This window comes from Symsagittifera roscoffensis, chromosome 3, assembly GCF_963678635.1.
Source record: "Symsagittifera roscoffensis chromosome 3, txSymRosc1.1, whole genome shotgun sequence".
Lineage (NCBI taxonomy): Eukaryota > Metazoa > Xenacoelomorpha > Acoela > Convolutidae > Symsagittifera > Symsagittifera roscoffensis.
Window position 1 is genome coordinate 82,277,146 of NC_087064.1, and position 144,179 is coordinate 82,421,324.

General features: G+C 36.8%; 6 protein-coding genes across 12 annotated transcripts; 1 reads left to right on the forward strand and 5 right to left on the reverse strand.

Moving 5' to 3' along the window:
* Positions 1-6,669: 6,669 nt before the first annotated feature.
* On the reverse strand, positions 6,670-25,553 carry LOC134842944 (cell growth-regulating nucleolar protein-like). 3 transcript variants are annotated; one of them, XM_063859478.1, is made up of 6 exons: positions 25,448-25,553; positions 11,565-12,114; positions 8,891-9,024; positions 8,215-8,487; positions 7,595-7,851; positions 6,670-7,407 (listed from the first exon to the last, which is right to left on the reverse strand). In XM_063859478.1, exons 2-6 carry the CDS (start codon positions 11,630-11,632, stop codon positions 6,853-6,855), a joined length of 1,287 nt encoding a protein of 428 aa, XP_063715548.1. In that variant the 5' UTR covers positions 11,633-12,114; positions 25,448-25,553; the 3' UTR covers positions 6,670-6,852. The 3 variants fall into 3 exon arrangements, with proteins under 3 accessions (XP_063715548.1, XP_063715547.1, XP_063715549.1); XM_063859477.1 differs by lacking the exon at positions 25,448-25,553 and adding an exon at positions 14,051-14,115 and having other exon boundaries at positions 11,565-14,010; XM_063859479.1 differs by lacking the exon at positions 25,448-25,553 and adding an exon at positions 14,051-14,111 and having other exon boundaries at positions 8,227-8,487; positions 11,565-14,010.
* Positions 25,554-25,698: 145 nt separating this feature from the next.
* On the reverse strand, positions 25,699-41,642 carry LOC134842943 (isoleucine--tRNA ligase-like). 2 transcript variants are annotated; one of them, XM_063859474.1, is made up of 6 exons: positions 41,300-41,642; positions 36,751-37,464; positions 33,968-34,403; positions 29,285-29,487; positions 26,992-27,218; positions 25,699-26,770 (listed from the first exon to the last, which is right to left on the reverse strand). In XM_063859474.1, exons 1-6 carry the CDS (start codon positions 41,634-41,636, stop codon positions 25,829-25,831), a joined length of 2,859 nt encoding a protein of 952 aa, XP_063715544.1. In that variant the 5' UTR covers positions 41,637-41,642; the 3' UTR covers positions 25,699-25,828. The 2 variants fall into 2 exon arrangements, with proteins under 2 accessions (XP_063715544.1, XP_063715546.1); XM_063859476.1 differs by lacking the exon at positions 41,300-41,642 and adding an exon at positions 37,667-37,704.
* A 3,902-nt stretch (positions 41,643-45,544) lies between these two features.
* LOC134841867 (potassium/sodium hyperpolarization-activated cyclic nucleotide-gated channel 3-like) lies at positions 45,545-79,757 on the forward strand. Its single transcript, XM_063857909.1, has 14 exons — positions 45,545-46,821; positions 56,318-56,571; positions 56,793-56,959; positions 59,053-59,219; positions 59,407-59,577; positions 59,664-59,824; positions 60,304-60,336; positions 63,051-63,200; positions 68,207-68,425; positions 69,018-69,164; positions 73,103-73,220; positions 73,743-73,868; positions 76,381-76,575; positions 78,791-79,757. Exons 2-14 carry the CDS (start codon positions 56,464-56,466, stop codon positions 79,426-79,428), a joined length of 2,400 nt encoding a protein of 799 aa, XP_063713979.1. The 5' UTR covers positions 45,545-46,821; positions 56,318-56,463; the 3' UTR covers positions 79,429-79,757.
* Positions 79,758-85,370: 5,613 nt separating this feature from the next.
* LOC134842474 (S-adenosyl-L-methionine-dependent tRNA 4-demethylwyosine synthase TYW1-like) lies at positions 85,371-88,930 on the reverse strand. Of its 2 annotated transcripts, XM_063858827.1 has the most exons (7): positions 88,851-88,887; positions 88,592-88,715; positions 87,960-88,457; positions 87,526-87,789; positions 87,014-87,237; positions 86,349-86,706; positions 85,371-86,156 (listed from the first exon to the last, which is right to left on the reverse strand). In XM_063858827.1, exons 2-7 carry the CDS (start codon positions 88,671-88,673, stop codon positions 85,663-85,665), a joined length of 1,920 nt encoding a protein of 639 aa, XP_063714897.1. In that variant the 5' UTR covers positions 88,674-88,715; positions 88,851-88,887; the 3' UTR covers positions 85,371-85,662. The 2 variants fall into 2 exon arrangements, with proteins under 2 accessions (XP_063714897.1, XP_063714896.1); XM_063858826.1 differs by having other exon boundaries at positions 88,592-88,930.
* Positions 88,931-94,859: 5,929 nt separating this feature from the next.
* Positions 94,860-104,795, reverse strand: LOC134842967 (uncharacterized). Of its 3 annotated transcripts, none has more exons than XM_063859515.1 (5): positions 104,287-104,795; positions 99,203-99,558; positions 96,526-98,679; positions 95,440-96,255; positions 94,860-95,241 (listed from the first exon to the last, which is right to left on the reverse strand). In XM_063859515.1, the coding sequence occupies exons 3-5, from the start codon at positions 97,900-97,902 to the stop codon at positions 94,963-94,965; spliced, it is 2,472 nt and encodes an 823-aa protein (XP_063715585.1). In that variant the 5' UTR covers positions 97,903-98,679; positions 99,203-99,558; positions 104,287-104,795; the 3' UTR covers positions 94,860-94,962. The 3 variants fall into 3 exon arrangements, with proteins under 3 accessions (XP_063715585.1, XP_063715587.1, XP_063715586.1); XM_063859517.1 differs by having other exon boundaries at positions 104,266-104,795; XM_063859516.1 differs by lacking the exon at positions 104,287-104,795 and having other exon boundaries at positions 99,203-100,249.
* A 3,721-nt stretch (positions 104,796-108,516) lies between these two features.
* On the reverse strand, positions 108,517-110,587 carry LOC134841958 (fructose-2,6-bisphosphatase TIGAR-like). Its single transcript, XM_063858060.1, has 3 exons — positions 110,470-110,587; positions 109,279-109,637; positions 108,517-109,005 (listed from the first exon to the last, which is right to left on the reverse strand). Exons 1-3 carry the CDS (start codon positions 110,584-110,586, stop codon positions 108,630-108,632), a joined length of 852 nt encoding a protein of 283 aa, XP_063714130.1. The 5' UTR covers position 110,587; the 3' UTR covers positions 108,517-108,629.
* Positions 110,588-144,179: the final 33,592 nt, after the last annotated feature.

Sequence of the window (144,179 nt, forward strand, 5' to 3'; positions counted from 1 at the left end):
TTTAACAAATTTTTAGCTTCCTGGAATGTCCTGAACTGAAATACAAACATCTAAATTCGTTTTCAGATTATGAGAAGCTAGGAGTTGAGGGAAAGGATTGATCCATCTCCGATGGGAATGATGATTATTATCTACTGAACAAAAACAATAGTAATATAATAAATAAGTAGTAGCCCTGTTTTTAGGATTGACCTCATGGTCTGGGGATACTGAGACCCAGCCATGAGCTCACTATTTTTGCATTTTACTAGGTTAATTTGAGCGTTCTGACTTAAGCCCAAAACAGTAACAATTTTGTAGACCGGATGTTAAAAGGACCACACAAAAAACTGGCTTTGGCAGAGACGGTTAAAAGCATGTAGAGCTGTGTTTAGACGCTAGCCAGTCCTTGTACAACCTAGCTTTAGTTTCTGTCACTGTGTACTTCCGGGCGAATGTTATATTAGACGGAACTTTCACGTTTGAAAATGTTTTGAGTTTGGACCAAAGATGGTTTTTCTTTGTAATTTGAGAACTATTCGATCAATTCAATTTAAAATTGGTACCGTTATGTCAGTAGTTAAATGATTTTAAACGAAGTTGGTCGTTTAATTTTGAAAGAGTTGATCACTGGAATTTTTTTATTTTGTTTTAAGCAGAACGATCGGTTTTCAAGTTAGACTCATCTCGATTTAAGCTTTTTTTTTTCAAACGGTAGCAACGGTTCAATAAATCATTTTTACCTTGTTCTCGATGATAGGGAAGGATTAGGGATCCTTGAAATTAACAAGCAAATTGAGAATAGGCAGGTTAATAAACCTCTCCCAGTTAAAGGTAATTGTTAATTGATAAAGCTTAGCTTCAATCAGGAGGCTTTCCGAAGAGTGTCGATCACATTTTTGCCAACTGGGATGGCTCCCAGTTTTGCCAAGCCGTAAGGGTCCTTTTTTGCCAATCTGGAAGGGTCCTATTTTGCCAGCTCGGAAGGACGATAAGAGAATCCCGGAGTGTCTCGGGAAGAGAACTCAAACTCCATTTTAACAAAGTTTTAGCTTCCTGGAATGTCCTGAACTGAAAAAAAAACATCTAAATTCGTTTTCAGATTATTAGAAGCTAGGAGTTGAGGGAAAGGGTTGATCCATCTCCGATGGGAATGATGATTATTATCTACTGAACAAATACAATAGTAATATAATAAATAAGTAGTAGCCCTGTTTTTAGGATTGACCTAATGGTCTGGGGATACTGAGACCCAGCCATAAGCTCACTATTTTTGCATTTTACTAAGTTAATTTGAGCGTTCTGACTGAAGCCCAAAACAGTAACGATTTTGTAGACCGGATGTTAAAAGGACCACACAAAAAACTAGCTTTGGCAGAGACGGTTAAAAGCATGTAGAGCTGTGTTTAGACGCTAGCCAGTCCTTTTACAACCTAGCTTTAGTTTCTGTCGCTGTGTACTTCCGGGCGAATGTTATATTAGACGGAATTTTCACGTTTGAAAATGTTTTGAGTTTGGACCAAAGATGGTTTTTCTTTGTAATTTGAGAACTATTCGATCAAATCAATTTAAAATTGGTACCGTTATGTCAGTAGTTAAATGATTTTAAACAAAGTTGGTCGTTTAATTTTGAAAAAGTTGATCACAGGAATTTTTTTATTTTGTTTTAAGCAGAACGACCGGTTTTCAAGTTAAACTCATCTCGATTTAAGCTTTTTTTTTCAGACGGTAGCAACGGTTCAATAAATCATTTTTACCTTGTTCTCGATGATAGGGAAGGGTTAGGGAACCTTGAAATTAACAAGCAAATCGAGAATAGGCTGCTTAATAAACCTCTCCCAGTTAAAGGTAATTGTTAATTGATAAAGCTTAGTTTCAATCAGGAGGCTTTCCGAAGAGTGTCGATCACATTTTTGCCAACTGGGATGGCTCCCAGTTTTGCCAAGCCGGAAGGGTCCTATTTTTGCCAATCTGGAAGGGTCCTATTTTGCCAGCTCGGAAGGATCCCGTTTTTGCCATTTAGAAAAAACGCAATTTTCATCAATCCGTTTTTAAGCTACGGGTTAGGGCCAGGGTCGACTTAGCAAATTTGGCCCAATTCCACCTCCGCAAAAGTTCAATTTTTTAACAATTTTTTTCTAATTTTTTGACCAACTTTTTTTCCAAAAAAAAAATACTTCAAAAAATTCTGAAAAACAGTTGTTTTCAGTCGAAATAGTTGAATCAAATTCTTATATTTTTACAGAAAAAATTTTTGATCGATTATACTAATTAGATGAAAAGATATACCTGAATCTAACAAATCCTGAATCTAACTTATCAAAAGTTATATTCAGTTTCAAAAAAGCAAAATGGTTTTTAGGTTCGAAATTTTAAATACTGGAATTTTCACTTCCAGCTCAACTTTGTGGTTATTTGCGGGTAATTTGAATCTATTTGTACTTAAGTCTATTTTATTGGTTTCAAGCTTTCAATGACATGAAGGTTCAATTTTCATCATGACTCTCGGCAATAATACAGTGCTGATTTAAATTAACGGAAAAAATTAACCAAAATTAAATACATTTTTCTCAAATTGGGTTAAAATTAAAAAAAAACTGAGGAGAACATCAGTGGCGTAGAAATTTATCGGAAGTGATAAGGTGCAATGTTTTCTCCGATATTCTCGGTCAAAATTTTACCCCAAAAATGGTTGATTTTGGTTTGTTAATCAAGAATTACGCTGAAACTACTTCGTTAATTGATGAGGAATACTTGTCACAAGAAGTTTTTTTCACAGCCTAGCAAAGTTCCAGAAATGTTGAATCTCCAAAAAATTGAGTATAATGTTTAACAAAAATTGTTTTTAGGCAAAGATTTTGGGTTTTTTTTAGTAATTGGGTTTTTATTTATTTCTTGTTTGTCGAGCAAAACAAATTTTTCTTATACTGGTATGTGGAGCTTTAACTCTTTCAGAATTTTGTTGGGATGAGTAAGAAGCTTCTTGTGATAATTATTCCTCATCAATTAAATATTTTTTTTCAGCGTAATTCTGGATTAATTGAAAAACAATGACCCACTTTTAGTATAAAACTTTGGTTGAGTTGGTTGAGAATTCCGGAGAAAGAGTAATTGCACCATATCAATCATGATGAAAATCTGAGCAACTTTTAACTTCTTCCCTTTTCGTCTACTCTAACCCCACATTGAGAAAAATGCGCTTGAAAATTGAAGTTTTGTTCGTTTTGTTCCATTAATTTAAATCGGCACTGTACTTGTTTTTGGTTGGCTGACATCAAACAGTAAGTTAAACATGCTAGCTAACATCAAACAAGCTAGCTAAAGTAATTGGTTCATTCTAATTAATTTAGTTTGCACTAGCTCTTAGAATTCAATATTTTTTGTTATATTTTACGCTGAAGAGCACTCATTATATAAATTGTATGAGTAGTTTTTTTTGTTTCGACTTTCGTAACGAAAATAACGGAATATTTGTGTTCGGGCTGGGTTTTTTTACCTAAATTTCGACTTTTTAAGTAGCTGTTTTTGGCGGGACTTTTTTCATTTCAATACTTTTTATATCAAAATGTAAAGATTGCCATTTGGCCAATTTGGTACAATTAACGAGCGATATATTTCGCGCTATTAACGCGTAAGCAGAGACTTAATCCGTCTTAGAAACCTTTTCAATTATGGTTGAAGTAAGCTTATTTGCCAAAGATCGTTTTTTACTAGGAGGTAATTCTATCACTTTGTACTTTATATGTCGTGTGGGGATTGATTTTCGCAAAAATCTTAATTTTAGAAAAAAAAACATTTTATTTTTTAACATTTAATTTTTCATTTTATTTTTTTTTACATTTAAGTTTTTATGTTATAACTGCACCATAGACCTTAAAGGCAGTCAAAATTTTAAAGGCTTCGTCCTGATACGAGCAGTCTTGTTTTGTTTTCACCTTTTTTTTAAAAACTTTTTTGAAAGTCAATTTTGCTCTAAAAGTTTTTATTTTTCTTTGCAAGTTTGATTAAAAAAAACGTTCAAAGTTTTTTTCTATTTTTTCATAAGGCAACAAGTTCTCTTGTAAAGAAGAATCCAAATAAGATTTTTAATCTTTTAAAAACTAAAAACTTAATACTCAGTTTATTGAAAAGCATTCAAGTCTTTGTTTTCTACTTCATAAAAATTTCGATCAATTATGCAAAATAGAATAGAAAAAACAAAAAAAAACATGTCACTAAACTTTTTGTTTTAAAAATTATTTACTGTCTCGAATGGGCAAAACAGTCAAATTATTTATTGATATATGCAGTTTTAGTTGTCTGCCGTTGCAAATTTAATTGAATATTTTAAGTCTCAATGTGTTTTTTGAATATTGAGCACAAGTAGTCCAATCTGATTGGTTGATTACAATTTTCCATGCATCTTAAGATTTGACTTAGTTGAAGGTTATAAAATTTGATAAAAATGTCATATGTACACTAGACAATGTTTGCCTCACATCACGTAGTATGTCAGTTTAATGAAAAGAATAGTAACTGAGTTATTATTTGAAGAAAATTTTCTTTCTTACTCTAAAAACAGTAGTTTCACACATTACACAAAAAGTTTTATTTATCAGTATCTTCACTTTGGTTCATTTAATATTTTAGAATAAACAACAGCAAAAAAAACCAAATCAATCAGTAAATTACATAGAACAGTTACTCAACAATAAATGTAATCAAGTCAAATGTTGTAATCAAGTCAATTACGCATACAAGTCAATAAAATTGATGATAAATCTACCTAAACGGCAATTGATACAAAATGCAATATATTTTTTTATCGGAGGACCTGTGTTCTACAGTAGCTACGGCAATAGTAGCGGATAGTTTTTTTCCGATCTCTATTATTTCAATTTCTTGCTAAAACAATGTGTTATAAGCCAATGAAAGGCAACGCTTTATTTTCTTTTGTTTAAACAACGGAAAAATTTTTTCAATTTGTAGTTTTTTTTTTGAATTGAACTAATTTTTTGCACGAATTGTTTTTTTTATTAGCAGATTTTTCAGTTGGTATCCACGTTGTGCAACAATTTAGACATTATGTCGTAGCTATGAAGAATTTTTTGATGTTATTGCATTGACTTGAAGGCTTTCAAGCAAGCAAAGAAGGATTTGGAGAGCTAATCATTTTTGCACCTAAGTTCAATTTCACTTTTGAAAATCTTTTTAATTAGTAGATAGTTAATAAAAGCAAATCAAATAATTTCAGCCGCATACTTCAATTCGATGTTCAATGAAAAACCCCGGTAAAAGACCTCTCTTGGAGAGCTGGAATTTGTGTTTAAAGCTGTAAATTTGATAGCTACATTTCTATCTGATTTGGAGAATAGAGCAAAGCGATATAGGTTTTTATTGTAGAAAAAATTTGCAAACAAATAAATCTGCTTTAACCTCAAACGTTATTGCTCAACTGCTATTGCAGACAATGCACGTAATTTTTTCCCGTTAGTAGCAAAATCGCATATTAGAAAATCGGCAGCTATTTTTATCTTTTATTTAAGTTGGCGGTTCACGCTCAATTGTGGTTTCTGGCCGTTTCAATTTAAAATAATTATTTTAATTTCAAAGACATTTGCCAAAATGAAGCCATTAGTTTCTTCCATAACAAAAAGACAAATGTTGCAAATACACGAATTACTTTTTGTTTCAATTATGAAAATTCAATTTCAGAATTCATAGCTGCAAAACCAAAATTACTTGTTGACTCTGTTTTTTGTGATTGGGATAGTTTTATGAAGAAAAACTTTTTTCTTGGGCTTAATACGATTTGCAAAGTTAATTTCTGAATGTAGATTTAAAGGAAATTTCTCGCTTCTTGAAAGTTCAAAGCATCAATTTTAGGTGTCTCGAGTTCAAAGAGTCGAATAAAAAGTCGACTGTGTGCTGTCGAATAAAATGATCAATTATTCATAATTTTGGGATAACGATGTGAACTAAAGACTTCGGCGCTGACTTGATTCTTTTTATCGCTCAACCGTGATTTTTCGTGGCTTGAATTGTAATTTCTACTTCAGCTGATTTCAAAATTATTTGTCATAAAACCTTATTTACTCCGTTTTGTCTGATTGGATTTGATTTTGACATATTTTTATTGAATTCATCTGAAATGCTATCAAACTCATCTGAAATGCTATCAAACAAAAATTATAGCCCAGACAGTCCAAAAAAACTCAATGCACGCAAGTAAACAGAAAAAAAACTGACTGTTTTTTTTTGAAAAAATCTAAACTTTTGAATTCCTAAAAAATTAGATAGTCTCAAATTCTTTGAATTTCTAGAAAACAGTTTATGATTGACACTTTTTTATTAACTTTACCCAATTTGAGAAAACTAGATCACAGGTAAACTTTTTATTTCGCTGTGAAAACTGATGATTAAATTCAATTTTCGTAATTGGAATTCGATCACGCTTTTGGCGATCTTTACACTTTTGCTATCCGATAGTGGAGTTTGCCTTCCTTCCAACGAAGGAAATGAATTGAACTTTTAAAAAGTCAAAAGTCAATCCGCAAAAAAGTCAACTTGAGCCTGAATAAATTTTAACTTTTCCTGAAAAAAAAATAACTAAAAAAGACCTATATACGAGTCTGAAATACGTTCGACTCTTAAAAAATCGAGTTCCAGATTTTAGAACTTCCAGTTTTTAGTCAAAAAGATGAAGCCTTTGGTTCAATTTTATTGAAACAACGAACAATTTTATATAACATAATATAACAGAACGTAATCACATCAATGCATCGAACTGTAATTAAGTTCTGGAAAACAACAACTAGCCCAATATCATCTCAACTATCGTATGGTTTCTTCAGTTTCATAGTTCCATAATTTAAACTGTCAGCGTCCTCAGTTTTATTTGATAAAAGTGACCTTGTCTTTTAAAATCTTTACTTTCGGGTAAGAGTGCAGTTTCTTGTCAAAAAGTGCCCATATCTCATTTTCATTTTTAAACTTCCCGTCACCTCCATACGTCATAAACTCTGCCAAAACTTTCTTTCGTAATTTTTTCATCGGCAGCGATAAATCATCTTCGGCTTTGAGCGCAGTTTTGATTGCTTTATGCCAATTGAAATGCCTATCACGTTTTTCTTCCTCGTCGTTGTCTTCATCTCCTTCAATATTCTCATTTTTCGGAATGCCTTTCATCAACTTCTCGTCTAATCGAATCTGAGCGAGGAAGTCTTGTTTCCCATTCATTTCATTTTCGACCTCCTCGCCGTTCTCATTAATAACCTCGTGAACACTTTCTTTGTGCTCTCGTTGTTTCTTTTTGTTCTTCTTGTCTTTTTTAGTCGCGTCTCCGTTTAGTCCATTCAGAGCCGGCACTTCTTCTGCAACTGCACCCAGTTCCACTGATATCGACTCCTCTCTCAGCCTCTTCAACTGTTTTTTCGACATCTTTTTGCCCTAAAAAATAAAAATAAACACTACGGCCGTTTACTTCAAAAACTGAACTTGATTTTCAATGGTACAATCTTCATATGTAGAAAACAAAACTGAGAGGAGAATTCCACGAAAATGAGCCTCACATACAGACTTCAAGTAAATTTAAAATAACTTTGATATGACCTTAAATGTTACGCATCGAACTCACATCGGCATTTTGAAGAATCGCTAACTGTTCTTTTTTCTCTTGCTTCAGTCTCTTTTTCTTCGCCTTTTCGCTCTCTACGCCGTCAAAAGTTTTTTCCCTTTTCTTTTCCATAATCTTGCCCGTCTCTTCACTCTCACTGTCTCCGCTTTCATTCCCATTTTCATCCATATTTTCGTTCACCTCATTTTCAGTGGGCGCATTTTCACCACTTTTTGAATCGCTTTCGGTTTGTACCTTTGAGTCTTTTGTTTCTGTTTCTAAACATTGTTCAATTCTTAAGTTGGAGTCAAATAGCTGTTCCATAAAAAACAGTTGTTTCCAGCACTAAACAGCCAGCTTAAGCTACCAACAGCATTAAAACTAGGATGATCGTTAAAACGACTGTGCATTAACTATTTTTTTTTGAAAATATAAAGATACGTGTTTCTAGCTTGAAAACTTCACCAGGGCGACCTTATCAAAAAACTTCCACTCATAGTCAACCGCTTGTTTCTACGGTTGCATAATTTTTACAGTTAAGCTATAATCTATGGTTAACTATAGCTATTTTCAAAATGGAGCTATTTGGATAGGAAGTCAAAAATTATTAAGGTCCAATTTGGAGCATCAAATTAATCTACCATTTGGCGTACCAGGCTTGTCACTGGCTGGGGTCGTCTTGTCATTGATATCCAACTTGGAAGCCTTTTCAATAATCTCCCACGCTTCTCCGACCACCGTCTGGTTTCTCTCATTGAAACTGGATCGGACGAAGTTGACAAACTTCTTCTGTTTGCGGGGTAGATTGGGACACTGGACACACATCTCAAGAAGGGAGCGCACTTTGGGGTTGCCAGAGTAGCTGGCTATCACAGTGGTTACATTGGCCACCCACTGCTCCTGCTTGTTGTCCCCTGCAGATAATCAAAATTTACAACTATTTTACATTTTTTTCAATAGTGTATTTAAATTAATACGAAAAATACCCTCTGAATTGTGACCTCTAAATTTTCCCACAAGGACAAAAACCCAATAATCTTTCTAAAATTCTTTTGCAGCCATTCTACCCAAATTTTAAGGGCGAATATGTTACGTTGGCAGCAATAACAAGCACGAAGTTCGAATTTGGGTGAAGGCGGTTATAAGCTAAAATTTGAATAAGGACCAAAAAAGGCCCTGGAGAGCTGCAATGCTTTACCTTTGTTAACATCATCATTATTTTTTGCGAGTTGCATAATCGTTCAAGTAATCATATTTTCCCATTTGATTCAGCTCGTTTTATACCCACAGCAAATTCTGTTCTCGACTGAGTAGTACCTTTGTAGTCAGTGGGTGTGCCCTGGTATTTCTCCTGCTCAGATATGCACTTATTGTGCTGTACGTAATCATCGCCCCAGAAGTCCTTGCCACAGTCCATGCACGAGACAGTCTCGCAGTTGCGACACTTGAACCTAAACAATTAATTAGTCAATCGATCATACCAGTTAGAGTTTAACAAATTAATTATTTGACAACCCAGCATATTAGAGCTTATTGTCGAAGCATTTTCGAATACCAATTGCTGAGATTAGCGATAAAAACTTCGATTCCCAAGAAGGTGCTAAGAGAACTTTCGAGAAATAATTTTACTGGAATAACTTACAAATTTTTTCCGACCACTGAAAGTGTAGACGAACTTGGTCTTCGGGTGTGTTTTAGTTTTTTAAAAGTTCTTGATTCGAACGGCAAGCATTTTCTCGATGTCGCAAAAATTATCGGTTTAAAATTACCGGTAATTAGTTTTTAGTCTAATTTGGAGCAAATAAAGTGAGCAAAAAGTCTTATAATACGAGGATAAGCTTTTAGTTAAGCGGTGAAAACATTAATTTTTATTCCATAAAAAAATAGTTCTCAAGTTTCTTTTAGCATCTTGGAATTGGAAGTTTTTTATCGTTAACGTTTTATTGTTTATTTTAAGTTAACTTTTCATTCTTTTTCTATTCACAGTTCAAAAAAGACTATTTTGGCGCATTCCTAATTTACTATTACTATCGAATATACCCAAGACTAGGCTTTCGCTCAGATCATAACACGGACAAAAAACGACACAACTTGAAAAAAACGGGTTCTTTTGTTTTTATTTTTAAAAAATGTTTGCGGTCGGAATTTTGTGTGCTACTTGCAATTCAATCAGCTATCCTTCTTTTGATTACACTTGTGATAAGCAAGGCTATTGCAAACGAGTACTAGACTTTTTTCTGTAAATAATTTTGTTCACAGGACTCATCTCCTGGATTCCTTCGCCTCTTTGTCCTCGTACCAAATTCTACCCCTCTCGGTTGCAAATAGAAAGCATGGATTGAGTTTGATAATTTCAAATATCCTTCCTTTTCGAAACTTGCGTTATATATTGGTTGTAATTTTTCCAACTCGATTTAATTTAAAATTTTTTTGTTGTTTTTCCCTTTTTTCGGCGGATTATGTTTCGGCCTAACTTTTATCGCCTTTGTGGCCTCATATTGGTTAGTTCGTGTTTTTAATAGTTTCAATACGTTTTGAATTTTTTTTTCAACTTGAAGGAAATATGCTCAGAATTCGGCTTTGTTACTGCTTGTTAAGTTTTCTTCTGATGCTACTTTCACATTTTTTTTGTCTGGGCATGTATTTTTCAAATATATCTACATAAAATTTGATAGATCTGTTTGCATGTATAATTAGAGATATTCGTTATTTTAATTTTTTGGCTGATGGTTTTTTGGCATAATTGTTATTGATTAAGCTCTCGGTTTAGTTTTCGAAATGTGTATACCGCGTTGTCTTTAGTAGGAAATATGGCACTCGTGGATACTTTATGGGCACTATATGGTTTTTTATCAATTTTTTTTTGACGAAACAATTCGTTTGAATTTCAGCTTTTTGGCTGCCGGCTTTAATAACGTCCGTTTATTTATTAAATATCTTGTTTCCTACAATTTTCCGATATTATTTATGAAATCGACAAGGCCCTGGCGCCAAATTTTTGAATGCGCAAACTCATCGCCAATGGGTACTTTTTTCTTGATCATTTGTTTGAATGTTACACAGTTTGAAGTCATTTGGATAGTTGATGAGTGTCGTGCTGTTTTAACCCTGTATTTGTTGTAGCTCAAGTGGTGCTTGCTCAGATTCACCTCTGTGTTATAAACTTGGAGTTACCAAGAATTTTTCTTTGTAACTTTTAAAAAAACCAATGAAAAAATGGCTCCACAACTGCTAACACTTATCAAATCATTGTGACAACAAAATTCTTCAGGCCACTCGATGAAGTTACAACTTCTCGAAATGAAACAAGGATTGCCAGTTGCTGTGCAAGTAGAACAGAAAGCTCCGACAACAAATTTTTTATTTCTTCAAAATGCGCCGTTTTATGTTCATGGTGGGATGAGTGGATCAAAATGAAAGCCTAAAACGTCGGCGTCAAAAGTAATTTAGGTATATTTGATAACAAACTTCCCCATAAAATGGGAAAAAAATGAAAATGAACGAAGTTTTTCAAAATTTATAACCAAGAAGGTGCAAAAAGAGTTTTCAGAAACAAACTTTACTGGAGTGAAACTAAGCTTTCACGGATTAACTTGATTTATAAGACTACTTATAAGCCTATTACAGTCTCTCGAAATTAGACTGAAAGTCAAAAACTTTTCTCGACTGCATAAAACTGAAGGGCTTCAATTTGATATATGACTCGACCCATTCCGATGATTATTTATGGCAACTGAATTCGCGTGGAAAACAAGAAATACTTCAATATAACCGCAGACCAAGTTTCTCCCAATTTTAAATGGTCGAAACAATAAATTGATTTTTCCATAGCGGCGCATCATTTTTCACCCCTGATTCATGAACACAGAACTCAACTTCACTGCTTTAAGTAACAATTCACTCTCCGGTAATATATTCAGATTGCTTAGCAAATTCTTTTTCCCCAGCTGCCCCCCCCCCCTAAACTAAACGAAACCTTATGAGAGCTCACCTGTAATGCTCCTCCACTTTGTTCTTTTTCAGGCTCTCCCCGCACATGTTGCACACAAACATCACCATTGTTACGTAACAAAAACACAATCAAATAGTCTATAGACTACTGCAAATGCAGAAGACAGAGGTGGAAGCAAGGTTATGTAATCGAGATATCGATGGAAAATTCCCACGGAAAACACAGGCTAAGATTAAGCTAAGACGCGATGAGGTCTAACAGTCCCAATGGCACAAACAGAACAGTCAAATTAAAAGGCTCAAAATAATTAAAAGGCAGAATTATTCAGTCAGTTCAAACGCAACTTTGAACTGAACAAAGCAATGAAAAGGTTAAAGAATAAAATTGCCGCAAAAATATAATCCAGGAAAAATAAATTGACAGTTTTTATTATTAACTCTTTCGAAGTAAGAAATCCTCAGAAGATAAAACTGACAGATTTCGAAATGGCCTCGGAATTCCAAATAGATTTTAGAATTCTTTCTGTTTTGTGATGTTTCCAGGGTCAAAATATCAGGTAACAAAATTGAAAGTTATCAACAAAGACTATCTGAAACAAAACAAAGAGATGCATTATAATGCATTCAATCTATGGTAAGAATTTGACAACGAGTCCCATGTCAATACTTATTGGAAACTCGCAAATTTTTGATTCGCATTTGAATTTAATATATGTACAAAAGCAATGGTATTTCACTTTTATAGCACTGATTCAATAATGCCTAAGAAGCCGTAAATCACCTTGAAACCATATTGGTACGAAGGAACTCCGTTAACTTATTCATACAAGTAAAATTTAATACAAAACCATACATGTAATTCAGTAAGAAATAATTTAAAGCCAACGACTATCGACTAATGTGATCACTCCACTTCTAATTTTAAAAAGTGACAAATGCACACCCTTGGCTGAATAAAAAGAAGGAAAAAGTGTTTTTGGATGAAACTGTCGCCTTCATCTAATCAAAAATTGCGCCTGCATCATTCGGGCAGAGACATTTGTCCCATAATGCGAGCTAAAAATGACTCAACGTAGTGTTCAGGTGGTCCAGCAACCAGAAGAGATTCACATGCAAATTGTTCCAACGTACTGTAATTTACAGCAAAATATTATTCTACAGAAATTGCCAGTGTTAAAAAGACATGTTTTTTTTTCATTGTGCATTTAGAAAATTGTGCAATTTTTGCAGATGCAGAAAATTAAAGCAAACTAGAAACTAGAACTCGCCCTGTCAGTATAAATGCGGTTCATAATAGATCAAACAGTAAAGCAGAATAAATAGCTGCTAGCTAACTCTTTACTTCATATACTACCATAACTATGTACCATCAATTTGGAATATAGCGGTATAACTGAAATGGTATGGTATAAGCAAGGTACCATTTCTGCACAAAATGTGGTTAGAATTGAATTGTGCAAGCTGCACACGGTAAGACACGAGACTGAAGGCGTGAGATTTCGTCCAATTGGAATTCAAAAATAAGGAGTTCAAAACAAGCATGTGATATTGCAGCATGATATGAGATCTGCCAATGGTATAGTTGATTTTTAACTCAACTGCAGAGTTTTTACCAGCATAGTAGCATATGCCGGTCTAATAAGTCTTTTCAGCTATCGTCACAAGACTAAAAAAAATCATGTGACGAAAAATATAGTGAGAACTAAAAACAACTTGGTTATAAGCTCAAGTGAATCCTGAACAACTTCGGTCGATATTACGCATGGTGTATCGGGAAAAACCGTCGAATTACAGAGAACACGGAGAAAAAGTATTTTCAGCTGCTACACACCGTCTGACTTGCACTCAGTCAATTACCGGCCGGATAAGTTCCTGCTACCTCTTGTTCAAATTAGAAACTTAGTCTCATCCCCATTTCCAAGTCTGAAGAGATCTTTAGGGTAACTGGCCTGCAACCTCTATATTGAGGGTGTACTGTCTTCATCCTGTAGTTTTATTGATCTGCAGGAAGGTTTAAAAATTTTCTTAGGGGCCGGTAAGATAGTTTGATTCCTTAAAAGCAACAATCTCTATTGATGTTAATTATAAAACTTGAATGAAAAAGCAGAAAAAGAGTTTCATTATTTTTTTGGAAAAAATCCGGGGTAAACAAAATCCGTTTGAATCTACGGTTAGGCAAATAGTTTCTGGATGAAAGATATCAAGCGAGAAACTTCCATTTTACGACGGGAAATAAACAGACAACTACAAAACCTTGTCAAACAAATACCAAGCTCAACTCAGCAAAATGAAATAGCTGCTATTCACTTGCTTTCGACCTGTACTGACATAAGGACAAGTTTGAGTTATATAAAGTCTTTGGTTCCGTCTGCCGACTTGCTGCATTTAACCTTGTGATTGCTATATTGTGTGGCGCAGTTTATTTAGTATTTTGAACGATACAGTTGCTTTTGAATTGAAACATATTCAACCTCGTGTCTTCACACCTCAGCCAGCTAAAGAAAAGTGGGGAGGGGGGAAGAACACCTACATCATGGCGCAGCCAGCTGAAAGAAAAGTGGGGTGGGGAAGAAAAGTGGGGTGGGGGATAATATCATTTTGGGACGCTCGCACGCCGGAGCTACCCACATATTGGGAAGAATGGATAACAAATTTCAACTGGGGAATGACTGCTAAGTATGATATTGACCCATATGATTTTTATTTCGATCCTACCTTGGACGAAACGGCGATAGCATCGTTACCTAGGGACGTGAACGGAAGAATCACATGGAGTCGGAGAAAAGCTGAAATCTAATTTGTACCTCTGCATCGGGGACGAAGCGCAGAGAATCTTCAAGGCTCGTAAGCCGAAGGTTAGCATTAAAACCGAGAGATATCTTCGAGTTCTGGAAAAATGCAGCAGATTTTCAAGCGAGACCGTAACATCGCGCATGAGCGAGGATTGTTTTACGGAAGGAAGCAAAAAGATAACGAAGCAATCGAGAAGTTTCACGCAGAACTGAGTTCTTTGGACGGGAGATGCGATTTCGCTAACGCTGCTGAAAATATTAGAGATATTTTCATCATGAACAGGCGAGAATCCGATGGTCCACGAGAACTGTCACGATCTAAAAAGCCGCCAGAAGAAGTTCATCGGATCGGATCGCGTTATCCTACGAAACTATTCACTTGCTTTCGACCTGTACTGACATAAGGACAAGTTTGAGTTTATATAAAGTCTTTGGTTCCGTCTGCGGACCTGTTGCATTTGACCTTGCTGCGTGATTGCTATATTGTCTGGCGCACACTGAAACAAAAGAGTGCATTTTATTTAGTATTTTTAAGGATACAGTTGCCTTTGAATTGAAACATATTTAACCTCGTGTCTTCACACCTACATCAGTACATCAAACTGGGTACTGCCTGGATCTCGATGCTAAGAAAGTGGATAAAAGCATAACCCTTGTATTCACAGGAACTAGCCTGCAAACCAACCAGTCACCGCGCAGAGCAGGCTGTCGCAGAGGTAAATTTTTGATAAAGTTTTGCTTCAAACTGCCATCATACCACCTGAGGTCATCAAAGAAACTGTTCATATACGTAAGAAGTAAATTAGCATCGTCAGAAAAATTGGTAAAAAATCCACCATTCAACGCTTACGAACCCAGAGACAGAACCAACAAGTATATACGGAGTTGAAGCAAATTTGAGACAAGTTAGTATTCTCATTCGACCGATGGACTGAATTGGAGTTGCAGCTTAACTCCTCAGGGTCTTATGCACTAAACGGCCCAAAATAAGTATTTCTATTTCTTGATCTTAAGTCAATATGTGGTTCAATCTGTTTGGTTCATTAGCCACTCAAATGCAAATAACATGGTTGGGCATTTCAATTAAAATTTGAAGCAGATAAAATTATTGGCCGAAATGACCAAAACGATAGAAACTTTTTCGCGTTGAAACCATTTTTCTGAACATTTTTTGTTTGGGTTTAATTTCACAAAAAAAAACTTGAAATCAATTTTATTATTGGATCTACTTAACAATCTCCACCCCTTTCAAGAAAGGGGGAGATTCTTAAGTAGGTCAAAATGGTCGATTTATCAACCAATCAGAATGCAGCAAAATTATAATTCTCAATAGAAAGCTCAAGGCTAATTTACTGTATTTATTTATAGGGGTGGAGATTCTTAAGTAGGTACCTTAGGGGGGGGGGAGATTGTTAAGTAGATCCTTATTATTTGATTAAGATTAACATTCTCAGTAAGTTCGGCTACGATTTTTTTTCTGCTGGAATGGTTGATTGACATGCCTGGCAATGTTGCTTGAGTTTGATTGGCTATTATCAGCCAATCAAATTCTTCTGCATTAGTTTTAGCTAAGACATGGAAAAATTTTAATTTTGGGCCGTTTTGTGCATAAGACCCACTCCTCATAAGCTAAATAGCAACTTGCCTGGAAAATCCAATATCGACGAATAGATTAAAAAATAGGTAGAGAATTTCAATCATCCAATCACGAATTCAATGATGCACAGCCAACAGCAGTTGACGTGATCATTGGTGTAGCACTTTACGAAGAGTTGATGGTTGAAAAGACAAAAGAAAAACATATTCGATTCAGCGGAGATTTGCATCAGTTGCGATACAACAAAATCAGCATGGCACATTAAGCGGGTCTTATGCACAAAACGGCCCAAAATACGTATTTCTACATCTTGATCTTAAGTAAATATATGGTTGAATCCGATTGGTTCATTAGCCATCCAAATGCAAACAACATGGTCCGGCTTTTCAAATAAAATTTAAAGCAGATAAAATTATTGACCGAGATGATGAAAACGATAGAAATTTTTTCGCGTTGAAACCGTTTTACTGAACTTTTTCTTTGGGTATAATTTCACGAAAAAACACTAGAAATTAGTTTTATTATTTGACTAAGATTCGCATTTTCAATTACTTCGGCTAATATTTTTTTCTGCTGGAACGGTTGACTGACTTGCCTGACCAGGTTGCTTGAATTTGATTGGCTAATATTTGCCAATCAAATTCTGGCGCATTAATTTTTGCTAAAAAGATATAAAGATTTTGATTTTGGGCCGTTTTGTGCATAAAACCCCATTAAGCGACCAAAAAACCAGAAATTCAAAAACTCGAAAAAGTACCAAGAGATGTAGACGTTAGTTTCAATATGCCTTGATTGAAGTAAATTTTAAGAAAACCGTTCCACATTAAGGAATTGCTAGTGTTAAATTAGCATCGAATCAAAGCTAATGAAGCGGTACCGAAGCCTAAAATCTTTTTAGCAGACGCTCGTTAAGCCAAAACAAAAATATTCTCAAAAAAAGTTTGTGAGCCTCCCTAAAAAACAGGCATTTAATTTTTCTTGCGTTGTTTTGGGACTAGAAGATACAGAAAAAGACTCAGTGAACCAGGATCAGATAACGGTATACAAGGCTGGATAACAGAATTGGATGCTGGTAAAGGCACAGAACAAAACTGACTAACAAAGCAGGTTTGGGTCTTTTTATGGACACAAGCATGAAACCTGCTAGCGAGACTGCGTTAAAAACTCGTTAAGGTGCAGATATGTAATCTGGTAATTAATGGGACATTTGAAGGTGATTGCACGGAAATATGTCAAACATAAAATTGGAACATTTGTATAGCAGCAATCCCTGATGCCTTCAAGTTGGGAAAGCAAAACCTCGCAAGAGAAAACGGAAAAATCGGGAGAAAAGTGAAAAATGTCAAAATGCACCAAAAACTGATTCGAATTCACTGAAATGGGACTTTTTCTGCTGTGTCTCAACGTTCTAAACAGCTTGGTTCCGCAGCAGCATTTGAACTAACCGGAACAAAACATTCATTCAAAGAACAACCATCTTCATAGTCTTTCAAGGAGGCCTCGCTTTGACAAAACAAGCAATTCACGGTTTTCTGCGAACATAAAAAGAAAAACGGGCAAAAGAATCCTAGAATACTTCTCACCTTCAGCAGCACAGGACCTCACTATTGTGGGCCCTCACTCAAAGACAACAACCAATGATCAGCACCACAAAGTTTACAACACGATCAATATCTGTTTTGCAACGATAGCGAGCATTTTAGTTACCCAATAAAAGTTGACAAATCCAAAAAAAAACAGGAAAAACCTTTCAACCGAAAAAAAAAACAAAAAAAATTGTCCAAAATCAAACTTGGTAAATTTACACATTAAAAATCTTTCAATTGCAGTAAAATTTATTTAAATCAAAATGAAACTCATATTTTGGAAATGAAACCATAAAAGTCATTCAAAAAAAAAACGGGAAGTAAAACGACAGAAACTAGGACAAAAACCAAGAATCCGAAAAATTCAACTTTTTCAATAAATGTATTTGAAAAAAAAAACAATTACTGCCTGAAAGGAACTGCACCTAATTACTACTTAACTTAAGTGATGGTAGTTTTTTTTTAATTTTCAAGAAATTGAGCATGTTTGCCATTCCTAATATTTGACCTTCTGTGAACAAAATTATTTACGAAAAAAAAATCTAGTGTCCGGTTGCACTACCTTGATCGCACTGGCAAAAGCTATATTTAAAAGTAAAATCGCCCATTTGACAAACTAAGCAAGGGGCAGAAATCAAATGCGAAAAAAAACTTGGATTTTTTCCAACTTTTGCAATTCCATAAAATCAAAACACAGATAAATTCAAATCTTTCAATTTGAAGTCGTTGCTACCTTCATGAAAAAAAAAACAACCATGAAAAGACAGATTGAAAAACAAACTTTTAGACAGATTTCTGAAATCGTACAAAAAATCCCTGCAAATTTCCTAATACCGAAATTCCTGCAACATTAGAATATATCAAAATGAATTTTAATTATAGTAAAAGATAGTAACAAGCAAGCCCACTAGTAAAAAAAACAGACAAACTATATTCAGACAATTAAAGCTTTTGAAGCCGAAAAGATTCTATCTGCCAAAAGCACGGGTCCTGGCCGCATTCGCAACACGGAACTTTGGCGTCCGAAGAATGGAAATCAGGTGTATCAAATGAGCAAAGTTACCAGCTGGAACTTCGTATGTATAAACCAAAACATGGTTAACTTTGTAGGAAAAATTCACTGATCTCAAAATGGCATAATGGGTTAGAAAAAATGTGTAAACAAGAAAGCAAAAAACTTTTTGAAAATTCATTTTCCGAAGCTCGAAAAAACATGTAACATCCTACAATTATTTGGAAGTCAAAACTCTTGTCGCTCACTGATTAGACTATCCCGTGACTATCAGAAAGCTGTACCAGTTCGTAATTTTTCTGCTGGAACGGTTGACTGACTTGCCTGACCAGGTTGCTTGAATTTGATTGGCTAATATTTGCCAATCAAATTCTGGCGCATTAATTTTAGCTAAAAAGATATAAAAATTTTGATTTTGGGCCGTTTTGTGCATTAGACCCCATTAAGCGACCAAAAAACCAGAAATTCAAAAACTCGAAAAAGTACCAAGAGATGTAGACGTTAGTTTCAATATGCCTTGATTGAAGTAAATTTTAAGAAAACCGTTCCACATTAAGGAATTGCTAGTGTTAAATTAGCATCGAATCAAAGCTAATGAAGCGGTACCGAAGCCTAAAATCTTTTTAGCAGACGCTCGTTAAGCCAAAACAAAAATATTCTCAAAAAAAGTTTGTGAGCCTCCCTAAAAAACAGGCATTTAATTTTTCTTGCGTTGTTTTGGGACTAGAAGATACAGAAAAAGACTCAGTGAACCAGGATCAGATAACGGTATACAAGGCTGGATAACAGAATTGGATGCTGGTAAAGGCACAGAACAAAACTGACTAACAAAGCAGGTTTGGGTCTTTTTATGGACACAAGCATGAAACCTGCTAGCGAGACTGCGTTAAAAACTCGTTAAGGTGCAGATATGTAATCTGGTAATTAATGGGACATTTGAAGGTGATTGCACGGAAATATGTCAAACATAAAATTGGAACATTTGTATAGCAGCAATCCCTGATGCCTTCAAGTTGGGAAAGCAAAACCTCGCAAGAGAAAACGGAAAAATCGGGAGAAAAGTGAAAAATGTCAAAATGCACCAAAAACTGATTCGAATTCACTGAAATGGGACTTTTTCTGCTGTGTCTCAACGTTCTAAACAGCTTGGTTCCGCAGCAGCATTTGAACTAACCGGGACAAAACATTCATTCAAAGAACAACCATCTTCATAGTCTTTCAAGGAGGCCTCGCTTTGACAAAACAAGCAATTCACGGTTTTCTGCGAACATAAGAAAAACGGGCAAAAGAATCCTAGAATACTTCTCACCTTCAGCAGCACAGGACCTCACTATTGTGGGCCCTCACTCAAAGACAACAACCAATGATCAGCACCACAAAGTTTACAACACGATCAATATCTGTTTTGCAACGATAGCGAGCATTTTAGTTACCCAATAAAAGTTGACAAATCCAAAAAAAAACAGGAAAAACCTTTCAACCGAAAAAAAAAACAAAAAAAATTGTCCAAAATCAAACTTGGTAAATTTACACATTAAAAATCTTTCAATTGCAGTAAAATTTATTTAAATCAAAATGAAACTCATATTTTGGAAATGAAACCATAAAAGTCATTCAAAAAAAAAACGGGAAGTAAAACGACAGAAACTAGGACAAAAACCAAGAATCCGAAAAATTCAACTTTTTCAATAAATGTATTTGAAAAAAAAAACAATTACTGCCTGAAAGGAACTGCACCTAATTACTACTTAACTTAAGTGATGGTAGTTTTTTTTTAATTTTCAAGAAATTGAGCATGTTTGCCATTCCTAATATTTGACCTTCTGTGAACAAAATTATTTACGAAAAAAAAATCTAGTGTCCGGTTGCACTACCTTGATCGCACTGGCAAAAGCTATATTTAAAAGTAAAATCGCCCATTTGACAAACTAAGCAAGGGGCAGAAATCAAATGCGAAAAAAAACTTGGATTTTTTCCAACTTTTGCAATTCCATAAAATCAAAACACAGATAAATTCAAATCTTTCAATTTGAAGTCGTTGCTACCTTCATGAAAAAAAAAACAACCATGAAAAGACAGATTGAAAAACAAACTTTTAGACAGATTTCTGAAATCGTACAAAAAATCCCTGCAAATTTCCTAATACCGAAATTCCTGCAACATTAGAATATATCAAAATGAATTTTAATTATAGTAAAAGATAGTAACAAGCAAGCCCACTAGTAAAAAAAACAGACAAACTATATTCAGACAATTAAAGCTTTTGAAGCCGAAAAGATTCTATCTGCCAAAAGCACGGGTCCTGGCCGCATTCGCAACACGGAACTTTGGCGTCCGAAGAATGGAAATCAGGTGTATCAAATGAGCAAAGTTACCAGCTGGAACTTCGTATGTATAAACCAAAACATGGTTAACTTTGTAGGAAAAATTCACTGATCTCAAAATGGCATAATGGGTTAGAAAAAATGTGTAAACAAGAAAGCAAAAAACTTTTTGAAAATTCATTTTCCGAAGCTCGAAAAAACATGTAACATCCTACAATTATTTGGAAGTCAAAACTCTTGTCGCTCACTGATTAGACTATCCCGTGACTATCAGAAAGCTGTACCAGTTCGTAATTTTTCTGCTGGAACGGTTGACTGACTTGCCTGACCAGGTTGCTTGAATTTGATTGGCTAATATTTGCCAATCAAATTCTGGCGCATTAATTTTAGCTAAAAAGATATAAAAATTTTGATTTTGGGCCGTTTTGTGCATTAGACCCCATTAAGCGACCAAAAAACCAGAAATTCAAAAACTCGAAAAAGTACCAAGAGATGTAGACGTTAGTTTCAATATGCCTTGATTGAAGTAAATTTTAAGAAAACCGTTCCACATTAAGGAATTGCTAGTGTTAAATTAGCATCGAATCAAAGCTAATGAAGCGGTACCGAAGCCTAAAATCTTTTTAGCAGACGCTCGTTAAGCCAAAACAAAAATATTCTCAAAAAAAGTTTGTGAGCCTCCCTAAAAAACAGGCATTTAATTTTTCTTGCGTTGTTTTGGGACTAGAAGATACAGAAAAAGACTCAGTGAACCAGGATCAGATAACGGTATACAAGGCTGGATAACAGAATTGGATGCTGGTAAAGGCACAGAACAAAACTGACTAACAAAGCAGGTTTGGGTCTTTTTATGGACACAAGCATGAAACCTGCTAGCGAGACTGCGTTAAAAACTCGTTAAGGTGCAGATATGTAATCTGGTAATTAATGGGACATTTGAAGGTGATTGCACGGAAATATGTCAAACATAAAATTGGAACATTTGTATAGCAGCAATCCCTGATGCCTTCAAGTTGGGAAAGCAAAACCTCGCAAGAGAAAACGGAAAAATCGGGAGAAAAGTGAAAAATGTCAAAATGCACCAAAAACTGATTCGAATTCACTGAAATGGGACTTTTTCTGCTGTGTCTCAACGTTCTAAACAGCTTGGTTCCGCAGCAGCATTTGAACTAACCGGGACAAAACATTCATTCAAAGAACAACCATCTTCATAGTCTTTCAAGGAGGCCTCGCTTTGACAAAACAAGCAATTCACGGTTTTCTGCGAACATAAGAAAAACGGGCAAAAGAATCCTAGAATACTTCTCACCTTCAGCAGCACAGGACCTCACTATTGTGGGCCCTCACTCAAAGACAACAACCAATGATCAGCACCACAAAGTTTACAACACGATCAATATCTGTTTTGCAACGATAGCGAGCAAAATCAAACTTGTCCAAAATCAAACTTGGTAAATTTACACATTAAAAATCTTTCAATTGCAGTAAAATTTATTTAAATCAAAATGAAACTCATATTTTGGAAATGAAACCATAAAAGTCATTCAAAAAAAAAACGGGAAGTTAAACGACAGAAACTAGGACAAAAACCAAGAATCCGAAAAATTCAACTTTTTCAATAAATGTATTTGAAAAAAAAAACAATTAATGCCTGAAAGGAACTGCACCTAATTACTACTTAACTTAAGTGATGGTAGTTTTTTTTTAATTTTCAAGAAGTTGAGCATGTTTGCCATTCCTAATATTTGACCTTCTGTGAACAAAATTATTTACGAAAAAAAAATCTAGTGTCCGGTTGCACTACCTTGATCGCACTGGCAAAAGCTATATTTAAAAGTAAAAATCGCCCATTTGACAAACTAAGCAAGGGGCAGAAATCAAATGCGAAAAAAAACTTGGATTTTTTCCAACTTTTGCAATTCCATAAAATCACAATCTAGATAAACTCAAATCTTTTAATTTGAAGTCGTTGCTACCTTCATGAGAAAAAAAACAACCATGAAAAGACAGATTGAAAAACAAACTTTTAGACAAACTTCTGAAATCGTACGAAAAATCCCTGCGAATTTCCTAATACCGAAATTCCTGCAACATTAGAGTATATCAAAATGCATTTTAATTATAGTAAAAGATAGTAACAAGCAAGCCCACTAGTAAAAAAAACAGACAAACTATATTCAGACAATTAAAGCTTTTGAAGCCGAAAAGATTCTATCTGCCAAAAGCACGGGTCCTGGCCGCATTCGCAACACGGAACTTTGGCGTCCGAAGAATGGAAATCAGCTGTATCAAATGAGCAAAGTTACCAGCTGGAACTTCGTATGTATAAACCAAAACATGGTTAACTTTGTAGGAAAAATTCACTGATCTCAAAATGGCATAATGAAAGCGCGCAAGCAATGGTTCAGATCAGAGCATTCTTAATAGCATTCGAGCAATTAAATGGAGGATAATATATTTTCCATGTCATTCGATCAAGGCCGTCTGTGGGTTAACACTCATTTCAGGTATTGCTTAACACAATCGATCCAGCTTTTTTAGGCCTTCCTGCTGATTTTTCCCTAGGACTAACACATAGTCTGTTGATCTAGCACATGGTCATTTTCTCTTCGGTGAACATGGCTATACCATTGTAGCCTCGCCCGCACTTGTAGCTTGTCCAGATCAACAAGACCAGTCATTTTAACTACTGCTTCGTTGGTAACTCAGTCTTTATAAACGATTCCTGTAATCCTAAGAGAGCTGGATATTGCGTTGATCTGCGCCGAGGTTTCAGAGCAGTGCGTCAGAACTTACCGGAAACAAGCTAAGTAGATACGATACCATTTGATCAAGTCAATATCTTTATTCAGCAGCAGAGGCGCAATTTGCAGCCATTTCGCCCAGAAAGCTGTTATTTTGACCAATGATGCACGTATTGCGTCACTTTCAATGGAAATCAAATCACCCAGACAGCAGAAATCTTTCACATTACTCACGCTTTCAAATTGATTAATCCGTAGAGTAGCATTCTGATTTGAGCGATAGTTGGAAGGATTTTTTGCAGCTTGCACAAACATAATTAATATTATGTTTAGGTATCTTCCTCAGGCTACTGCACTTCTTATGCACCCATTGATTGCAAGAATTGCAGCGTAATGAAATGCCGCCGACTCCCTTCAAACAACAAGCGCATGGATATTTTCCGGTTTTTTGAGTAATAGACTTTTGGCCTGAAATCAAATTCTTTGTCTTATCCACGTTGATTTTTAAACCGCGTTTTTGCAAAGCCCCGTTCCAAGTATTAAGCTTCTCACTAGATTGGGACTCCATTTCAGGGGATATCACAAGGTCATCTGCATATAGCATATCCCATGGTACCAAGGAAAGACAGTTTATTATAACCTCTTCAATTACTATTATAAATAACAATGGGCGAGGTGCCGATCCTTGATGCAGGCCTACTTTAATTTTGAAGTAATCACCGCATCCTTGGGATCTGTTAATTCTGGCTTTCGATTCGGTGTACAGGCACATAATTAGTGGTAGCAGATTTTCGGGAACTCTCTGTTGTCTCAAAGCCCATGGGATCAGTTCCCTGGGAACACCGTCGAAGGAACACCGATCAAAAAATATGCGATGCAGGGGGTTTTTCTTTTCCACAAGCAGTACTTGAATTGTCTAATAAGAAAAACGGCATCAGTAGTTGATCTACCACCCATTAAGCCCAATTGCAAGTCATAAAATTTCATCACTTGTCAGACGTTTTTCTAATTAACGAAAAATAATTTGGTTCATTAACACTCATTAAAGAAAGTTGGGAAAAAACCAAGTTTTAAAAATAAACAAATCAAACCTCTTGTCTATTTTTGTGATTGAAGTTGAAATTAGAACACAGGCCATGCTTCGCTCCGCAAATACTTTCGAAAACACAAAAAAGCAGCTCTAAAAAGTGCAATAATAAAAATTAGATAAGCTTCGAATTAGTAAAAATTCGGCAACCTTCGAGATTCTAACCTATGACCTAGCGATTAAGAGTCTCATACACTAAATAATCAGTCACGGAAGCTTAACAGGCACCAAACACAAGTCAAAAAAAGCGCACAACAGATGCTACGCAATTTCCAATGCTACAGCGGAATTTCCAAATAAGTGTATTTGCGAGTAAGGTTAGAAAAAATACGTAAGGTAAAAAAAAATAGAAGGCTCGTATCCGAAGTTCCTGACCTTATACGAAAAAAATAAAGGACTTCAAAGCTCCTACTCTATATTGTCGCAACAATAACAGGGCATTTTTCGAAACCTACAGTTTTCGAATCGAACGCGGTCGAAGGGTTCCAATGTAATCCATCTCTTCATAACAGAATGGCCTCGGCGAAATGGATGACACCGCTTCAGTTGCGCGCCAAGGGCAAACAAAAAACATAGCCAACAGACCGTTGGAAATATGCCATTGTTCCCAAAAAAAATTACAAAGTTCATGCTCTTAAAGGTTTAAGGACTCAACCCAATGAGAAAAGTGGATCAAATTAACCCAATTTCAGAAAATGGATCAATAAGTGATATTTTTATTCAGCATGAAAATCTGAAATTTAACATCTTCTTTCGAAACTAGAAGCTGAAACGAACATACCTGCTGTTCCCAGGCCTTCCACTCGTTCACGTTTTTTTCGCTACATATCAGTTACATACTCGCTACAAATTCAGATTCGACCTCCAAACGATAAAATAGGAGGAACAAATTTTAAGAATGTTCCTGAAAAAAATCAACACGACCTATTACAAAAAAGTCTTATATTTTTTAAGATCATTGAACTGAAATGCAAATAAAGCTAAAAGTTGTTCATGTACGTATTAACTAACAATTCGTAGCGGTAAAACTGGTGGTGTTAATTTTTCTTACAAGTTAGGGAACGAACACTGTTGACCATATTCTGTAACTCAACGGCAAGTAAACTCTCAAAACTGACGGCAAACTTTTAAATGAAACCTGTCGTCAATTTGATATTTATATTTATTTATGTACAACTTCGCTGCAACGCCTACACAACTGATCGATTGCATCAGACAAAAATAATCTGCACCGAGGACATTTTTCAAAAGTTTCATTGACATCATAACCTATTTTTAAACTATTCGCACAAATCTCCGAAACTTCAACAATATTGGATGGCTGAAAATGAGCACCAGTTCTAAACTTAGCTGTTCTACAGCCAATGATTTCACGCACGCATGCTTCTGATAACAAGGGACTAAGCACATTAGTGTTAAGATAATAAAAACAAATGTCGCATTTTTCTAGCACCTTGAGATCATTTCCTACTTCGGTCAATACTTCACTTCTTACACTTTTCAAAAGCTCAAAAATTTCCAGATAATCTGATTTGAAATCGCGCGAATTATCGCTATATAAATCATCTTCACTAAAAAGAAACCCTTGGCAAATTTCATGGCAAAGATAGGGCACAAAAGGTTCCAAACTGCTATGCAGCTTCTTAAAAACATGCAGCAAAGCCGATTGCGCACTTCGCCTAGTTTGAGAACTGGCGTGATCACAATACAATCTGTCTTTGATAGATGAAAGATAGAACGTCGATACGTCATCGTGAGCAAAATTGAGTAATCCGTGAACAGCAGTGTGAAACGATAGTTGGTTCATTTCTTCGTGATACTTCTTCACATTATCATTACATTTTACAATTATGTATTGGTCGATTGGTTTCATTTTGTGCCAAGATAAAGAATTTTCAGAGTTGAAATCGTACAAGTTTCCACTTAAGACACGTAAAATTAGTCTGAATTTTTGGTAAGCTGTTGCGGTTTTTTCCATAATGCGCTCGCTGTACGCTATGTCGTCAGTCGTGTCTGCAAGAGCTACCCATAATCTAAGAGTGTCAGCTCCGTATTTAGCTACGACTGCTTTAGGATCAACCACATTTCCTACACTCTTTGACATCTGAAAGACAGAAACCGATTTAAGAATTAGAACAAGTAAAGATTGTCAAACCATTCAGAAGACTCAGCAAAGAAACTTCGATAAACTTTCATAGACTTTTTTCAATCAGAAGTTTTTCAAATAAGCAATTTGCAGAAGTGTGTATTTTTTCTGGCAATCTGAGAATTGTTGTCAGAGAACTAATTACAGAAAAAGCGAATAGATAAATCAGCTAGGACTACCTTGTTCTGACTTTGATCTAGCACAAATCCATGAGCGTACAAATGTGTGAAAGGAGCCTGTCGTTTAATGGCGAAGCAAGTGAGAAGCGAGCTCTGAAACCAGCCACGATACTGGTCTCGACCTTCGACATAGAACACTTTCTTTGGATTTGCCACAGTCTCATCGCTACCCAAAACTGTTTGCCAGCTAGATCCAGAGTCAAACCACACATCCAAAATATCAGACCCTGCAAAAAAATCGAGTATCAAAATTTACAGAGCCCTAATTATTTTTGCTTTTTACTGTGGCTGAATGCATTCTATCCGCAATAAACTCCGGCGACCAAAAACGTTTTGAAAAAAACAACAAGAGCATTTAGCAAACAGAAAACAGATAGTCTAAAATATCTACTTTAACAAACGTTTGTCAGAATTAATTGGAGTGAACAAGGTCTAAAAATCTTATAAAAAACTTACGACTTTCACTGACAAATTCAAAAAAATGCAAGGAAACAAATTTTACTCACTCCGCACAATTGCACTTCGCAAACCCAAGACAAATGTAACGGGAAACTTAAACCAGGTTACCAATCAAAAACTTCACTAATGAAAAAAAAAAAACAAATCAGATTTTTTCAAAGCCTCCACCAAACGATATACAGAGTACAAAGTGATGCTTCTGATCTAGTTACGCATCAGTAAGACCACTAGCGTAGCTTAGAAAACTGATAAATAGCGCGCATGGATCAAAATAGCGTAAATTGACAATGACCAAACCATAGCAAATTTACAAAAAAATGACCACAGGTAAAACCTCTGTTATTTCGGCCTTAATATATCAATATCTTTCAGATGATATAAAAAGTACACAAGTCTGTATAAATATCTACAGCATTGATGGTAATTTAGCGCCGGATTATATGCATTTACTGTAGCAAGTCTAATCATATCAGGTTAAAGCCCTGAGTGATATGACTTCTCTTTAGTATCTATCAAGCAGTTTTGATTGGGTAAAAGTTGAAATAGGATTAGCCGTTTACGCGTTGATAGAGCAAATTATATCGCCCGTTGATTATCTCAAATTTCAAAATTGCGAACTTTGAAGAAAAAAAATTTAATTTCAGGAAAATGTCTCCAAAATTTTCAGCTCAGCGCACCTATGGCTTTGAGATGCTGTTAAAACCATTTTAACAGCATCTCAAAGCCATAGGTGCGCTGAGCTGAAAATTTTGAAGACATTTCCCTGAAATCAATTTTTTTTCTTCAAAGTTTGTAAATAAAAACTTTACCTATTGATCCAGTTTTTTCTGGTTGGGTTCATGCTATCAAAAAAGCACCAATCAAAAATCGTTGTAGAAATTCAAAGAGCTTTAAGGTCATCAATTTTTTTCTTTGAGTTTCGAAAGTTGAGATTTTTTCAAGAAAGTCAGTGTTTTTTTTGTTTACCTGCGTTCATTACTCTTTTCCCACAGTCAATTGGCTATGTTCAATTTAATTGACGGAATTCTGCATCAATAAAAATGGAGTTAATGCAATAAGTGGAGCATTGTGAAGAGTCAATGAACTCAGTGAATACTCTTGAATAGGTCGTGATGATTTTTTTATGATCGACTTCTAATTTCGAAAATGGAGATTAATTTTCAGATTTCCCAGCGGAATAAAAACTGTACAAGTTGATCCTGTTTTCTTGATTTGGGTTTATGTTCTCAAAAAAGCGTCAATCATAAAACGTTCTACAAATTTAAAAAATTTAAAGTGCATCTATTTTTTTTGTTGAAATTCGAAAGTTAGATTTTTTTCAACAAAGTCAGTGTTTTTTATGTTTATTTGCGTTCTTACTTTTTTCCAATCTTCGGTTGGCTGTTTTACATTAGCAGTTTGTGACGAAGATCATCTTAAATCGAGAAAACAGGATCAACATGTACAGTTTTTATTCCGCTGGAAATACAAAAAAATAAACCCCACTTTCGAAACTAAAAATCGTTCACGAATTTTTGCGCCATTTGCATGTGTTAAAAATTTGATAAATTGGGATTTAGAACCTGATATCTTCAATAAGCTACAATTCACCAAATAAAATGCTTACTTTCATATTGGAGATATTTTAGGTTATTTCAGCAATTCACTTCTTTTAAACGTAGTTACGTCAGACAAGGCTTTTATCAATGTTAGAGAAACAATTAATCGTTTAAGTTCTCATGAAATCCAAAGGAATGTAATGAAGATCCCAGTTTCGTATGAATTGAACTAAATTTGAGAAACTTTAGACTGATTTTCGCTTTCACGCAGCTCTTAATTCAGTATTGCGACTAACCTTTTCGAAGTCCCTTTTTTTGATACACTTCAGGAAGCAGCTGTTCAGAATCAAAGTTCCACCATGAATCTACGCCGTTATCTTGAAATACGCTTATCAAATGATTTAGGATCTCATTGTTTAAGACAACATTGTCGTTTTCGTCGTAGAATACTGGCAGCGGGACGCCCCAATCTCTCTGTCTTGAAATGCACCATTGAGACCTCAAACAATTAAAACTTGAATCACACAATAATTAGTTGCTGCGCAAGTTGAGCAATTTTTCGACCATTAATTTTAACGATCACAAAAAAGTTTTCTCAAAGTTTACTGGCAAAAGGTCTGCCAAAACAACCTGTTGTTTTGTTTTAAATCTTAGATCAGATTTGGCAGGATAGTTAGCGAGAAAAGTCCAAAAACTGTCAACAAATCAAACACTTGACACTTCCAAGAATCATAGCTTTTTGTAAGAAAAAAAGGGCGTAGGCGCTTATGCATAAGGGACTCGGGATTCTGGCAACCTGTAATTTCGATTGAACCCAAAACCTCAGATTTGGGTGGGTAGTTTTCGAGAAAAGTCAAAAACTTTCAAAAAAGAAACAGTCAAAAAAAATCAAAACTTTGATTTTTCTGAGGGCCATAACTTTTGTTGTCGGAAAAATTTGGTCGTAGTCGCATAAAGAAAATGAGCCAACCACAGCCCGTTCTGTGGATTGAACCCAAAATCTCAGCTATGCCAGGGTAGTTTTCGAGAGGATTCAAAAAGTTGAAAAAACGGTCAAAACAAAAATTTGACTTTTGGGAGGGCGATAACTTTTTGCGTAAAATATTTTGTGAGTGGCCGTTAATGCTGGTTCGAAGGCTGTAGACAGAGAGGTCAAGTAAAAAGAAACTCCAGGGGACTATGCAGACACACATGGGAGTCCAAACAAAATTTAATAGAGTTTGCGTATAACCCATGTAATAGATGAAATGTAGTAGCGGAATTTTTTTTGTGTATTCGTCGTATAACGTATAAATTGATTAATATACTGTTCAATTTCTTTTTTTGTTGTTAGAAAAATTTATTGGAAAAGTGTAAAACTGATACCACTTTTCCAATAAATTTTTCTAACAACAAAAAAAGAAATTGAACAGTATATTAATCAATTTATACGTTATACGACGAATACACAAAAAATTCCCCTACTACATTTCATCTATTACATGGGTTATACGCAAACTCTATTAAATCTTGTTATGAACTTTTCTTCTTCGATTAAAACTATTTCAAAGTATTTCAAATGAAACCTAAAATTTTAAGGTAGAAAAGAAGAAAGCAAGCAATGAACATTCCCAAAGAAAGGAAGAAAGCAATAAATATACCTAGTAGAAAATTGGAGGAAACATTTTTCAGCTTTCAAACTTCGATGAAAAAAATAGCTCACGTTAAAGCATTTTATATTTCAAGAATCTTTTATGGTTGATACTTTTTCCATAAAAATCGAAATACTGAAAACTGGGTCAATAGGCAAATTTTTATTCCGATGGAAAATTTAGTACTTAAGTCCATTTACAAAACTAAATTCATTCACGTTTTTTTTCGCAGGATTCCCGCTTTCTTATTTGGAGAATGGAATTTTCCTTCCTTCTAGCAAGTGAATTCGACTTGAACGTGCGAACTGAACTTGATTTCCTTAAAATGCCAGACAACGTCAAAAAGTGTCATCACCACGTTCACTGACACTTTAAATTTAGGACCCGAAACCGCCATTCTTATTTAATAATGAACAATAAACTTTGGCAAAATACAGGTTCTCTGTTATACCTCTCCCTTTTTCATACGATTATACGTTATAAGTGCATAACTCTGACACGATTAAACTTTATCAGACAAAAGTCTTACACGCCAATATGCTTAACTCGAATCAGGGTGTTAGTATGAGAATACATACATACTGTTCGACTTTTTTGTAATTATTAGCTGTAGTTCTTGAGATTCCAAAAAACCTGATATAAAATTCCCAGAGAACAGATGAATTGATATGAGAAAAATGCTCTAAGAAAAATTGATATGAGAAAAAATGAACGACTGAAAATGTGAGCAAAAATCGATTTTGTCAAAATTTTCGAACACTTCTTTTGAAGCGAGTGAGACAGAACTATAGCGCTGGGCGAACTTTTGCACATTTTCATGTATCTCCAAAAAATTGATAAAACTAACCCAATTTGATACAAAGAGGCGAAGCGAGTTTCAAAACACTTGCAATACAATTAAAACATTTCATCACGATCTGAAACAATTACTTAAAAAAGTCAAAAACACTGTAGCTTCACAATATTCATACCTTGTCTCGAATGATGTTCATAAACAACCTTAACAAACAATGAAAATCAATGACCGAGCTACAAAATAATGCGAAACAAATTGGGTGGACCAAAAAGTCAACACAAAACGAGCACAATTTCAAAAATTGTACATTTTCAAGGCACTTACTTGTCATTAAAAAACTGAGGCGACAACATATGTGCAGCAAAAATCCACAATCTTCTCTTTAGATTATACTCATTTACTCAGAATAAACGGAGTTTTCTAGAAAAAGAAAAAGATTACAAAACAACGGTTGAAACGTCGAATTTTAGGCTATTCTAAGACCAAAACTGGTTTCGACCAAAGCAGGCCACAACTTTTTTCAAGCAAAACTTATGCAGGGGAAATCCCTAGAACACACTCTTTTGATTGAAATCTTAATCTCACATTTGTCATGGAACTTCCTGAAAAGATGAAAATAAACCAAAAAAAGGTCAAAAATTCCCTCCCACTGACATTTTCGATGGTCGTAGAACGCCCGGTGAAGTAAAAAAACAACAAGTCGAATATCAAGGCACACAAAAAAAACAATATCTCTGTTTTTAACAATTTTGCAAATCAGCTAAGTAGATCGAGAAAAATCAAGACATCTACGAAAAGTGCAAAAAACTCAATAAGCGTCTCAAAAAAATAAAAAATCAAATCCCATATATTTTCGAATTATCTGTTTTTTATCAAACCGGAATTAGCCACCAATAATCAAGATACAAAAACACAATGTTATGGAGCAAAAGTCAACCAGATTACAATACAAAGGTCCCACCAAATAATGAGCACCTTTATCTGCGATCTAGGTTGCAAAAAGGTGGATACCCTAAAATGACACTGTCAAAAACATCTAAAAAGCTCTGGAAACTACGCATCAAAGGTTTCGCAATACGCCGAACCCATTTAACCGATAATTTTAAAAATATCTAAGATCAGAGTAGGTAAATTTACAAAATACAGAACAGCGAACTTCAATTATCGTAAAAACTGATTGAATCAGAAACAAAAAAAAACCCCAAGCTTTGGAAGAAATCTGCTAGAAAAGCGTATCAGATCTCATTAACTGCATTTGGAAAAATACGGAAAATCAGGAGACAAAAATTAGGACGAAAAGCACAAATCAAAATAATATCAACATTTTTTCAATAACTATATTTAAAAATTGAGTACTATCTTATATGAGCCATTAGGATGTATAAGAAAGATATGCAGAGAATGTGTAAAAGGATCAGCAGAATGGGTAAAAATAGTTGTTTATGGGAAAACAGTCTGGTTCCCGATTAAATTCACTTGCTCTCGCAAGTGAAAAAACTGGATCAAAAACGGGAAATTTTTTTTATTTCGCTGGGTAATCTGAAAAGAAAACTCCACTTTCGAAAGTCGATCTTGTTTATCGTGATATTAACAATTTTGCTGTTCGATAGTGGAGTTTGCCTTCTTTTAAACTAAAATTGAACTGAAAAGAATCAGAAAGTGAAACTCCGATATAAAAAAATTGAGCCTGAATAAATTTTAAGACTTAACCTGAAAAAAAAAACGAAATCAAAAATCATCGCGACACAAGAGTCTGAACTACGTTCATCGACTCTTAATAAATTCCAAATGTTTGTCCCACTGTTGAGAAAGTCCTCAGAAATTTGTGACATTTAGTCGCAAATTTATTCAAGAGCCGACATTTAGTCTCCTTTTAAAGGACGGGCTATTTGCATTTCCTATCTTTTGACAACATAAATATTTCATTTTTTTAATCCAATCGTTCACAAAAAGGGACAAAGCTAAGGCGTAGGCTGGTTTTTTCCAGTCCTAATTCAGGTAAATTAGTGAAATTGAAACCCTATTGCCGTGATTCGGATTCCAACAAACAATCAAAAAGTTGTCTCAGCATCAGGAAAAACTGATCCGAATACTTTCAGTTTTCAGACCAACTTAGACCAATTTTGATTTAAGTCTGAATTCCCAATTTAATTTTATTGGATTTTAACGTTACAAGATTTTCTTTATGCAAAATCCTTTTAGTCGGAACATTCTGTGCATCTTGCACAGCAGAAAGTTCTCCTTGCGTTTTAAAAGCGTTTTATGACCTGTAGGGCAATCATTTTATTTTGAAAAAAGAAAATAAAATAAAAATAAATGAGATTTTAATTCGTTTTTTTTTCTCAAACTTTTTAAGCGAAGATAACTGAGGTTGAATCATTCTGCGCTAATTGCAAAGCAATCGCTTTCCTTTGCTAATTATTTACTTTGTAGTTTTGGAATACCTAGAACAAAAAAAATTCAATAAAAAAGTCAATCATTCCCGGTGGAAAAATGGAATTAAAAAACAGTCATTACAGAAAAACAGATCGATGATTCATAAATAAGCTTACCTTTCAATTAGCATCTTCACAAAAGAAGTTTTGCTATTTGCAGGAACAAAATTCACATTTTGCAGACTTTCAACTGCATCTGGAATTATTTTTGACACATCGATGAACCACTGTTGGCTCAATAAAGTCATAACCGGTTCTTTCGTTCTCCAATCACAAGGATACGAATGGGTTATTCTATCTTTATGTAAAATCAGACCCATATTTTCTAATTTTTTAATACACGCTTCGTTGCCCGATCCCATGGCAAGTTGTCCGTGCAGCTCAGATATTTCAGGACAGTTAAATTTTCCCGAGCCGTCGACTGCCGACTGAAAAGAAATGTCATTTTCCCGGGCTAGGTTGAAATCTTCGCTTCCGTGCGACGGTGCGATATGAACAAATCCAGTACCAGTTTCTGACGTTACGAAATCGGCTGCAAACAATTTCTTCTCGCCTAAAAAGCATCATCCATATAGCTTCAGCTTCTAAAAAAGTAACATCGAAAATATTTCTCTAATCTAGACAAAAACAGGTACTTGCATACGCCTTTTGATGTCTAATCTATTTCAGTAACACATAATACCCTTATTAGTTAAAATATTGTGACCGGTTAAGATCAAAAAGCAAGCCCTTTATTTCGTTCTTAATGCGTCTCATATTATTACACAAGCAGATATACCATTAAAATGTCCGCCTAATTAAAATTTACTGAATACTGAATACAGAAGCACGTCTTTTTCACTTTCAAGTAAGCAAGGTTAAATTCAATAAACCGTTATTAATCATTCTGACAAGCTGTTCAGGAGCAAATCCCTGATTAGTATTCTCAAGTCTGGCCTCGCCCCCCAAATTTCCAGCCCAAGTTTTCATTACAGGTTTCAAACCTAATTCACATAAAAATTTCGAATTGCTTCAAGAGCCTCTATCTGTTATCCATGATAGAGAATAACTGAGCTCTGGGAATAGCAATTCAATGTTTTCTTCCCGTGCTTTCATCTGACTCTCCCAATCAAACTGGTAAGAAGAACTTCTAAACGGCTTCCAAAATTGTCAAAAGTTCAAATATACTCTGTTCAATTGAGTGGAAAAAAATATGCACAAAATTTTCTTCGCAAGATTGCAGTGAACGAAAAATAATTAAGTTAATAAATTAACTTAAATAGAAGACGGGCCCATTTTGCGCGCTCAAATGCTTCAATAGTTTGCTCTTATTTCTGCTCTTATTTCTTGGTTTAAAAAAAGCCTTGTAAAACTTTTCCTGGAGGGAGCTTGCTCTGTCAAAAAAATATGGCCACTATTCAACTGGAAAAGCGCCTGTGATCTCAAGGAAATCGAATAAAGATTGAATTTTTGTAAGATCTCAGCTTTCGAGTTTTGAAGAAAAACTATACGACTTATCATAAAACTAATTCAATTTGAACAAACAGACGGATCAAAAGGTATTATTTCGCTGGAAATGCTTATAATTAAAAACGAAACTAAAGGCCATCATTATTTTTTATCGCGCCATTTGCCCTTCTGTTATTGGAGAGCGTAATATGCGTTCCATTTAGCAAATGAACTCTGATAGCCCCTAAAAACAAAACATAGCGAACAGACATTTGGAAAAGAGTCAATGAACGCAAAGAAACAAAAAATACTTGCTTATTTTTTTTGAAAAAAATCTGAATTTTCAAATTTCAAAGAAAAACAAGGCTAGCCGGTAACTGTGCAAGTAGCACAGAATGTTCCGACCGTAGTCTTAAAAAATACAACAAGTTTTTTCAAATTAGGGTCGTTTTTTTTTCGGCGTCGTGCGATAAAAAGAGCTGAACAAAAAGCTGGGGTTTAGGTATATTGGACAGCAATACTAAAATAAGCAAACTGAAAAACAATTTTTGTAGAAAAAATAAGAAAAACGAAAAAAAAAATCAAAAAATGTTCGAAAATTTTTCTGTTTTTTTGAAAATTTTGATTTCGAAAAGGCACTAAAATACTCAAAGTAAATTAACGTTACCCAAGTTAAACTAAGTTTTAACGTTTAAAATTAAGCTATTGTAAGCTTTTAAGCAATAACAAGACTGCTCGCTTGCTTTATTCGCTCGAAATAAGACGAAAAATCAAATATTTCGAACCTATTTTTTTCGACACTTGGATTTTTGATGAGGTTCGAATCACGACTGCAAGGGTTTTAATACGATATATCACTCAATTAAGTATAATCATCATTTGTGGACCTGATTTTGCGTGGAAGAAAAAACTAAAACGCACGAATACAAAGTTCCTCCCCATTTTCAATGATCGGAACAAAATAGATGACCTCAAAGATCTTTGAAATTCTAGAACAATTCATGATTGACGCTTTTTTGATAAAACTAAGCCAATTTGAGAAAACATGATCAATAGGTTAATTTTAATTTTTCATTTCGCTGGGAAATCTGAAAAAAAAACTGGAAGTCGATTACGTTTTGCGTGACTTTTAAACTTTTGCTGTTCAATAGAGGAGCTTGCTTTCCTTTCAATAAGGAAGTGTTTTCCTTTTAAAGAAATCAAAAGTAAAACCGCGAAAACTAAATTTGAGCCTGAACAAGTTTGAAGGCTTTTCCTGAAAAAATTAATCGTGACCCATATAAGAGTCTGAACTATGTTCATACTCTTAATAAAAATAATAACGCCGAAAAAATATTAATTTGAGAACGAATCGAGTTTAGGATAAAACGAGAAAACACGTCTTCCTAAATAAGTCATATTCAATTCGTTCATTTATCACTTAAAAAGATGAAAATGATCAAAAAAGTATAAAATTAGATTTTTACACAAACCTTTTCCGTCGAAGTCTAGTTGATAGGCAACTTCTTCTAATTCATTACTTTGCACGTCTCTAAAAACGTTCAAACGTCGTTTCAGCTTTTGCTCCAGGTGCTCTTTGGCAGACTTTTCAATCAAAAATATTTCCTCGGTGTTTTCTTCAGAAACCAAAACGTATTTCAACCCTGGGTTGAAAGCAATAGCCGCGTTCGCAGGTACAGTCCATGCTTGCGTGGTCCAAACTACTACATTGATTTTCGAATTTTCAGCGAGCATCAAGGTTTTCCAGCTTTTGGGTAATTTCGTCAGAAGCAGTCCAATATAAACTGCGGTGCAGTCCAAATCTCTATATTCAATCTCTGAATCGGCTAAAACCGAAGCGCTTGACGGCGAGTAATGAACAGGCAATTTACCACGGAAAAGCAATCCTGCTTCGAAAAATTTGTAAATAATTTTTAGTTCTTCGACTACAAACTTCGTGTCATAAGTCAGGTAAGGACTGTCCCAATTAGCCGAAACTCCCCAACGTTTGAAGCCTTCCATTTGCTTATCAATACAATTCTCGGCTAACTTTCGACACTCTTTTCTGACATAAACTGGGTCATTTATTGTCGTAGCTTTGACAGTTGTAGAACGGCTATTGTTCTTTAGAACTTTGAGTACTTTGTGTTCGATTGGCATACCATGACAGTCCCACCCAGGAATAAAACTGAGAGTCGCTCTGCTTCCTAATAATTGAGAAATTGAGTGGAGCAGAACATTTATGCAGAAAAATGGCCAAAAATGATACAAATAAAAGGATATTTTTGATTTCGTTATCAGAATTGTGATTTAGATTTAAGATTATCACAATTGTGGTCACTCAAAAGCTGGATATAAATTGGCGTTTCATTTTCGAAATACAATGAACACAAAAATAACAATAGTAACTGCTTGCTGTTTCCCACTATAAAACAAGGCGCAAAATAATTTATACTGAAAGCAAAAAATGAACAATGATAGCCGGCTACTGATCAAGTAGCACAGAATGTTCCGACCATTTAAAAAATACAAAAAGTTTTTTCAAATAAGAGTAGCGTTTTCTGCGTTGTGTGATAAACATCTGAACGAAAAAATAGAATTTAAGCGTATTCGACAATCAATCAAAAGCCAACCGAAAACTAATCAAATCAAAGCTAAAACGACCTATAAAAGAAAATCACTTCGTTTTTTTTTATACTTGATTAGAAAAATACCAAAAAACTATCCAAATAGGTAGAAAGTCTGTCTTTCAATAGAACTTGACAACAATAATTCGCTGATGAGCAAGTATGACGTACTGTTTCAACAACAGTTATCATTGCAATAGAGTAAGGAAAATTTCACATTTCTTTTAATTTTTTTTAAACTTTACCATTTTATTGCGTTTCCCCAAAAAGCGCATTCAAAAAGCTACAAAAGTTGAGCAATGCATTAATTTCAGTAAAAATAACTGTAAACTCTTTCTCGTCCACTATAGTAGCGGTAAATTAGTGTGAATAGCAAAAAAAAATGAGACCATTTTGTTCCTATATTAGTACTAGCAAGCCCGTCTCCAAATGATTAATCAGCTCGCGAAAAATTAGTTGTTCAGATCAAGCTTCTCAATCCATGAAACTTTAAAACAATTCAAGTTAATTCATGAATCAAATCGGAGGGCGCAAAGATAAAAATGTTCTAAGTAAGCTACTCCAGATATGAAACTTTGAGATATAAATTAATTCATGTAGCAAATAAGATAACAAAAAGTTCAATTTTTTCTATTGAAGCCATTTAAGCGATGAAGCTTCAAATATTTCAAGAAATTTCATAGATCGAATCAAATTGCGATAATTCAAGAGATTCTTAGAAAGCTATTCTAGCTCTAAAATATTTCAACAATTTTGGGCATCTTACTCAACGATTAGTCAAAATCATGCCTCTTAGTTTAAACTTCTTCAACCCCGTTGGATTGAAAGCTAGACTGACTTCTGTGTAAAGCATGGTCATTTTTTCACGCAGTTTACGAAGTGAAATTTAGCTGCGGCTGGCGTCACAGTGCTAATACTGAGAATGATGCCTTCAGCTAGTGTATGTATATATAAGTTCTTAAATCTTCATAATCATAACAATAACACAGAGGCGAAGCTGTGCTTCAAACCACTTGCGATACAAAATTGAATGACTATGAAAATAAAACGGAAAAAATCAAAAAGTCGCTTTTGTCAATAAAAATCTAACAAAGTCCAAAATACCTGGAACAAAATTGCTTGCACCATTGGAAACTCTACACAGAGCTGTGGGAATGCCATACAGAAACCAAGTTTTCAAAAAAGTCCTATCTGTGGAAATAAACAGACGAAAATAAGCAGTCAGGTAAAAATCTAAACTAGCCAAAATTTTGCAAGAAAAACCGGTCACAAATGGAATCGAACTCCCGTGCTTTGTCGTCTCAAGCATTGGGTTTACAGCAACCTGAAAAAAAACTAAACCATTGAGCTACGGGAACTAAGCCGACAAAAAAAACAGATGGACTATAGTCCAAAAAAGCACAAAAACTCTAGTTTGCAGAAAAGGGCCCAGCCGGATTCGAACCGCAAATCTTTACCATCTCAAGCAGTTGTTTTACCTCTACGCCAGATTCGCCTAGAGGATGTTTGGTTGGATTTATATTTAGCCGTAACAAAATCGGAAAAAACCTGAGCAGAAACCCTTGACGCCGAAAAAAGTCCAAGTCAAAAAAGTCAAGTCAACTTATAAAAATGTCAGTCAATTTTTTTTCGGACGTAACGACGCAGTAGAAGATCACTAAGTCGATATTAATTAGGCCGACATTTGTTAAACCGATTAAAAAGACAAAAAAAAGCTAAAAAAACAGTGAAATTTTAAATCGAGCTGGTAAAATTACAACCAATGTGAAAAGCAATTTCGATTCCGCCAGATTTTTTAAATGCTTAAAACAACTGCAGTGAACACTGATAACAGATAATAGCTAAAATAAACGAGTGTTAATAAGGCAACTAAACAGAGAAAAGATAAGCAGACAAATAATAGGCCGATTTTTTTGAACCGGAACATTTATCGTTAGAAAAAACTGGTCCTGGTCAGATTCGAACCCACGACCTTTTATAATTTTACGATAATAAAATAATAATAATAATAATCATAATAATAATAATGCGTTTTAAATCGTTAGGTTCATTCTTTTTGTCTGATTAGTCCAAATAAGCGTTGTAGTCAGTTGCTGTACAACTAACTGCAAAAAATGAAATTTGAACTTGAACGAACAAGACTTTCTCTTGGAAAAAAAAATGACCACAAACTATATATCACGGCCCAATTTCTCGAGCCACATGGCATAGTGCTTTTCATTTTCAGCTTAAGGGTCTTATACATTCTCAGCTTTACTACAGAAGCAAATCACCAATTACATTAGATGGTTCCACAATTTAATGCCGTATTATCTCTTCAAAAACATGTATTTACCTTCTGATCATTTTGAAAAACACAGTCATTCAGACTAAAAAAAATTAATTTGACTTCAACTTCAAATACTCCTCGAATCAACATACTACGGTCACTTCAAACTGTTCGGGCAATGAGAATGTCTGTGACGTTATTAATGCATTTGCTTTCATTCTGTTAAATCATTAGCTTTTATAAGTTTTAATGCCCTTTATATTACTGGAGTTAACTGCTTTTTGTTCGTGAAAAGTAACAACTGGCAAAATACATCTAGCTGATTTTCTCTTTGTTTCTTCTAGATAAGCTCTACTAATTTACCCGCATTATGCATGCCCACGTTTTAAACTACTGGGTCCTTTTGTATGCAATTCACCATGTCAATGATTTTTCTGGCCTTGTATTTTCCACATCAAAGATGTTTTTCTAGAAAATTATGTGATAATTTTTTTTATTTTTCCAACCAATGTGATTGATATAGGGCAAAAATTTCATTATTTTGGATGGTTTCATTCGCCATCATTTTCTTCTAAAATAAATTGTGAAGTTGAATTCTAAATATCAATTAAAGTTGTGTACAAAAATACAGGTCATTTTTGAGCCAAGTAATTCAATTTTAGTGTTCATGATGTTTTTGATCAATTGATCAATTCCAAAATAATCATGCTTCAAAGCTTCACACCATTTATTCCATAGCACATTTTAATTAGAGGAAAACCAAATCACACTTGCGATAGCGTGCTCCTGATTTTTTAATGAATTTCAACCTTATTTTGAATGCTAGTTCCAATTCTGCGGCTACTCTCCCCCGATATTCAAAAAATTCAGGACTGTGATCGGAGCCTTCTAGTATACAGTATCTAACAACTCTACACAGAGGCGAAGCTCCACTTCGCAAACAAAAAAATAACACGCCAAGGAAAAACTTAACAAAATAGAAAAAATCTTTGAAACATCAATGCGCTTTACGTGTATCGACAGCAGGTCTGGCGCATCTAAGTCAACTGCCATACACGCGCGAGTTGTGGGTTTCGAAATTTTTCAGTCTCCACAAATAAATACAATCATAACTTACGCACCACTCAATTACTCTTTCATTCATACCATTGATGCGATGATAGCGTACGATGAAATCCTTCAAAACTTTGTTCACGGCGTGACCCATGTGCAGATCTCCATTTGCATACGGAGGTCCATCGTGCAGCACTATTTCAGCCTCTTCCGAGCTCTTCGGGTGTTTTTCCGAGTAAAATAGGGGATCGTTTTGTATATCCAGATCGTTCGCTGCCTTGTGCCGAGTAGGGATACTAGCTTTCGGTAGATTGCATGTATCTGACCACGAAGATGCTAGAAACTTTTGCACATGACATCTGCAATAATTACACTGTAGAAATCTGGCAGATTTTCTGTAAGTGTTAATAACGGATGCCAAACGGAGCATTTAATTACATCTGAAAATCAAAGCATAATTAACTGATGAGTGGGCAAATGATTTAATGCTTATCCTTCGGATGCCAATTTTCAAAGAAACCGCGTGAAATAACTGAAATACCCACCAAATTTTTCGCAGCATTTCTTCATATCCAGTGAGGGGACCGGAGTTTTCAAAAGTCTCTGTAACACCAAGACGACCCATTAGGCAAACTTTTCTGCGTCATAGGAATTTTTTTTCTTCGGATCTAGGATTTTTCGGGGGGGATTTTCAAAAGTTTTGAACATTTTGTCGACCATTTTTTAGGTCGTCCAGACTAATTTTCCGAGCTCCCCAATGCACTACAAAGACCCTGTTTTGGCCAAATTTTCTGCGCCCTGCAGGCAAATTTTTGAAAAAAAAAACAGGCCAAAATAGACGTTTTTAGGAATTTATGGAAAATTTTGACCAAAAAATTTGCGTTTTTGGCGCGCCCTCCGCCCTCAAAATGAGTATATTTTGGCGCCTAATGCGCCTTTAGAAAAGTTTTAGAGTTAGTCAGCCAAAAATGGATATTTCAAAATAGTACAAAGGGTGACCCTTTGGGTCGGCAGGGGTCGAATCCCTGAGGGGGCGGGGGGAATTGCACATCACAAACCGACTTATTGTCTCAGAATCGATAAACTTCACTTCAAGCATTTGCTTCTTTTCTTCATCCTAGCGTATATCATCATTATCAATATAAGACTACCCTAGCACTCTGATCTAATTATCTAGTCTCAAACAAAGTTATTGATAAATTGTGTCAGAATTGAAAACCCAGACTATTCCTCCTGGTTGCTATCATATTCATACGGCACACTATTTCTGCTCATTTCTAGGAACCATCTTTATATTAAGTCATTGCTAATTACAATCACATAAATCTATTTACAAGTATGGTTAGTATCTTTGTCTTGATTATTTCAGATAAGTCATAATCATCTTAGCATCAGAGAAAACGTTATCGGTCATACCGAATAAGTATTAGCAGAAAGGATGAACCCGTCCGAACCCGAAGGTGAGATCAACAACTTCCTGTTTGGTGAGTTGCTTTTTCAAACAGCTTAACCCAAAAATCTGTCCAAGTTTGAAACTAATACAATAGACAACACAAAATTGTACAATGGTGGTGTTCCAAATGCTCAAATAACCAAAAAATAACTTTCACTAATGGTATATATAAGCTGTTTCAACTTCGTGGAATTCAAACTCTGCTTTTACAACTAATTTGCATGACATTCAGGCGTGCCTCTAGTCACTTTTTGCGTGCCTCTAGTTGAAACTAGTGTCGTTAAAATAAATTTCCTCATTTCTTTTTGACGGTGATTTCCTTATTGTGATTTCTTTAAGTGTTTATGTTTAAATTATTTGCCTAGTTGAGCTCCGAAAAAAACTCAGTCAAATAATAAGATCACGACTGAAAACTTTTCATCCCTCTTTGCTCGACCCTATCTGAGGTTTATTTCTGGTACCTGATTTGATTGTGATTGACAAAATTAAGAAAAAACCACTCTTTCGCGTGTAGACTGGTGTTTGTAAAAAAACTTTTTCAGAAGATCGGGTTTTCAAAAGAACATTTGAAGACTTGATCAACAAACTGCCCAAAAACACTCGTATTGCGTTTTTGTAACCTAACGAGATCCAAAGCAGAAGATTTTTAACACCGGCAACTGTATTGCTTCGCAGTAAAACACATCACTCAAAAAAAATTCTTTTTCATGTTGGGCATAGTTAATCAGCAAATAGAAGTCAATTCAATCCTGTTATTTTGTAATTAAAATCAGCTACTAGCATCAAGACAGTCGACATAACACAGCTTTCACTGCCTTCGCGGGCCGCACTTGAAAAAATTTCATCGACAGTCCGTTATTTTCTTTCGTGTCTGTATGACAATCGAAAAATTAGGAGACATTTTTTTCTCTCAGGATTCTTGAAAAAGTAAACACTCTTCGCATCTATAGCAACGTTTGCACTAAGATATGTCTACCTGATTTCTACCAAAATAGGCGGTTTTTAAGACCCCTGCGTTTATATTTTGCTGAGCAACAAAAACAGTCTGATTGCAGCATTTTCTACACAGAGGCGAATTTGCACTTCGCATACACAAGCAAAAATATGACCGATAACGATACTGAGAAAAACTGAATGAGTAAAACTTTGAGTCTACAAAATTTCATAAGTAACCTACGCCAATTATGAGTCTAAATAATTGCTAAGTGACGCATAAGCAGTACCAGTCAATTTGAAAAAAAAAAGAAAATTGCCAACTAAAATACTCAATTTATGGAGCGGACGCATTTTAACTAGTATACCAAAAAGTTCATCACCCAGCCCTACCCCGATTCGAACCCTCTTATTTTGCTACTGGTCTCCTTCTCTACCTCTCCTTCTTTTTTTTTAAAAAAAGGTCATTCACAATTTTTCTCGCCATTCGCAATTTTGAGACTTAAGAGCGTATTTTCTTTCGAAAGTCAAATCAAAAGTCCAAGCGCTGGAACAAAAAACTTAGAATGTGCAAAAATTTTAAGCACACGCGACCTAAATAAGGGAAAATTCACTTGGTACATTAACACTCAATTAAGCCTAAATTACGCTATTGGACAAAAAAAACGCAAACGAAGCTTTAATTCTCTAAAAATTACTTTTCTAGAATCCTTTGGGATTATTTCCAGGAGTTTGAACAATAACTCAGATGGACTGAGAGCAAATTATCTCATAGACCCGCTCTGCAAGTATAAAAATTCGGTTTAAATCATTTACCAAGTTATTCCGGGTGCAAAACAACTCGTTTTTCCCACTTGCAATAAGATTTCCCAATTTGGTGATTTTTTTTACAACAGCCGAGCTTAACAAAATTATCCCTTTGAACATTAAATTACTCGCTGGCAACATTTCAGATCCGATGAAGAACTTTTTTTACTTATTTTTTGTTCCTTTTTTGCCATGTTCAATCCACCTAACTGCAGATGGGCATTGTTAGACCCGGGATAGCCCGCTAAGTCCTTCAACCAAATACTGATAGTTTCATAGAGCAATGGTAGCTGAGATCATTTGCTCGCGGTCGATGCAACACTTCGGTAAATTTGGAAAGAAAATGTAGCAAAAAGGACCTGGAAAACAGGTATGTTAGAGAGCAAAACTTAAATTTGAGTTGAGTCTTTCCGTAAGCGTGATGAAACGTTTATAACAAATTCAACTACTCATTACTAACACAAAGTTAATATAGATCCAAAAGTTTAAATCAAGTGTCCGGTGAGTTAAATGTGGCGAAAAACAAAATTTAAAATGACATTTTATTTATCAAAATATGCCTCCATTTTGTATTAAGTCAGAACAACGAGGTTGCTCGGGTCTGGTATTGCACTGAATTCTTCAACAACCCCGTGAATCTATTCGAAGTTTCAATTGAAATTTTTTAATCACGCAGTATTAACATAAAACGAGCAAAAAACTTACCATTATTCAAATTGCAATGGTGAACTGTTTATATCAGCAGTTTCTAATATACTCGTCGGAATGCAGTTTTATGCACAACAAAGAACAAATAATTGATAATCGAGCTAACATTATTCAGGTGAATCTGAATATTTTAAATACTTAAAGTATACCAAAGTTCAAATGGGAGAAGGGAATCTCCCAAATTGTGAAATAGAAAAAATCACCTAAAGCGTAATATTATTCCTTAAAACTGATTCATAATACAGTTCAAAATACGACACTCATTTAAAACACGAGAATATCGTTCAGTGAGATATTCGAAATTATTAGTAAAATAATCTTGCTCCGAAATAGCGAAAGATTCAAGTGAAAACTGCGATTCTGAACCTATAGAGTATATGAAATATTAAGTGAAGTATATTTCTGAAGCAATTCTTTTTTTTACCAAATCGCTGAAGAGTTTGGTTTGTGAACAGTCGCATAGCATATTAAAAAGACGGCGCGTCAAACACAATTCCGGTGAGACCAGAAGATGTGACCAAAGAAAAATACGTCTCAAATACCAGTGCGAAGAGTTGTATTATCATATAAAAGATCTTTAACCAAGAAATTAATGGCTTCATAAATCGAATTGTTTTACCATAAAAATTATTTGCTCAACGTTGTTAGTTTACCGTGATAGAATACTCCAGAATCCTTGAAAAAAAATCGCTTCAATCATCATTTGAAAATAAAACATGAGCTCCGATTTATTTTGAATGCGTTCGTGTAATAGTTCCGTTTATTCAATAACTACTCTATTATAATTGGATAGACGTTATAAATAAATTTCTCAGGTTGTAAAGCACCAAGTGAAATGGTTATAACCCAACAAGAATTAATTTTGAAGAAACTCGCGTGACTTAAGAACTTTTCAGGTAAATTTGTTACAGCCGGGAGCAATGAGTAAACAGTTTTCAGGCTATTATTTTCAAGATTACTTAACCCAATTTCATATTTGAATTGATAAAAGGGTGGTTTCATTTATAAGTGTGATAAATTTGAAACAAATAATCAAAGACAAGAAAATATATTGAAATTGCATACAGCAAACATACCATTATTTAACACCATTGGCTGACGTTTTGAAAAATGGAGAAAATAAATGCACTTACTAGGCTGAAAATTTGAAATTGCTTGAGAATCATTATGCAGTGAGATCAATTTATTTTTTCCAATGGCGTTTTCATTTTTAAAATTCAATTCGGAGACGGCGTCTGCATTACATCTTTTGTACCAGCTCCTTTCTCCAAAAAACTTTATTCTATCATTAGTAATGTTAGTATTTTCAGTATTATTATTATTATTATTTTAGGAATAACAGCGAAGCCAATAACAAAATGGCATCTATTTTGAAACATTTAACAGATTGTTTTATTTTGTCTGTCGTGCAGCGGCTGATTAAATTTTCCCGGGCTTAATTATTGACTTACCTCCAATAAATAGCCTTTCTGTGGATAAAAACAATTGAATGCACAATTCAAAACAATTGGGCTTGACGCTGGAGCCAACATTCGAATACTGGACTAGCCACAGCCAGCTAGCAAATAACAAGGAAGATACCAGAATTATGTTGCCCCTGAAGATTTCAAGTGTGGAAATGCGAGGCGGTATTTGTAACTCAGCGACTGCCAGTTAATTACTTCATAAGTGAACAACATTTTTATTATCACAGCGCGCCAACGTCACCAGAAACGTAAGTAAAATACCAAAACCACCGATTTATTGATTGCAGCTAGGACTAAACATTTCCCAAATACTTAATACTTTACACTGATTTCCCAATCAAACCAAACTTACAAAAAAGACAACCAGTTAGAAGAAATTAATCATTTTTCTTTTCAATTGTCACAAAAGAGTTATTCAAATATTTTGTTGAAGTATGTTGGCGGCCGCTTTGATTGGCAGTGACCGTTTTTATCATGAAAGATTCCTAGTCACCATCCATCATGTTTGCACAAGTGAAGCAAATTGATCAAATTACACTTATCACCTCTTTGAAGAAAAACCATTTATAAATTTTTCCTCAGAGCTAAGGTACCAATTCGAATACTTTAAACTATTATAAATAGTAAACTCCACACGTTTATGGCGATTCAACGCAAGGTAAGATCATAAATTAAGTTTTATAGTTGAACTTCACTTTTCATATTCTTGACTTTTTCGGCAAATTTTCTACTTTGAAATTCAAAAGTTAAAAGTTTTTTAAAAAAAATTCGAAAGTTTTGAAACTTAATTTTTTTTCTGTTTCCTTGTGTTCATTGACTGCTTTCAACTGATTGCCTATGTTTTAATATATTTCAATGAAAAGACTTCCGTATTGTTTTGACGCCGTCACAAATAGACCGAAAGGACTTTGTCGTCGGTGATTTTTGCAACTGTGGGATCCTTGAGAAAAGCTGGAAGGGTTATCGCCTAACTGCTCGTGATTTGAAAAAACAGGTACAATCGGCGCTCCCATGTTGATAAGACGTTGTATTGCAGCCATTTTCGGACAGTTGTTGCTGTCTACTGAGCCCACCTCTTGAAGGGGGAATTTCTGGAATCCAGAAAAATTGGTGTTAAATTTTGGCCATTAAAACAAAGTTAGCCGAAAGCGGATAATTTAGCAATTTTTTTTTCATTTCTGAAAATTGATCCTTGGGTCAATTGTGCAAAAAAACTGCCCGCCACGTAGATAGCAAATGTTTCAAGAGCTTGTGTATGACATATTGGCTTATACAGATACACAGCACATCAATACAAGAAGCCCATTGCTCTACAGGAAGCCCAGAATGATCCATCCAACCACAGTTATCATTATAAAAAAACACTGATCAAATCAAATCAGCAGCCAGTTAAGCCTCCCGCAAAAATAACTAACCAATTATTTTTTAAAATTGAATTCAATTTTTTTGTAGAAATGGTCATAGAAATGGAGAAAAATCATACATTTTGTTTAAATGACCGAAAACTTAACACCAGTATTTTTGGGTTTCAAATGTTCCACTTTCAAGTGGTGTACCCAACAGGCAGCAACCACTATCTGCAAATGGCTCGAAAACAACCTCCTATCAACAGAGGAATGCCAATTGCAGCAGTTTTGTCACAAACTATGAGGCTTTAACCCCTTCCAACTTTCCTTGATGATCCCACAATTGGGCGAAAAACAACTTACGAGAAAGGTCTTTCAGTCACTTCGAGATGGGGTCAAAACAATAAGGAAAACCTTTAATTAAAATATTTTTTGAAACTGTTCTACAATGATAGACTTTACCTATCAATTTCCGTCAATTGTGATTTCAATATGCTTGTTTCAATTTTCATTAAGTTCTTGTTTGTTAGATCTGTTTCAGATTTTTTTTTGAAAATTTATATATATTGAAACGAATTTGAACTGGAGTTCATTTAGATGTGTTAGAACAAGAAAAAAAACAATAAAAAAGCCCTGGAAACGGTCAAAATATTGGCGGAATTTGGGAATTAGAAAGTGCAAGTGGTGTTAGGAAAATAAATCCAATAGAAATTTGTCAAATAGACCGGCAAAAGTGGGAAGGAACTATGTGCTAGGCATACTTTTTCCTCAACTTTGACTGCCCCAAAGACAGTGTGTAGAGATCAAGAGTGGTTTAATATTCAAACCACAATTCAAAAAAAAACATTCAAAAAAGGCGCAGTTTTCAGAAAAAGAGGTGTGAGTTTTTACGTTTTGCACTAAATTACACGAAATATACGAACTACACTGAATTCTCAATTCAAATATCATGCAAATTTTACATTAATTAAGCTATTTATACATCTCACTTTTGCAACTTTTGACCGAATTCAATCGCCCATAATTGCAAAAAAAAACAAATGAGGTAATAATTTGAAAAAACATATTTCCAAAAAATTTTGAATCTTTTCCAATTTTCATAAGTTTTCTGTTTTTGAACTCCTTCAGTTCATTAGTTGGGGTCGAACATTCTGAACTTCTTGTACAGCAACAGGCTATCTTTGTTTCTTAAAAAATTTGAAAATTATTTTTTACTTCGAACTATAACCTCAGTACTTGAAAAAAAAAACATACTCAACAGAGTTGAAAAAGCAAAACTGAACTGAGATAGAAAAAAATCTAAATTTTAAAGAATCAATTACATCACCGTAATCCTCTTTCAATTATAAGAAACGATTAAGATTTCTTTTTAATTACACTAGAATACTTTGAAAAACCGTATCCACGTACTTTTTCAATTCCGAAAAATTTATCCACTTCCGAAATTGCCTTTTGGAAGTCAATATGTTTTCACGACTGTTTCAGTTTTGTTGTTGGAAAACAAATCGGAAGCTCGAAATTCAATACAAATCAAATGTTATACCACGCAACATAGAATAGTATGTTTTTGCTCTTTCACACATGTTCTTTCACGACAAGGCCGGGGGGCTCTTTTTCCCTCGGGCATCTTTCAACTATGTTCTAACTACTACGAAGTGAGTCATTTTACTGAAAAAGAAACAAACAGACGACATAAATATCTGAAAATTCCACTTAATAGGTTTATGATCAAAAGATTGCGAAGGAGGTTCTGAGAAATCCATAACAACTGAACAACCTAATAAAAAAGTAGATCTCAGTTAACTCATGTTTTTTGTTGAACTTGCAGCCTACTATAGATTAATTATATCAACCATCACATGTTCGCTCCTGAAGATGCATAGTTATCCTTCAAAGTTTTGGAAGTCGATTTCCGAGATCCATGTTTCCAAGAAACATTATTTTCAAGAAACAATGTTTCCAAGATTAAGCACAATCAGTCATTTCCCTAGCACACCCATAATTCTTCAAAGCTCGTTTGACAAACTCAAAATTCTCCAAATGCTTCAAAGCGCGTATGAGAAAAAGAGTAAGTTTTGATTTTTTTCTTGAGGATAAGAGGAAAATGAAAATACAATGAATCATTTTTTCTTCATTTGGAGCTCAATACTTGTACCATTACTGAAAGATATCATAACGACCTTCAAATATGGTAGCAAGCAGAAAAACGAGAGTGCTGCAACTATTTTTTGAAACAGAAATTTTTAGCAAAAAGCAGTGTTGGCCGGGGTCGAACCCGTCTTTTTTTTCGCCCAAAGTATGGAAGTATGGACGTTATCTATGCGCCAAACTAGAAAAGTCAGAAAAGAATTGATTATAAATCAAGTTTCAAATGTTTCAGTAATTTATTTAGACAAGTTGTTTACAGAAAACGCTTGATAATGGTTTTTTATTTCCGGTTTAATAACTCTTGCTTATCGCAAGCGCAATGAATCGAATCTTAATAATATTGATTTCTTCATAAATTTAGGAAATCAAACCTTTATCATAAAACAAAAGGAATAGAATAAAACACAGAGGCGAAGCTGCGCATCAAATACAAAAGCAGAAAACAGTTGAAAAAGAATTATTGATATAAAAAAGTGCGTCAAAAACTTCTTTCATTGTCTAAATTTGAACCCCGAACTAAAAAATACCATCTTAAGCTTTACATTTTGCGACAACTTGCGCGAGGCTTTTTATGATCTCCCACAGGACTCTTTCTACTATTTATTTTTATGACCAAAAGTTTCACGTGTTTAATTACATTGTATTACAAATTACCCTATTTCAAGCATACTTGGTCTTTGTACGTAACTTGGTAAGGACAACAGTTTAACATCTAAATTCAGCGTAATGAGCGACGGAAAAGAATATTTAGTGAGTCAACCGCCAAACTCGAATTTTGATTTCATACGTATTGCTGAGGTAGATTTTCAAATTGAATTGACTACTTCAAGATATCAAAATTTTTTATATCAAGCTTCTGCAACTATTTTTATTTGAATTTCCTGAAAAAAATAATAGAAACATCATTGTTCCGATAGTAGACTTCTAAAACTAATTTCAACCCAAAGCATTTAGAGGATAGAGAAATAGAATAAAAAACTTACGACTAAGCATATCTTCCAGAAATGTTTTTCACAGGGCCTTTCATTTTTTTAGGTTTCAAGCAAAGAAGTTAAGTCAGAAAACACAACAAGACTACTAGTATATCATGGCAAAACCATGAATGTTCAAGTGTAAAAAATTGAGTCGTACGAAATTAATACGACCGATTAGCCAGCCTGAATTCATTTTGGAACGATTTTGTTGTGCGTGATATTTCGCCGCACATAAATAATGAACAGTGCTAGAGATTTTAGCAGACAGGTTTTATAGCAGACAGGTTTTTAGCAGACAGGTTTTTTAGCAGACAGGTTTTTTTAGCAGACACAGAACAATTATAAAATGTGATAGCTAACTTCAAACGGGGGCAATGGCGATTAGTGACCGCTTGCCTCGCTGCGCTTCAATTCGACACGAGTGTTATTATGCGCGTAAATCTTTGTTTAGCCGTAAATTTAGAGGGTTTTGTTTTTGAAGTTGATAGTTTTGTTGACAAATCGTGAGATAATTGACTTAATTGGGGAAACTTGGCCCCAGACTGAGCGTCTTTTTGAGTCTGTCAATCAATCATCCATCACTTTATTACGTGTCTGCTAAAAGACTCATTTTTCACTTTTTCTGCTAAAAGATTCGTCTGCTAAACGATCGGTCTCCATAATTAACATAACGCTTTCAGCATTATGAATAAAATCTTAAAAGCGCGCATAAATTACTTCAAAGAATGGTCAAATGGTCAACGCCTACTTCAAACTCCCACAACTTTGCGAAAGAGGTTTGGCGGTAAAATATATTTTTGAATTTAATTTCAGGGAGTCAATTTTTTCAATATGGTATAATTTTTTTGTTAAAAACTATAATTTTGTCCGCCGAAAATTGACTGAATACAAAACACACGAAGCATTAAGATTCAAATTTTAAGGGGCGTGTATGAATAAAACCAATTAGCCTCAATTCAATTTGGAATGATTTTGTAGTATGGGATAATACGCTCGTTTCAGATTGAATTAAAAGTCAGTTTAATATAGTGGTAAGCTCAACCAGCGAGGCCCACAAAGGTGCAAGGATTGAGCCACCAAGTAAAAAAACAAAGCCCTTGAATACTCTGACTGCACTTCAAGGCCAATTAACAACTTTTTTGGTTGAAAAAATGACAAAATAATCAAAAACTAATGCAACTGATCCCCAACAGGTTAATGTAAACTACAAAGGGATGTACTTAGCGCCTCATATTCTAATAAGAAGACTAAATGACTTGCCTCAATTCAATTTGGAAAAAAACTAACTCATTGATAACGCGTGTTATAAAAACTCAATATATGTTTATGTTATAAGAACGCGGGTTAATTATTTAGATTTAGCAAAATTAGCAACTTCAAAAGCCCTGTAACGTCACAAAAAAGATCACAGGTGATTTTTTTTAAATTTTGTGCTCCAAAAAAAAAAACAAAATAGTTAAACGTCGAAAATTCACTGCATAAAAAAATCACCCGAAGCATAAACTTTCCTGTTTTTTATTCCGAGACGCCATAGAGACGCTGTAACTTTATAAAAAAAAACAATTGAATAATTTGAAAAGTGCAGCGGAATAAACCAAGCTGAGAATGATCATATCCGGTGAGGCAACATTCATATTCATTACACCCAGAAAATACCGAAAAATAATGGATTAAGGGGCGCATCAGCCATTCTTCGCAAAGAGCTGAACAAATCGTGTTTTGGCCCTTTCCCTCGTGAATAACCGCCTCAACACTATTTGATTATCTCTGCTATGTTGCAGAATCAGCGCAGTAGAAAAGATTCGTAGATCCGTTCCTAATAATACATTCTGATCAAAGTGGATTATACCCAACCCGCAATACCTACTTGATTAACAAGAGTCCACAAAAACACCTATTAATTCCAACAAGTGTCATTTTAAGAGATAAGGAAACAAATCTCCAGCCAATTCATTCAAAATATTTTGAAAACCCATGAGATATGTCGCATATTTTTGAAATCCGTTCCACCTAATTTTACAACAACTTCACTTTAGGGAGTACAGACAGAATTTTATCTTAATAACCAAACTACACAAACGTAAACGATACTCTCGCCAACGCGACTATTACACGGTCAATAATCGCCAAACACTTTTTAATAAGTTACATTTGGGCATTTTAAAAACAATTTTCGACTAAGTTGAAAAACTAGCCTTCAACTAGTAATTAGATGAATGCAAATCAAGAGGCTACTTCACGCAATTTTAGCAAGCTTAATAGCGTAAAAATCATATACACATTGCCAACAGTATAATTGAGCGATCAACCAGAAGAGACACAAATATCTCTTTGGATCTTGACACGACAGATAGACATCTGGAAAAGTTCCGACTCAAATGCAAGGCAATTTGAAGAATTGCGAGTACATGAATACGTCTGGCAAAATTTAATTGAACTTGAATTTGGTACCCTTTTCCAGATGTCCTGTCTGCACTGTCATAACCCAGAAAGCTAAAACAGCACTCAAAAGAAATTACAGTAGATAGAAATCTTGCGTATTGATAATATTCTTGTCAAACTAAAAAGATGCCACTTTTACGCATCAATTACACTTTCAATCAAATAAGATGACGATATTCATTTGAACGTAAAATTTTATGTTATTGGAAAACCATCAATTGATTATTTCACAATAGCAAAAAAAAAGAATAAAAGGAGGAGCTGCCGATTAGGAGTTGTTTGCCTCAAATACTCCTAATCTTCCTCTATAATTGATATAAGCAGAAAATAAAAGACTGTAAGCAGATTTAATTCAAAAAGCATCAGTTTAAAATTCGAATGAACTCAGATACTGAATACAAAATCTGAAAACCAGCAGCTGAGTGTACGAAAGTGTGACTTACTCCTTACGGAAATTTGCTTTGAAAGATAACACAACCTTCGCTGGCAGCAATAGCTGCTTAATTTAGAAAAAATCGTATTCAAGCGCAGCTAAGTTCAAACTAATTCTGTGATCAAATTAATGGTAAAATAAAAAAAAAATTATGCAATTATAGAAAAACGGATCAAGCTTTTCACCCTTTCGATAAGCAAGGATATTGCAATAGGGCGCAAGAACGTTTTTCCGTTACACATTAACTTTGTCCACAAAATTTGCACATCAACTTGCCGTATATTAACTTCTACTTCTTTGACTGCTTCGTCTCATTTGGCCTCGAAATAAATTCGATGATTGGGCAGCCACAGGGCTGGTGTTCCAGTAGAACCTCTACTTTTTTATAGACCCGAAACTTTGTGTTTCTATTAAATTTAATTTTCGGATTATTTTGAGTCATAATTTTGTCAGCTTAGTTTTCGCATCATTGACTTTAATTGAAAAATTGAATAATTTTGAAAGTTAAGAAATAATCGTTTTTTTGTTGTTGATTGGGCCTAGTTGATTATCTTTAACTATCAGCTCAGTTATTTCCTCATTTTTCCTCCAATTTTTCAAGATAAGCAGATTTGAAAACTAGTTTGGAAGTTAATTGAATGCGGAAAAATGATATCAAGTTACCTTTTCCTTTTCTTTTTTCAAAATATCGATCCTATCTCTTATTTTTCCGGTCTGAAATTTGTTCAGCTTAAGAAAGGTTTTTTAAAAGTTTGTTTTATGCACGCTAATTATAAAGCATTTTTGAAATCTTGCCAACCGATAGATAATTGAGGTTATTTGTTATCGTATATTTTTGATGAATAAGTTTTGGTTTTTCGCTTTTAAGTGTCTGTTGAAAATAGTTTCACGTCCATCAATCAGCAAAATTTTTTATTAGCATCATCTAAATAAGTCTGTTCACCGAGTTTTCGTTAGCATACTGCTTCGTAAAATTTATGAAAATCAATGTTTATTTTGAACTTTCATAGGACTTTAAAACAGATTTAGCTACTCTGAATACAATTTTGAGTTATTTCAAGCAAAATCTTTCCATTTTAATCGCAAGTATGATTTCATTTAACTATAGAAATTGAAACACGACTGCCCGTATATCAGTGCAAAGCCCTGAATGTTCCAACTTCCCTAAAATTAGTTTTTGATGAAAGAATATATTGGAAAACTATAAATTTTGAGCAACATCGAAGATCAAGTGAGAAAATATTAGTAGTACGAAACTAATACGACCAATAAGTTAACCTCAATTCAATTAGGAATGATTTCGTTGTGCGGGATAATTTGACAAGCATAAATAATTCGCATTACACTTACAGCCTTATAAATAAAATCTTCAAAGCGCGAAAAAATTAGTCCAGAGCATGACCAAATTGACTATTATCAAACCCCCAGAAATTTGCAAAGGGATCGGAGGTAAAATAGGTTTTACACTTTTGTTTCAGGGAGCCAATATCTTCAATGGGGAATAATGTAGGGTAAATGTTCAGATTGCCTTTCAATTCTATGAAGCTGTTTGTTTTCTAAAAATTGATGAATTTTTCAAATTTATATTTCTTTCAATTTTCAAGATTGTTTTGAAAATCATCACCCCACACGCCGTATTGAGTACCAAGTGATAAAATTCGCTCCTAGTACGGTAGAATTTATGAAAACTAGCCTGCTTCAATCAATTCGGAACGATTTCTAGTTTGGAAGTTGTTTAATTGGTCTCGAATAATTTTTGGTAAATTAACAATCGGCAAAAGTATGAATTTTAGGCTGATAATATCAAATTTTAAGTGTTAAAGTTTGAGTATGGCATGGAATTAATCAGATCAATTAGCTAACTGCCTCAATTCAATTTGGAACGTTTTGTAGTGCAGGATAATTCGCCATGTGTAAAATATAAAACGAGAAGTTTAAACACTTGTGGCAGTATTATATAGTAGTGTGCACACACGGCTGGGCCCATGTGGATCAAGGGATCGAGCCAGTGATGGAAAAGCAATGAATTTTGTGATACTAGTTTGAATAAAAAACACCCCGAGCATATATTTTCTTCACTGTCTTCAAAAGTCGGAACAACAATTTGTTTTTATTACCACTGTGTAAGTTTCTCTTTAAAAATTGAAAGTTGACTTCGAAAGCCAAGCCAGCAAAAAAAAAAACGGAATTTAAGAAGTAAAAAACTCCCAAGCATGTCATATCGAGCTTCTTGACGTCAGTGAACTCCTTAAAGTTTATTCCTTTCATCAGATGAATTTCGAGTGAATTCTTATCAGCCAACTATTTTTTGACATGAGTTTTATCAGTATCGAAATCTCATTTTAGTTAAAATCTCAATATTGCTTTAATTTAATTTAGTCTACTTTTTCGACTAATTTAGATGATGTGCTTACTCTGGTGAAGGCCAAAAAAGTCTTGGAGCCAAAATCTTTCAACCAACCAGCAGACTTTCATCTCACCTTCGATCTTCATCAGCCTCACGAGTTGGACGGTCAAAGCTGTCCAGAAGATTCTGTAACTTCCAGCATGAAAAACATACCTAGTGCAAAGGTCAGTGACCTTGAGAACGGTGGACCAGGAGTGAATACTTCCAATGGAGTCAGTCAAAAGCACCTAAACATGGACTCACGTAAGGTCAGTGAATGGTCATTTTTTTCATACTTTTCTTAACATAACCATCATGGTATATCATTTCGAAATTTTTGAATGCAGACCAACAACTTTGAAGCAACTATCTTGATGTCATTGCCGTACGAAAGCTAGACAAATTGGATTTATATTTGCATCTTGGTGTTTAAACTTAAAACTCGTCGAACTCTTAACAACCAATGCATACAATTGGCCCAATGATTTAGGTTCATTCTTGTTCGAGGAAAGTGCTTGAGCTCCTGCAGTATCTAATCTACCCTGCACTCAACAGATTCACGATAAGAATATTTGGGAGCAAAAAAGCAGTGAAGAGAGAGCGTGAGAGATGTATGCAAGAAGCGCCTTGGATCATACATCCCTTCAGCGTGTTCAGGTTGCTACTTTATTTAACCCCTTTCATCCTCTATTACAAACCGGAAATCATGGCCTGTACTAATTGAAGACATCATAGCAAGTTTTTAAGAGAAGCCAAAAATTTAGGTTACTACACAGTCTTCAGAATTTATAGAACAAAAACAAAACGAACTAGTTGACTAGGGTGAACTAATTGAAACAAAATGGATCTGAAAATCAAAATGCGATAGAAACAAAAATTCAGACTAATGTTGCTCTATACTGGTCGAATTTTCAAAATTACTATTTAACTGTCAGAAGAGCAAACCAAAATGATTGCGCTTTTCAGAGGTCAGTTTTTACAGTTCAAAAACAATTTTGAAAATTCGGTTGTAATTTTAACTCTTTTTCACTGTCTCAATGTCAGAATTATTTCAGAAATTTAAGACGTTGTCCGATAAATTCGTTAAAAGCTGTAACATAACTAACTGATATATCTATGCTTATTCATACCTTTGCGAACTCAACATGGCAAGCTAACTGACAGAAAAACTAGAATACCACTAACTGAAAAAAAAAATTATTTGAAAAAAGGTCATAAAAGATCCACCAAAATTTCCATACATTTATATCAATTATACATTTACATCAATTGTCAATTTCACATATTTCCCTGTACATACAGCAACAAAAAATATAATCGCTCTTCAAGCGACCCAATACAAGATAAGTGAAAGCCTGAGTGCAAAAACAAAAAAAAAATAAAGTGTATAAAATTCATTATAAACATTTCAAACACAAATTTTGAAAAGAGCTTTCATCTAAAAAGCAGACATGCTCAAAATTTATCTGTTCACCAGACATAATAACAAATTTGCCAAATGTTGGCTCAAATGATTCAATGATTTTGTCGAACAAGTTTTTCAATTTCTACACTGCCTGTACACTTTTAATAATATTTCTTATTATATATCAAATTTCAAGAAAGCCAGTGTTCCTTTTTTTTATTACCTGAAAAAAAGTATTTCGATTTCATAACGCCTGCTAATCGTAAGCGTTAACATGTGAATTTACGATAACTCGAACTATTTTGCTGGAATCTTTTACACCATTTTGCTAGAATTCAAGGAAAAAACAAGGGCGATCATTCATTCTTTTTTAAAATCACGCCTGATGTAACAATTAAGTAACCAGCTGTAGAAAAAGAGCAAATGTGATAAAAACTTCTGAAGTTGAACAAGGTGCGGTCAAACATGTCAAAGTTCGGCTCTCAATTTCCGCGATCAAATAATAAACGGAGTCACGGGAATTCACGATAATCAATTTTCTTTTATCCATCTGAGTTCAAATCATAAGAAAGAAACGAGCGGCCATTTATTTGAGGCTGGGGCTATTTTAATTATCTGCGTTTGAAGACCAAGTTAGTGCAAATGCCACCATTTTTGAAATGACTTCTATGCCTTTGTTACCATGTTTACTTTGCTAATTGAAACTATACTGTCGTTTTCAGAATTATAATAATCATTTCAAATTCATTTTCAAAATGGAAACAATTTGCCTATAATTTACAAAACTAATCAAAAACCCCATGTAAGAAAAACACCGATAATGCAAGTTAGCTGCTGCTTATCGAGTCTAGAGCTGTCTTCATATTAACACTTTTTTTGAATTCATAACTTGTCACTATGTCAAACAGTCATCCATAAGAGCTTCACCAGAGATAGATCAAGCTTTACACTTGCGACCTATAACTACCGACAATACGAATTTTGAATGGGAAAAGGGTTTCTATGAATGGGAAAATGGAGTTAAGTGTGAATGATAGATCCGCAAGCTAAGAAGCCGGAAACATAAGAGACAACTGGGTTGCCAAACCAAATAGGCAGTGATAAGAATAATTGAGAACAATTAGGTATAAAAATGAACTGTTGTAAAATTTTGTAGAAACGGTTCAACAAGTTTAACCTTGCCAACTCGTTAACACTGGAAACGTCTTCCAAAGAAAAAAGGGAAACAAAAATAATCGTGGCCCCTACGCGATACTTTCCTTATAGGGAAAAGTATACTTCGTGTTTTTTTATTTAACTGCATCAGTGCTAATTGACCAAACAAAGAAAATTCTCTGTCATTTAGAATCACGTGGGACTTCCTGATGCTGCTGCTACTGATCTCTAATCTGGTGCTGTTGCCGATTGCGATCGCCTTCTTCGACGACCGAGACACGAACGAGACCTGGTTCGTGTTTAATCTCATCAACGACCTCGTCTTCATCTCAGACCTCGTGCTCAACTTCAGAACAGGTAACACCTAATCATACTTCAAATTTTTAACAAAACACAATTGCTATGTCCATTTTAACACTTTTTTGGTTGTTCACTGAGACCAGTAGCGTGTTATGGGGTTCCAGACCACTGGAGGCGAATTTTAAACAATAGCAAGATAGAAATTATGAATGTTGATCACCTTGTGAATTGTGACTCGCATTAGGTATTCCGACGAACAGCTGTACCACTCAGATCATCCTGCGGCCACGTGCCATCCTCACCAAGTACCTGAAGACCTGGTTCGCCACTGACCTCATCTCCTCACTCCCATTCGACATGATACTTAAGGTCTACGACAGATCAGGCAAGCTCTCTTTTTCATCCATCCAATATTGTTACAATCAACAATTTCGGTGCTTTAACAGTCAGATAAGGATGCAGCTTATTAACAAGCTTCCAACAGCTCTCATTTAGGCTGAACAAGCGAATTTGAGTTTAATTTATTTGCAGGCAACAACAGAAGTGCCACGTATGCAAGTGCCTCCCGCACTTTGAAGATCCTGCGCCTGGCAAAACTTCTGACACTGCTCAAACTCCTCAGAGTCACACGTCTCCTGAGATACGCGAGCCAGTGGGAAGAGGTATGTTATGCTACACACTTGCTACGCGCTACTAACCTCCGTTACTTCGGTTGCTTACATTTTGTATTTCTACCGGTAGACTTGAAAATATTGAATCGGTTGATATCATTTTTAGGACTCAAGATCAATTTCTGAAATGAAAACACTCAAATGAACATATTGTTTAAATGAATACAGCGACAGGTATTTTCCATGTCATAATTTTCTCTTTAAATCGATAAAATTTCAGAATGAACTCTAACCTATTTTAGTCTTCAAAATACATTACCCTAATATATTCTATCACGCCCCTGCCTTCAAGTAGTCAATTGTCTGGCCGTCTAACTCTTCTCATGACAGCCGGTATAAAGGCTAGATCCTATTAGTTCTCAACAAGTGACCATTAGCTTCAACTGGTTATGATGATTATAATAGAATAGCCTAGTTGCTGCTGCTGATGATGCTGCATTACTTAGTTGACAGATTGATGACACTTTCAGGTATTCTCAGGCGTGCTGAATCGCGGAGAAAAGGTGGTTGCTTTGCTATCCTAAGTACTTAATGCTGACAGCTCTATTAACGCAGATAACCGCTTCACTCGGATCAACTTAATAACTAAGCCCTTTCCCAGATCTCCGATAGCCTTCAAAAATTGGATCCACCCGGTTCTAAATTTCTCTTCAATCATATCCAAATGAATCAGGGAACAAATCTTGGGAATTTGATATACCTAAGCCATGAGCACCTCAAACATGCTGGAAAATGAGATTGATAGGATGGGTGTAAGATTTTATTAAGCAGATCCGACAATTTCACTCACCGAGTTTTAACCATAAGCCAATATGATTCCAATACTAATCACAATGAACCACCATCATTATCATCAGTTGCATACTCATTGTTTTTTGTTCACAAATTTAATTCATTCCATCTGAATTGAATCGTCAGTAACCACGAGGGGTCAATTGAGCAGCACTCGGACCCTCCCCCATACTGTGTGTGTGTGTGGGGGGGGGGGGGGTTGCTCAATTGATCCACCACGGTATAACTTCGGAGTAATTCGGACGAATGTGAAGACGCCGTCTGCCATTTGCTTGTCTTTCATCTTGACTTCTAACATAACTGTTTATCATAAACATTCTAACTCTAAGTTATTTGGATTACAGACTCAAAAGGATCGAGTATTTTCATGCATTATTAAGCTGATGAGCTCTTTGAAATGTTCAGGGTCAATTAATAAAGCTCAAGTGACCGGGAGCACAAATCCTTCGCTTCTCTACTTCAAACTGAAGCACCGCCACCCTTTCTTTTTGCTTCTAATTAAGGGCACTATTATAAAATAAACAACTACAGATAATTTAATACATCGAACTGAAATTCAGCAACCACATTAGTAATGAATACACAACACTCCATTTACACTTTCTTTACTCTAAAACACGCTTTTTAATTCCAGTGTTTTTAAAGTTTCCTTTGTTTCGAGAATTATGAACGAGTTTAAAAAGCCACGGTTGATTTAAAAAAAAAGCGATTCTATTGAAAAAAAACTGCATAAAATCAAAAAGGACGCCATCTTGAAGCTTCTACTGCGAACTTCATGAAACTAAATTAGGCGGTACTAAAAAAATAAAAACGAATGAAAACAAATACAGGACGAAAAAAGTACGCGATTCCATTAAAATTTAACAAACATAGCCAACGGACAGTTGGAAAAGAGTCAATGAACGCAAGCAAACAGAAAGAAAAATACGAAAAAATTTCAACTTTCGAATTTAAAAGAAACAAATAGATGCCCTTAAAGCTCTATGAATTTACGGAACAATTGATGATTGGCACTTTTTCGCTAAGCTTAAACCAATTTGAGAAAACTGGATCAATAGGCAATTTTTTTTTATCTCGCTGGGAAATCTGAAACTTGAATTCCATTTTCGAAACAGAAGTCGATCACGTTTTTTGTGACCTTTTAACTTTCGCTGTTCGATAGTGGAGTTCGCCTTCTTTTAACAAAGGAAATGAACTGAAAAAAAAGGAAAAAAAAACAAAAAAAATTACACTCATCGACTCTTAAATATCTAAACAAATAGTATTTATCTTCTGATATGTCAAAAACCGGATGCTTCAATTAGTGCCTAGAGATGAATAAACTGTTTTCAACGATTTCTTTTGAAATGAACATGAACTATTTTCAGTTTTCTACAAATTATGCTTCAAAAAAATGGGTTGATTTAGGTTTTTGTCGGTAACGCTATAAACACGGTTCGTACAGTCTTTCGGTGTCGGGATAATATCATTTCCGTTTCATTTTTTTTTCAGCTTAAAACAACCCAAGACTACGAAAACATAGTTCAAGTTGACAGGCTCGAAACACAGGTGGTAATATTTTGTTTACAAGCCTGCCCCCCAAAAAATGGAAGCTAATCCAAAAGCATTATTCATAAAAATCTTTTATTTGGACACTCAATCTGAATGGGCTAGGCGTTAGGGTCAAACATCATCACCTAATTGATTTTTTTTACGGTGAAGGGTTTTGCACAGTTAGAACTGATTTGTTAATTTCTTTTTGTGATTTTCTTTTCGTCGCATTCTTCCACAGCATAACACATTTCATCAAATCATGTTCTCATCTAGTGTAGTGAAACACTTCGATAGAAACGCTTTGACAACTTTTTTCCTGTTTGTTTTAATCATATGTAACAATTTGCAACCTAAAAACACGGCTCAATCTTTCAATCAAACTTAAGGGGAAATTTAACAGTTAATTCTGAATCTACAACTCTTAGAAGTTCGAACGCTGGTTCAATTACTAACTACCAATACGCCGACTTTGCCGATTAACAATATCTGAAATAGCATTTCAAGTGCACACAGTAACCTGGTTGGTTTGATGCACTGTTAAAACAAAATCAAATTTTTAAATTGGAAATTGAAACCTAGACTCAAGCAGTTCGGAGACTTCAAAAACCCTTCAACTTTTGCAAAAAAAATCTGAGTTGATTTTCATTATGGCAACTTAGTAAGATGTTCAAAAAAATGTAATCAAAACGTGACCAAAAAATTAGGCGTCAAAACGTGACCAAGTTCGAACAATTTCGGGAATCTTTTCAAACATTTTTTTGGCCACTACATATGGCCACAGTTTTCAACGTAACTGGTGATGGCCTCAGACTGATCGGGGAGAAGGGGAAAAATTTCTGAAATCAAAAGTGAGCATAATAACATCCGATTATCCTTTGGTTCACCTGTTTAGATTTTGAATCTGGCCAGCATAGCAGTGCGTGTGTTGAATGTGATATTCACGATGTTGTTGATTGGCCACTGGAATGGATGTTTCATGTTTCTCTTTCCGCGCTTGGCTCAGTTTCCAGAAGACTGCTGGGTGTCGAGAGAAAACATAACAGTATGTATTAATAACAGTAGTATGTAAAAATATAAACGTTTTTGAGCTGTTTCATTTTGTTTTCTACGCAAAATCAGGTACCACAAATAACCATCGAAATGGTCGATTTATATATCATTTTGAAGCCGGTTGATTTTTGGTCTAATTTCAAACTTATAAGGCGAGCTTGCAATAACCTATTTAAGCTTAATTTAAGCCGTGAAAACTTAGTTTTACTCGAGTAAAGTTAAATTTTTGGAGTTTTTTATTTTTTATATTTTTTTAACAAACTTAAATTTTGAAAATAATTTTTTTTAAATATATTTTTTTCGTTTTTCTGGACAATTTTCTGAAAATATTGGTTTCCAATTAGCATATTTCACTATGAGTGTCGATTATGCCTAATTTCTATTTTTTAAGTTCAGATCTTTTTATCACACCACACAGAAAAAATGACACTTATTTGAAGAAAAAAAGATGTATTTTTTTCAAGACTATGGTCGGAACATTCAGCGCTATTTGCACAGTAAACGGCTACCCTTGTTTTTAACTTCAAGTATTAATAAACGGTTAGTTTCTTTTTTATTATGAGGTTCAAATATAAAGTACTAAGATCCTGAGAAGTATGTCTCGAGTGGAATCATATATGTCTAACGGATCTGATCTGTCTAAATATAGGAGAACGAAAATATCTATATGAATTTTTAAAGATTAAAAGAACACTTCCTTTCACAGGAAGAACTAAGTCTAAACAGTATATCGAATTTTAGAAACTCAATGAAAAAATGCTCATAAACTTTGCCTGTGCTCTGATACATGACACCAATGACGTCAAGTTTTTTCACCAAAAAAACTCTCAAACAGCTCTCAAAAGTAACAATGATTTACTCCAAGAATTTAACATGCAGCTCCAATTCAAACTAAACAAATCAAAGTGAACTTTTAATGCTTGAATTCATGTCTTTACAACCAGCGTGGACATGACATGATCACGATTTTGTTCAGGGAAATCAAAAAACCGGACGAAAGACTATAGATATAGATTGAATTTGAAACAAACAGGGCAGATAAAGAAGCGATCTACAGCCCACTTTATAGCTACTACTCTTTCTTTTGTAAGTAGCCTTGAAAGAGGGTTAATTGAGACTTATTGCTTCCTGGAATACTTCTTATTCACAGAAAAATAGCGGAAGGAAAGTCACAGAATAACTACTCAAAACGTCAAATTATATAGAAAATCAGCGCCAAGAAAACAAATACAGCAAAAGTTTTGACCCTCACTCCCAGAAAAGGAAATCAAAAATCAGCCAATTTGTAAGCTGTGTCACCTGCTATTTATTCAACCGAGTAATAAGAAAGACCGGCTGATCTTTGATTCCTAACAAACTTCAGTTCTAACTAAGAGCAACGCCCCTAAATCCCTAGTAAAAAGGAAATGCAAACTGAAAATATCAAATAATTCGACTTGAATGGGCGGATCTTAAAACGAAGTCAGCAAACTTCAGCGACGAAAGCAGAAAACTGCCCTCTTCCTTTAACTTGAATACAGAGAGGAAGATGACCCCAATTGTTAAAAAGTAACTGGATCCAGCCTTGGAGGGGGAGGGGGACTCCCAAAATGGCATAGTTCCCAACGACATAGAAATGTTTTATGTACAAGATTCGCAATTCATTGCTTCCCATCAGGGCTGGTATCACAAGCTAATGATTTTGATAAGAATTCTTACAAGTATTTTCAAAATTAAATGTCAACCAACAATTGAACTGAAACCCTTTGCTATTACTTTTAATAATTAGACTATTTGTTCTTGCGACCCACTTTTTACAGCAGCTTGAACAAAAAGGATTCAAGATAATTAATAGATAGTTATTCGAGTACCTGGATTTGCGTGGAAAAACATCCGAACACAAACTTCTAACACGCTTTTAGCCTATTTGTTAAAATAAATACGCGCGAGCAGAGAGCAATATGATATGCCTTTTCAATGCATAACCTAAAGTTTACCTATAAAGTTCGTTTTCATTTTGTCTTCAGGTCAATATAGATTTTTCAACTAACAGTTTTCGTAGCAATTTATGTCATCTGAAAGATTTGGATGTTTTGAGTTCAAAAAACAAGATATTTTACCTTTGACCATTTCGCCTTATGTAACAGTGGTTTGAAAATTTTCAATTTGCGATAGTTCAAACGCACTTTTATCTTTCCAGTTTCTTTTAACGCGGTAATACTATTAAATTGACTAAAAGCAGGGGCGAATCCAGGATTTTCTCGAGAACACTCTATAGACCCAATTTTGACCAAAAATGTTGGGCCGCAGGCAAAATTTAAAAATGAAAAAGTTTCTCGCGATTCCCTTTAAAATAAGTATATATTGGCACCAAAGGCGCCTTCAGAAATATTTTAGGATTAATCGGCCTAAAATGGATGTCATAAAACAATACCAAAGAGGGGACCCTTTGCTTGATGATGTGGTCGAATCCCTTAAGGGGCGGCGTCCGCCCCCCTCCTAAATCTGCCCCTAGCTCAGAATGTTTTCCCGATTGAAATGCTGCAACAAAATTGATCTAAAATTGACATACAGAGGCAAAGCTGAGCTTCGCAAAACTGCCGATACAACTAGATCAATCAAAACGAATGAAGATAGTTGTAAAAAAAAACATGCCTAAAAATAGAATGCACAATCAGCATCGGAACAAAATTTACCGAGCGGTTGCAAAGCCGAATTCACCTGAGCAGAAACCCCGAGCAGAATTATTTTTTTCAAAATTCAAACCTAATGAAATAATTTTACGTCTCCCTTCCACTCATAACACACAGGTACACAAAAACTTTTTTCGCGCATCAAAAGACGCATAAAGAGGCTACCGAGCCGATTTAAAATAAGCCGAAACCGATTAAGCAAAAAAAAGAATTTTCGACAAACCGATTGCTAAAAACGTCATCAACTTAAGAAGTGCAAAGTGGAGCGTAAAAATTGTGATTTCCTTGAAAAGACCCAAAATTGGGCCACTAAGCCGATAAAAATAGCTTGAAATAATTTGGACCGAATAGTTTTTAAGCAAAACAAAAAAGGAAATACGAAGTCAAGGTAAGTTAAATTTTAAATCGCAGGAGTAACACTAAAACAACAGTAAAGAAAAATGCGCGCGGCAAAATACAACGATTCCAAAATGTGGCAACTAAGTCGACAAAAGATAAGCAGACAAATACTTGGCCGACAAAATTATTTGAAACTGAATATTTCCCCTTTAAAAAACTAGCCCTGTTCAGATTCGAATCCAGGACCTTTTCCGTACTAGGCGTTTTAGTTACTTGCAGGCTAAGAGAACCAGAAACGCTGAAAAATGTGAATTAATTATGAAACAAGATACCAGTAAAGATAAGTCCAGAAGAGTCTTGTGAACAAAGTTATTTACGGGAAAAAAAGTCTAGTACGATTGCGATACTCTGGCTTATCGCAAGGGTAATATTAGACGCAAAATTAACTATTTAGCAATTGATATTTCGTGTGCGAGAACTTTTGTGTTGTGGAACTAAATTAAACTTTATTTTTCTTACCACAATACTTCAGATGACAACAATTCATTTTTTGTCGTTTTTGCTTGCGGGGCTAAATTGGCGATTACCTATGCTAACATATCAATAGCTTTTCGATGGTTCAACATGAATAAGATGTCGATTCCCCATACCAGAAAACACTGTCAATGTGAGTGTTTTTTAGAAATTAAAAGAGTCAAGATGATTATTTAATTAAACTCAAGTGCTTCTTGTTTAGATACAAATGTCCGTCTAATTTAGCTTCATTCAAAAATAACTGATCTTACCCAACCTCTAAACAATACTTGGAGGAGGGGAGAACTGAAAGCCTGAAGTTATTAGAGCAAACAAGGCCTCCGGTGTTTATTTGTCCACAGCTGACGCCTAACAGAGTTTACGATCAATATTTTGGATTGGAAGGGGGGCTGTCATAATTAAAATGGGAGGAGTGTGAGAAACGGAGAAATATAATTCAATTAATGAATATATCCTCAAGCAGAACAAGCATAATGCTATCATACAGAGTGGACAAAGATAGTGGAAAAAGCGAACAGCCGACTAGATAAAAAGCAGAAAAAAATTAATTCTTTAAGGAAACTATTTTCCGTGGTTCGAATGACACAGAAAAGCCATTCCGACAAAAAAAACTTAATTTCCAAATCTCGTGATTTTTCTAAAACAAAAAAACTTGACTACCAATTGCTCATTCAGACTACTTAATTTGGTATTGTTTCCACATCTAACAAAACATTTGTACAAGCATCATTGCATAAAAGTTTTTTTCATTGAAAAGATTCTTGCCAGAGCATATTTACCTCTCTTGAGAGTTGGATGGATATCAAACAAGGAAGCTCTCTTGGTGCAGAACCAATATCTCTGACGCCAATGACATTTTTATGTTATATTAAACAGTTATGCTTCAGACAGAGCTACGCATCAGAAAAAGCTGTCTCATTTATGACTATAAAATAAGTCGCAGACCGCGATCGGAATAGACGTTTCCATGTTCACATAGTGTAACAGATTTTGAAACATTAAATCAGCCACCAGGCATTTTAAAGACGAAATTGAACCAAAACTGAGACCGCCGGATTAATATTTGTTGAAAATATTTTTAATTGTATTCCAGTATTTCTGGAAACTATTTCCTTTTAAAAGCTGAGAGTACAATTTTCCATGCAACTCCTTTTTCCGAAGTAACTCCCTATTCCAAAACAAACTACCAAAACCAAAAAATGGGTGTGGTCAGATTTTGAGACGTCAGCTTGTAAAAGAGACCTATTCAACAAACATGAGATCAAACGACAAGCATGCGACTGGATTCTTCATTAGAGATGACGAAAACCTTATAATGTTCATATCTGAAGGTAGTTCACAGACCCGAAATTGGTCCCATCGATCCAGATGTCATATTGAAAATAAGCAAATAAGCATAAACTTCTTCTGGAACGATATGAGCAGGCATCTTTTTAAGGCCGCTTTTGTTTAGACAGCCTCGTGGCAGCAGCAGTACAGCTGGTCTCTATTCCGTGCCATGTCCCACATGTTGGGTATCGGGTACGGACAGAGGGCGCCAGCGAACATGATGGACTTGTGGCTGGTCATGGTCAGTATGTTGAGTGGGGCTACATGCTACGCCCTCTTCATCGGACAGGCAACCAATATAATCCAGCAGTTGAACAGCTCCCGAAGACAGTACAGCGAAAAGGTACACATCTTAAACAAAACTGCTGAAGTTGCAAAAAAAAAAAAACAATTTTATTGAGCTCAATGGACAACTCATTGCTGCCTTTATCGTTTTTTTTAGTTAGCGTTATTAAATATGAAGTTTATTAGCTTGACAGGCCTTGAGTAAATACCAAGTGAAGAATTCGAGATACAGACGTCATAATCTCACTCCAGATTCCCAGACAAGAAGTGCATGTACTTGACTGTTATTTCAAGCAATTGGCAGCTTGTCCAAATAGAAACCCTGTTTCAAATTCAACTGTTTGGCATAATTGTAGCAAATAATCGTTCTTTTCTAATCCGTTTACAAGCAGTAAAGACGCTATTCACCACTTGCCAAGTCAGAGGTATTTGAAAGAATAAGTGAAAGCTTCGTTGAGGCACTAAATTAAAAACATGTTTGACAAAAATTTAAGCTGCTACGCTTAGCCAATTCAGCAAATAAAATTCTCTTTCCGCTATTTTAATCAGGTTTAACAAAATTTCTCATGTTTCCAGTTAATTTCGTAGGCTGCCAGTTAATTCTTGCTTTCTCCGCATGACTTCTCCTAAATATTGTCTCTCTATTTCAGATGAAGCAGATTGAGCAGTACATGACTCATCGGAAGCTGCCGCCCGACTTGCAAGTGCGGGTGCACCAGTACTACGAGTACAAATACAAGGGCAAGATGTTCAACGAACAGGACATCCTGGACGAACTCAACGACTGCTTACGAGAAGTCAGTGCACAACCTAATTTAAATAGATTATTTAGAGCCACGCTCAATTTCAAATCAAGGACAATTAAGTCCTTAAGGAGAGTTATTGAACGATTATGAATCGGTCAAATATATACGGTGCACTCACTTTTGAGCCCTAAGAAAAAGTTGTCAGATGGTAAAATTTTACACGAAAACACCAAAAGAATGTTCACGAGATCGCGAGTGTCAAAAGACAAGGTCGAACTTCATGTTTTCGATCACGTGGACTTTGAACTCAGGGCGGGGTTTTCAATACTCTAGTTTAATCTACCCGAATAAAAACAATAAAACAATTTTGATCCATGAAGCTTAATGGTACTATTTACTGCGCCAAATCGTGATAACTTTTGAAATGTTTCAAAAACACAATTCCAAAGTCATGCTTATTTCTGGTACCTAACCAAGTTAAGATTGCTTAGAAGGTCAGGTTTTGAAAAATTATTGTCCTTAAGTACTATTTTCGCACATTTTATTGGGTCATTTGGCACAATATCAAGCAATAACCTCAAGCCCGCCGGCCCATGGTCTTTTCACCCTCCAATGCCACTCGATCCCCCCAGGCCTCTTACCAGACATTTCGTGAAAACAAACAATTGCACGGTAACCAATTCACAATAAAACTAACAGCCCTCTCCCTTATTAACTAACTGCGCAGTTGGAGAGGAGAGTCCTGAAAATTAAGTATCTCGACATGTCAACTGGGCCCAATAATCGCAAATCAAGCAAGAACAAGATCGAGAAGAAAAATCAAACTAGATTTGAAAGAGGTGATCACATAAATCAAACACTTATGGCTAGAAATGAAAGGACCTAGGTCTAGCTGAGCATAACTTATAATTAAAAAGACATTTTTAGGTTTATTTTCTCAATGAATATTTATGGATAACTCTTTAGGACGCCGCAATATTTTCAAAATCGTTCGCTAGTTTTGATTCAAATTTAATATACTCAGCAAAAAAGGGGTCTTTTTACTTTTACTTAATCCGCCCAAAAATCAATAATTCAACATTTTGATCTTGAACTGAAACTATTTAACTTCAATTTGATTGGCTATAATTAGCCTATCAAATTTCAGCACCACTTAAAAATATTTTGTTTACAATTTTAAGCCGAATTAGCCAAAAATAAGCCGAACTAGCCAAAAAATATTAATTATTTTGAAAACTATTCAAATTTGATAAAAATAACCTGCAGTTTTACCCACACCAGAAAAACAAATAGCTGCAAAAAAAATGCCAAACATCTGATCAAAATTCGGCTTTGTTAGAAATCGGCTAAAAATTAAAACGATCGCACTCGTATGAACAAAACAAATCAGTGCGATCAGTTTTTGCTCTGTATTTATCCATAGCAAACTACAAAATCGCAAAATTTGGAGATTTTGGGCGGAATAAGTAAAAAGACCCAAAAAAGGTTCATTTAGAGCCTTTCAGTTGTAGGTCAGTTTGTTCACAATGCAACCCATTGTTCTAGCCTTTTCGTTCCGACTTTCAAAGAATACGGAATTTTTATGCTTGGGGTGTTTTTTTTTATGCAGTCAATTTTCGGCGATCGAAATAATAGTTTTTAACAAAATTCTTTGATACCCATTGATGATATCGACTCCCAAATGTAAAGAGATATTATACCCCCGATTATTTTTTGTTAAGTTCCGGGAGTTAGAAAATTGTCAATTTGGCCATGTTCTGGACTAAATTATGCGCGCTTTAAAGATTTTGTTCATAATACTGAAAGCTTAATGCGAATTGCATGGCAAATTATCCCGCTCAACCATCGTTCCAAACTGAATTGAGGCAAGCTAATTGGTCATATTAGTTTCGTACAACTCAAGTTTTCGGTTCCATGACAATTTACCCTATTCCAATCTACCCTATGCCATTCTACCCTATACTTCACACTTGATGTTTGATATTGTCCAAAATTTACAGTTTTTCGATATTTTCTGTACCAAGAACTATTCGATATGGATTAAGGAGCAGTCTTGTTTGCTCCTATATTTGTTTATGTATTTTTCGAAAGAAACTGTGGTCGGTGTAATACAACTCGCTAGGCAATGTTAAGTTTTCGTGTAAATTTTGAAATACTCGATACTTAGGGGACTCAGTCGAACAGCAGGACCTTGTTCTTTACTTGATCAAAAACAAGCTCGGAAGATCTAATAAGAAGTCGCGAACTTTGAAACAATGTTTCAAACTCAGTCATTAAAAGAGAATTAAAAAGGTTACTATTGTCACCTGGTCATAAAAAGATATTTGAAACTCGACAACAAAACTTGATCCTATTAAACCCAAATATTATGTCTCCGCTCTGGTAGATGATAATGATCATTTACAATCTGCTACAAGCTTGAGAGGTTCTTTGACAGACAAGTGATAAAAAGAGCCAGGGAGCCATGGTAGCCCCAAACAATTACAAATACAGTGATTTATGAAATACGGTTCACCGAGGCTCCAATGTCTCCCGTCTAAATCCCGCTGTTAAGTGTAGTGGGATAAAATAAGAAGACTTGCCTAAGTCATGAAAAAAAAAACAGATTTTATAGCAAAGCGTCAACTTCAGTTTAGCAATCATTGGCAACTTTTCAATTTGGAAATTGAATTTTAAGATCTTGACAGAGCAGACTATATCGACTTACTGTCTAAAATGCTTCCCTCAATTTCTACTACAAGAGACCCTTGTGAAAATGAGGTGACTTTTTAATCGAATTTTGGAATACCATTTCGGCAAATGTTCAACTCGCATCAATGCCATTACGTCAGAATTTTTCGACAGCTGTTTGCACTGAATATGATCATTTTACGCTCTTGCAATCTGAACGAACCGAACTGCATTATTGATCAAAATAATATATCAAATAGTCGAGATACATCGATTCCGTATGAAAACAAATAGGGGGCTATTCTCATGCTCGATAATTCGAATGCTCAACCAATAGACGACCTTTTAAGCTATCGAAAACTGACTGACTTTAATTAACATGCAATTCTATGACGTTTTTTCTTCTGTTTTTATGCTGCACTTGTAGCGAGTCTGTATTCGACTTGAAAGGCAGCATAAGCACCAATTAGCGCCAGGCAGTGGCAGCACCTTAAGAATGAACAGATTGCAATTAGTTGAGCAGAACTAAATACCTCAGACCGGAACAACTGACTGAATATTCAGTTATTTCGGATGTTCTTTCGACCCCGAATTAAAGGCCTACCTCTGAAGAAAGGAAATTGCCAAGAAACAATGGTTAATTAACTTTCAAAAGTTAATCAGTCATGTTAATCTAATATCCGGAGTTGTATTTCTCTGTTATATCCGCAAATTTTCGTGATACCGATGATTAAAATAGAAAAACTCAAAAAACGAACACAAATTTCATCTGAACGGACGGAATATATTTTCAGAAAATCTGTAAAATTATACTTACTTTTATATTTTTTCAGCAGAGTAAAAAATTACACGTGGTTTCGATTGCAATTACCATTAGAAGTACCATTAGGACAACAACCAGAAAAATTTTAGACCATCCATCGACGAAAATACGGATAAACTTATGAGCTAGGATGATAGGATTAACTTTATACGTATAAACACTGATGTGCCCATATTAAGACAAATGCTACATTCTTGATAACTTTTCTGGGAAAAATTGCAAGCAATGAGCACGGAGATTATGTTGTACTTCAAATCCTTCACCTCGTGATTTAAGACGGATACTATTCCGCCTCACCGTCAACCTTAAAAAACCATAGTCTCTCTTAGAATTCCAGGCATAAAACGACCGTTCAAGTAGGTAAACAAGAACATAGGTTTACTTAACAATCTCCCATCTATTGTATCTACTAAAGAATCTCTTACCCGTTCTTGAAAGGGAGGGGGGGGGGGGTTGTTAAGTAGATCCAGAACATATTTTGTGTTTTGTTTTGTAGGAGGTGCTCAATTACAACTGCCGTGACCTTGTCCGAGTGGTGCCCTTCTTCAAGGGTGCAGACCCACTCTTCGTATCAGCTGTGGTGGCCAAACTCAAATTCGAAGTGTACCAACCAGGTAAACTATCTACTCTTTTCCACAAATTAAGTTCACATTCACGAATGATACACAATACCATTTACGCTTGCCTCTTTTAACTTATTCGACAATTTGGAGCCACGAATTGGACGTAGCTTTGCTTCTAAACTCACTTTTCGGCTCCATTGGCCTAAAGGGTCTGGCCAACATGTGTTCAGCCAATTTGTTGGACGATCAGTTCTGTAAACAACCTTAATGAGCAGTCTTTGTTTTCCAATCGGTTATATGAAACATTTTAAAGGTGACAGCTTATTTTAAAGGCACAGTTCAACTTACATGAATATTGCCACATGAATATCAGGAAGGTATTATTAATGTGACATAAATGAGAGGAATACGGAGCTAGTGGAGATTCTGCGTTTATATTACAAACCAGACGTCAATTAAAATTCTAATTTGGATACTCATCGCACACAGGTGTATATTACTGCTGTCAGTCAAAAACTTCCTGCATTGAATGCAATTTGATGAGCATTGAATGCGATTGTGTGTTTTGTTCAGGAGATTACGTCATCACAGAGGGAAGCATAGGGACCAAAATGTACTTCATACAGACTGGGACTTTGGATGTGATCACACGAGAGGGGTCAGTAGTCGCTCAACTCATCGATGGCGCCTACTTTGGAGGTTGATACAAAAATCACAATCTCTTATCAACTTTTTTCCCGTCCTTTCCTCTGTTAAACCCCCCCCCCCCTCCCCTCACTTCCCATAATTAGAAGTTTTATGTCAAAAACGAAGGTTTTACAAGACAGCAAAAATTAATTTGTCTGATATTATTATTTGATCATAATTGGCTAAGCTTCAATGCCATATTTAGCCTTAAAATACATGGTCTGCAGAAAAAAATAAAACGGAAGGAAAAAGAGCCTCATCATTTATGCATTCTCACGTAAACTATGAATGATGGGATTTGAAAACACCACGCTTTTAGTCTTTTTATAGGCTTCGACTATTGTCTTAAAACCGAGCTGAAAACTCAAAGATTTAAGGGATTGAAAGTAGGCTATGATATGTGCATTTATTCACAAATCGGTGATTAACCTCAAAAAAATCTCCACCCTTAAGAAAGAAAATACCAGCAGAACTTGGATGCTTTGAAGGTGTTTTTTTTCTTCATTTTTTTAAAATCTTACGGCGCTTTCTATTTCGATCTATGGCCTGATGACAAATTTCTACACGATATAAAACAGTAGCGATACAACAATAACATTGCGTTACAAGAAAGTTATAGAAAAGAAGACGGAAGGCGTTACAAGAAAGTTAATAAAAAAAAAGAAAGAAAACTGAGTCAAAAAAATAGTTTGAAAATTTAACCAGTTAAAATTCAACTACTGGTCAGCAACAAAGGCAAAAAAGTTCGGCTTAACCACCTGTTGAAAACAAACCGCTGTCATAAATTAAACTTAAAGCTAAAAAAAATCAAAATCTCAAAAACTGTTCTCAGCCCATACCCTTTATGGTTTCAATTGAAATAAGGTATTAGTCGTTCATGTAGGGAAAACGTACTTTTCGTTCGTTTAAATGAACTCAAAATCCGACTTGGGAGGTAATCTTTCAAGTGGAAAATTAGCCTTTTCCAAAACCATACCTGCTTCTCAACAAAAAAGGAAGTAACCGTTTATGCTGGGAAGATCCACACACCATGTTTTTTCAATTGAATCATTAACCTCAGCAATGTAGGACCAGTGTTTGACAAAAAAAGCTTAGAAAAATCAAAACTTGACTTTTCCTAGGTCATTAAATGTTTTTCTACGAAACTTATGGCGTACCTGCTTCACAAGATAAGTTTCTCACAATCTGTTGTTTCGATTGAAAGAAAATCGCGAGAACATTATACAGGGAAAGATTCCTATAACCATTGTTTTTCTATTCAACTCTTAATCCCAGATTTGGCAGGGTAGTTTTCGAAAAAGTAAAGATTGCAAAAATTGCAAAACGATATAGAAATCAGAGACCACACTTTTCAAGGTCATAAAAAACTTCATACAAAGATGAAGGAGTCGCAGCTTCTCCACAAAAATTTTCGCAACCTGTTCCTTCGACTGAACCCTCAATCTGATTTGGCAGGGTATTTTGAAAGCTATTTTGTTTTCCTAAAGCTATAGCTTTTTTTCTACAAAAATGATGGTGTACCAGCTTATGCAGCCAAGAAGACCAAAATCTACTGTTTCAAATGAACTATTATCATAAAATTGGTACGATATTTTTCAAGAACAATCAAAAATTTTCCTAAAACCGGTCAAAATTTGACTTTCCGGAAAAATCATATTTTTCCTTAAATTTTTTTTCCGATTGCTTGTTTAAATCCAGATTTGGGAAAGATAGTTTCAGATTTGAATTCAATATTACAACAAACTGAGTCAAACACTCCCCGTGTTGAAAATTTCGAAGGCCGGGGAACTTGCAGTAAGGTGAAAAAAAGAAACAAGGAATTATGCAGCCACACAATGTAGTAGGCGATATCGGTTAAGTAGTTGACGAGAAAAATTGAAAATTTAGAGAAAAGTGAAAAAAAAATCCGAAGCCTCTCAAAACGAAAAATAATTAAAGAATCTACTCCTTTACTTTTTCATAATCTCTGACTTTGTCGAACCGGAAACTCTTGCCCTCGAAACTACGCACTATAAGTTGAATAAGTCTATAAAACATAAACCACAACCGTTTAATCGAAAAAAAAACTTTGAAAAAATAAAATCAGACAAAATAAAAAATAAAATGATAAATTACAGAACTATCAACTATAGTAAAAAAATTTGAAATCAAAATAAAATCCAAGCAATACAAAATAAGCCAATAAAAATAATAACAGATAATATAGATAATATAAACTTCATTTTTAAAACAAAAACTGAAAATGAACTGACGGAAACTAGGTCGAAAACCACTAATCTGAAAAGTTTTTTTTAAAAGAAAAATATTTGAAGAAATAACTGGAGCCGTCAATGGATAATTCCTACTTACTACCTAAATGAATGAATTTTAATTGAATTTTCAAGAAACTAAGCATGTTTTAAAGTTTGCCAATTTGATTTTTCTGCGAACAAAGTTATTTATGGAAAAAAGGCAAGGGTAAAGAAACAAAATTTGATTAAAAATGTTAATCTTTATTTTATTTTCTTTAAAGTATTTTTTTCAGAGATCTGTCTTCTGGCTAAACTGAAACGTACAGCGAGTGTGAAAGCGGACACGTTCTGCAACCTGTACAGTCTAGAGTACAGTGACTTCCACAGTGTGCTGGGTGAGTTTGAGAACATGCGCTACACGATAGAACAGGTGGCCAGGGACAGACTGCGCAAGATAGGCAGGGTCACCGACTCCGACTTCAAACGAGGTCAGTCTACTCGAACGACATTCGAAACTCATTTTAAATTAATCATTCAGTTCACCTGGGGGAAGGGGGAACAGTTAAGCAAATAGAGTCTTTCCAACTCCATAAGCAGACGCTTTATCCAAAAATTACAAACAGTATCTGTAAATACTGGTTGATGAGCAAGCAGCAGTATGTTCCAACCACAGTAGCATATTGAAAATTAATTGAAAAATTTAAAAAAAATTTTTCTTGGTGAATGGACTGCTACATTTAACAGGTTATGTAAATAAAGAATATTTTATCTCTTTAATTGCGCTTAAATGGTCCGCCAAGCACCAAAGTTTCAATCGCCGATTAAAAAAACATACCTCTTATCCTCTCCCCAAGCGGTTATTTGGGCCAGAAAGGCAAAGTTCTTCGAAGATCGGAACAAGAGTTCCCTCAAATGATCTCCCTCGAAGACTGACTTGCCTTAAGCCTGCTTTGGGGGGTCGAGGGCTTGAAACTCATTACAACATAAAAATCTTTTATCTTGGGAGCGCTTCTCGGACGAAAATGAATACTAATAGATATTTTTAACCAAATTGCATGCATTGACTTACTTTGAAAGTGAATTATAGTTCCCAAGCATCCATTTCATAGACTCGCTTCATTATACTGACAATAAACTGTATATAAGATTTTCATTTTCGTTCAGATTACTTCCACGAAGATGCAATCATAACACTAATCCATTCTATCAAAAAGGAAGTACTCCTCTGAAACTTTCGAAGGGGTTCCTTCCATTTTTCCTGTTTTAATGAAGTGACCTTAGATTAACTCTACACTTTCGCTCCCTGGTAAAAGAAATGAGCTCGCCAACAACCCTAGGCTCTCGCGAAAGGTACCCGTCACCAAATTTCATGGGATTTCTCAATGAATCTTTATACAGAGAGAAAAGATAATCCTCAACACAATATTCTTAGATTAACTACGAAATATAAGTTCTGCAGGCAATACCATCATGCTCATGGTCGAAATTAATGATACTCTACTTTGTAAACTGGAAAGTATGTGCATAAAAATGGGCAGTGAACTCCTGTATATTTTAATAAACCAATCGGGAATTTCATTTAAGCTAGGAGCTAAATATTACTTTTTCAGGGTAAAGGGCTAGTCAAGTGTGATACATGGATTTAATCAAATAATTTTATGCCAAAACAAACACCCGATTTTACTCGCTAGGGGTTAAAGAAGGCAAAGATACCTTTTTTATTCCATTATCTCTGACCCACGGTAGCTTTTAATGTAATTTTGATAAAACGAGCACAGTAAAATGATTAAATTTTAGACGATGAAGACTAAAAATAATACCCTTTTGTCCAAAATGATCATCTAATTGAGTTTCAATTTAATAAGAAGCCTCCGTAATTTAGCACTAAATTAGATCGTCTTTCTCTGCCATTTTTAGGATAGCTATTCATTGTTTTACGGTGATTGACCACATGACCTAAAAATAGAGCAACCGCAACTGCACAATCGCATTCACCACTGACGATATGATAGCATCACTTGAAGTAAATTGTTTTAGTTGTATTTTGACATCTGAGTATTTTGACGCTATTCGTATTTTGACATCTGAGTAACTTTTTTTGTTCCGACCATTGAAAATGGGCAGGAACTTTGTATTCGGGTGTTTTAGATTTTTTCAACTTTTTGTTTTTTTTTCCACGCAAAATCAGGTACCACATATAATCATCGGCATGGTTCGAGTAATAAATCATATTTAAGCCCTTTCAGTCGTGATTTGAACAAAATCTAAAAATAATCACATTGTTGAGGAAAACCGGTTTGAAATTTATGATTTTTGATCTAATTTCGGGCTGATAAGGTTAGCATGCAGGCTTAAAAAAGCTTATTTATAATTAATTTAAGCCATGAAAAATAGTTTTACTCAAGAAAAGTCAGTTTTGGAGTCATTTTAGCGCCATCTGAGGAATCAAAAACTCCGCGATTTTTTAACGCTTTTTTAAATTTTTTTCTTTCTAAATTTTCGTTTTTTTATTTCGGCTTATATTACTATCAGTGTCGAATAAGGTTCAGTTCCATTTTTTCAATCAGATCTTTTTATCACACCACGCAGAAAAAACGACACTAATTTGAATCATGTTTTGTATTTTTTTAGGACTATGGTCGGAACATTCTGTTCTGCTTGCACACTAATCGGCTATCCTTGTTATCAGTTGAATTTGTTTAGAGCGAAAAATGAGCACATTTGGACGCGGCATGCAAAGCGACGTGGACGAAGTGAACTTAAAGCTGGACCTGCTTCTCAAGTACCACCAAATTGAGCCCACAAAACCTGTGGACTCGCCAACTTCCACAACATGTTTCAACTGTGGCGGTAAGGGCAACAAGGCTAACGCGGACGAAACCGAAGACCAGGATCTGTTTCCGTTGAGAGGTCCAACCCCTCAGAGCGATAAAACTAAAACAACCAAAGACGACACACTCACGGATTTCGAATCCATCCAGTTACACTTACCAATTGAAATACCTCCTAAGTCATCTGAAACTGCGAAGCCTAAATTCTCCTTTACATCACCTAAATTGACTTCCAGAAACTCAAAACTAGCCAAAAAGCGTGCAAGTACACCGTCGAATTTTTTCGGGTTCAATCGCTACGACAACGCATTAATAATATCAAACCCAATCATGGAGTTTCCGCCATCGCCAGACCCTTTAAACTCGAGTGAATCTTCTACACGATATAGATCGCAGTCTAATTTGGGCTCACCGATTGATCAGTTTTTACATTCTCACAAAAGCTCCGAAAACGAAGAAACACTAAGTGATTTTCTACATGACCAAGACGTCCGAAACTCTGAAGTATAGGAAGCAGAAAATGTTCATCTCCCTCAGCGAGCAGCTTCAATCGAGAGGACCAAAAACACACATGGCATGAAAATTATTGTGGAAATTCAAAAATTAGCGATATTGACAGTTTTTTTATTTTTATTAGAACAATTGAATATATTTTTGCAGCAAAACATCAATTTTTGGTAACTGATGATTTTAAATAACTAGAAGACGATTCCAGTGCGCAAAGCGTTAACGTATCGATGTACGCCTATGAAATATACATTCGGTTTGGATCTGATTGAAATTATATTCATCAGAAACGGGAGCCTCTCATTCCCACTCATTATTCATCGTATCTGATGCAGTGACCATGATTCGGTCATGAGCTAAGCTACCCAGAAACGTTGAAGAGCTACCACAGAAAACGTTGGAGAGCTAAAAAACATGAAGCTAAAAAAGACATTTATAGGAGCTTTGTAACTTGCTGAAATACATCTGTTTGTTCGATCACACTGTACGCAGGAACTTTGTATTCGGCTGCTTTCCACACTCAGAATCAAATTTCAGAACTACACGCCAAAAGGGTCTAATGAGATACCATTTCTATTGAATCATTTTCAGTCCTAAACGAAATGCTCTGCAAAAGTTTTCGAGCTGCTGAGAAAAATTGCCTCAATATTTTTGGTTCTCAAGCTTTTCTGATTGCCAGCCTATAAGCAACGATCGGACGCAAAAAAAACATCGGAAGGAAATCAAAATGAATTTATGTTATTCATTTTTTAATGCCGTTTTCTGGAAACTTGCTCACCGATATTTGTTTTTATGGCTTCTTCAATTAGCTTGTTTTCCACGTTAAAATAAAAAATGTCAAAAATTATTTTTACTTGTTTCATCTTTAACAGCTAAAATGAATTCTTTGGTCGAATTTGTTTTCGAAGCTGAAAATTTTTCAGCCGAGAGCATAGAAAAACGGAAGTTATATCAAATCAGACTTTGTATATTAACCAACATAAAAACAATTGTTAGGTTTTGAAAAAATTATAACTTTTGATAACTAAAAAGAGAAAAATAAATAAGCGAAGCGGATCCTCTCATCATTTTCCAGAAAAAAATCATGACAATAGAGTTCGTGCTTAAAATCAATTACTTAAAAAATACTGCGACAAAAAACTTCAGAGTAACTCGAAAGAAGGCCATAAACATTCTAGCCATAAAAGTTCACATTGAGGCGAATGATTAAATAAGCCTTGAAAAATTTTGTGAAATGTCCCGGAACCCAACAGCCGACTTGAAATTTGGGAACTTCATCATTTCGCATCTGCACCAGGTTCGCTTGGCAATAAGCAATCACTAGCGACCAACAAAGCAGAGAACAGATGCTATTAGATTGCCAATGCTATGGTAAAAAGCCAAAAAATGCCTTTAAAAAAGCCATTTTAATTGCCAGTTGGTATAGAAAATGTAGATTCGTTATATAACACTACACTCAATATCTCGCTTGCGTAATAAAAGCACGATTGACAAACTGAAACCACGCGAAGGAATCATTCGTAACTCCTGAAAAGTTGTTTTTTATTATTGAAATATAATAACCATTTCAAATGATTTGATGACAAACCACAAGGCACAGATGTACTCACTGCTTTCTTCTGATTGAGAGGAGAGAAAAAAAACCAAAAACCTAAAGAAATCGTCTCAAAATTTTATATCACAAATTCAATTAGCAGAAAACAACAGCGAGGATCGCAAAACTTACCAATTTAATCAGCAAAAATCAGCAAAACCCGCCCCAAAAATTGAATATTACAAGATCAGATTTTAAAAAACATTCAGCACCATTAGATGAACATATCAAGCGGACTCTAAATTATAGTTAAAATTACTTGAATAATAATAAAAATCCGTGCTGTGGCAACTACGACTGCAAACATAAAACAAACGATCGGCCAGTTACTTGGTAAAAATTAAACTTCCAGGAAAAAAATTCAGCTAATGGCAAGCGTCAACAAAAAAATTATTTCAGTTAAAATGATTGAATTTGAGAATTTTCACTGAGACTCCATTATTTGACACATGGACGACAGTGAGCTTCGCAACACTTGCGACAGAAGAAAAACAATGCGCTACAAGACGGTGCTACAAGACGGCTTCTTCAATTAGCTTGTTTTCCACGTTAAAATAAAAAATGTCAAAAATTATTTTTACTTGTTTCATCTTTAACAGCTAAAATGAACTCGTTGGTCGAATTTGTTATCGAAGCTGAAAATTTTTCAGCCGAGAGCATAGAAAAACGGAAATTATATCAAATCAGACTTTGTATATTAACCAACATAAAAACAATTGTAAATTTGAAAAAATTATAACTTTTGATAACTAAAAAGAGAAAAATAAATAAGCGAAGCGGATCCTCTCATCATTTTCCAGAAAAAAATCATGACAATAGAGTTCGTGCTTAAAATCAATTACTTAAAAATTACTGCGACAAAAAACTTCAGAGTAATTCGAGAGAAGGCCATAAACATTCTAGCCATAAAAGTTCACATTGAGGCGAAGGTGCACTTCGCTAACACGAGCGAGAAAACAGCAAAAGTTAGGTTCAGAAAGGTAAAGGGTGAAATCAGGAAAGAATATGTTTCAAAAAGTCTTGAAAAAATACAAAAAAAAGCCTTAAAAAATCTTGTGAAATGTTCCGTAACCCAACAGCCGACTTGAAAGTTGGGAACTTCATGTTTTCGCATCTGCGCCAAGTTCGCTTGGCAATAAGCAATCACTAGCGACCAACAATGCAGAGAACAGATGCTATTAGATTGCCAATGCTATGCATTTAAAAAGCCAAAAAATGCCTTTAAAAAAGCCCTTTTAATTGCCAGTTGCTATAGAAAATGTAGATTCGTTATAAAACACTACACTCAATATATCGCTTGCGTAATAAAAGCACGATTGACAAACTGAAACCACGCAAAGGAATCATTCGTAACTCCTAAAAATCGTTAGTTTTTATTATTGAAATAAAATAACCATTTCAAATGATTTGATGACCAACCACAAGTTACAGATGTACTCACTGCTTTCTTCTGATTGAGAGGAGAGAGAAAAAAAAACAAAACAAGAACCAAAAGAAATCGTCTCAAAATTCTATATCACAAATTCAATTCGCAGAAAAAAACAGCGAGATTCGCAAATTTTACCAATTTATTCAGCAAAAATCAGTAAAAACCGCCTTAAAATGGGATATTACAAGATCAGATTTAAAAAAAACATTCAGCACCATTAGATGAATATATCAAGCGGACTCTAAATTATAGACAAAATTGCTTAAATAATAATAAAAATCCGTGCTGTGGCAACTACGACTGCAAACATAAAACAAACGATCGGCCAGTTACTTGGTAAAAATTAAACTTCCAGGAAAAAATTCAGCTAATGGCAAGCGTAAACAAAAAAATTATTTCAGTTAAAATGATTGAATTTGAGAATTTTCACTGAGACTCCATTATTTGACACAGGGACGAATCTGAGCTTCGCAACACTTGCGGTAGAAGAAAAACAATGCGCTACAAGACGGTGAAAAAAACTAGACGGAACTTGGATTTTTTTAAAAATAATTTAAGCTGAAAAAAATAATTTGACTTTTTTAAATATCAAAAAAAAAACGATTACCGATAGGCAAGTAGGGCGACAAAATTCAGATTGATCCCTGGCGAGCAACACAAAACTGTGGTAAAAAATTATGAGCTATAAAGTTAAAAGCGTTTTTACGACTCATTCATACTAAAAAACAAATGCATAAAAATATTTGCCTTCAAAAGTACGCAATATAAGTTGACAGCCACCATAACAAATGCCGAAACCCAGGAGGCGACAATTCGCAACAGGCGACAATTCTCAACAGGTGACAATTCGTAACAAGCGACAATTCGTACCAAGCGACAATTCGTAACAGTAGAATAAACGGGGAACGCTGATTCACCCGCAGTATTCCTCTCGTGCCGGATGTGAGCGCAGCGGAGCAAGCGTATTCTACTTGCTAACGCCTTGTTACAAATTGTAGCTTGATACGAATTGGCGCCCTACCGAAGAAACCAATTAGAAGAACGGGGGAAAATAAACGCAGAGACGAAGCAGAACTTCGCATTACTTGCAATAGCAAACAAACATAACCTTGTTACCCTGGAAACAGAAAAAAGCCGGCAAATCGAAAAAAGTAATTCGAACGAAGTTCAATTTGCAAAAAAAAAACGTTTAGCAAAAAGAATTTACCAAGCGGCAACTGAGCCAGCAACACATGAAAATTTTTGTTTCCGACATTTTGCTCAAGAACAATTTTGAGTTATTAACATGGAAAAATCTACAAATTTACGCCCCTCTTCAACGGAAACAACAAAAACGTAAAATCTTTTTTTGTTTATTTTCGAACTACGCAAAATTAAGTCAATTAGCCAATAAAACATCAGCCCAAACCACTTTAGCAGAATAAAACATTTAACCAAAAATGAAGCCAAAAAAAATTAAGAATAAGTCAGAGTAAAAAAATTTACAAATTACGGAATTGAATCAAAACCAATAAGCTGAAGAAAACATGCCGATGACAAAAACCGTCTAGATAATATGAATCAATGACATAAGGAAAAACGGAAACTGAACCGACGGAAACCAGGGCGAATCTGAAAAAAAAAGCAATTCAACATTTTTTAAATAACTTATTTGAAAAAGAATTATTGCCCGAAAAGAGCTCCTCTCCATCTACTAACTCCACATAACTAGTGCAAGAGTAAAAAATAACAAACTTTTAAACAAACAGAAATAAAGCAGAGAACAGATGCTATGCAAAAAATTGAACAAATGCTATGAACAAAATTCCAATGCTACAGATCGTGATTATAGCAAAAGTGCCACCGAATAAATAAGCACATTTAATGAACATTATTATTTGTGAAAAAATGTCACGCAGCAGCCATTTTCATTTTCGATATGAGTGCAAGTTTCATAACAAATCATAGGTAGATTCTTGTATTACAAAGTCAATTGATATGTTTCGCTAACTTCACATCAGCTCAGCACTATGCATGTACAAGCAAAAGAAATAGTAAAGAAGAGCTTCAAAATGTCAATAAAAACACTAAATGGGTTCGCCTAAATTCGATTTGGAATGCGTTCTACGCCGAAACAGTTTTCTGCCTACGCCACCTGAAACAGAAAACTTAAATTATCCCTAACTCAAAAAAATGGCCCTCACTTTGCGAAAAATGATCACAAAAAAATTTCATTTTCATTCTGAGCTCAGGGTATCAATATATTTCCGATGGTATAACAATACTACTATAGAATTTAAAAAAAAATCCTCAATCGATAAGATCTGGATTCTAGACCAAAAAAGCAGCTTTATAAAATGCAATAAAAAAGTAGAAATAAGCCTCGAATTAGTAAACGTGTAGATTCGATCCTGAGACCTAGGGATAATAAGTCGGACACAATTATATTTAAATAAACCTTAAAAACAAAAAAATGTTATTGTACAGAACCATAGGTGATAAAATTACATAAATGAATCAAAATGAATTCAAATTATAGTCAAACTGGCATCAACTTGAAGAAAATTTCGGGAAAAAACCGTTAAAAAACCACACAAACGACAGTCCAAAAATTGAACTATCAAAAAAACTTTATTTTCAAAAAACAACGGGCTCCTAACGGAAACGAACCCAGCGTCTATATCATATCAAGAGAGGATATTACTTCTAGATTTGATATGCAGAATCCATCATTGAGACTGAATTTATTATGAAGTACATATCTCCTTTGCGAATTGTGTAATAGTGGTTTATGCGGAAAAAAGGTCTTGTACCCGATTACAAAGCCCTTCCTATTCGCAAGTGCAATAAAAATGGGGACTTGAGAAGCGTCTTCACTATTCTTGTTTTCTGAATTACCAGCATGAGAAAAAAGTAGTTCCCGCGAATAAGTCTAGTTCCCAATTCAATTACAATTCCCTAACACTCGCAAGTGAAAAAAAAACACATGCTATTAAATTCCCAAATATAATTAAGAGCAACACACAGACACTGAAATTAAGCACTGATTTGTTGAACACTAATACATGCAATGTTGGAAAAAAGTAATGCGTAATAGAACACGGAGGTTTGCTTGTGTAAAAACTAATAAGCTGAATAGATATCTGTAGATTTAAAAATTTGATCGTTTTTTTTGAAAAACTTGATTCTTGAACACAAGAGCATCATCGCGAATATTAAATACATGAACTTTTAACTAAGATTTTTTCGCTTTGTTTCTGAACCATCTCGTCTCATTCGGGTCAAATCCCCGTTCTTTGCAACCAAATACAGCCCAATCGGGCGTTCTTTCCATGTAATCAATTGAACTGAAGCTCTCTCCGATTTCGTTATATTTTCTATTCAATTCGTGGAACTTCTCATAATCAATCCACGTGTACCAATTTAGACCATCTGGTTTAAATTTACGATGCGCAATCAGAACACAATTTGAGTGTTCATGTTCACTGGCTACTTCGTAACTTCCGAGCATCGAACTCAAGTGTTGGCAGAAATCGATCACCTCTTCGTGAAACGGGACATTTGACATTGTCAGAGGGGCTTTTCCGCTGTTTTTGGTAGTTCCGCAATAGGTCACCCCTTTGACCTCAATGAAGTCAGGATTGCCAAGGGAAATCAATTCAGCGTACTGTTGGATTTCCTCCACGTTCAGTCCTTTAACCAAAGTCAACCGGTATACAGTTCTTTGACCTAAAAAGAGAAACTGAAACATCGATAAAGATATTTTACCTTTCCTCATTAAACCTAATCAACGTTTCTGCTGTATTTGAGTTATATTATCCAAGCTAATTTCAATGCCAAATTCTAAGGAAACAGGACTTTGGTCAAAGATGCCCAAATTTCTTATTTAGATTTTAACGCCTATCCAGAACCGGGTCAAACCTTTTTGATCTAAAGCGGTTAGTGAATCAACAAATCTCTCCCAGAAGTCTTTGAACAGCGGTCTGTCAATCTTCTTCAAGCTGTCTTTCGTACTTGCATCCACACTCACGTACAACTGCGTCACTGGCACCAAATTTTTAATGGCATCTGGAAACTGCGCATTCGTAACTAGAAACGTCGATATTTTACTTTCGTGAAGTAAACCTACGAGCGTGTTTATTTCCGGGTACATGATTGGCTCTCCTACTAGCGACAGCGCACAGTGCTTGATCGTGAATGCTTCGTCAAATTTGGCGGGTAGTACGCCGGGAACTCCTTTGAACTGTTTAATCATGGAATAGTGGTTTTCCGTTGCCCCCTGAAGTATTAAATTCATTTTATATATTTCTTCACAGCGTTTTTGATAATCCACTATGAAAATAAAGTAGCGCAAGAATGGCTTCTGTAATCATCAGTACTCTTAAGAAAAGATTAAACCCTCATTTCACGACCTTAAGTTGTTCATAATAGGTTAAATATTTCCTCTGAAATGATATGTTCAGATTTATTCATACTTTGATAAATATTCCTTTTAACAAACTTAATTTGTTGAGTGTTGAAAAAGTCAATAATACAACAGAAGCGCTGCTTGTGTAAAAACATCATAATGGATGAGGAAGTGGAACCTTGAAAATGAGCTGTGGACTGTCCATGGCCCACTTCCACTCAGTGCCCACTGGGTTGGTGTGGTGTCTCCAGCAGAACACACACTTGTTCGCACAGGCCAGAGAGGGAGTGGTCTCCATACACCTGTGGCTCTCTATTCCATAGAATGAGTGCTTGTAGCATCCTCCTCTTCCTCTCATCATGCTCTTGGTCCAGCGACACAGTTTCACTCCACTGTGGGACCCTAATCAACAAACGACTGAAACAATTGTGTGAGACTATCAGAACGAACGTCAAAATGAGGATCACAAGAGTGAAATTGACAAAAATATATACTTTAAAATTTGCAGAAAAACATCACAGGAAAATAGTGGACAACATTCACAGCCAACGGTCTAGAAACCATAGGAAACTTGAAGAACGTATTTGGTCATTCAACATCACAACAACCATTTTTTATCTCACTTTTGCTTAAAACCAGAAATTTAGTGATCTCTGGCGAAAGATTTTCTCATTAAAATTTATAACTTACCGATCAACTTGTATCCCTGTTTCGTCAATGACTCCCTTATCATTGGCGTCAGCATCTCCTTAACTGGCTTATCCCCATCCCCATCAGTCATCTCTTCCATTCTACTCTCCTCTCGTTTCTTAATCATATCGCCCATATCTTCTAAATCAAGAGACGCCTTTCCGTTTCTTTTCTCAGAGTGACTTTCGTCCTTCTCTTCGTCCGATGAGTCATACTCATCTCCAGATGCTTCAGTTCCATTTGCCAAAGTTTCTTCTTTCTCGCCTTAGTATAAAAATGATAGATGATAAAACACACTATTTTTCCTCCAAGAAGCAGAAATCCTGATATTTGGAAAGTTTATTCAATTTATTTGCATCTATTTAAAAAAATGGATTGCGTTTGACTGGCGTTTTTCCAAAGAATCCGTCTATCATACTTGTACCCACCCTCACCTTTACATGTACATGTTTTACATGCTCCACATCCGGATTGTCCGTTTTCGGCTCCAGATTCGACTGACGGTTTTTCAGTCTCCACTGAATCGATCCATACTCGAATCATTTCCACAAGTTTAATTTTCCAAACATCAAAAGCCTTCCCGATATCCTCCTGCCAATCGCCATACACAGGTTCAGTCAAGGGTTTCGCGCTCAATGTTTTTAAATTTGTAGAAACTGATTTGGCAAACGAGTTGAACATTTCCCCATATGCGCTGTCGCCGAGTCCAAAAAGCGCAAAGAGCATTCCGTGTAGCATCGACTGGCTAACTCGGAAATCGTTGGCGCTTTCAAACAACCAATTCGAGAACCATTCTGCGGTCGGAGGAGCACGTGATTCCGTATCGTAAGAGGGAAGAACGAAGACCCACAGGGTTTTCTGAGAGGGAAGCCTGTTCAGAATATGAATTTCGGGGTCGAAATATTTCAGATTGACAAGTGAGAACGAAATACCTGCAAAAAAATTCTGCAAGGAAATTGCCAAGCGAAAAACACGAAACTTTTAAATTCGATAATCATACGTATTTAATTTAAATTTTCATCAAAATAAATATTTTTTTTCCATGGTTTTATTTGCTTCACTTTACCTTGAGTGATAGCTTCCAAATACTTTTTCAGCTGGTTCGCAAATTTTTCCGAAGTTCCTTCCACGGTAGCATACATTATCATAATCTCCACATCTGTTACATCCTGTGAATTCCCGTTTGCTACCTGGAACTCAATATTCCTATGATGCAGCGTGTGGTATAGAGCAGCTCCTGTGAGGAATGAAACACCGGCAGCCGTTACGACTGGAGCCACCACGTTCCAGTTCACCTTCATTGCTTATTTTCTCCTCTCACTTACCTCAGCAGCATTTTAGCAGCGATCAATTCCAAATTCTGAAGAGTAAAATGCAAACCTTCAGGAATTTTATCGCGCTTCCAAAAATTGCTATTTTTTTGCAGCTAAGCATAAATGTATTATAATTTTTAATGACAAACGGCAGTGTTTTTTTAACCGCACCTGTTTACTGTCACTTCAAACGCAAGCTGTGTCTACAAACGAAGGAAGCAAATCAACTGACGCTGGACTCGCACTTAAGATTATTTAAAACAATTTGCTGAACATGAAAACTTTCATAAAAAATTTTTGTGGCCACAACCAAAAATTTTATTGCCAAAGCTATAAAATAAGCGAGCTCTGTTGCTGTGCTAGTAGCACAAAAATTTCTGGCATCATTCATTAAAAAAACTTATTTTTTAATCTTATTTTGTATCATTTTTAAGTGGTTTGATGTGTTTAACAAGTCGAAAGATTAGATTGTTAGTTGTCTTCAAAAAATGAAAAAAAAAAGAAGATTATTGTTGGAAATGAAAAAAAAACTTTTTAAGGCAAAGGAAGCGCTAAAGGAAGCTTCAAAAAATTAGTTTAACAAGAAAAATTAAGTTTTGACGGCTGAAATAAAAGATTTTGCCTATCATAACTACTACTCGCTCGCTTTACTCGCTCAAAATTAGACTAAGAAATGAACTTTTCTGAACGATTTATCTCGAGTCAACATAAATAAAAAATTCGGTTTTTTAGGTCCTTCAAATAACGATTGAAAAAGCTTAAACATGACAAATCACTCGAACTATTCAACGACTTTATGTAGTGCCTGATTTTGGGTTGAAAAAAAAGTGGACCAAAGAAAAAAAACACCTGAAGACAAAGTTCCTTCCGACTTTCTGTGGCCGAAACAACAATATAAAATGCAACCCTAAAACAGAGATTTGTGCCATGCTAAAACATTTTATACATTCTAATTTAATTAAATTGCAATAAAACAATCAAAAATTAAGTACTGCAAAAAAAAACATTCTCCCAGATAAGTTTAAGCAAAACCATGTCAATTGCCTAGCCTCTTCAAAGCAATGTTCACTACCCGGTAATAAAAGAATCAAACCTAAACACAGAGACGAAGCCGAGCTTCGCACCAATTGCGATACAACACCAGAAAATGAAAAAAAAATGAAAATGCGAAAAGAGTCGGAAAAAAAATGAAAATGCGTTTATTTCAAAACTAGCCTTAATCATTTTGATAGATCTAGTTTTTTCGACATTTTCGCTTTTTTTGCTGACTAAGCGACTGTCTTTAGATATATCAAAATGATTAAGGCTAGTTTTGAAATAAACGCAAAGGCAATAGAATCTGAAAATAATTCTCAAAACACACAAGCAAAAATCTTTATTTGCTCGTCATATGAAACAATATGAGGCCACTAAGCCGATATAGTAAAGGTCGAAACTTATTAAGCCGAAAATGGAATATAAAAAACTAAAACCGAAAAATTCATAAAAAGCTGTAAGGTCCCCTTCAGCCTCAAAACACCGGCACACGCACCTACAAACTTTTTTCTTTTGTCGAAAGACGCAATATAAAGCAGTTCAGCCAATTTAATATAGGTCGCAACCTACCTATCAAGCGGAAGAAAGGAAAAGAAACCCAACAAAAACTTGTTGTCATGAAAATCTATAACTTCTATTTTAAAACTGTGATCTAAAGCATTTTGTGCAATCTAGAGAGGCGCATAAAAACTATGTTGCTTTTGATACAACTCAAAACTAGGACTTTAAATCGATAAAAATAAGCGGAAATCATTTGGACAGAAGAACGTTTTTTAATCGAAAAAAAAAGAAAATACACGAAATCAAGGCCAGTAACGTTACAAACAGCAGGAAAAACCAAAATACTAAAAACAACTATTATTTATCTATCAGTGGTTTCTTTTTCATAAAAATGCCATATCACAAAATCAAAATAAATTGAGCAGATAAAATCAAAGGGCAAATTCGTTACCCTATATTATACAGTTGAAAGGACCCAGAGAAAACCCCAACATTAGGGTTGAGAACTTAAAGATCGATTAAAATATACATGTAAAATACACCAAATCTCGGTAAGCAAAAAGTTTTATTCAGTCATATTTTGCATGTTGTAAACAGATTTGCAACGCCAATGTGTAACTGACATTCTAAGGCAAGAATTGCAGCCCCTGAGTGCATTCTGACAGCAAACCACCATAGGATTGAGAATTTTTTGGAAAAAAAATGAATCTTAAAAAAACGCCGTATCACGAAAATCGAAAAGATTTGAGCCGTCAAATCTGGACGCCAGCTTTGCAACTCCTGAGTTCATCCTTAGAGCACCACATTATAGTGTTTAGAAATTTAAGTTCGCGTTTTTGTATCTAAGTTTTTAGAACCAAATTGAAAAAAAGAAAAGTTTAGAACCAAATTGAAAAAATCCTAAGAAACTTTATATCTCGAAAACCAAAAAGAATTGAGCAGTCATACTTGGAAGCCATATTTCCAAATCCTGAGGAAACTCTGACAGCTCCTCATTATAGGGTTGAGAATTTCAAGTCCACTGTTTTGTATCGAAGTTTTTAGAACCAAACTGAAAATTAAAAAAAAATGTCATATTTCGAAAACCAAAAAAAGTTTGAGTAGTCATACTTGGACGCGAGATTTCCGACTCCTGAGTTCACCCTTACAACATACCTTTATAGTATTGAAAAATTCAAGGTTGTGTTTTTGCTTATAAGTTTTTAGAACCAAATTGAAAAAATCATAAGCGTTTAGAACAAAAATGAAAAAATCATAAGAAACGTCCTCTCATTATAAACGCCATATCTCCAAAACTAAAAAGATTTGAGCAGTCACACTTGGACGCCAAATTTGCAAATCCTGAGCGTACCCTGACAGCACCCCACTATAGGGTTGAGAAATTTTTATTTAGTTACAAAAATTGGATATTTTGACGTTGCGAAAATAAAAACATGTAGATTTAGAGCATTAGCGTTCCAACATATTTTTAAACGTCGACTTGAGTAAGAGTTTCAACCATTGCAAGGTTTTAGCCTGTTAACAGACCAACATAGCGACCTCTTAAACATGTCCGAGTGAAAATTCTTGAGCAAAACAATTTACGATATAGCTTAAAACTTGCAAAAATTGTTTCAATAAACATGCAAAATAATACAAAGAAAAAGGCTGAACACGTCAACACAGGGAGAACTTCTTAAACATTTGACAAGTGGACCGCCAATTAAATAAGGTATAGATCGGATGAAAGCAAGATGACAATCAGAAAATAGCCAACAGCACTTTGAAGAAGGTTACAATTGAATCAGTCAGTTGAAAATCGAAAAAAAACATACATATTTTTTGAGTTAAAGTTTTTCCGAGAGTTCCCAGAGCGTTTGACTAGGGGATTTAAAAATTGGTGGTGACAAAGTCTTATCGATATCAAAAGTACTGCCGGGCATTTAATTTAAAAAATAAATAAGCCGACAGACATAAAGCCGACGCCCGATTAGCTGAAAATTAGCCAAAAAATCATATTGGAAAAAAGCATGTAACACCAACATAGCATCCACGATAGTTATATTAATAGTGCGCAAAGTGGACTTCAGAACTTGGAAACTAAACTGACAGAGTTTAATAAGAAAAAAGAATTTTCATGAAACTGAGCAGTGATTCTCAAGAAACTCATAAGTGATTCAATTGATTTTGTTAACTATTTGTTAACCCAAAAAAGTCTTTATTCCGATTTGATAACGCCAGATAATCGAAACTGTAATTATAAGGGCTTTACCAACTATATTTCGACTCTTCTAACTTCGAGAGCAAACTAAACAGTCGAAGTATAGGCCGACCGAAATAATTGCGTATATAAGCCAGCCGAAAATTTACATCATGAATTAATTTGCGGTACTAGTTTACTTGTTTGGTCCCGTGAAAAAATTAGTTTTGATGATTGGTCCCGCCTATTTTCTAAAAAGAAGAGCCGGCACGGAATTTGAACCTACGCCTTGGGGTTGGTAACAGGGTTCGTACCCTTTAGACTAACTAGGCACGTTTCGTTAATATAGAGAAATAAAAATGCCTTCTGTTAGAATCAGCCACATACTCTAACCTCGGTTTTATAAAGGGACCATGGCATTTTTTAGGGACCAAACAAGTAAGCTAGTACCGACTTTGCTATGAATGAATTTGCTTAAATTTCGTAACTGTTACATAATTGTTACATAAATATTATATAACATTCACGTATTTTCGGCTGGTTGATATACCACCACTTACTTCATGATTACTAGCAAGCCCACCTCCAATAATCAATTAGCACGCAAAAAATTAGATGTCTTTCTGATCAAGCTATCCAAGCAATGAAACTTTGAACAATTTCAAGTTGCGCCATATCGTAAATCGGTTTAAGAAACTTGAGCCATATCGTAAAAGGTTTCATTGAACAAATCAGTTCCAAAAAAATGGAGTTTTTCTAAACAAGCTATTCAAGCTATGAAATTCTGAATGTTTCAAAATATTTCATGAAGCAAATCGGATGGCGAAACTTAAGGTTATTCTATGGAAGCTATTCAAGCGATGAAACATTGAAATTTTTCAAGTTGTTTCATAGAGCGATTCCATTCGCAATGAAAGTTAAAGTTTTTCTAAGCAAGCTGTTAAAGCTGTGAAACTTTTAAAAATTTCAAATTATTTCAAATGTCAAATCTGTTTGCGATCAGCTTGCTTACAAATTGTTTGCTAAAAATTGCTCTAAGCTTCTCGCAAAACGATTCGTCTATGAGATATCTTGAATTATAGCAACGTTTTTCTGAGCATGCTAATCATGCGATGAAACTTTGAAATATGTCAGGTTGTTTCATAGAGGAATTCGTCTGGCAAAAACTTTCAAATTTTCTAAGCAAGCTATTGAGGCAAGGAAGCTTCGAATTATCTCAATTTTTCACAGAGCAAAACTTTGTTTTTCTAAGCAAGCTGTGCAACCAATGAAACTTTGAAATATTTCAAAACATTTCATAGCGCAAATTGGTTTGCAAACAGCTAGTTTTGTCTAGCAAGGATGTTGCTGTTTTTAGTTGGTTCTTTCAGAATGAAATCATTCTGTAAAGGCAAAATTTCGGCAAAATGGACAGGCATTGTCTAGCCGTGACAATGAATTGAGTTCATTTTGTCTAAAGAATTGAATTCTTGTCAAAAAAATTCTAGAATATTCCAGACTTAGAAAGTTTGAAAGTTCTAGAACATTCTTGGCCTTCTCTTAAACGCTAAGCATGAAGAATTATTTAAACGTCGCATTCGACAAAACTAAACATTGCGCTTAGTTAAACATTGCGTACATAGCGCATTCCGACTTTCATTGAATATAAAAGATTTGTCGTACATTATCTTGCAGGGAAAGTTTACAAAAACAAACCGGCGCATACAAAATTCCTTTCCTCTTCATGAGCAAGAATAACCAGTTGATGTGCAAGTGGCACCAATATATCGACCAGACTTCGATGCAATTAATGCGACGGTGACTGAGGGCAAAATTGTCCAGTCATTTTTGGGGAGGTTTGTGCTGGCTCAAGCGTTCAATTCAACGTCTTAAATTTCGAGAAAATGCATCACTATGAAGCTGAAAAATATCATTCCACTGACAAGTAAAATCTAATAAGGATGGAATAAAACTTAACCTCAAAATAGTTAAGCTAGAAAAATTACTGGTTGGAAATATAGTAGCTTATCGGCAAACATTCAGTCACCATTTAATCAAATTCAACAACTTAAATTTCATGCTCTGCAATTGTTGAAAACGAGATAAATAAACCTGATTTTTTTTAGCTTGAAATCAATTGAAAAAGCTTGTGGCTTGAATTATAAATTCTTCACTGCTGCTTTGTGGTCAATCTTTGAGACAATTTCGGGAGCTCGCAGTTTCTCGGTCAAACTTGGGTTGAAAAATTTCGTCGCACCCGCGTAAGCACGATTAACTCAGCCACTCAAACTTAAAAGAAATAAATTTACAAAATTTTATTAGCGGAATTCGGTGGATAGAACAATTTAGCTGAAACATCAAATGTTTGAAGTATTGACAAACGTCTTTAGCATGAGTATAAAATTTGATTTGTAATAATTTGTGATTAAATTAAAATTTTGTGACTACATCTAAACTAATTTTAGTACTACTCGGTCTTCCTAAATCATAACCAATATCGTCGCTATCTTTTTCGTCCGAAGCGTCGACAAGCTTATGAACCGGGTATGGAGCTGTTAATCGCGCAGAGAATTTTCGGAAATTATATTCGTCTAGTGGCTTCAAATCGCCATTTTCGGCTCCTTGCTCTCTGATTGCCAGCGCTCGGTTCTTTCTGTTATTGGCGGGCGAGGGAGTGATGGGGTCGTATTCTCCGTCGGAATCTTCACCCTTTAAAACAAACCAAATTTGTAAACTCTTCTACAATAAATGCAAAAAATTGCTACTAAAAATAGCAAGAGAAACTCTGTCGCAAACTCAGCCCTAGGATTGCAGAGAGAGGTAACTTTACTTCGTTTTTTTCTTTTCTTTTCTCTTTACAATTAAAAAAAATAGCGCAATTCACGTTCCAAGAATTGAAAAACTTACAATAAATGACAGATCGTCGTTACTTGACGTCATTTTAACGAACGTCTGCTTGCCTCCCTGCATAAACCCGAACGACATACTTCTACTTGACTGTCTTTCAAACTTGTAAGCATTATGCGAACTGCCATAACTGTCTTCAAGGCCGTCAGAAGAGTCAACAGGCCAATGTCTGCCTACATTATCTATGAATCTATTTACACATCGGTAATTTTCGGCCGCCGCGTCGATCACTTTGATCCTCTGGACTACATTCGGAGCGGGGATCCAAAACTGATTACACCTCATGAGTGTCGATTCCCGCTTTTCATTTTCTACAACTTGTACCGTCGAACAATCACTGTGATGTTGAAAGAACAAATCATCCCACACTTCTATGTTAGGTATCCGATAGAGTTCACTTTCTAAAGGTAAATGGGGAATTTTACCGGTTGTTGTCAAGCAAAATCCGTATAAAGGATTCTTAAACGCCTCCGCATCATATTTTTCAAAGAAGTTTTCAATCCACAGCCACAAATTAGACGCTGCCTCGAACTTGGTAGATGATCTGGGATCCATGAAGTTGGTAAACGCTCCAGTCAGGAGTAGATTCCATATTTGGCACAGGAAAACTGAGGTAAATTCAAATTCAGTGGGATACAGGTGGGTCAACTGGAACACGCAGTCTAGAAAGAGCAGAAAAATTGGAGGTTTAGTTCGCTTGTACAACGAGGTCTCTTCAGTTGGACGCGCCGAAATCACTGATGCTCTATTCATGAAGAAATCTTTGACTCGTTTTCCATTCAGACTGCCTTCCGTGTTCTTTTCCAGGAATTTCTTCTACAAAAAAAAACAGTTAAAATATTCAATTTAACTCTTTGTAGCCTAGGAAAAAATATCCTGTTTTGTACTGAGAAGTCAGTTAATTGAGAATGAAGATTTATATCTACCAATTATGTCGCAACAATATACCAAATATGGCAGCATGAAAAAGTTGGCACCCTAACATTGATTTTTTAGAGTAATTAACTTTAAAGACTAGAATTTTAATTAAACTTCCACCAGATAACATATGTAATCATTGAGCATAGCGGTTGGAGAAAAACTAACCAAGAATTTTGGTTTCGCATCCGTGAACTTGGGCAGCTGCGCTTTAAAATCAAACCCATCTGCAATCCACTCTTTCTGAATCAATTCAATGAAGCCCTTTCTGGTCCTGCATTGAGGCAGCAACATAATTTGAGCCAGCGATGATACCAAAATTAGAGTATCCTGTCCATTTCTTAGACTATCAGTGACTAAAAGTAAGGTTTCCATTGATGTTATCACCGAAGAACCAACAATAGCAGCCGACCTCAAACTTTCGCTCACAGCCAGAAGCCAACCCGATTGATCGAAAACGGTTCTGAATTGCTTAATCGATAGCTTAGCGAACTTGCGCGTGCGTCCCGTCCGGAAATTAACATACTCTGATATCAATTCATATGAATATGAAAGATTTGAAGGATCGAAGAACATGTATTGACCAATATCGATAAATCTGTGCAGATTGTTGGACTCTTTTGCGTTGGAAGGTAGCAGCAGTTTTTTGGAAATATTCGAATTTGCCAGATTGTTTGGACAGTACCTGAAAATATACCTAGTGGTGCTATTCGAGCTGTAATGGAATGAAAATCGAGGAAAATGTTCCTTTTCTCTGTCAGATAAATTGCTGCTGAAATCTCTATTTATTTGCTTGAAGATACAGAAGCCAACAAAAGCTCCGAAGGTGTAAAAATTAGTAGCCGATTGAGATAGATCAATATGTTGAGATAGGTAGATATCCCAGTCTCCTAAAGATTCGAACCTATTAATATTTGATTCTTCAGATTCGAAATAACCGCACGAGTAAGATTCTGAGGCAGTGAACAAGTAGTTGAATTTTGATTCTGATCTTAACAGATCCGCAAAGTTGTTCAAAAACTCGGCAAATGGCTCCTTTTTATCGAAAACTATACATATGGAGTTGAAGTCTGTACACTCGATTTGCATGTAGAAAAACTCCATAGTTGGGCTATTGTAAGAACTCGGAAAGGGAAGCCATACAAGACTCAGCTTCTTTTGCATTTCCTTCGTAGGTGTTACAGTTCGCTCCATTTCTGATTGGTCATCTTCTGGAATCGCAGCTGCAGACGCGTCTTGTTTTACAAGGTACACTCTGCGCACTTGTGGCAAAAGTATGTCCACTCGCGGGTCATAAAAATTCGCCGAATCCTCACTGCATGGTATGATTTCACCAAATGTATCTAAACTCAGAAATGAGAGTCTGAATTTTGTGAGTACCAAGTATCCACATAATATCACGCCTTGGGTTGTAATGGTACACTTGGCACAGCATAGGACGCCCTCGTTTGACGGAAATCCACCTCGGCTTGCTTTGAAGAAAGCCAAGTATTTGTTTCTGTTGTTCAAGTTACAGTAGAACGTCGACTTCGATTTTTGAGACATTCGAAGTCTATTCAGCAAACCTCAAGTTGGCACTTCAACTAACGCAGTTTGGATTGAATGAAGTAGTATTTTACATTATAAACATTAGCTAACTAAAATAACGAAACAATCAAAATATTTTTCACATCTTCATCAAACCTCTGTTCAAGTAATTACGAAACTGACTCAAAATGTCAACGGCAATTCTGAATTAAATGACGTTTTCAAATACCATATAATAACTTAGTTCAAGTTAGGTTTATGTTGCAACTATCAGAATTGTCCAAGTTGATCTGAGCATATTGCTCTTAATGGTAAACACTAAGTCACAGTGAAATTATAAAGTGACCAACTCTTAACTCTGTCAAAATGGGCACAATTAGTATGAGATCTGAGAACAAATATTCTTTCAAAACTTGGAAATCAGAATCGTTCTAGGCTAAGTGAGACACATCATGCAAGAAGTGCAGTTTATTCAATGTGAACTGAGTCGGACTACTCATAGTCAAGGACAGATGCGTGAATGCAGTATTTGGAGGAGTGCTTAGAAGTCGCTTGGTGTCTTTTTGAGATATAACATCATCACCGAGGTTTCCATTTGTAACGACCCTTAAAAATTCCCGGATTAGTCCACCGTGGCTAGCTATGAGACAAGAGATAGACTTCGGATTTGTCTTTACAGGCAGGAAAGCAGCAGCACTCTGGCCAGATACAGAGGTCAAATCATTGTCTTCTTTGAGAAGATCAAGAGCCTCTCTTAGTTCATTGCTTTTGTCAGCTGAGCCATCTGCAGCATTTCTGAAGCAAGACGAAAAGACTAAAAAAGGGGCTATTAACTGTTGCCTCCGATTCTTGCAGGTTACACTAGAACCTAGCAGGCGATTGACGGTGATATTTGTCGAATAAAAAACTAATTCATCCGTATTTTTGATTTTGAAGATTTCTACAAGATAAAAACTTTCTAGTTGGTAGTTTTCAGATTACAATTCTTCCAAACAGAGACAACAGACACATGGAAAAGTGTAGCAGCTCAAAAATAACCAGCAACATTTCCTTCGTGCAGCTTTTTAACACCAGGAAAAGTTTATGATGGTCATTTTTTGATTTAAAAAATCTACCTCATCTGAGTAATCCTAACCAATACAGTTTTTCAGCCGGGAATAAAAAATTCTATTTTTCGAACAAAAAGCAAAGAGCCTTTTTTCACAGCAATTTGTTAGTTGTTATTGGAGAGCGTAATTTGAGCTGCATCTTTAAAATAAATAACAAAAAATTTATAAACTTAAATGCCATCAACTTTGCTTGGAAGCAGTCAACTAACTCGAATAATTCTTCGCCTTTTCCAGCTGAAACGAAGTTATACATTATTTTCATAAACTCTTTCACGCGTTGCTGAATCTGAGGAAGTGTCTCAGCGCCTTTGGGCACAAACGCCGGCGGTTTTTTGTTAACTGCTGCAGCCATTTTGTTCAATTCGGAAACTGCTTTACCCTCAGCTGAACCATAATTTCGTTCACGCAGACACTTCAATGTCCGCACCACGGGGATACAGATCGTAGAATCTTCATTTTCTTGCTGTGACAGCACTAATTGGCACGTTAAATGGGCTCTTTTGAGGTCACTGGCAAAGGCGAAGTCAAATCGGTCTTTTCTCAAAAGTCGTCCCAGTTTCCACGCCTTGGAAATTATTCAACTTGATTAACTTATCTTTTTAGCTGAACTATATTTCTAGTTTAAACCACACTACAAATGCTAATACCAGAAAAAAGTTTGTCGTGTTTAACATTTCCCCCCAAAACGATCACCAATTTCACGGACTCTATACATTTTTTAAACATTTCTCGTGCATGTGAATTCATTGGTTACAACGCTTTTTTAAACACCTGAGCAATAAATAATTTTTGTATGCTGATCCATATCCGTATTGTACAAAATCAGAAGGACGGCTTTTTTGATCTCACCATTGAAAAAGGGGAGGAACTGGGTATTTGGGTGTTTTGTAGTTTTTCTTTTGTTTCCACGCAAATCAGATTATCGGACTGGTTCGAGTGATAAATCGTATAAATGATCATCGAACTGGCTCGAGTGATAAATCATATTAAAACTCCTTTCAGTCGTGATTCGAGACATAAAAAATTTCCAAAAAATTTTTCCCAGAGCCGAGATAAACAGGATTGAACTTTTTTGATTTTTCGCTTCTTTCGAGCGAGAGAGCAGGCTTTTAATAGAAGGCTTTATAGTACATAAACCATGGATTTTCCATTCAAGTATAAAAAATCTAGTAAAATAAGTTTTAAAAGTTTCTTTTTAGCTTGGGAACAAAAAAATCAAAACACCTCTGCAAAAAAAATTGAAAAACTTAATTTTTTGATTTTTATAAGTTATTTTTCTTAGTACTTACTACTTATTAGGACGTTTTTTATTAGTCATTGGTCTTCCACGCGCAAGAAAAACTGAAATTAAATTTAATAAAAAAACTTTTTTTGTAGTTTTGAGAATATGGTCGGAACATTCTATGCTACTTGCATATCAACCGGCTATCCTGATTCTAAATTGAAAATTAACTAAACTTTTCATCGTGCAGTTAATTTCCCAAAACCTTTAAAACTTGGTCAAAAAAATTACAAAAAATGAAAAGGCTCGAAGCTAAATGCAGAAAAACATACACTCTTTTCGAGGCTCTTTCATTTAGATAGCTAAGAATAATACACGAAGTCTTTTTTTTAAAAAAGCTCCCCTAGATCGGAAAAAATTTAGCCAATAAAATACTATCATTGTTAAATGAAGTTATTTTTTCGATAGGCACTAATTTACTTTTGACAGTGCCTTATTATTCAAATAAAACTGAAGACTATATAATGGTATGAATATGAACAAAAAAAATATAAATATAAGTCAAAGACAGTTGAAAAATGTCGATTCACTCAGGGAGACAGAAAATGCAATTTTTTCCAAAAATTTCCACTTTCGAGTTGCCAAGTAAAATATATATCACTTTGAGGCTCTTAGAGCTCCAGAATCGGACACAATTGGCACCTTTTTTGATTAAAACAAACCCATTTTGAGAAAACTGGATCTTAAGGACACTTGAAAACTTTACTATCGAAAAAAAATCAAAATCAACTCTGAAACTATAAGTCCATCACAATTTTTGCGCCATTTAAAATTTTGTTATTGGAGAGAACAATTCTAAAATGAAGTTCGATCAATTCAACTACTCTCCCTGCTTTTCCATTTTCGAAAATTAAAATTTCATTCCGAAAACGATATTGAAGAAAGATCAAAAATTAATACGAACAAAATGCACTTAAAAATGCAAAAAAAAAATTTCACTTCTTAAATTAGCTGCATAAAATCAATGGCAATTTCTTATTAGAACTTAGATTTTAGAAAACCCTAATTTACAAGGAACGTGTTTAAAATTAATACATAAGGGGAGAGGAGGTGAAGTGGTTACATCTCCGCCTCTCAATTAAAAGGCCAGATGTTCGAGGCCGACCATGATCTGCGCTCGTAGCTTGAAGATGAAGCATCATTGCCCAGCCCAGAAAATAGCCAAAAATTGCATTTAGTTCTTAAGCAGGGACACAACAGAGGTTCTCCGAAAAGAGCTCAAAAGCTCGCAGGTAGTTCCTTTTTCTGGTGGATAAATCGTCTGAATTTTTACTTATTTTTAATACGTATAGGGCGGATAGATTCTTAGGCACGAACAAAATTTGAAAAGAGATCCATGAATTTGAAATGAAAGCAAACCCAAGTTGAACTTAAGCTATGAAAAATCGAACATAAAAATCAAATTTGAAAGAAGACTCTTCCCAAGAAAAATTAGAAAAAAAACCACACGACACAACTTGAGCGAGGTGAAATGAAAACTTGACAAAGAATTTTTTGCGGGCGATCTCTCATCTTTACTAGTTTTCACAAAGCAAGTTATAACACTAACACAGAGGCGAAGCAGTGCTTCGCAACACTTCCGATAAAACAAAAACATTACATGGAAGATAGTGAATGGAAAAAGAGACGGAACTCGAAATTTTATAACATAAAAAAATTACTTGAAAAAAGTCAAAAATTCATACCTCTGTCTCGGACAAAATTCAAAAACATCCTTAAAAAAAACAATGCGAAACATTTATCGAGCGACAAGTAAGTCAAAAAACGAGTCGAGCACCGTTAAGTCGGAATCAAAACTGTTGTCATAAAAAATTTTAGCTATAGCGTTTTGGAAAGCTAAGGTTTTACGACCCATCCCTCCTGAAACACAAAAGCATACGAAAATACTGTGGGTCTAGCTAAAGCTGGAGGTACCTGTGCCATAATTCTTTGTATTATTGTACTGCTGCGGGAAAAATGTAATTTCAATAATTCAAAAATTGGGCTACACCTATAACCTTGGTTGTTTCTCAAATAAAATACGAGATGTTTTTGAGAATTTTAGATTTCAAAAAACTTCAGCTTTCGAATTTATAAAAAAATATATGGCCTTAAGGCTGTTTGAATTTTAAGAGCAAAATATGATTAACTTTTTGACAAAATTAACGCAATTGAAGAAAACTGGATCTTGGGGTAGAGTTTTTATTCCGCTGAAATCTAAATTTCAAGATCAATTTTCGAAACTAGAAGTTGAATCACGTTCTTCGCTGTACTTTCACTGTAAGGTGAATTTAAAAAGAAATCACACTTAAATCGCGAAAAAGCCTTTTCCTGAAAAAAAATCATCAGCACCTATGAAAGAGTCTGAACTTCGTTCCTCGACTTTTAAGAACCCGATATCATACATTTTATACATATCATACCGAAAACCACGAATCTGAAAAAAAAAATTCGACAAGATTATTTGAACTTTCTACTGCTGCACTCAATTGAAGGTTACAAAAGTAACCTCACATTTGTAAGCTATAGCGTTTTGGAAAGCTATCCCTCCTGAAACACAAAAGCATACGAAAATACTGTGGGCCTAGCTAAAGCTAGAGGTACCTGTGCCATAATTCTTTGTATTATTGTACTGCTGCGGGAAAAATGTAATTTCAATAATTCAAAAATTGGGCTACACCTATAACCTTGGTTGTTTCTCAAATAAAATACGAGATGTTTTTGAGAATTTTAGGTTTCCAAAAAAACTTCAGCTTTCGAATTTATAAAAAAATATATGGCCTTAAGGCTGTTTGAATTTTAAGAGCAAAATATGATTGACTTTTTGACAAAATTAACGCAATTGAAGAAAACTGGATCTTGGGGTAAAGTTTTTATTCCGCTGAAATCTGAATTTCAAGATCAATTTTCGAAACTAGAAGTTGAATCACGTTCTTCGCTGTACTTTCACTGTAAGGTGAACTTAAAAAGAAATCACACTTAAATCGCGAAAAAGCCTTTTCCTGAAAAAAATCATCAGCACCTATGAAAGAGTCTGAACTTCGTTCCTCGACTTTTAAGAACCCGATATCATACATTTTATACATATCATACCGAAAACCACGAATCTGAAAAAAAAAATTCGACAAGATTATTTGAACTTTCTACTGCTGCACTCAATTGAAGGTTACAAAAGTAACCTCACATTTGTAAGCTATAGCGTTTTGGAAAGCTAAGGTTTTACGACCCATCTCTCCTGAAACACAAAAGCATACGAAAATACTGTGAGCCTAGCTAAAGCTGGAGGTACCTGTGCCATAATTCTTTGTATTATTGTACTGCTGCGGGAAAAATGTAATTTCAATAATTCAAAAATTGGGCTACACCTATAACCTTGGTTGTTTCTCAAAGAAAATACGAGATGTTTTTGAGAATTTTAGGTTTCCAAAAAAACTTCAGCTTTCGAATTTATAAAAAAATATATGGCCTTAAGGCTGTTTGAATTTTAAGAGCAAAATATGATTAACTTTTTGACAAAATTAACGCAATTGAAGAAAACTGGATCTTGGGGTAAAGTTTTTATTCCGCTGAAATCTGAATTTCAAGATCAATTTTCGAAACTAGAAGTTGAATCACGTTCTTCGCTGTTCTTTCACTGTAAGGTGAACTTAAAAAGAAATCACACTTAAATCGCGAAAAAGCCTTTTCCTGAAAAAAAATCATCAGCACCTATGAAAGAGTCTGAACTTCGTTCCTCGACTTTTAAGAATCCGATATCATACATTTTATACATATCATACCGAAAACCACGAATCTGAAAAAAAAATTCGACAAGATTATTTGAACTTTCTACTGCTGCACTCAATTGAAGGTTACAAAAGTAACCTCACATTTGTAAGAAAGGTTGTTTACAGGAAAAAAGTCTATTTCCGATTGTACGTACACTTGCTATCTATTTCGGATTGCACGTACACTTGTTCTCGAAAGTGAAAATAACCAAATTTCGACAAAAAATGAAGCCTTTTAAACTACCTAATATATGTAAAATACAACTTGAACAATTCCTTGACAGTCTAGAGGAGTATCAACATGCCCCTGGATCACTCCGCGTCTGTTTGCATCTGTCCTGCCATGCCTCACAAGAGTCAAATCAAAATCAACTGAATTCATTGCTAACTTAAAAACAAACATAAGAAAATGCGCACGACGACAAACAATATGAAGCGCCATTTGATAAATTGAAGCGCCAAAATTTTCAGCTGAACTCAAATTAACTCACGACGTATATAAGAAACTTAACTACATTCATCGACTCTTAATCATTGGAAAACGTATTATTGAAAGTTATTTATTCAGAAAATATAAGAATATGCGGTTATTTGATAACTGCTGCTTGAATAATCATTCGCGTTTGTATTTAACTCATGCACCTTTTTATATACTTTAGTTGGCGCATCTCGACATAAGGGCGAGGCTGCTACTAAGATGCCCAAGCGACATTTAGAAAAAAGTATGACGCAGAGGCGAAGCTCAGCCTTGCATCACTTGCGATACAAAAATAATGACAGAAAAAGAGCGTTATAAATGACCAGAATGACAGCGCAAAAAAATGACCTAAACAGCGATATATTTCATAAAAACTTCAAATTATATTAATAAAAAAATTATGATGTAGCTATTCTCCTAACACTACTATTCATAAAAACCTACATGACAAAATCAAATGAGGCGGATAAAATATATGCGGAAAAACATTAAGAAATTTTTTAAACTCGTAATACTGACTTTCATATACTTTTCAGTTTATTGTAACCAGAAACAATCATAATTTCAAACAATTTAGGACACATTGCCATCATTACTTTCTTCGAAATAAAAGAGTAAGCGAAGAAAAAAATCAATAAAACTTCCTACAAGTGCGAAAGAAAAATACTTTCAACAAATCAAATATCATAGAAAATTTCAGCAATATTTCTTCTAACGCGATTTTACTTGCACCATAAATTTAATAAATTGAAAACGATTTAAACAATAGCGAAAAACTATGAAATCATCAGCAAACTCCGCTGTGCGGCAAATAAACCAACAAAACAGCAGAAAAACGCAAAAAGGCAGAAAACGATAGTTTGATAGATCTTTGACATGCGGAAAATTTTTCGGATAAATTGGACCCCATGATCCTTGTCGTCTTCAGCATGAACATCACGTCACCTCCACGCTAAATATGTCAAATTCATACCTCGAAAATTATATACTTATAAAAACAAACAGCAGTTAAACTAGTGATCTATATTCCGATTTCATAACGTTTGGTATTCGAAAGCGTAAAAAGTTGATACAGCAAATCGAAGATGGGCTTGCAAAAACAAAAAAAGGTAGGCTGAAATTCAACGTAGAAAATGCTGTATAAATAAATGAAAGAGGGGCGAAGCAAACCGTTGCAACACTAGCAATACAACGCAAGCATAGCATAAAAGCTAGAGAATAAAAAATGAGAGAAATCAGCAAATTGAATAAAATGTAAACCGAATTGTAACCGAAAAGAAAACAGTCAAGAAGCACAACCACCAGCATTGAATAAGTTTCCATTTAACGAGTGGCTATTAGGCCCACAATTCGTGGGTAGACGACTGCTGAGCCGAAAATTTTACCACTTGCGATACAAAACGAGAATGCCGCTAAGTCGAAAAAAAATCTGAAAATTTCAAAAAAACCAAAAATATCGATCAAGCTAGCTTTGCAACAAAAACGAGCCAAGACATTAGTGAAACTAGCATCGAAAGAAAAGTTATCAAGCGGTAACAAAATCTAGCAGAAACCCTTCGGCCAAAATTTTTTTAAAAACTATTTTCAACTCTCTCACACTCTCAAACAAACAAACACACCTACAAACTTTTTTCACGCGTCAAATTCAAAAATATGAGGCCAAAGGTAATTAAAAAACATAAGCGACAAAAAGTTACGAATAATGAAAAGTTATTAAGTCCGCTTCACCCTCATAACACATACACAGCTCGTGAACGACGCAATATGAGGCGACTAGGCCGATGTAATTAACCCGAAAAAAGAGGGAAATCCACTATTCACGATTTTTTAAGACTTATAAGATGTTAAGTCCCCCTCACCATCAAACCAACGAAAGGCGCGAAATGCGGACATTAAACTGGTATAATAGGCCGAAACTTATCAAGCCGAAAAAAAAGAAAACAAAACCCAAAAGAATTGTTCAGGAAAAACTTAAATATTTAGCGTTTTGTGCGATGCAGAGGTGAGCTTGAAAACTATTTTTCCATTGAAACTACTTGAAATAAGGCCACTAAGCCGATACAAACACAGAAGCAAAGCTGTGCTTCGCAAACACTAGCGAGAACACGACGAAAAAGCAAATCCTCGAAATAGTTAAACTTTGCTACGTATGGGCTTCGAACCTGCGATCTCGAGAATTTTCAAGTCCCCCACGCTTAATTTTTTCTGAAATTCAATTAACGGAAGTCTATTTAAAAGTACTTTTCTTGTTCTACACTTCGCCAAAATTTCTCGGCCACGAACGCTCAACAACCGGTAAACACTTGTCACAAATGAAGCAGCAAAGTATGCTAACAAATTGCCAATGATATGCAGCAAAAGTGGCACCAAATACAAATGAATACAATTTTTGCCAGTAATAAATTGGAATACATCAAACTGAAGGCACCAACTTTGCATGTATTAAATTGGAATACATAAAAACACATAATCGTATAATTATGCATTTAAAAAAATTGCTAGATATAATCAGTTAGAAAATTCCTGAAATCGAGTTTGTATGATTGTTAAGTTGTTTGAAACAAATAGCTTTTTTTGGTTCGTTTGATGAATCTACACGAAGTCGAAGTTCCACTTCGCATACACAACCAAAAATATGACCGACAACGCTACTTGGAAAAACTGAATGAGTAAAACTTTGAGTCTTCATAATTTCTTAAGTGACGCAAGCCAATTATGACGCATTAGCAGTACCATTCAATTCGAAAAAAGAAATTTAACTACTCACATGCCTCAATTTATAGAGCGGACGCACTTTAACAAGTATACGAAAAGTTCATTAAAAATAACCGACCCTGTCCAGGTTCAAACCCTCCTTTTTTGTGGCGGGTCTCCTTCCCTACCTCTACGCTACAGATCCATGATACCTTGAAGCTAAAGTCTTACTTGTAATATACCAGTCTGTGTTAAAATCCTTAAAATTGGCTGATCTTAAAAGCTGGTTAATGATCTTGTGCAAATACTGCAAAAGAACATTTTCAAAATGAACACTAGTATTTGCGACTTAGGTTGGAAAAAAGAAAGTTCATACTATCACACTGGTTTTGCTTGTGTAAAAATGTATCAACTGAGCTAACTTATTACGATTCGAATGTCAAAGCACATGCTATCAAGAAGCCGTTAAGATGCCCCAAAAGTGGAATCAACATTTGCGACTTAGGTTTTAAAAAAAGAGTACTCGTAGTATAACACAAACTCTCACTAAAGTTCGATAGTGTTAATAGGCCGAAACCTATTAAGCCGAAAAAATGACACAAAAATAAACAAAAAATTTTTTTTTTAACAAATCGAGTTGGAAAAACCACAACCAACATAGGACGAAGAGGCGAAGGAGACAAAGTTGTTTACGGAAAAAACCCTGGTACCCCGATTGCAATACCTTAAAAAAGGGTTAAAAAAATGCCATAAAAATTGTTTCCATAAAAACATTTCAGAGATTAGGTTTCAAAATTATGAAAACCAATTTTTACCTCTCTAAGTATGTCATATAAGTCGACCTAGACGATAAAAAAAAAACACCGAAACCATTTGATCGAAAAAAAACTTAAACTTAAAATGTTCAAAAAGTTCACAACTCGGATTTTGAAAATCCGAGTTGGTAAACTTATAATTAACAAAACGACCGTCAATTATATTAGGAATTTTTTCAACTGAAGAAAAATCCATGCTTTCAAAATTGAGCTGACAAAAAGGATCAGACAATCCAAAGTCAGCCTGTTTCCCCACAAAAAAATCTATTTCATACATATGCTGTACTAGCAAAAATAGGTTCGGCCGCGATTCGAACTCCACACCTTAGGGTGCTAAGGCATCCACATTAGCTCTAGACCAGGATGTTTATGTACAATAATAAAGCAAGTCCAAAGATTGTTGTATAGTCTAGTACCCGATTAAAGTCAGTTGCTCGCCCAAGTGCAAAAACTATTCAAATTATAGAACAATCTCCATTGGCTTACTGTTGGTTTGATAATTTTCAACTGCAAAGCTAAAACAATTATTTAATTTCTATCTTAAAAATACATAGAATCTGACGGTAATAAAATTATTTCAAATATAATACATAATTTATTTCAAAACAGCAACAAAGTAGTCTATTCTTTTGCGTTCAGGTGAGAAACATTATACAAATAGTGCAGCTTGGTCAGAGTGAACTCAGTAGGACTATTCATCGTCAAAGTAAAATGAGTGAAGGATGTATTTGCCGGACTGTTGATCAGAAGCTTCTTAAATTCAGGAGACACTACATCTTCGCTGGGATTTCCACAGGTGACTAGCTTCATGAATTCCCTGATGAATCCTCCGTGACTAGCTATGATACAGGAAATCGACTGCTGGGAAGATTTTTCAGGTAAAAACGGCGTTTCCTTCAGAACAGTGTGCGCTATAGTCATTTTATCATGATCTGATAACGAGTCGAGAGCCTGAGTTAATTTCTCACTTGGTCCTGTAGATTCTTCTTTGCAATTTCTAGGCAAAAACAGTAATACTCAAAACCCCCAGTTTGTGTATAACTTTCTACATCACAACCCGATTATAAAAAAAAACAGGTAACAGCGGTTCAATGAAATCCAACGAAGTCAAAAGTTAGAGGTCAAAAAAGTAGGTCAATTGATCGTAAGCTATTTGAAACTTCGCTTCAATTTGCGCTCATTGGTTTTTCTGAACTAATCAAAAACTAATGTAAGTAAAAACATTAAAAACCCCAGTAAGTAAGTTCTGGCGAGAAACTGAGCATCTTACTCGAACAGCTCGTCGCCGCTTCCAGTCGTGGCATAATTGTACATTATCTCCAAAAACTCTTTCGCCCGACTCTGTAGTTGCGACAGTGACTCTCCTCCCTCGGGTACAAAATCATATGCAGTTCCTTGGTTGGCATCTGCCGCCAATTGATAGTATTGCGAGAAACTCAGGTTTTCGCCTACACCGTAACTTCGTTCACGGAGACATTTCAGCGTCCGCACGACAGGAGACATCTTACTCTGATCATCTTCAACTTGCTGTGAAAGAACTAACTGACATGTAAGATGGGCTCTTTTTAGGTCACTGGAAAAAGCGAAGTCAAATCGGTCTTTACTCAGAAGTCGACCCAGTCTCGTTGCCTTGGACATCATTCAACTTGTTAAGCGTATCCTTGTTTGATTATATATTTTATATCCTATTTTACAAAACTCAAAGCATCTACCTCTCCACGTTTACAAAATTAAAAATATAGCCGACAGAGAGTTAGAAAAGTGTCTTGAACTTAAGGATCCCGAACAAAATTAAAAGACTTTGTTCATTGACACTATTATTCATCACCAGTTATAATTACCACTATTATTCATTTTTACTAAGGATGTACCAGGGGCGGATTTAGGGCGGAGGCTAGGGTTGCGGACGCTCTCTGCCTCAAGGATTCGACCCCTTGCCGAGCCAAAGGGTCCCCCTGTGGTATTTTTTAAGAAAACCATTTTGGCCGACCGACCCTAAAATTTTTCTAAAGGGGCCTTTGGCGCCAATATATACTAATTTTGAAAATCCTCCCCTCTCGAGAAAATCCTAGATCCACCCTGCGATGTAAAATGATAATTGAAATTTCAATAAATTACTGAGTGCGAATTTCGAATTTTTCTCCACCAAAACAAAGGATTTTTGCATCCATCTTTTAGGCCAAAAAATTTTTTTTGCCATTTTGCAATGTTTTTTCTTAAAAAGGCCCACTGGCTCTTCTACAACCCCCCTTCAACTACGAGGCGCGAGTGGGGGTTGCGTTATCAGTGCCCTTAAATTAAAAGAACATTTTTTCAGTGGAAATTTTGACTTAATCTGAAAATCATTTGATATGCTTTAAAATTGAAAAAATATCGATCATCGTTCAACTTCAAAGCTTTTTAAGCAAAATTTTAGGGAGTTTGTTAGTATCTAATTCTCGCGTGTCAAAGCAAAAACAACTTGAATAATCCCTAGTTGATCTAGGGGCGTGTCTACATGTCCTTGAACTATGCCCTGTCTGTTTGCATCGGTTCTCCCGTGTCGCACAAGCGTCAAATCAAAAACAATTGGTTCCATAACATCTGAAAAAAAATCCAAATTTATTTCTGAAAAAATATAAATTCCATTTTTAATTGCAGCATATATACACACAAACTAGATAAATAGTTGGACAGCTCAAATTTGAGAGCCAGTTCTAACTCACGTTTTATACTGCCGAATAATTGATTGAAATATGAACTTGCTGGAAATTTAAAGGCTAAATTTAGGTTGTATCAAAATTTAACAAAATTCAGATTAAGTATTTTATCATAGAATTTCAAAATGCCATGCTTAAAATTTTGAGCCTAAATTAAAAATAAGATGGCTCGAATCAGTGAAAAGCTATGAATTTTCTAACTGCCCTTTAACGTCTATAGACACAGAGGCGAGGCAAAGCTTCGCACCACTTGCGATAAAACAAACATAAAAAAAAAACATTTTAAAAAAAATTTCGACTTGAAAAAACTACGTGAACCGAAATTTTCGGCTAGGAGCCACGCTGAAGCTATAGGCTAGGGGTCACGCTGAAAAATAGTTTGAAAAGCGTACCAGATAATTTAAATTGCATTTGGATAAAAAAAACGGAAAATCCAAAAACAAATATATTTGTGAACGAACATATTTCTAAATCTTAATTGCTATCTCAAATCAACTAAGAAGTAGTTTTATTCGAACTTTCAAGATATTGAGCATGTCTGAGCAGCAGTGGCCAAATTGAGCAGCAAGAATTTCAAAGAAAAACTGTTTAGGGAAAAACGACCGAAACTTTCATATCACGATTTGTCCCGAAAGAAATCCATCTTACAAGAAACATGTTAAAAACACAATTTCCTGCAGTAGCCTGGCAACAGCGCATTATTTATAAAGCGGTAACTATGCAAAAAATGGGTTAACGACCGGAGAAATTGATGCCCTAGAATGAGACTTTAAAAAAATTGAAACCAGAGTTGTTGGTAAGTCACCCGCAGTCAACCTTTTAAGTAGAATCGAATTTTATACATAATAATAAAAGGCAAAGCAGAGCTTGGCATCACTTTCAATACAACGCAGGCACAGCATTGCAAGCTAGCCAATGCAAAATCAGACGAAATAACGAAAACGAAAAAAAAAATCTACATAATTTGGGAACAATGAATATTAAAAAAATTCAGAACAATAGTCCAGAAACACAAAACAGCAGAAAATAAGTTTTATTTTTTTAAGGAGCCATAAACAGCTGCTCATTGAGTCGAAAAAACGCCATCAGAAAGTCTTACCATAAAACATTTTTTGAGCAATTAAGTTTTAAAAATTGAACTTTTGCAATACAAACTTCCTGATTTTTTAATCAGTCATTTTCCCTTGAAGCGACACAAATAATGGTAACTAAGCCGATAAATTGTATGTCTAAAACATTTAGGCCGAATGAAGCTTTAAAACAAAACAAAAAATTGTACGATGTCAGGGCTAATATTTTTTTAAATTATAGGATAAATTAAAAATAATTGCACCAACGAAGAAAATTGCTCACTGCACAAGAAAAAACATAAGCAGACAATCAAAGTCCGACAACCAAATTATTCAAATCATAATCAGTTCTAAACTATATGAAAACTCCCTAAGTAAGACACTTATCGAATACTGGGCGATTGTTGTTCAGTTGAAAACCCTTTTACCAAAAAAAAATCTTTTTTCCATAGCCATATTGAATCGTCCTATTTCAAACCGCCATATTTTCCTATCCATGAGCCTACGCAGTTGAATGAAACTGAAATCCAAATTGAACACAGTCAAAGCTGAGTCGCACCACTTGCGATACAACAATTATAGGATGAGAGCAGCATACAATTGAAGGAAGTGGAAAAACGATAAAAATATTTTTAAAAAAAAACATTTTTTCGTGTTTGAAGTTTTTTAAGGAGGTCCTAGTGGGGTTGAATTCGGCAATCAAAAATTGGTGCCAGAGTCTTATCAATCTCAAAAATATTACATTTTAAGGAAAAAAATCGGTAAATAAGCCGACAGAATTGAAGCCGACATCCAATAAGCTGAAACTCAGCCGAAAACTTTCGTCAAAAAACATATGGAAAAAGTTCTTATAACACCCAGATAGGATCCATGATAGATATATCAGTAGCGAATGCAAAACAGAAAAATGCTATTTGGAAATTAAACCGACAGGGCTTAAGTCGACAACCATAAAGCTCAAAAATCATCAGCCGAAAATTAATATCAAAACTCTATAATTATACATACAATAGTTTGAGCTCTAGATACCCTAGCTAACTAAATAAAGAAATTGAACAAAAACCAATTAATCTTATCATTGTGTAGTTCTGGAGGGGAATTATGTTTACTATCAAACGACGCTTAGCCCACTAAGCCGATAAAACATGAAATGAAACCATTTAAGCCATTTGAAGCTTTCGCTTTTTTAACGCGAAAAGAGTTTTTAAGCAGGGAAATTTTTGAAGACGGGGCTAGTAATATTACAAACTAAAGGCTTGATTGAAAACACTTGCAACTACAATTAAAATTGTAGCAGAAGAAAAAATCATAATGTATCAACGTTGCCGACTAAGCATAATCAGACCAACGATAGGCCGCCATTTTTTTGAAACGGTATATTTTCAATTTGAAGAACAAACAGGTGCTTGGCGGATTCAAACGGTGACTCTCGCTGTCCCAGGCGTAGTCATCAACACTAAATCTCTTGTGTACCGGAGAGCCGGGAAAAAGATTATAAATCAAGCTATCAAATGATTCAAGTCACGATTTTGTGACTCAAGTCCTGAAAAAAGCAGACTCTAATTAGATAACGCTCGCCAATGGTAAAGGCATCGAACAACTTGAGAAAGAAATTAAGAAAACTGGATCCATTTTTTTCTATCCCAGAGATGCATATAAAAATTATGCTTTAGGAAGCGAACATTAAAACAAAACATGAATGTGAACATAGGAAGAATTCGACTCGGCGCCTGTTGGGACAAAATTGTGAACGACTCGGCGCCTGTTGCGACAAAATTATGCGGTTCCAAATTGGCAGCTGCTGCCATTTGGCACCAACCTGCCAGCGTTGCGTCTTCAGCTTCGCCTATATCCCGCTCACGCAGACATTTAAATTTCTCTATACAAGGGACTGCAAAGCTTGGATCTTCGTAATCTTTCTGAGAGAGTACTAATTTGCAAGTCAGATTAGCTCATTTGAGATCGCTGGAGAAAGCAAAATCAAATAGGCCTTTTCTCAACAGTCGACCCTGTTTCGTCGCCTTCGAAGGTATTTAAGTTGTAGTTATACATTGAAACATTTTGAATTTCATACTAAAAATTCCATTTCTTTCCACTGATTACTAGCTTTGAATTTTATAATTCTTCCGTTAATTGAAGGCTGTGGAAACCTAACACGATAAAAACTCTCAAAATTCAGATTAAGTTCAATATCTAATAGGAGACACAACTTGAATAATTCCTTGCTGGTCCAAGGGCTCGTCTGTAATTCCCTGGATCCTACCTAATTTGTTTGATTTAGTCTGCCCATGTCTCAAAATTGTCAAATCAAAATCAATTGGTTCCATTTTCTGAAACCATAAACACAAACGTCCATTTCAGTCTTGAAAAGCAAGGACAGCCGTGCATCAAATTTTTTATTTTACGCGAGCTAGTAAAATATGTACAGAAACAATTAGACACAACAACAGACTTTCAGTCAATGGTTTTGAGCCATTATTGAAACGCTTCAAACGCACGTGCAGGAATCACAGCACCGTTTTACAAGTAGCACAATTCCAACTGATCGAATAAAAAATGACACAAAATAAAATTTAAATAATACATTACCTGCGCTTCAAAACTGAAATACCGAGAAACCACTCTCGAACCTTTCAGTCTTGGTTTGATTAAAAAAGACAACAAAAAAAGCATGACAATCGATTACGACCACGAAGATATCAAAAGTGGCTCACGGGAACTTCTTGAGTCAGACTGCCGGGAATATTGCACAGATCGCGGATTCACCACGGACCAGAAAAATACAAGCATTCAAATATGTTTGAATCTTTACGATTCCATCAGCGAAGAAACAAGTTTAACACATATCATCGCCGACTACCAAAAAGAGTTGATTTCTGCTCAATCAGAACTAACTCCGAGATGCTGCACCATTCTATCCGAATATGTAACGATTACATTACTCCAACATTTCTCTCTTTACAAATTTGCAGCCACAGAGCCTCGCAAAGTGGTCAAAAAAGAAATCGAGGAAACCATTGAGACTATTGAACCTCCTCCTGATTTCTCGACCGGAATTTCAGACAAGATTTACGGATACCACTTCAGAATCAGCGAGATCGAAAAACAGGAAAAAGACATCAGCGAAAAATTTGCCGAGGAAGTCGATGAACTGAAATCGGACAGACGGACATTGACATCTCAGTTGAAATCTTTGCCAATTTCAGAAGCCGATAAACTCACTCTTCGAGAACGAGTGAAGGAAATGATAAAAGTATCTATCACATCTCAGCAAGATCTGACATCTAGAATGTTGACTCACGAGATGAATGCAGGACATGAGGCATTGATTAAAGACATAGAAAAAGTACTCATTCCGAGACCCACGCAACTGGGTGCGTTTCCACTTAGACCAGTTCCATCCAGGGGAGCGTCAAGAGAAGTCAGGGATTTGCACAGCAATATATCATCGAGAATGACAGCCAGTCAGGATACCAACCGAAAAAGTGCTGGCAAAAACAGACCGAATAAGCGCTGATTAACAAACTATCCAAACTCACAAAGAAGCAATTTGAAGTTCTCATGTTCTGAGTTAATTATTTGAATTAATTAACTAGCAATGTTTTAAAAAAGGTTTTTACGCAATACTTGCAGCAATAACCCGAGATATAGTTCGAGATATAGAGACAAAACCATGCTTGACAGCTCTTTCCACCCAAAAAAGGATATCAGTTGAAAAAATGATACCACTAATCGCTGCTGGGACAGAGCAGAGAAAAAATTTCTCTCAGCTTTTACCCAGCTTTTTGTTAGGAGACATCCTTTGTCGATTAACCGCGAAAAAAGATAAGGAATGGATTAAGAAATATGTATATTTTTTTTTTCACAGAGACCAAAAGGAGGTTGGCACTACTTGGGATATAAGAACATGTCAGAATTACAGCGTAAAAAATAAGGCGGAGCAGGTTTTTCACAGCTTGTGACACAAAACAAGAAAGCCGCTAAGTCGAAAAAAAATCAAAACAACTTGAAATTGTCGAAAAAAAAACTACTCTATCAAGATGAATAAAGCTAGTTTTGAAACTAAAATATGACAAGACAAAAGAATGTGAAATTATTATCGGAAGACAACTTACCCAGCGGTAACAAAACCAAAAATACCGTAGCAGCAACCTTTAACGCCAAAAAAATCAAAAATAAGAGTAAATAATTATTAAATTCCCCTCAACCTCACATACAGCTCGTCAAAATGTGGCAAAATGAGGCCACTAAGCCGATATAATATGGGCCGAAACATATTTAGCAGAAAAAAAAGAAACAGAAAAAAAGAAACTTTAACAAATAACTTTAAAATCACAACCAACATAAAAATCAATTTTCGAAAGCGACAGCTATTTATACTCAAAATGTGTCTTGCAGTAAATTTCTTGTTAAGAGAGGATTCAAGGAAAAGAATATAGTGAGTCCTATGAACTAAATTATTTACGCAAAAAAGTCTGATACCCCATTGCAATAAACTTGCTATTGCAGGTGTAACACAGAGGCGAAGTGGTGCATTGCAAAATCTGCGATGCAACTGAAACATTGCATTACATGTTTTTGAAGAGAAAAAAAATACTTTTACTCAAAAAATGAGGCCGAAAAAACTGCAAAAAAAACATCTACAAAAACTAAGTAACCTTGTCTCGGATGAGGCTCAATAACAGCTTTAGCAAGCATTGAAAATCAATGAACGAGCGGGGAAAAAACTTGGGTCAACCATCGTAAAGCAGGAAACGAACCAGCAATAATAGAAAAATTTTAAGCTAAAAAATGGTTAATACCAAAATTTTAACGACCCGTCCTATCTGAAACAGGTGAAAGTAGTTCTCAACATAAGTTGATATAACAAGCCGAACCATTTTACGAAAAAAAATTATTCAAAATAGATTTGGCAAGTTTACAACTACAGAACAATTTTCAATTATAGGACTAGGAGTCCATCTATAGGTAGAGATAGGGGCGGATCTAGGATTTTTTCGAGGGGGGGGCGGATTTTCAAAAAATTTTCGAAAATTTTGACGACCTTTTTTTTAGGTCGACCAAATTGATTTTTCGACCCAAAGCACGGTTTTGTCCCAATTTTGGCCAAATTTTTTGCGCCGCAGGCAAAATTTTGAAAAAACAGGGCCAAAAAAAGGCGTTTTTAGGCACTTTTTGGAAAATTTTGACCAAAAAATTGCGTTTTTTCGGCGCGCGAATAAGTTTGAAAAACGGTCAAAAATGAAAATATTGATTTTTCCGAGGGCCAGAGCTTTTAGTGTAAGAAAATTGAGGATAGCCGCTTAAGCAGGGGAGCCTAACACTTTTATGAGGAAGACATTTTTTTGGATAAAAAATGGGCGTAGCTGTTAATGACCGGAAGCTTCCCTAAAATCGTTATTTCCATTGAAATACAAAAATCTGAGATTTGTGATAGTGGTTTTTGATTAAAGTCTAAAAAAATGAAAATATTAAAAACAGTAGAAAAAAAAACTAAAACTTAGACTTTTCCGAGGGCCATAACTTTTCGGGGGAAAAAAATCAGCAAGTAATTTAGAGCGCTTTTGAACGGGAGCTTCAAAAAAAACCGGTTCTTTTCCATGAACACAAAATCTCAGATTTGGGACCCCCCCCAAAGATTTTTCGAAGGCTGTAGAAAGTGGGCTATGGCAGTAGGAGACAGGCACACAGAAGAGTGGGTAGTCTTTTATTTGTACCACCTTGTTTCAAATTGAAAAAGTAGTTATAGAGATAAGTTATTATAATTGGAAACAATAAAAATTTTTTCCAAACGTCTCAATAAATGAAAAGAGAAAAATCCAAATGCCATACATTAACATATATTCACTAAATATGTTTTAACAAACAGGAACAGTTTGAATCAACAATAAAAAAGCTTTGGAAAAGACAGAAAAAAACAAAAAAAATTTAAAAAATATTATTTAAACAAAAATTACTACCCCCAATAACCTAATAAGTTATTACTATTGAGCTTTCAGGAAATTGACAAGCAGAAGCAGAATTTTGAGCAGCAGAATGTGTAAGAAAAAATGTTTACGGAAAAACAAGTCTAGTTCGCGATTACAAGTTCTTTGCTCTCGTGAGAAAAGTACGGTATTACACTACCCTAATGATTCATGAGACTTACTTGGAAAAAGCAACCAACGGAAATATAACGTTGGTGGAGGAAAATCGGAATTTTTTATACGCCGTAGCACTTGCAGATCTAAAACATTTTCCAACTATCGCAATCAGATAGAATAAAAATCGCAAAAAATAAGAAAGCACAATTTTTTTTTGATTCCCAAATTTTTTCTTACAAATTTGCAGATAATAAAACGAAAAAAAAAACGAAATATTTAAAAATTTGAGCAAAACTTCTTGTCACGCAATTACTTGCTCACAACTGATTTTCAATTATATTGTTAAAAATGCTCAATGCAAGGAAACATTCGGTAAAAATTAGCAGGCAAAAAAGTTCGGCCCAGATGGATTCAAAAACACGCACGTGATTTTGATTACATATGAACCGAATTAGGTAAATTAGCCGAAACATATAAATCCGACAGCCATAAGGCTGACAAGAACCCAAAAATTGCCTGTACCACCCATACAAATTCACGAGCGCTATATATGTAGTCTATGCAAGGTAGTACATAATTCGAAAAATAAAGCGAGAGCTGTGCCAGTCGGTCATAACGCAAGAAATTTTTTACAAGGTGTTCTAACTGTTTCTTTATCAAATCTTCCACAAGTAAATATTCTTTTTTAAACTTATCTTATCTTATTCAAAAGAGTTCTGAGTCAAAGAAAAATTCATTGAAAAAAACGAACGTTTTTGCTACAACTAGCATCATCATGTTTGTGCAACTAAAAGTCAAAGTGTAAACAGTTGAAAAAATATATGAAAATCAACATAATTAGCATTAAATTAAAATGGGCCCTTCCGTCATGCGATGGTACGTGCATAAGTTCGAAAGGGCCGTACCAACGCTATATAATTACATCGGCAAAATTTTATGAATAAATCAAGTAACTAGCGTGTAACGCACCACCGTTTCTCGAATTTTTAACAACTCATAAAAAAAGCTCATATTTTGGAATTAAGATCGGCATCCTTTGAGTGTACTCTGACAACACCCAATTAGAGGCTTGGTTATTTTAGATTTGCATAAAAAAAGTATTTCTATTCAAGTATTTCTTTCAATTCAAAAACGATAAAATTCGATGAAGTTTTTTTATCTGAACTCATTGAATTTTTTTTCTTTTTTATAATAGTGTGATCAGAAGGCCTAAAAAACAAAGTAACCGAGGTTACAGTCAGCAGTTCCTTAATCACCAATTCCATTCAAAACCCTTGGAATTTTCTAGATATGGAAATGATAATAATAAAAGCGAGATGATTAGTGTTTATGGGTTTAAAATTCAACTCGATACGGGTTTTGTTTCTTCAATAAGAACACGCAACTCGACACGAGAGAAAATATATCATTATATATATCAAATTACAGATTTTTCAAAAAAATAGTCGAAACTTGTTTTATCATTTATTGTGCCTAGTACGCAACTGTCGTTGGCAATCTGTATTGCCAGGGAGACTCTCTGTTTTAAAAAGCTGTCTACCCTGGGTTCTTCAGTACTTACACTTAGGTTCTTAAAATTATGGGTTCTTAGGTGCGTAGAACTATACAAAGGAATTAGATTTAAGAATTTTTCTAATCTTGAAGCTCACATATCTAAAAGGAGGCTGTCAAGGTACTCACAGCAGTTGCTAATTTTTCCAAAAAAAAATGACTGCTCAATTTCTTGTAGTTTTTTAGATAAACGTTTTTTGGTTATTTTTAGGGAGAAAAATTTCATAAAATTTTAATTCAATTTTTTTCTTCTTTCTTGAAGATATTGGTTTACAACGGACAGTTAGTAGATACTTAGATCTTTTTCAATCGCTGGTTTTTGATTTTCAGGTTGCGGTCTGCCCCAGCAGAAAAATATTTTTGAGCAAGCTTTGTAAGAACTTAAGCATAAGAACTGAAGAACCCATGGCAAGCAGCTTTTTAAAACAGAGAGTCTCTCTGGCAATACAGTTTGCGAACGACGCTCGCTTACTCTGCACAATAAATGATAAAAACAGGTTTCGACGAATTTTTTTAAAATCTGTAATTTGATATAGAGATTGATAAATATTTTTTTTGTGTCGAGATGCGTGTTTTTGTTGAAGAAACAAAACCAATATCGAGTTGAATTTTATACCCATCAACACTAATTATCTCGCTTTTTTTATTATCTAGGATTTAAAAGGATTTTGAATGGAATTGGTGATGAAGGAACTCTTGACTGTTACCTCGGTTACTTAGATACTTTTGGCCTTCTGATTACTCAATTAGAAAAAAAAATTTCAAAGAGTTTACATATAAAAAACTTCACTGAATTTTATTGTTTCTCAAAATTTGAAAAGGAAAAATACTTGAAAAGATTTTTTAAGTGACTTTTAAAATAACCAACACTCTAATTGGTTGCTGTCAGAGTACAATCAAAGGATGCCGATCTTAATTCCTGTGACATTCGACCAGAATGGACAAAATGCAATTTCTGCAGATTTCGAATTTTTAGCAGCGAACCTTCCGAGTTAGTGATTTTGAAGGATTAAGAACGTTATTCGAACGATTGAACAAAACGTTAAGGTTGAAGAATTCGGAAATTCCTAAATTTTAAATTTTCGAAGTGATGACGTAACATTTCTGAGAAACGTCAGAAATGGCCATTTTGGCAAAGAAGTAAAAGAAAAACAGAACAACATTAGCTGCGATTGCGAGAAGTACGGAAATTGTGATAAAAAACGACAATAAATCGCGGAGCTGACAGAGAACGTTCCGAGTTGCAACTATTGTGTCGCTACAATAGTTGCAAGGCCGTTGCAGACAATGGTGAAGGGTGGAAGACAGCCTTCCGGATTAAGGAGAAATCAAGATTAGCGAGCTTGATTCAGTGGATTCAAGAATCCGGAAGGGTTTCGGGATTGAAACTTTTATCCTTTTATATAAACTTTTAGCTTCCTGTCATGTTTTGAATTGAATTTAATTAACAACTGGATTCATTTTGATAAGGATGAGAAGCTAGGAGTTGGGGGAAAGGGTTGATCCATCTTCGATGGAGATGATGATTTTTATCTACTGAACAAAAACAATAGTAATATAATAAATAGTAGTAGCCCTGTTTTTAGGAGTGACCTCGTGGTCTGGGGATACTGAGACCCAGCCATGAGCTCACTATTTCTGCATGCAATTTAGTTATTTTGAGTGTTTTGACCGAAGCCAAAAGCAGTAACGTTTTTGTCGACCCGATGTTGGAAAAGACCACCGAAAAGTACTGGCTTGGTAGAGACGGTGAAAATCATATAAAGCTCTGTTTAGACGTTAGCCAGTCGTCTTAGGACTTAGTTTTATTTTCCCTCGATAAGTATCTTCCGGGCGAATGTTACATACAAGTTTTTATGGCGCTCCTGGGTGTTATTCTTTTTAACATCATGACCGGCAGAACCGTTAACGAGTACTCCGCGCCGAGCGGATGCTCACATTAACGCATTTGGTAGGCCTAAGCCGCCGGGGCGGAAGGGTAGTTTGGAACGCGGAAGCCTTCCGGATTACCGTGAATAGCTTTTTAACTTAGTTAAGACCGAAAATTCACGAACCAGGAAGGGTGGGGGGATTCGCGGTCCCGTCATCTCCTGAATGGTTCGTGACCAAAAAGACTTAAAGATATATATAAAACCAAACAAAAAGTAGTATAGTACCCAAAAAAACAAAAACATAAAAAATAACTGAAAAAACCAAAAACAGTAAAAAAAAAAAGTAAAAAAATCAGTAGAAATCATCCCCCCAGACAAGATGTGATCCGACCCCCCCGTTTGTTGTTGATAGATATATTGTTGTTACAGGCATTTATATCAGTCAGGATCGTTACGATCAGTTTTGTAGCCCGTTTGTGAGGCTTGTACTGTAGGGTTATTTGAGCATTTAAGCACGTTAATGATAAATTGCGCTCAATCCGGAAGGGTCAGCTGATTTGCGCTCAATTCGGAAGGGTCCTGGGAGAAGACTGATCCGGCAAGCAGTACAAGGAGCAACAGAAGGGGCTCAACGACAACAACAATCGACTGTTGGGTATTGTTAACAAGTTTTGTATCCCTTTTGGTACAAAAATTAAGATAGTAATCTGTGGGGGGCTCGACAGTGCTGCACTGTAATGACCCTTCACCGAACTGCGAATATCCGAGTTAAGCACCTTAATTCGGATATTAAACAAACCCGGAGGGGTATAGTATTACTACTATTATCACTTATACAGCCTATATTAATAGTCTTATATCGTTTTTCAGTGAAAAACAACGAAAACAGACCGATTTTTAGGGTCAAAAAAGCGATATTTTGATCCACCCACAAGTCGCAACTTTTGAGATATCGATATTTTTTGAAACGGAAAAAAGCGCTAAAGTAGTGTGTTACATCGTAACTGGACTACCATAATAGATAGAACCGGTTAAGTTTAGTTCAGAAGTGGTTGGAACTATTTTGGTACCGAAAACCGAAATTTCGTGCTTATTGAGAAAACGAAACACTATAAATTCAGAAAATTTTTTGAAATTTTTGAGTTACAACAGTAAAAAAAGTTGTTCGGACAACGTCCACTAGTGAATCTACAAGTTTTAAAACCCGCTACCCGAAAGCCTTCCGGGTTGCAGAGAAATCGAACTTAACGTGTTTGATTTGGTGGATTCATCAATCCGGAGGGGTACAGGTAGAATAGTTTTTCGCAAATTTTTTCAACTAAAGCGTTTTAGATCGGGTCTTTTGCATTGAGCTAGAAGAGTATAGGCCTTCTGAGCTCGGATCAATAATTTTTAGGTCGAAAGGACCAGATTTGCAGAAAAAGTTAGGCGGAACCTATAAGAGAGAAATTTCTTGAGTTTAGAAAAAAGACGTTTTGGTTAATAACTTTGGAACTACTGGGCAGTTGGAACTCCAGTTGATCTTGGTACCAACAGATCAGAAATTAGCTGAGATTACTGATAAGGACAAAAGTTTTTCGGAAACTTAAGCGTGAAAATTTTTTGAGATTGTTTTTAGCAAATTCACCAATTTGGAGGGTAGACCCTTCACGTTTTATAAATTTCTTTTAGAAAAGCCTTTATACCCCTACTAAAAGGTAATAGCGGTTGAATAAAGTAATTTTAGGCTGTTCTAGACAAAAAAGGAAGGCTAAAGGCACAGCAGAACCTTAATCGAGCCGAAGTAAGGCGAGCCATAAGACTCTTCACCGTTAGCGTGAATTGTCAAATAAGAGGCTTAACTTCAATCCGGAAGGGTCTAGGAAAGCATCACATACCCTTCCTAGTTAACCTGAAAAGCAAAATAGCATCGGAAAACGTATCCGGAGGAGTATAGGTTGAAAGAAGGAGATCTCCGAAAAGCTACTTTTACAAAACCGGAGGGGTCCCAATACGGAGGGGTCAAAAATTTTATTTTTTCAAATTAGGAGGGGTCCGAATCCGGAGGGGTCTTAAAGTTGCTAATTCGGAGGGGTCCAAACCCGGAGGGGTCTTATATTAACTAACTCAGAGGGGTCCCAATCCAGAGGGGTCTAGATTTTGTTAGTCCGGAAGGGTCCTATTTGTGCCAATCCGGAGGGGTATTATTTTATTGAGAGGTGAGAGGTATTAGGTTATTAGCACACAGGCTAGGAATCAGTGACTGCACTGGTAACTTGCCTTTCAATAAGAACCAGACCAAAACAAAACAGGTCCGAACTCGGATATTCGCGACACTAAGTCTAAACTAAAAAGAGCGTAATTCATTGAGGTGGATTGTAACATAATACGTTTTTGTGAAAAGTGACTGCCCTGAGGATTTTAGTTGGTCTAGCTCGGGCAGTCCGAAGGCAGATAGGTAATACAGCACTCGGTGGGTGCAATAGACGCTCACTTGAGAGAATTACTGCCTTCAAAGTTTTGTCTGTTTGGTGCAGCACCGACCAGGGAAAGCTTTTTCTTTAAAAGACAAGTTCGACTATTGTACTGCAACCGACTAAGAGTACATTACACATACGTTTTTTTTTCATAGCGGTATTCATATTCTGTCATTATATTTATATTTTTTTGTTCTTGATTTTAAATCTACATAAACTGTGCTTGATTGGGTAGTGAGTACACTATCTTTTAGATTGACTGATAACATCATATTGTGCTAGTTTTCAAATCTTACAACCGATAATCGTTTAGTGTGAATAAATTTTATACAAACTGTACTCTGATAACATACAGGGATTCGTGGTCACTATTTAATATAATCTTGTGAAATTTATTGTGTTGTGTCAATTATTATTGGTAATCAAACTATAAGGTCACTAGCAATCGAATTAAGTGTACAGGCATTATAAAGTGACAAATAGAGAATGAGTCTAGACAACTCAAGGATACCAAAACGAGGTAATAGCTCTAGGAAATTCATACCTGAGGAGGAAAGAAAAAAGATGACCGATCCTTTTGTGGATTGGATCAAACAGGCCCGGACCGACAAAGGGGAGACGGTTTCAGGCAGAATGGTTGAAACGAGAAGTCAGAAGACCTCAGAAGAGCGAAAAGAACTGTTAGAAGTGGAGGTCAATACAGACCATGCCATGAACGACAACCAGGAAGTACATGGACTGGAAGGGAGAGGCAGAAGGCTGGCGAGTGAATCTACTCCGGTAGAACAAGGCCATGATTTTGCCACCTCCACCGGGACATTGGATCGAGAGGAGATGTCGGAACTGTCCGACATCTCAACTGAAATAGCGGCAACTATAAGATCTCCAACAGACAACACTATGATGGCAGGCGGAACTGGGAAACAAACAACGTCGTCATCGTTCTCAGAAAGAATGAGGAACACCTTAGGAAACATCTTTCCATTCACCATAGGAGGGGGCGCAGGAAATGAAGGTGAATCCCAGGAGGAGGAGGAGGAAGAAGAGCAAGGGGACTTTGGGTCTCAAGTCAGCCTCAATAGTTCGACCCAGGAGAATGAGGCATACGTCGGAAGAGAGACTGGAACCATGAACAAATTTGGTGTAGTGAGAACGATAAGCAAAGAGGCAGACACACCGGGCCAGTCAAGAGACTTCGCGATTATGACAAGTTCAGAGCTGCAAGCTGGGGAGAGTAGAAACAGAGGGCTAGGCAACGCATTGGCAGATCATGAGGTAGATAATGAAAAGACGTCGAGGCAGAGAGTCAAGACCCGGATCTCGACCAGCACGAAGCTTGGGACCGACAGGGTTACACCACCACTAGTGACGCCACTCGTGGATAACGGGGCAGCACTAGAGGAAGCCTGAAACAACATAGTGGACAGTTTAGGAGAACAAAATGAAAAGATGTCCATAAGAATGAGTGAACTAGAAAGAGCAGTTCACATTGAAAGAGAAAGTATGCGGGAAGAAATAAACCGCAATAGACAAGAAGTTGGCAGGAGCGAAAAACGCTTGAAAGAAAGAACGGACAAGCATATGGCGAAGAACTTGTCGCGAATGAAAAGAGAGGCGGAACAGCGAGAGTTACGCTTAAGAGACGACATGGAGAAGTTAAGAATTCAGCAAGAGCAGTCTCTTGGGACTCTTGACACAAAGATAGACGCGATGATGGAGAGGCGAACTCAGGCTATCATGGATAGGTTGGACGGGCTACTAAGCAGCAAGAGTGGACCAAAAGAAGGAGAACCGAACTCGGGAGGTCCCAGCAGGGAGCCGAGGGTGAACTTCAATGAACATCAAAAGAGGAAGACGTATGGATCCACTAGAGGCAGGGGCAGTTCATCAGGCTATGCCACAAGGGGTAATGGAACATGGGGCCCGAACAGTAGAACAAGTTCAACGGGGAACAGACAGACCTCTAACGAACGACCAACGCAAGGCACACATGCGACTGGGAGAAGTGATTCCGGTAACAGGGGGCATGCAAGCCCGAGGAGGAGTCATGTGGGCCAAGCGGGAAACACTCACGGCGATTCGGATTGCAGGGATGCACCGCATACAGAGCCTTTGACGAGGTGTGAGGACACTCAAGCGGGACACTCAAGGGATGCTACGGCAATGGCCATAGCATTTGAACCCCTAAACAGGTCTTTGGAGACATTCCTTACAAGGTTATCAGCACCAATGAACGCAGTGAGAAGTCCAGAAGAGTCTTTAAGAAACCAAGATGCTATAAAGATGAATCTGATGGCTGTATTGATACCTGGATAGAGGTAATGAAGCTGCATTTCGAGGAAGAGGACTTGGAAGGGACAGCCGTGAACTGTGTCATGGCCAAGAAGCAATATCAGCGTGACACAGCTGAGAAAATCTTCGAAATCTTGTTAAACCGTTTCGGATCAGGGGTGCAGGGGCACCAAGCGATGATGCGCTTCGAGAAACGGAGGCAACGAGAAGATGAAACCATAGACAAGTTTCTCGATGATTTGGAAATGCTGAGAGATGCAGCCAACCGGATGAGTCAAACCGAAGGATGAACCTGGCCGTAGCCTCAAAATTCATCGATGGTGTGAAGAATGATGAACTTCGAACGAACCTAGCAACGCATTACACACCACTATCAACCAATGCGCCAACACCAGAGGAGTTGAGGCTCAAGTCAAAAGAGTATCTTTTGTTGAAACCTCCTTCAAGATCTGGATACTACAAGAACAATTATGGCAATTTTAACAACGGACCAACAAACCAAGGGAACAATTGGTACAAACCGAGGGATGATATGGACAAGAGACGCTCTTGTGCCAATTGCAGTTCAACGGACCATCATGTGTCAGCATGCCCAGCTTACAAACAAGGCATGAAAGCAATAGGCTTTAGCCTCGAGGACGAAGATGCGTCAGAATTGGACCATGAGGATTTCATGAGAGGAGTAATTGCGAAATTCGGACCGAGGTGTTTCTTTTGCAACTTGGAAGGTCATTTTAAATCAGATTGTGCGCAATTCTGGGATGCAGTGGCAGACATCAAGCATCCAAGACATGAAGAAGCTTTGTCAGGAGTGAAAGCCAGCAAGGCTCGACTTTTGAGTGAAGCGGAGGCATGCAGAAAGGATAAACCTCAAGAGCTGGCGGCAAAGAAAATGCAAGCGGTAACAGAGGAGACACGTGAGCCGGAACCAGCAACTGCGGCTGATGACTTCAAGATCGATTATAAGGCAGCCGCGAGGGATGCTCTAAATAGAGTGCAGCAGGAACTGGTGACGAAAGAGATCGAGCAAAAAGTGAAACTTGAACTGGAAAATGAGAAACTTCAGGAGCAACTGAATACCTTCGAAGCAACGGAGTTCGAAGAAACGAAAGCACCAAGCAGTTTGAGCATGAAACTTAATGTGATCTCCAGTCAGAGGTTCGGCATGGTGCCGCAAGGAAGCAAGATACAGTCGATAATCTCAGTGGCTGGACACCAGGTAATAAGAAATCTGAGTGAACCATCCGAGTTCACTTTGATGCATTTGGACACATATGCAGATTATCTGAGGCAGGTGGAACCACGCACCGAGTCGAGAGCTGTGCGAGCACTACTAACGACGGGTGGCCCTCGCATGAAGAAACTTCATGGACGCTACCTAGAGGTCTATGGGCCGTATCAAGTAATGCTGAACGTGGATGGAATCAGTATCTACACCAGGACTTATGTAACAACAGATGATGACCAAATGGGGCAGATCTATTTGCGTGAGGAAGAACTCAAAGTCCGCAGGATAGGCCATGACGCCATGATGGAACAAGACACAGTACACATTGGGTATGAAGCAGATGTGACCGCAGATCTGCTCGACACCAACGGAACACAAATCGGAGTCACAGGGCTTCTGGACACAGGAGCGGTAGTGAGTGTGATGCCGATAAAAACTTGGGAAAGAATGGGCTTCACGCGGGAAGATCTAATTCCAACGAATCTCCGACTGAATCGAGGAGCTATCTACGTAGCCGGAAGAACACCAATAACGGTCCTCCACATGGGAGGACGGGATCTTTGGATGAGCTTCCTGGTGGTAGAGAATCTGGACGACGCCGACCAATTCATCTTGGGCAGAGATTTTGTCAGGAATTTTGACGTGATGATTGACTTGAACAACGGTCTGATACGGATTAGAAACCCGGACTGAAAGTATGTTAAGAGACCAATTAATAGGATAATAACAGACGAAAACAAGGTACCAATTTTTTTGGATAGAAAAGTAAAACTACAACCAGGACAAGCTGTGGTAGCAATTTTTAGAATGAGAAATTTGAATTCGTTAAGTGATAGTAAACAGGTTTGCTTAGTACCGAATCCAAATAGTCAGAGTTCGGTGATTTTAGGCCGGAGCTTCTCGGTAACGCGAAACGGACTGTGTGTCAGTGTGTTGTTGAACACACTGGACACCACGGTTTCAATCCAGCGTGGAAAGAAGCTTGGCTACGCTTTGCCGATGAGGACCGACTAATAGGAGACACAAAACTTGAAGAAATATAGTGTGAAAGACTGTCCTTATCATGCCAATAAAGATAAAATTTTAAAGAGGATTAATGAATTAAAATCTATTCATAAATTGTTTTCAATGAAATCCGAAACGGACGACGGCTTATCAAGCTGCTCGAATTTTCCGGAACGCCCCTCGTCATATGAACTAGAATCTGACAAACCGGTTTTGCCAGAGATAGAACATTTAAAAGGGAAAATAGGTGAGGGAGATTTCGAAAAATTGCGGGACCTCCTAAATCGGAACGCAGATGTATTTTCAAAACATAAGGCGGATATCGGCTGTTGTAATTTCGTCGAACACGAAATCGAACTAGAAGAGGGCGCCGTTCCCCATAGGGAAGGCGCAAGGCGAATGACGCCACACAAATCGGAAGCGTGCCGAGCGGAAATAGAAATGTTGCTTGGATACGACATGATAGAACCCTCTAAATCGCCATGGGCTTGCGGGGTAGTAATGGCGAAAAAGAAAGGGGGGCAGCTTAGATTTTGTTGCGACTTTCGTTACTTGAACGCGGTAACGATAAAAGATGCGTACCCGATACCGCGAATAGACAAGAGCCTATCTAAGCTTGGTGATGCCAAGTTCTTCACCACATTGGACTTAGGTTCTGCCTTCTGGCAGGTCCCTCTGCGGAAGAAGGACAGAGAGAAAACCGGATTCGCGTGCGAATTGGGATTGTACCAGTGGAAGAGGATGCCCTTCGGCTTGTGCAATGCAACGGCCACTTTTCAAAGACTGATGGCTCAGGTTTTGACGAGAGTGACCAAGAAGTACCGGAATCTCGTGATGTGTTACGTGGATGACGTAGTCATAGCGACACCGACCCTGGAAGACCACATTGATAGGCTCGATGAGGTCTTTGGATGCATGAAAAGAGCAGGATTAAAGTGCAAACCATCGAATTGTGAAACCCTTAGGGATTCGATAAAGTACCTAGGAAGAATGGTGGATAGGCATGGTGTGAGGCCGGACCCGGAAGCAGTGGAAGCAGTGTTGACATGGAAAGCTCCCAGAACGGACACACAGCTCCTGAGCTTCCTAGGGTTTGCCAATTACTACCGGGAATTCATAAAAGGATATGCCGACAAGGTGTATCCTATAAGCTGATGCGCAACAAGGGGAAAAGGTTCGAATGGAACGCTGAGGCACAGGTTGCTTTCGAGAACATAAAGCGGGAACTGTGCGAAGCGCCAGTGCTAGGCATGCCTACAGAAAAGGGCATGTATGTTCTTGACACAGACGCATCGGTGGTGGCCATCTCAGGAATCTTGCATCAAGAGCAAGAATGGAACGGAAGAACAGTTCACCTTCGTGGAAAAGTACCGCGCATACTTGGGGAGCGCTCCCTTCAAGTTACGCGTGGACAACAGAGCGTTATCCTGGTTGAAGACCTCTCGATGGATCAGAGTTATATTGGTAGATGGATAGTAAGATTGGATGGCTACCATATGGTAATCGAACATAGGATGCGTGATAAACACCAGAATGCTGAAAGCCTCAGCAAGAAAACTGAGTTCTAGAAAACTGAAGCGCTTCCCTTAACGAGATGGTTGGATAAGTCTGGACATCCAATTCCAGGGCATCCTGAGTTACCTGTAGAGAAAGCAGCCGAGATAAAGATCCTATCCAGGGAGGACCCGGTCCCCTTGGATCTGTTGCTGCGCTCAAATCTGGTCCAGCAAGAACTCTCTCGCATAAACATAAACAGCCTCTCATTATTGGATAGAACGGTGCAAGTCACACCGCATGTGATGCGGTTGCTGGGTGGATGGTTAGAAAGGGAAGTGACCAGAGATGACCCCGAGTGGACAGCAGCAGTGGCATCGCTAATAGTCAGTGAGAAGGTGAAGATCATGCCGTTCAGACGACAGCACGAAGAGAACGAGAGGGATTGTAGGACAATAGTTCAGCAACTAGTATCCTCAATACCCCAAGAGATTTTAACCAATACTTCTTACGGACAGAAAGAACAGGGGAGCAGCAAGCGAAAGAAAACTGTCACCTTTGTGGACCAGGATAAGGAAGGTGAAAAGGTAGAACAAAATCTGCTGCAAGACTATTTGTCCGGGGATACGAATGATGAAAAGAACCAGCGATCACAAGATCAACATCCGGGACAAGAAAATTTGTCCGGGGAGTCTGAGATAGACGAGAGAATTCCTGATGAGAAACAGGACCTAGAGAACAAGGTTTTGTCCGGGGAGTTCAGATGGATGCGAAGAAGGCACAGACATGATCTGGAAGAGCGTGCAGTCTCCAGCACAACCTCTTCGACGGATGACGATTCCCGAAACTCAGGAATGGACACCTATTCAGACAGGAACTCGAGCTCGGGATCAGAACTGTCAGAACTAGCGATACACACGCTACTAGTGGAAACTCGGGCAAGGGACCTGGACAGAGAGGTGTACCAGGATCCTGACAGCGATCGCTACCTTATACCAAGCAAGAGAGTCTTTGACAACGGAGCGGATGACTTGGAGACGATAGCGCTATCGAAACGTTCGATAAGCCTGTTACCGCAGAAAGAGGTAGTCAGGACTGATCTTCTGCCGTTCAAACAAGAAAAACAGCCGTTGGCGAAGATTTGGTGCGTTAAGATGGAAGAAGACACACACCAGCCCAACGAGCGGAGTAGTCAGATGAGGGTCATGAAGACGTACTTAAAGGCGAGATACAGACTCTCGGATCTTCTAAGGGCGCAGAGAAATGATCGCATGACAAGCAACCTGAAAAGGTGGATCGAGAATGGTTCTCCGGATAAAGGGGACCTCGAGGAAGATACTTATCGCATCCTGAGACAATACTTCATGCAAAAGGAAGGGAGGTTATATTTGAACAAAGACGGGATTGTGGCTTGCAAAAGAAGGGAGGAAGACAGAGTCCTATACAAGTATAATTTGATAGTGTTACCGCAACTCTATCAGACAGAACTATTATTCAGGTCACATGATCAGATGGGCCATCAGGGGATCGACAAAGTATATCAGAGGATCCTGAAGCGCTTTGAGTGGCCTGGGATGAAAAAGGCATGCGAGAAATGGGTAACAGCATGTCTGTCATGCCAACAGGTCAAGGATCCAAGGAAGTTGCGATTTCCTTTACAATCGATCGAGTCGTCTGAATTCAACGAGGTGGTGCAAATAGATTACCAAAAGATATGCATGACAGACAATGGTTATAATCAGGTGCTGGTCATGATAGATCATTTTACAAAGTATGCAGAGGCCGTGCCCTGCATAACTGCCTCGGCGGAAGAGACATGCGACCACCTGATCAATACGTGGATAGCGAGACATGGTTGTCCGATGACGTTTCAATCGGATAATGGAACATTTTTTGTAGGAGAGCTTACGAAAGAGCTTATGAGAGGCTCACTCCACGACATACCACCCTCAGACGAATGGCTTAGTGGAAAGACAGAATAGGACGTTAGTGTCGATGCTGAGAGTATATTGTTCCAGGTACATGACCGATTGGGACAGATACCTTCCACAGGTGATGGGAGCATATAACAGCACGCAACACTCCACCACCGGAGTCAGTCCACACATGATGCTAACTGGACACGAAAAGTCTTTACCCTTAACATTCTTCTACCCAGAGTATGAGGGAAAGAAAACGTCCCCACAGGTCTACGTGAGGGATGTGATCAGACGCCAACAGGAGTTGAACGATTTGTGTAGACGAAATACTCAGCAGGCACAGTCAAGGCAGAGGAAAAGATTCGACAAGAAAGCAGCTGGTGCAAAGGCCTACTCGGTGGGAGACTACGTATGGGTATTTCAGAACGTTATACCACCGAAAGGGACGAAAAAGCTCCTAAAAAATGGAGGGGGCCCTTCATGATTACAGAGGTGCACCAGGAGGGACGCTTTTATAGACTGAGTACTGGCCGAGCCGCCCACTACGAGAACATCAAGCCACACAATCCATCGAAAGAAGACTGGTGTATACCTGCAGACATGGAAGAAGGGGATTATCTAATGATGAATCCTGCTTGTGAGGTCAATGAAAAGGGCACCAGGGAGAAGAACGATGGAAACGAAGTCGTAGAGGAAGGTACGGATACACCGCTGGACCTGGATCCAAACGAGCAGATCGAAGCGGAGATGAAACATTACCCTACGCAGAGGAGGATTGGCAGGATCCCGAACAGACAGAAGTTCCCAAGAACTTGGAACCGGATCTTCCGTTCACGATACAAACTCGTCAGAAGGACGGGACGAGACCAAGAAAGAAATACAATCCTTACGGTGACGACTTCGCAGTGGATGAGATAGATCTGAAGAAGATAGTGGAGGAAGTAGTGGGTCTAGAGGAAATAACTGTGTCACAAGACATTGACATAGTCGATGATCACGACGATGAGTGGGTTGACGACTGGTCGAAACCCGAGGTAGAATTTGACGACGGGCAACAGCAGTCATGTGAACAAGACTTGACGAACCTGCGTGTCTTAGAGTGGCTGAATGAAACGACCTCGGATCCTGAGGAGACCAGCGTCACAATTCAAGACGTAGATCGTGAAAGCATGAAATACATCAAGACCGAACGAGATGATCCTTCCTGGGCTGCCCAGGAAGGACGACTACTCATTCCAGCTTCTAACCTCGACTTGATACCCGGTATGCGATCGACGGGGACGTCGATGGATATTTTTGTCCGGGGAGTGGGGGTAGGACTTACCCACACTGAAAACTTGATAATAAAAAAATTAAGAATAGCAAGAGAAACAGGAGACTTAGAAGCAGAATCAGGCGAGGAACCTAAGAAACCTGACATAGGCAGGGTAGTTGAGTGATATTTTAACTTACCAAATTAATATTCAAGTAACATAATACTAACAGACAGTGATTTCATACTCACAAATAGAACATGTGCGATAGCAATCACAGCAGACACGAGTTTTAGGACAGCGTTAGCGGCAGATTTTAAGAGAGAATACAAAAACATGGAATTCCTTTGGAAGCAAAGACCAGGGATAGGGGGCGTAGCAGCCTTACCTCCGGCGTCGTCGCAGATACCGGGAAAATACTTATGCTTCCTGGTAACGAGGGCGACGGAGAAGCAGCACGTGGACCCAGATAACCTAGTCTTGTCCTTGACGAGGCTGAGGGACTTCCTTGTGGAAATGGACGTGAAGGAGCTCTCGCTTCCAGTGTACGATCCAAACAGAGGAAGACTGCATCCTCGGGAATTGTACGCGCTTGTACACGTGATATTCTCTGATACGAAAATACAAGTATGTCTGCATAAGAAATATTACTTAAGTATAGGCTGAGTGATGTGCGAGAGGGTGTTAAGCCAAAGACTACGTTGTATGTAATATGTGTTATGTTATGTTATGTTATGTGTTAGGTTATTAAGATCATGGGTAAGTAGGGGTTAGTGACCATGAACAACTGAGTGACGATCTTAGGAATAGATCCAAAGTTTGGACTGTCCAATCTTAGGTCGAATTCCAAAATTTTAGAGACTGATTGATTTTAATAAATTTTAGGATAAATATCTTTTTATCTGAACTGTTTTTAAGCAAACTTTAACGATATATGTTAAGGTGAAACTGACAAGTGTGATATTTGTGACTTCTTTTCTAGATCCTGATTGATCATTTAATTACTCACTTGAGTCAAAACCTTGGAATCGAATCAAACCGAATCAAATCTGAAGAACAGTATGGACAATTTCAATTTAGATGAATTGATGGACCTGGCAGAGGCATATGTAGGACCAATGATAGATGCGATCTATCGTCGGCTAATCGATCGGGACTTCGCTCTGGAGGACCCAGAGGTAGTCATGTTGCTGACCGCCCTGATCAACATCTTGGGGCACGACAACCGTGGGGACCGCCCCACGGAAGTCCTGTTAATGGCAGCATATGGAGAAAGGGGAGTACTAGACCGCCCGAACATGAGAGTGATGAGGTGGAGAAACGGGGCTCTCTCAGGGAGTGACTTGGCGAATGAGCCGGGATTGGGAAGTTCTAGGACCTACCAACCAGGTGAGATGCCTATGCCCTCCAAGCCCAAACCTGGGCTGACGAGAATGCATCAGGAGATGAACAGCGAGGCGACCTCGTCTGGTTCACCACTGAGAGCAGCTGTGCCACCAAAAAGGGCGAAAGTACGACAGAAAGTTCAGACGAACCAAACCATGCAAGATCTGGATGAGATGAACGATGAACTGAAAAGTACGAAGAAGGAGCTGGACCAGATGACCAGAAGTATGCTCCAGATGGAGGAAGATAGAGACATGTGGAGAAAATTGTTTGAAGACTGCAACAAAAAGCAGGGTCAAGAGATTGAGCGCTTGAGGCAGGACTACAAAGAGCGATCGGAACAGATGGCGTTGACAACGGCCGTGGAGAAAGTGATACCTGCAAGGGATATTCCTCGTGGGCAGTCCCCGATGGAGCTCTTGACGCCTCGAGAAATGCGTCAAACAACGGAGACACGGCTCCCAGCAGAGACAAATCGAGTGACAATCCCGGATCCTAGTGACACATTGGGTGACCCCGTCGTGGAATAGACAGTGAGGAAGCTGATTGAGACAGCTGGACGACTGGTCGCTAACAAGAATGCGCCAGGTTCCGGGGTGACTGCAACCTATGGAACGATTGACGATATGGGCAGAGTACGACTCTCCCAGACCGTGATCAGACAGGGGATAAATGACGTGACACCACTCATGGGGAGCTCGAGGGCCCCAGAGAGAAGGATACGGAAGATGCCAGCGAAGAAAGTGTCTCGCATAATAGACGTGCAAAAGAATAATCAATTGAAATACATCTCATCTGATACTGGGAGACAGCTTGGTCAGAGTGCTGTCGAATTTGAGGACCTCGTGGGTCACCACGGTGATGGCCTTTGGAGGCGCGACGATAGCCCAATTATATAGAATGGTGGAACTGATGAATCCAGGGAGGATCCCCAATGTGATGATCTTAGTTGGGACGAATGACATCTCCAGAGGTTCAGATGAGCAGGAAGCGCTATGGGAGTCAATGATGGTGTGTTTGTTTACGACCCTCTGGCAGAAATTCAATTGCGCGGTACTGACCGTTTGCACTGTGCCAATGAATACGAGAAGCCTGACAGCATCAGGAAGGAGGCACAACGAGGGAGTCGTCAGGTGGAATAACATCTTGGGGAACCTCGCAAGTCGGAACGCCGGAAGAATGATCCTCATGGTCATCGAACATGAGTTGAGAGCTATGGATCAGGCCAGACTGACCACGGACGGCATCCACTTCGACAGTATCGAAGGACAAGCTTGGTTGAATCGAGTCTTCCAAGAGCGGTTGGACGAGCTGGAAGCAGAGCTCTTTGACACAGGAGTGCTGAAGGAAGAAGGAACAGTGAGTGACGCGGTGATTACCACCTTTGTGCCTCCTAGCTTGGAAACACGCTTGGGTACGGTCCCGGTCGTCACGAACTACAGGCAACAAAGCTCCAGCGAACCAGGTCAGAGGACAGACGTACAGGATCGATTGGGAGAAGCGCCGATGAGGAGGACCATCCATCCTAGGAGAAGAATAGGACCTGTCAACCCAATCGAAGAGACAGCCGGCACGTCTAGATCGGACACTAGATCGGACACTCGATCGGAGACGACAAGTACCAGTCGAGAGGAGAGACGTCCGGGCAGAGGCTCATTGATGTGGTCAAGAGCCATACCATCTCCCTGGCATATATACAAAGACGAGCTAATGAAGCTGGATCTCCAGAGGGTAAGCTTCATCGAAGATGCAAGGAGGATGCTGAATGGAGCGACGCTATCCGTCAGCAGATTGTCCTCGATAACCGGCGTAGACTGGTTGATAGCCGCTAGCATAAATTTCAGCTCCACGACGGCCTTGAGATTTGCTGACTTAGAGGGACTGCCCTCTAACAACACGATGGGACCAGTGAATGCGAGACCATTGCAAGATGTGAGGCTGAATCATGATGAGGGGAATCGGGAAGAGAGACCACGAAGATTCCTGACGACGAGAGCGCCGATTGGACAACACGTGAAGATATTCAGGCAGCTGACGACACCCCCTGGTCATGTGAAGGAAAAAGTATACCCAAAACTGAATCAAGATGGTGATGCCCAAAGATATGGCGGATTGAAAGCGAGAAAGAAAGATGAGATCATCTTCGCCGCCTATGACAAAGCAGAAATGAGGAAGGCCAAGATTATGGTAGTAGCGAATTCAGAACTCGTGTACACCTCCAAGTCTCTGTTTTGGCCGGACGTCATAATGGTGGCAGCGGTCGACCTGGACTTACTGCAATCGATATCTCTGGCTATAGGGGTACAAAGGCAGACGGACATGAACCCAATTACGATTGTGTTTGCTGGCATCAATGACCATCTACACAGTAGAGGTTTTCTGAGCAGACTCAGAGATCCTACAACAGCAGAGAACGCTGTATGGCCAGCGATAAAAGATATCCTTGAGTTGATGGGTGAAGTGGTGGATGCGACGAAGGAGGGGTCATTCACTAAAGTGACACTGGAGTAGTATTCGCGTTGTCTCCGGGATATGCACATCTCCCGGATGGACTGAAATTTGTGTATGCGATTGTGGCCTTACTTTCGGAAGGAAAATATGATGTGATCATATCAGCCCCGAATCGCATGATAGAGATGGAGAACCTGAGGCCACTTAAGGCTGAACTGCCTGCAGTATGGTCAGATATCTCAAACGCGATGAGAGGACTCAAGGACCATGCGCTACACATGTTAGCGTTGGACGAGGTGCTGGTGTTGGAACTGTCCAATTTCAGTCGACAACTCAAACTGAAACCGGGAATAGACGACGACCATCGAGTGATCGCGGCGATGTCCAACGACTTATGGTTCTGAGCAATGGAAGTGGCAGGTGAAGACACAAGAAGGAAAAATTCACTAGAGACGAGAGCTCACTTGGAAGCGATGGTTCTGAGAACCAAGCCGGAAGCCAACCAGTGGCTACACCTGAACCCTAGAGTAGCGGCATTAGGTGCAGATGCTTTTAAGCAAGGCCCCGTGATGATCACAAAGATACATGCCTACTTGTTGAAGGAGGTGAACCTGGCGGAAAATGCCGGAGAAAAGACCGCTGAATTTGTGAACAGAATGTGTCAGATTACTCTGGAAACCTTCTGGACCCAGGAAGTGATGGGACAGGAGGGCTTTGAAAGGACAGACAGCATGCTAGAAGGGTTGGGAGCCGGATGGACCGCGTCCTTCTTGGCAAAAGTTTACCCGAAATCTCGCACTACTTGATAAAAGAATTCCTCCAAGCAGTAGTGGAAGTATCGATAGTGGAACTAATAGCCTTGGTCGTGACATTTGGAGCAGAGAGTTTTGTGAAAGGACCGGCGATACTGCTCACCGATGGAATCCAGAGGCTGCGGCTAGACGGACTTCTGACATTGATTGCAATTACCCACGGAAACTTGGGAGGACTGATGAAACTGGCACGTTGTCCAGAGCAGATGAGAGAGAGAGAGTGAGGAACTTGGATATGAAGAAATTCACGGCCTCGTGGAACAAGATAAGAGACCTGAGACACACTCTTATCCAGTATCTCTTACAACAAAATCGCTTTTGAACGGGAGAAGACGAGACGATTGAAAGAGAGTTAGATGTTAGACGACATGTTGGAGGCATGCCGCTGTTAACCGATCTGAGCTTGGCTATGAGAACCGATCCCTTGGCGCTGATCAGAGGAGTCACGGAGTTCGTGACAGTGATCTATGGACCAGCTGTCACGTTTGCGTTCCCTGATGTTAAGATGGAAGCATATAGGAGGTCGGTGCTGCACCTGAACCTCATATCGGCAGTGGACGGTAGTACACTGAACTTGTGTGAGCAGCACACATTGCGGGAGCTCATGAGTGAAGATCTGTTATTTGCGAAAATATCGGAGCCAGAGATGACAATCATCAATTTTGACGATCACTTCCGTGATCGCATGGGAGAAGTAGAAAGAGGACACATCGAGGTGTTTCCGAAGCTTTGGAATCTGAGACCCTATGATAAAACGAATGGTGAAATAACCAGAGTGCCTCGTCTCACTGCATCATATCACAAAGTGAGAGAAGAGATGAAGGACTGGGCGATTACAAGAAGCTGCCGGAGGCAATCCCTGAAATCCCTCTGATAAGAAGGATGTTGCTCGGAGCAGTCTTCGTGGTACAAAATCCTAGATTGAGAGCGTTCGAAACCAACGAAAGGAGAGTAGGGAATTTCGTGGGAACGATGGATCCATACTTTGTGGGGAGAAATGCCGCCGTGTTACAATACACACGATTTGCATATACGGATCAAGCGACGAGAAGGCGAATAAGCAACGCCGCGACTCCCAAGCCTGGAAGATTTGATGAGGAATGGAAGGGATTAGGCTTAGCTCCGATGAGGATGAGAGGCAGGACCGAATTGCCTGAAGCCTCATTAATACTGACTAGTGTAAAACAGGAGATGAAAGTGGGAGGAATACTGCAGACGAGAACCTTCCTAGCACCCTTCGGCTGCGAAGAAATCAAAGTGGTCCATGGAGAAGAGGAAGATAGATCGGCCGGTACATTGCTCATACCGAGATTCCCGTGAGAAGCCGGCAATGATGAAAAAGGACCATCGAGCTCGAACAAGGATAAGTCAGGAGGAGATGACGGACAGGGTGGAAGCCGTCAAACCGAAAAACCCATGCAACAAGATCAAGCTGGTGGGGAAGACGACAGGGCATCGACAGGAGGAACATCCAGCCTGGATTTCAATATCTTCAGTGATCTTGAGAACAATGCAGATACGTTGGAAACGACTGAGCCAGCGGATGAAGGCATCTCGACACTGGAGCCTCCGTCAGCCTTTATGGAAATGAAACGGAATTTGCCGGAGAGCAGCTCTCCTGGCAATTCAAGAAATAACGACCAGAGAATCCTCATGGAATCACCGCGGAGGAGAAGAATAGAGGCCTCAGCCTGAGTACCTTTCTTGGGAACGCTGCCCGAAGAAGAATGGGAAGTACATCACCGAGACCACGAGAGTAGGACGGGATGCAAACTGGACAGAGTGGCGTTTATGGAAGAAGTCTGGACCGTGGTTCAAAGCTATGGGACCCAGTCCATTCTGAAAACGGGTCTCAATCAACCCTTGATGAGAGAAGTCCTTGACAAGCTTGATGATTGTGAAGGGAGACTGAGTGAGTTGTTGATCGACTCGGCCACTGATGAAAGTGAAGCGAATTCTCCCATCAAGATGACACCGCAGGACGATAAAGGAGAGGTGGTGTATCTGTCAAGAACCAGGAGAGGGACGATGCGATCAAAATTGGTGATTGATAAAATCAATGCGATGAAAATGAAGTTAGGCAGCAGAGTGATGCCGAGGAGAGTTGGAAAGACGAAGGTGGATTCAGAAATATCGATGAAATCTGTTAACTCAGCGAAGAGGAAACGAGTTGAGGAGGTCATGGATTTGGGGCAAGGTGATTATCAACTGCCTGGCACAGATAAAATGTTAACAGATATAGCGATGGTGCCACCCATTCTCATGGCGGGGATAAAGTCAACAGGTTATAAATCCAAAAGGAGTGACCGCACTCTGACTGGAGCAACCTTAGAAATGGAAATACTCAGCCAATGTGGAGAGAGCACAATGAAAGACTTCAAGCCATCTCCCATGAATCACGGAAAGGGAAGTGTCGCAGGACAACTAATACCAGTGGAATATAACCGACTAACAGTGTCGGAGACTGTGTCGATAGATGAACCCACCGGTGGATACATGGAGATGTTGGAATACCGAAACTCGGCTAGAGGGTATGTAATGGCCCTGGAAGATGGGAAAGCCATGGAGGGTTATCTGGAAACGATGTTGCAAGGCACCACCCTCAAGCAGAAGGCGTACGGGACTTCAGCGTCGTCTGACATACAGGCAGAAACGATGAACCAGTTGGTGAGCCTTCCATGGAAAGCAGTAGTATTAAGGTATTTCGAAGAAGAAATGAGGACTACGCCAAGAATACATGCTCTCGTGGCATTACCTTACGTAAGAACAGAGTTACAACTCAGGTTCGCCTGGTGCATGATGGGACTAACTCGCGAAGAGTATGATTCAGAAGAAAGGAAGAGGTCGAAAGAAGAAAAGGTTTTCCTTATGACGAACCTGAGGGATCTGTTAGTCCAGGAGGGAGCAGCAGTAGCGTGTGCGAAGCGGAGAGACGCTCTCTGTTTCATTCGATTCCTGATAGAGCAGATTTCAGTACCTGCACTAAACACCTGTGTTAAAATGTTGAGGGAAGGCGATGAGCGAACGAAAGCCTTATTCTTGCTAGCACTGCTGGATATGCAGCAAAGTAAACCGATGAGGGTGAACATGAAAGAACCCGAGGAATTAGAACCCATGAGAAAGATAGACGAAATCAGGAGATTCTCAAACAAGAAGCTGAGACTCGCTAAAGAATCTATGGGGGCATTGCCGAAATCCAGTGAATACTCTGGACCGATCAAGAAGAAATCGTATAGCTACGTATCCGGGATCATAGGGATAGCGTACAATCCTTTCCTGAGTGAAGACATACGCGATTGCTTCTTCGATTATGAGTAGGCGGTGTTGCTAAGATTCTGGACGTCCAGAATTGTAACGATTAAGAGCGTTAACAATCCACAGGCCAAATTGGGACTGGTCTTGGAAGAAGAAGTGACTGCACCTTCAGTACCAAAATCTGATAAAAGAGTGGAGTTTGGGTTGGGATTCTCAGATGAATTACTGAGAACGAGCTTGATGGCAGTGTGGGAATTGATGAGGCCATCATGGTGTCTTAGTCCCAACGCTGACTCAATATTACGGGCGACACAAGACGTACAGAGGGAACTGAATGCAGACTGTAACCTGCGTGACCTCAACATCATATATAATGTGATGATAACGGCCTCTAAGAGCAACGGAGAAGATAAAGTGGAGTTGCCTGGCTGGGGACCAGAAGACTGGGTCAAACCTGGTAGCTGTCTGGCGGAAGTCTGTGGACTGGAGGGTCACGTTTGTGGAGGTCTGGACTGTGTGAAGACCCTGGAGAAACAACACAAGCAATTGACGGTATTGTTTGGAAACGTAGTGATGAAAGCAAGAACAGAAACGGAACTGATAGCAGATTGCCATGGAGGAACCGATGTAAATCTAGTGACTGCACTAGGATTCTACAGCATGTTTGGTTCTTTAGAGTCACTATTGAATCTAGAACAGAAACATGAGATGGTCACAGCCATCAGTGTAGAAGTATTCCCAGGAGTTCTGCAGACTGAGCAGAAATACATAGGAAAATGGAGGGAAGCAATCGAGACGGAAATGAACATTAGACACAGTGAGACTTATTGTAGACCATCAGGAGCACGATATTTGGTGGGTTCAACATTGGCTCCAATGTGCAAGAGCAGATACCCTGTACATTTCCTAGCTGTGGACGTGAAGAGTACAAGAATGATCGTGGATCAAGCCTTCTCAGTGCCGAAGTGTGTGAGACTGGTGAGAATGTCCGAGAAGTCATACGAGTTGCTATGTAAGATGTTCTCAGCAGTTCCAGAGAGAACCAAAGAAGAATTGGAGTCAATACTAGGAAAGAAGTTCATGGGATATGTGAGCGGGAACTTCAGTGACTTTGAGAGACAGAAACAGAGAGGATCAACTGTCACAGATTACAATACAGTAGACAAGAATGATGAAGTCCACCGAGTGATGATGGAAGTAGAACCATTACTGGAAGCTTCGGGAAAACGTAATTGGAGGAGCATCATGTTGACACATGACGAGTTTCCTTGCCACTGCTTGCTGCAGACCTGGTGGTATCCCAAGCGTAGTAATCTGATGTTGATCTGGGACTCTGGAGAGCTGCTCTCCATGGGATTACCAGATTCATCACAGCCCATAACAATAGTGATAGTGGGAGTTATGATGGCGATACGATGGCTGGAAGCTCATGTGAGAGAAAAAAATAGACAGGAGGCACCGACGAGAGAACAGTTGCGGAAATTAGATTGTCTAAAAAATTTAGATATTTTTGAGACAATGTGCAAAATTCTAAACATTCCGATGGAAGTGAAGAAGAAATGGGCAAGGAAACGATTGATGCCATGGTTCAGAGCTAACATGACTGCATGGTTGTACAAGTATGCTAAAAAGCATATGTTGAAGCATGGCAGGGTGTACAGTGAATATCAGCTGGACATTGGAGCAGGAGCTTTCAAGCGAGCTCTCGTGACTCATCGGAATGCAGTGACCACCGCTGTGAAAAGAATTTCCAGGGCAAGTGAACGTAGTGGAAAAGAGAAGGCAGAGATGTTAAAGGAAGTTTTGGAGAGAAACGTTACGTTGTGTCTCCACAACAGCTTCTGCAGGAACAGAGAATCTAACGTGGATCCCCTACCTTGCTGCAAACAGAGGGTAGAAGAGCAGAAGTGTTGGAGGACGGCTTCCAGCAGCGTCAGGATAGCTAACGACGTGTTGCAAGATACGGAAACTGAGAGTGCAGAGTCAGTATCACAGGAGGAAGAAATGGATTATTGACGAATGACCGAAAAGCAAGATGAAAAAAGAGACGAAATTAGAAGAATTTAGAAGTTTTAGAACTTCTAAATGACGAAAAAGAGGAAAACGAAGGAGTGAGGAAGAAAAAGTTAAATCTCAGAATTGTTTTATGTGTGTGAAAAAACTCAAGTGAGAAACCAAGCAACCAAGTTGTAATTGAAAACTGAAATATTTAGTTGAGTTTTGAAATTGTTGCATTTATAAATTTGCATTTTGATTTTAGTTGAGTGGCTTTAGAGACACTTACTTACTATTTATTTAGAAAGGCTTGAGTGAAGGAGTATATTTAAATATTCCAGCCTACATGACTGTTTTTAATCAGCTAGGAGAACTGATCGCTTTGTGGTGACATGGAAGGCTTGGGTAATCTCTCGAAGAGGGAGATTGTTTCATTGTTTTTTCTAACCACAGAGTTTCTTGATTTTAATATTCAGGACAATAACGAGCAAGATTTCCGAGGGGAAGAAGCATAGTAGGATAATTTTAGCTTGTTGGTTGGCAGGACTGTCCTGCAAGCCAACACCTTTTAAATCTAAGAGAAAAAATTTTAATCGGGACATTGACATTGGAAGTCATAAAATATGTTTTATCTTAGGTCATATCCTCAATGTGCAGATTAATGAAAGAATTTGAAGGCTATAGTGATGTGGTATGATGCCATTTATATTCTGCAGTGAGTCGATGTGACGTGGATAAAAGTAATTTCGTGCATTTTGTAAATTCTGTTCGATGACACTGTATCTATTTTACGAACATTGCGTGATTCAATGAGGACATTGACCGGACTGTCCGGGGAGTATGTGACATTCGACCAGAATGGACAAAATGCAATTTCTGCAGATTTCGAATTTTTAGCAGCGAACCTTCCGAGTTAGTAATTTTGAAGGATTAAGAACGTTGTTCGAACGATTGAACAAAACGTGAAGGTTGAAGGATTCGGAAATTCCTAAATTTTAAATTTTCGAAGTGATGACGTAACATTTCTGAGAAACGTCAGAAACGGCCATTTTGGCAAAGAAGTAAAAGAAAAACAGAACAACATTAGCTGCGATTGCGAGAAGTACGTAAATTGTGATAAAAAACGACAACAAATCACGGAGCTGACAGAGAACGTTCCGAGTTGCAACTATTGTGTCGCTACAATAGTTGCAAGGCCGTTGCAGACAACGGTGAAGGGTGGAAGACAGCCTTCCGGATTACGGAGAAATCAAGATTAACGTGCTTGATTCAGTGGATTCAAGAATCCGGAAGGGTTTCGGGACTGAAATTGTTATCCTTTTATATAAACTTTTAGCTTCCTGCCATGTCC

Bases quoted from the DNA above. Each gene is read 5' to 3' on its own strand.
- LOC134842474 (XM_063858826.1), bottom strand. From the start codon at position 88,826: ATGAAGGTGAACTGGAACGTGGTGGCTCCAGTCGTAACGGCTGCCGGT. The intron at 88,458-88,591 runs GTAAAGTGAAGC...ATTTTTTTGCAG, and splicing joins TTTGGAAGCTATCACTCAAG to GTATTTCGTTCTCACTTGTC. The intron at 86,157-86,348 runs GTTTGACCCGGT...TTCTCTTTTTAG, and splicing joins AACCGCTTTAGATCAAAAAG to GTCAAAGAACTGTATACCGG.
- LOC134842943 (XM_063859474.1), bottom strand. From the start codon at position 41,636: ATGCTCCGTTTGGCATCCGTTATTAACACTTACAGAAAATCTGCCAGA. The intron at 37,465-41,299 runs GTATGAATGAAA...CTCAATTATTAG, and splicing joins ACGCTATCATCGCATCAATG to GAAGCAGAGCGACTCTCAGT. The intron at 27,219-29,284 runs GTTAGTCGCAAT...ATTTTTTTGCAG, and splicing joins AAAAAAGGGACTTCGAAAAG to GGTCTGATATTTTGGATGTG.
- LOC134842944 (XM_063859478.1), bottom strand. From the start codon at position 11,632: ATGGTGATGTTTGTGTGCAACATGTGCGGGGAGAGCCTGAAAAAGAAC. The intron at 8,488-8,890 runs GTACTACTCAGT...GATTATCTGCAG, and splicing joins CACACCCACTGACTACAAAG to GGGACAACAAGCAGGAGCAG. The intron at 7,408-7,594 runs GTGAGTTCGATG...TTTATTTTTTAG, and splicing joins CGATTCTTCAAAATGCCGAT to GGCAAAAAGATGTCGAAAAA.
- LOC134841867 (XM_063857909.1), top strand. From the start codon at position 56,464: ATGAAAAACATACCTAGTGCAAAGGTCAGTGACCTTGAGAACGGTGGA. The intron at 56,960-59,052 runs GTTGCTACTTTA...TCTGTCATTTAG, and splicing joins CATCCCTTCAGCGTGTTCAG to AATCACGTGGGACTTCCTGA. The intron at 59,578-59,663 runs GTTACAATCAAC...ATTTAGGCTGAA, and splicing joins TTTTTCATCCATCCAATATT to CAAGCGAATTTGAGTTTAAT.
- LOC134841958 (XM_063858060.1), bottom strand. From the start codon at position 110,586: ATGGAACCAATTGTTTTTGATTTGACGCTTGTGCGACACGGGAGAACC. The intron at 109,638-110,469 runs GTTGTTTTTGCT...ATGATGTCCAAG, and splicing joins ATCAACTAGGGATTATTCAA to GCAACGAGACTGGGTCGACT. The intron at 109,006-109,278 runs GTAAGATGCTCA...GTTTTTGCCTAG, and splicing joins AGCGGCGACGAGCTGTTCGA to AAATTGCAAAGAAGAATCTA.
- LOC134842967 (XM_063859515.1), bottom strand. From the start codon at position 97,902: ATGTCTCAAAAATCGAAGTCGACGTTCTACTGTAACTTGAACAACAGA. The intron at 96,256-96,525 runs GTTAGTTTTTCT...TTTTTTTTGTAG, and splicing joins ATGCGAAACCAAAATTCTTG to AAGAAATTCCTGGAAAAGAA. The intron at 95,242-95,439 runs GTAAGTTTTTCA...TTTGTTTTAAAG, and splicing joins ACGACGATCTGTCATTTATT to GGTGAAGATTCCGACGGAGA.